General features: G+C 34.2%; 19 protein-coding genes, 2 long non-coding RNA genes and 2 other non-coding genes across 23 annotated transcripts; 12 read left to right on the forward strand and 11 right to left on the reverse strand.

Moving 5' to 3' along the window:
- Positions 1-1,619: 1,619 nt before the first annotated feature.
- Positions 1,620-5,354, reverse strand: LOC108840075 (subtilisin-like protease SBT4.13). The gene is made up of 10 exons (XM_018612897.2): positions 5,157-5,354; positions 4,929-5,023; positions 4,740-4,831; positions 4,352-4,604; positions 3,671-4,157; positions 3,487-3,587; positions 3,072-3,284; positions 2,866-2,977; positions 2,569-2,782; positions 1,620-2,460 (listed from the first exon to the last, which is right to left on the reverse strand). Exons 1-10 carry the CDS (start codon positions 5,253-5,255, stop codon positions 1,922-1,924), a joined length of 2,205 nt encoding a protein of 734 aa, XP_018468399.2. The 5' UTR covers positions 5,256-5,354; the 3' UTR covers positions 1,620-1,921.
- Positions 5,355-13,906: 8,552 nt separating this feature from the next.
- LOC130508795 (small nucleolar RNA R71) lies at positions 13,907-14,013 on the forward strand. The gene has a single exon (XR_008942973.1). It is a non-coding gene; the product is annotated as a small nucleolar RNA R71 (small nucleolar RNA).
- Positions 14,014-20,473: 6,460 nt separating this feature from the next.
- Positions 20,474-22,602, forward strand: LOC108841858 (ras-related protein RABA2d). The gene is made up of 3 exons (XM_018614637.2): positions 20,474-20,673; positions 20,792-20,987; positions 21,873-22,602. The coding sequence occupies exons 1-3, from the start codon at positions 20,495-20,497 to the stop codon at positions 22,359-22,361; spliced, it is 864 nt and encodes a 287-aa protein (XP_018470139.2). The 5' UTR covers positions 20,474-20,494; the 3' UTR covers positions 22,362-22,602.
- A 1,825-nt stretch (positions 22,603-24,427) lies between these two features.
- Positions 24,428-26,261, forward strand: LOC108843586 (serine/threonine-protein phosphatase PP1 isozyme 2). The gene is made up of 4 exons (XM_018616812.2): positions 24,428-24,846; positions 25,021-25,580; positions 25,678-25,852; positions 26,046-26,261. Exons 1-3 carry the CDS (start codon positions 24,642-24,644, stop codon positions 25,849-25,851), a joined length of 939 nt encoding a protein of 312 aa, XP_018472314.1. The 5' UTR covers positions 24,428-24,641; the 3' UTR covers position 25,852; positions 26,046-26,261.
- Positions 26,262-31,653: 5,392 nt separating this feature from the next.
- LOC108837334 (putative F-box protein At3g19560) lies at positions 31,654-32,965 on the forward strand. The gene has a single exon (XM_056994032.1). It carries the CDS (start codon positions 31,732-31,734, stop codon positions 32,824-32,826), a length of 1,095 nt encoding a protein of 364 aa, XP_056850012.1. The 5' UTR covers positions 31,654-31,731; the 3' UTR covers positions 32,827-32,965.
- A 1,606-nt stretch (positions 32,966-34,571) lies between these two features.
- Positions 34,572-34,642, forward strand: TRNAG-GCC (transfer RNA glycine (anticodon GCC)). Its single transcript has one exon. It is a non-coding gene; the product is annotated as a tRNA-Gly (tRNA).
- A 1,930-nt stretch (positions 34,643-36,572) lies between these two features.
- LOC108837973 (DNA-directed RNA polymerase II subunit 7) lies at positions 36,573-38,270 on the forward strand. Its single transcript, XM_057002582.1, has 6 exons — positions 36,573-36,790; positions 37,241-37,406; positions 37,489-37,539; positions 37,634-37,699; positions 37,777-37,845; positions 37,942-38,270. The coding sequence occupies exons 1-6, from the start codon at positions 36,675-36,677 to the stop codon at positions 38,005-38,007; spliced, it is 534 nt and encodes a 177-aa protein (XP_056858562.1). The 5' UTR covers positions 36,573-36,674; the 3' UTR covers positions 38,008-38,270.
- Positions 38,271-44,201: 5,931 nt separating this feature from the next.
- On the reverse strand, positions 44,202-45,656 carry LOC108837972 (putative L-type lectin-domain containing receptor kinase II.2). The gene has a single exon (XM_018610960.2). The coding sequence runs from the start codon at positions 45,510-45,512 to the stop codon at positions 44,421-44,423; it is 1,092 nt and encodes a 363-aa protein (XP_018466462.2). The 5' UTR covers positions 45,513-45,656; the 3' UTR covers positions 44,202-44,420.
- Positions 45,657-48,519: 2,863 nt separating this feature from the next.
- Positions 48,520-49,257, forward strand: LOC130507880 (uncharacterized). Its single transcript, XR_008942501.1, has 2 exons — positions 48,520-48,863; positions 48,951-49,257. It is a non-coding gene; the product is annotated as an uncharacterized LOC130507880 (long non-coding RNA).
- Positions 49,258-49,604: 347 nt separating this feature from the next.
- Positions 49,605-50,516, reverse strand: LOC108837343 (putative L-type lectin-domain containing receptor kinase II.2). Its single transcript, XM_018610403.1, has one exon. It carries the CDS (start codon positions 50,514-50,516, stop codon positions 49,605-49,607), a length of 912 nt encoding a protein of 303 aa, XP_018465905.1.
- A 3,240-nt stretch (positions 50,517-53,756) lies between these two features.
- Positions 53,757-54,602, reverse strand: LOC130508621 (protein SOMBRERO-like). Its single transcript, XM_057004213.1, has one exon. It carries the CDS (start codon positions 54,600-54,602, stop codon positions 53,757-53,759), a length of 846 nt encoding a protein of 281 aa, XP_056860193.1.
- A 2,929-nt stretch (positions 54,603-57,531) lies between these two features.
- Positions 57,532-58,143, reverse strand: LOC130508622 (uncharacterized). The gene is made up of 2 exons (XM_057004214.1): positions 58,124-58,143; positions 57,532-57,949 (listed from the first exon to the last, which is right to left on the reverse strand). The coding sequence occupies exons 1-2, from the start codon at positions 58,141-58,143 to the stop codon at positions 57,532-57,534; spliced, it is 438 nt and encodes a 145-aa protein (XP_056860194.1).
- Positions 58,144-58,720: 577 nt separating this feature from the next.
- Positions 58,721-59,749, reverse strand: LOC108837352 (NAC domain-containing protein 1). The gene has a single exon (XM_018610411.1). The coding sequence runs from the start codon at positions 59,747-59,749 to the stop codon at positions 58,721-58,723; it is 1,029 nt and encodes a 342-aa protein (XP_018465913.1).
- A 3,026-nt stretch (positions 59,750-62,775) lies between these two features.
- On the reverse strand, positions 62,776-63,804 carry LOC108837363 (NAC domain-containing protein 35-like). Its single transcript, XM_018610421.2, has one exon. It carries the CDS (start codon positions 63,802-63,804, stop codon positions 62,776-62,778), a length of 1,029 nt encoding a protein of 342 aa, XP_018465923.2.
- An 8,854-nt stretch (positions 63,805-72,658) lies between these two features.
- LOC108841123 (uncharacterized) lies at positions 72,659-75,990 on the forward strand. The gene is given in 4 exon segments (XM_018613906.2): positions 72,659-72,809; positions 73,347-75,398; positions 75,503-75,712; positions 75,714-75,990. Coding segments are annotated over 3 exon segments (2,259 nt in total). The 5' UTR covers positions 72,659-72,809; positions 73,347-73,436; the 3' UTR covers positions 75,801-75,990.
- A 1,620-nt stretch (positions 75,991-77,610) lies between these two features.
- Positions 77,611-80,377, forward strand: LOC108841125 (serine/threonine-protein kinase BSK5). Its single transcript, XM_018613908.2, has 10 exons — positions 77,611-77,989; positions 78,071-78,279; positions 78,381-78,516; positions 78,643-78,776; positions 78,867-78,972; positions 79,041-79,126; positions 79,211-79,399; positions 79,478-79,642; positions 79,714-79,827; positions 79,916-80,377. The coding sequence occupies exons 1-10, from the start codon at positions 77,905-77,907 to the stop codon at positions 80,162-80,164; spliced, it is 1,473 nt and encodes a 490-aa protein (XP_018469410.1). The 5' UTR covers positions 77,611-77,904; the 3' UTR covers positions 80,165-80,377.
- A 222-nt stretch (positions 80,378-80,599) lies between these two features.
- LOC108841127 (uncharacterized) lies at positions 80,600-81,921 on the reverse strand. The gene is made up of 3 exons (XM_018613913.2): positions 81,571-81,921; positions 81,388-81,430; positions 80,600-81,001 (listed from the first exon to the last, which is right to left on the reverse strand). The coding sequence occupies exons 1-3, from the start codon at positions 81,847-81,849 to the stop codon at positions 80,868-80,870; spliced, it is 456 nt and encodes a 151-aa protein (XP_018469415.2). The 5' UTR covers positions 81,850-81,921; the 3' UTR covers positions 80,600-80,867.
- An 843-nt stretch (positions 81,922-82,764) lies between these two features.
- On the forward strand, positions 82,765-85,312 carry LOC108841126 (mitochondrial uncoupling protein 2). The gene is made up of 8 exons (XM_018613910.2): positions 82,765-83,210; positions 83,393-83,611; positions 83,705-83,917; positions 84,028-84,126; positions 84,252-84,356; positions 84,654-84,728; positions 84,820-84,906; positions 85,029-85,312. The coding sequence occupies exons 1-8, from the start codon at positions 83,139-83,141 to the stop codon at positions 85,065-85,067; spliced, it is 909 nt and encodes a 302-aa protein (XP_018469412.2). The 5' UTR covers positions 82,765-83,138; the 3' UTR covers positions 85,068-85,312.
- A 782-nt stretch (positions 85,313-86,094) lies between these two features.
- Positions 86,095-88,497, forward strand: LOC108841130 (serine/threonine/tyrosine-protein kinase HT1). The gene is made up of 4 exons (XM_018613915.2): positions 86,095-86,253; positions 86,336-87,268; positions 87,351-87,806; positions 87,996-88,497. Exons 2-4 carry the CDS (start codon positions 86,492-86,494, stop codon positions 88,305-88,307), a joined length of 1,545 nt encoding a protein of 514 aa, XP_018469417.1. The 5' UTR covers positions 86,095-86,253; positions 86,336-86,491; the 3' UTR covers positions 88,308-88,497.
- Positions 88,498-88,591: 94 nt separating this feature from the next.
- LOC108841131 (uncharacterized) lies at positions 88,592-89,855 on the reverse strand. Its single transcript, XM_018613916.2, has 2 exons — positions 89,607-89,855; positions 88,592-89,318 (listed from the first exon to the last, which is right to left on the reverse strand). The coding sequence occupies exons 1-2, from the start codon at positions 89,638-89,640 to the stop codon at positions 88,864-88,866; spliced, it is 489 nt and encodes a 162-aa protein (XP_018469418.1). The 5' UTR covers positions 89,641-89,855; the 3' UTR covers positions 88,592-88,863.
- Positions 89,856-96,525: 6,670 nt separating this feature from the next.
- LOC108828017 (uncharacterized) lies at positions 96,526-98,029 on the forward strand. The gene is made up of 4 exons (XR_001945757.2): positions 96,526-96,966; positions 97,065-97,327; positions 97,419-97,491; positions 97,602-98,029. It is a non-coding gene; the product is annotated as an uncharacterized LOC108828017 (long non-coding RNA).
- Positions 98,030-100,534: 2,505 nt separating this feature from the next.
- On the reverse strand, positions 100,535-102,088 carry LOC108841556 (transcription factor MYB119). The gene is made up of 3 exons (XM_018614306.2): positions 101,748-102,088; positions 101,484-101,610; positions 100,535-101,332 (listed from the first exon to the last, which is right to left on the reverse strand). Exons 1-3 carry the CDS (start codon positions 102,086-102,088, stop codon positions 100,535-100,537), a joined length of 1,266 nt encoding a protein of 421 aa, XP_018469808.2.
- Positions 102,089-104,814: 2,726 nt separating this feature from the next.
- On the reverse strand, positions 104,815-107,695 carry LOC108837373 (subtilisin-like protease SBT4.8). Its single transcript, XM_056993192.1, has 9 exons — positions 107,579-107,695; positions 107,385-107,479; positions 107,196-107,287; positions 106,849-107,101; positions 106,278-106,767; positions 105,955-106,184; positions 105,764-105,875; positions 105,474-105,684; positions 104,815-105,368 (listed from the first exon to the last, which is right to left on the reverse strand). Exons 1-9 carry the CDS (start codon positions 107,678-107,680, stop codon positions 104,815-104,817), a joined length of 2,139 nt encoding a protein of 712 aa, XP_056849172.1. The 5' UTR covers positions 107,681-107,695.
- Positions 107,696-110,131: the final 2,436 nt, after the last annotated feature.

The following is a 110,131-nucleotide window of genomic DNA, read 5'->3' on the forward strand; positions in this document are numbered from 1 at the left end:
TCAAAATTTGTATTAATAAGATTTCAAAAGAGATTTCTACATAGTCTTATATTCCCTACATTCTATATTAAATATCATTTTAATAATTTTTATTGTTACGAAATAGTGTCATTTTAAATTTTAATTTCAGCTTAGAGTTAATTATAAGTACATTAATTTTATAAATATTTTATTATCTCAAATACTATTTATTGAATATGTATAATTAATAAAAAATTAAATACATTTTAATAATTTTAATCTGTATAAAAATGTCAAAGTAACATTCTTTATGAAATGAAAGAAATATCAAATAATTTATGTTAATGGTACTCTTACATCGGATTCCAAAACATTAAAGAAACAATGAAAATATGCTTGATTGCGATTACACGTTAAACATGGGGATAATTTAATGTATACTACATTTAGAACATGTATGAAATGACACTCTATTTTGAAGTTTATAAGATTTCATATTTGAAGTTCAAACTTAATTCCAAAAGATTTGTATATTATACATTGATCCTTGTAATTAATTTTAATATATAAAATTTTTATAAATAACTAGCATAAACATAAAATATTATAAAAATACTATAAAATAAAATGAGACGATAAAATATTAAAAAGTTACATAGAAATACATAATTAAATATTAAAGCACAAGTAAAATACCACATTATTCCATAAAATTATTTTCGTAATGTTCTCATTTATAATCAACATTTTGTGGTAAAATGACTTTTCTATTTTTAATTTGTAGATTACAAATTAAAAATTATTAAAATTGTGGTAAATTGACGGATTTCGCTTTCCATTTTGCAGATATTTCAGCTGTCGTGGTGGTGAAGGCGCGTGGTGGCTGGTAACATGCTATTTCCTCTAGTTCTTTATCTGGTGTGTTTTCTGACGAAGCTTTTGTTGTGGAGTGAAGTGTGTTAGTCTTATTGGAGTCAAAGCTTGGTGTCTCACCTCGTGTCCGGGTTGTGCTTCTTCTCAGTGGATCCACAATGGTGCACCATCAGCTCGTTCACAAGGATTCTTGCTGGTCGTGTGGTCATAGTTTCTCTGTGATTTATGCGCGTGCAGTTTATGAGATTTGACCTTGTTTTGTCGTCTATGGCAGAGTCAGTTTTGCCTCCGCTGCTGTTCTCCCATTGCTTGTGCACCTCACTTCTCTTGTATGTGTTGTTGCTCGATTCATCTCGCTTCTCCAGTGAGGCGTAGCTCTGAAGCGCAAAGAAGACCGTGCTAGGTTCTCCAATCTCCGGTCGAGGACTTCTAATACTTAATTTGAGATAAGCCATCCCAGTGTTTGGATTGCCCGTTGGTTGTTTTGACAGGCTACTCTTTCCCTTTTTTATGCAGGTACTGAAGGCCTGGTGTTTGGTTTCCTTATCATCGCAGCTCGTCTTGTGGGAGGTTGTGTGTCGCTTGTTCTATTTGCGGTCTATGGCATTCATTCTTCCTCGGTTCTTCTGTTTAGTATGGTCCTAGTGGCTTCTCCCAAGATTTGCTATCTCACATCTTCTAATTGTTCGAGTCTAGAGCTCCATGGTTAGTTAAGTTACAAGTTTGAGGATATTATCAAAAACTAGCTACTCATGTGATGTCATGTCCGGCATTTGAGGTAATAAGGTAAACTCCACCTTTTTATAATTACCATCAACGGCTGCGAACGGGATTTTGATTTTATAAGGATTTCGAAGTAGTTTAGTGAAATGCATCAATTAAGTAGGCGAGCGAAACTAGTTTAATAATGTTTAATTTGGAAAAAAATTGGTTGCATCAGACTTGTATTGAACACTGAAATTCTAGTTTGACCGGCTGATTAATAATAGTAGTTTTTTTTAATGTTAAAGAAATTACATAACATACTAGATAAACTAAATTTGTTTTGAAACTAAACTATGTTGATGTTTATACATAAATAATATTCTCACTCATTTTTATAAACAACAATAGGGCTTCTCACATTACGTGCGCCATCAGACCATATTAGGTTTGCAGATAAAAGCAGTTTTGAGTCGAGAGCGCTGCCTGTAACAATTACCGTGAAAGACTGCTTCTCGTTTACCTTCTTAAAAACCAAGGCGCTAGGCAAGACCTTGACGTTGAGCTTAGATCCTAGATTTGGGACAACTTTTGATTTGTATATTGAATTTGGGGTACCCACGTTGGTGACGGTTCTTTTGAAACTCACGATGAATGAACTTTTAGATGCCGACAATTTTGCCGACATTGAAGGATAGTTAAGGTTTCTAGTTAAGGTTTCTCCAGTGCAAGTGACGGTTTCACCGGATATGAGTTTCACGGTAGTTGCATTGTACTTCATGCCGCAGAGGAAGGCAGTGTAGTCTGCTTTACTTAAATCATATACGAGTCCAGGATTATTTGCAGATATCGGGTCGACATGGCCAGCTCCATAAGCAAACTCGGTTGATACAAAGCCAGTTTCAGAAGCATTCATCGGCCAAGCTATTAGGAGACCAAAGTAAGAACAGAGTGCCAAAACAAAAATTTCGGGTTTCTTGGAACACAAGAAAAAATATGCATTGCTAGATCCATGTTATAATTTTTGCTTACCGGTTGTCATAATGGCAGATTTGATCATGGAAGGAGACCATTGAGGATGAAACGTCCTGATGTACGCGGCCACGCCTGTAACATGTGGACAAGACATTGAAGTTCCGGAGAGAACAGAGTACTTCACACGTCTTGTGTCATACACACTTGAGGATGGTGAAATCTCAGGTGAAAATGCAGCGAGAATCTCAACTCCTGGCGCTGATATATCCGGCTGCAAGTCATCCACCTTTGTCTCTCAGATCAGAAAAAATAAAAGAGAGTAAACAGCAGAGCCAAGATTTTGTATATACGGACCTTGAGAATATCAGTTGCTATGGTGTTTGGACCACGAGAAGAGAAGGCAGCAACGACTGGAGCTTGCTGACTATAACTTTCCTCGGTTCTTAGAATGGTAGCTACCGGAGAACTAAGGAAACAGAGAGAAGAGTTATTAGTGTAACACTTAAATTGTTATAAACATAAACGCAGAAACTGTATATGCAACAGATCAAGAATGCTACCTTTCGGACTTAATGTAAGAAACAAGAGAGTCTAAGTCTTCTTGTGATAAAGCAGAGAGGGGAAAAGAAGTGACGAAGGCAACATTTGGTGTACGGTTGAGAGATATGCCTGCAACAGCTCCATTTGCAAGAGCATCGTATGAATCCGTGGAATTGCAAACCACAACTTTTCCTTTCACTAGGGATTCTTGAAGACACCCTTCTTCGCATTTCCTGGAAAACATAAAGTCAAAATCTTAATCACCTGAAATTTATGAAGTCATATAAACATTTTAAGTTAATAATATTTTTTAAAAATTGGATAAATTGGGAACTATACGATCTATGTACTTTTTAAATTTAGGGCCAAAATGTTGTTTCAAGTTAGACATATGAAACTATGTCTAGGTCTTATGCATGAACATGAGAAAATTACTCTGCCGATTCCACGCTGCATGCAGACGAATTAACAGCAGATTTTCCGTACACAAGAGGATACATCGTTCCGTTCAAACCAAACGTGTTCACTGATTTTCCCTGTTTCATATAAGGAAAAGGATTAAGGACACAAAGATAAGATGATAGAGATTAAAAAAAGAAACAGGTTTCTTGACACGTACGACAAGTGTTTTACCGTTACCGAGAACAACTTTCGTAGAAAACGCACGGTTGGTGTTACTGGCAGCAACCGTGAGGATCCACGGAGCTACACTCTCTAGCGTTTGCTGTTCCGGACCGCTGTTACCAGCTGAATTCACAGTGAGAATCCCTTTAGCTATAGCGTGAAAAGCCCCTATAGCGACCGGGTCCTCTTCAAAAGCAGAGGCGTATCCCATATTAACGGAGATGCTAATGATGTCTACACCATCTGCAATCGCATCATCAAAGGCAGCCAATATACTATCGGAGCTACACCCTAACCAGGTGCAAACTTTGTAAGTGACAATTCTTGAGGCCGGAACGCCTCCCCTCATGGTTCCATTGCCAAGTCCATAAAAGCTTGTGTCTGCCACAGCGTTTCCAGCTATCGTGGACGCTGTATGTGTACCATGTCCAACAGTGTCCCTAGATCCTTCACTTGTATAGTCTCTTGCACCAATCAGTTTGCTGCAATATAATAAAACAGATCATTTTGTACAGGTTATGTATATTACAGTCAGCAATCAATCATTTAGTTCATATAATATACCAATCAGCTTGCTGCAATATAAAAATATATATATATCATTTTCTACAATTTATGTGAATTACAGTCAGCAATCAATCATTTAGTTCATATAATATAATATGTACGAGCTTACTTGTTGCACGTGAAGTTTTTGCCGCCGGAGCAAACACCTTTCCATTTTTGAGGAGGAAGACCAAAGCCTTTGTCAGAAAAGCTTTCTGATTCCGGCGTGATCCCACCGTCAATGACTCCGATAATGGTGTTACTCTCCACGGCCAGGTTCCGATTCGCCGCCCTTCCTTCCTTTAACCCCATAAAGTCCCACGAGGTGGTCGTTTGGAGCTGTAGATTCTTATTAGGGAATACAGACACAACTCCTTCCATATCTAAGAAAAACATAAGAGGGCTTTAATTAGCCTTAGAAGATAAATCACTATATATTTTAGGTTTACTATAAGGATCAATGGATTTTAGTTATATACTTGAGTTTTAGAGTTTAGTGTATTTCGAAGAACACTTACTGGCTATTCTTTCTCGTTCTGACTGAGTGAGTCGAGCGGCGAACCCGTTGAAACTCCTCTTGTAACTTCTCACCAAACGACCTTCGTTAGAACTAGAGATTAATATATCATTTGTTAGAGTATTCCTGCCATAACTTTATTTATATAATATACCTATAATCTCTAGAGAACACTGTAACTAATTCACACCTCTCTCCGGTGATTCCTTGAAGAATAATCATGTGATCGGACATTGGTGTGTAGACCTCGCTAGACGGAAGTGCACCCATGTAGACGACATACACCTTCATGGATTACGACAATTTTCATCATCATCATCATCATCATCATCATCATCATCATCATCATCGTTGTAATCTTGTATCATAGTTGATATATGGCAAGAACAAGACATGATGATGAGAAATATAATAGTACCTGTTGGTCTTGGTTATCATCTATGGCTGCTGAGACTGAACACAAGAATAGGACAATGATGTAGGAGAAGAAGCAAAAGAAAGCTAGTAGTTTCGCCATTCTTTAGAAAAACAATTAAACGTCAATTTGAAACTTGATGTTTCTGTGTAGTTTCTAAAGGAAAATGTATATGTTTATAGTAAAGTTATTTCAAACAAAATCTTTGGTCAGCAATCAAAACTGGGAACAAACTTAACGATTTGACCATTTAACAAATGTTCTCTTTCTGGCAAAGATAAATAAAAAAAATCACTGATATCACGTTACATCACTTCAAAAACAAATTTGCCACACTACCCCACACGATGAGGCAAGAATTGAAATAAAACTATTCTGCTATGGTTTGTGTAATTCCACTAGTTAATATGGAACAGAATTATGATTTCTATTGAAAATATAACTAATAGTACCACTACATAATATATATATGAATTAGAATGCTAATTGGGATTATATATAACAAAAACATATTAACTAACGTGCTAACATAAATCCCACCAACAATTCTCATGAGTGTGAACCAAACGGCTCAGTTAAACAGACCCAAAAGGTTCAAGAAATAAAGTGAACACAGTTAAAAAGATAGGAACCTATCTCGAAAGACTTGGCAACCGCATTTTTAAAAACGCAACTTTGAAAACTTTATTTGCTTCGTTTTCATCTCTAGCTAGCTTAATGTCATATTATGAGTATCTTAATGCTGCTGTAAGGTTTTGTAATCATATATGGTCTTCCATCAAACTTCTAAAACTCTATATGGCTTTAATATATATTTATTTATAAATGCATCAAACTAGTTTAAAAACATTCTAACATAAATATGCTAAAAGAGATTTTAACAACATAAGAAAAATAATTTCTGCTGAATTACGTCTGTAGCGGTAGACCAATTTTCTATGTCCAAACATTTGAAAATATAAACCTTAACAATATATGGAAAACAATATTTTGATTTAAAAAAAATAGATATTTTTCGAAGGATGCAAAAATTTGGTATCTTTGACCCTTAATTTTTTAGGATCCAGAACTAACTTTTCAAAATTGAAATTTAAGGAATATATGTACCAAAGGAAGCTTGAATCCTACATACAAAAACCATATAATACGATTGTTCAAGCATGTATATTTTAACAAGAACCTATAAGTGAGAAAAGAAACAAGTTAATAAAGACCTATCTCTTGTACACTACAAAAACGAGGTTTTAACGTCATTTTTATGGGTTAACGTCATTAACAAACATACCCTAGCAATATGGCGTCAGTTTGCTAACTGACTTATTATTGGGAGACGTAAACTATCAGATCCCAAGCCACTTCTTACTTTATTTCCAAATCGATTTATGCAACGACCTTAAAAAATACGCCTTCTGACGGATCTCTTGTAGCGTGCAGCCTATTGATAATCATGTGCTTGACAGATAGGTAAGCTGAAGGAGTATCGTGAGAGATCAGCCAATGCCTTGATTTAAGGGATCTTGAATGCATAAACAAAATTTTGGTAGAAAACCAAGAAAAAGGTTTAGAGTCGCGTGCATCCAGTTATGCAGATTTATTTGTAAATCTAGTAATTGACTTGTTTATTTATAGTGAGTTCAGTTTGGTCGTGGTGCTAAAGAATAGGTTTTCAAAGTCAAATCTTACCTGTGACCTGTTGTTCCAATGCACACTCGTTACGGTTCTATATATATCTCCCTATTTTAGGATCCAGTCATACAGATTATCTTATATCTGACATCCTAATCTTTAGGATACAGTCATACAGACACTCGTTGATAGAATTAGACTTCCTAATCTTTATATTTGCAACTATAGATTCTCTTCTTCTTCCTCCTTTTTTTATTGAAACAATATAGATATATTTTCAACTAATGGAATGATAACTTTAACAACTTCCAGTTTAGAACGAGTAAGAGTTCTAAGGCCTTCGTAAACTAGCCTCAAATTACACTTTTTAATCTAATTGTGAGTAAAAGGTGAAGAATCATTATTAGGAGGCACATTTCAGGTCACATCATCAGCCTAATTAAATGGCTGAATTTGAATACTCGAACCTCAGTATTGTAATCGCTTTCGTAGTAATTTGCAAGCATAGAGAAGATGATTGTTTCACTAGAGTCCCTAGAGTCTCCGGGTGACGGGTGAGAAGTGTCGTGCTCCACTATTTACAATTCATAAAAGAAAGCCAGACTTTTGATTCAACCGCTGAAGTCAAAACCTCTGATTCAACAGCTGAAGACTAAACTTAATTATGGCACCTCCAAAACAAAATTTTCATTGAATATATTAACCACAAAACTATATTTGTAGCTGATATTGGAGTACGTAAACCGTTATTTTATTATTTTAACTGTTGTGACAAACCATATGTTAAACCATTTGTGACAAACCATATGTCTTCTTTGACCAGACGCTCTACGAGAGTTAAACCAAATGCCCATGCTGAAGGCAAACGTTTTACTTGATTCAAATGTCTGTCACCACCAGATGTCTAACTCTTTGCTTACTATGATATTTGATCAAATTTGGGTTTAAATTCTCACGAAATTGTTTTTTGGGTCGGTTGCTCCCTAAAGTACCTCATACCGAAACCCCTTCAAAATACCTCACACTTCAGACTTATTTTGGTCTAATATCCTATTGTGGAACTTAAATTGTTTATTTACTCTAACATTAACGTAAGTGTCAATTAAGATGGCGATCAGTCTCACAAATGACTAAAAAGGCATTTTGTGCTTAAGAGTTAAGTTTAGTCCTTGTTTTGTGAAAATGGCTAATCAGTCTCACTAGCTAGTACTTCTTTGATTAGCTTGTACCCTGTTAATAATGGCTGTCTAATTAATGTTGAAATAATAATATATGTAGTCTCTAAGACATTATCCGGTATCATTAGATTCTAATTAGGGGTCCGACTGAATTTTCCGTATCATTCGCAAACGCAATTTTGGTGGTTGGTACCGGTTATTGGCATTTTGCAACAATCACAGAAGAATTTCATAAATTACTTCAAACTGATCCAAGCTGTTTAAAATCAAAAGTTGACTCCCACTAGTGTTGGCGGTTGTAAACGGTGGCGGTTGGATAAATAAATAAAAAATAATTAAAAAAATATTTTCAAAAATTAATTAAAATTTTAAAATAAAAATATTATAAATAAAAATATATATACATTTTATATCTTAATTCAAATTGACAAACGATATCATAATGTATTTCATAGAAACGTTAAACTAAGAATATTCATTACAATTTTTAAACATTAATATATATACAACATATAAAGATATATACATATATAAACGAAACATGATATTTTTTTTCAAAAGTTAATATATATCTTCAAAAACAAATTTTATTAAAATTATAACTTTCATCTAATTAAAAAATTAAATAAATAAGCATATTATTATGTATTATATTTTATTACAATAGTATGTTTTTATATTTTGGTAATTTTTATTAAACTGCTACAGTACCTCATATAATCAACAAGTTAAATACCCGTAAACGCACAAATTTCTAGCCATTTTAACAGTTGTACAAATCGTTTAATAATACTAAAAACCACAACCACCTACATCCGCAAACTACTACAACCGCATCTGCAACCGCTGTGTTTCAACCAAACCCTAATAACCACATACTAAATCATAGAAACATGATGTTAGGAGTTTTGAGGCTCCTAAGTCAAATGATAGTAAAGTGGAAGTAAGTTGTCGAACCAGTTCTGAGGGATTCAAATGCAGAGAGAATGCAAGTATTTGCCTAATCTAAGTGCAATCAGTGAATTGGATGGTTTTTAAACTAAAACTAGAATGCAAGTAACAGAAATGATACTTTTAAGCTATTGGAAAGGAGAACTCATGGGTATAGGGATTTCAGACCTTGGGTGATCAAGTTTCGAACTAAAGATGACAAATGAATCAATCAAACTATTAACCTTAAGCCTAGACACAATTCTAAGCAAGCTCTATGTCTAGATGAATGCTCATTTGCTAACATGTCTCAAACATCAAATGTCTTTGGTTGAATAACATGCAAGCAATCATTACTAACAAGTCTATTAGCTATCTTAGCATCTTTAACAACAAATATCTTTGGCAAAGTACACTAAGAGCCTAGGAGAGTTAACTCAGGCATTTCATCAAACACCTTTTGGGTGGGAAATGCCTAGAGATCACCCTTTGAGTGGCCTACTCAAATGATGCATTAAGATCACTCTACTATGCAAGGAACAAGTATGATCTACACCTAAAACATCCTAGAACTAGCCTAATCACCCTTAATCACCCTAACCCATGAATCCAAAAGGTGATTACTCACTAATCTCCATGATTCCTCTTAAACCCATGGTCGATTTCAGATGAATCATATAGAGAACTAGAAAAGAAAATCACAAGAACACAAGAACAATCAAATCAAAAGAGAGCTTTTCTTGAGAGAGTTTTGTGTATTCAATAGATAAAAGATTTTTTGCCAATGGTGGCTACAAAGAATACTTAAACATTAGGTTTTCAGTGCAAAAACGTGCACAATAAATTGCAAAAAGATCCTTGAAAATAATAAAAATCATGCACTGATAACGCGGAGCGACCTCGACCAGTCGCTCCGAGAGGTCGCTCTGGGCTTCGGGAGCGACCTCGGGTGGTCGCTGCGAGGGGTCGCTCCGGAGGCATTTTCTTCGTCTTCGAGCCGTGTAAAGCCGAGCGACTTGGAGTGGTCGCTCCAGCTTTGGTCGTCAAGGTCGCTCCGGCTGGAGCGAGGTCTCACAGCGACCTCTGCAGGTCGCTCCAGGCTCCTCTCGTCCAATCATTCTCCTTTTCACATCTTTTGAGCTCCAAGTGCATCCAAATGTCTCCAATAACCTCACTTGGCACTCCAGTACCTAATAGAGACTTATGCATGCAAAATGCAACCTAAACATGTCTAAATCCTATTCTTTATGATGAAAATGCATATGAATGAACAGCTAAAACAATGCAAATATGCAAGATATCAACTCCCCCACACTAGTCCTTTACTTGTCCACAAGTAAACTTTCAAGAACCAAGGAGAAGAGGTTTGAAGATGGGGACTCACAATCAAAAGAAACTCTTCTTAGTTCTCAACCTAACAACCTTGCATAATCATACCAAATAGCAAGAGCAAAGATTTTATCCATCTCTAACTTCTCTAAGCCTATCCCAGCTCCTTTGATCTCTACACTCATTAATCATGCATCCACAAACCACAAATCCACCATCTCTCTAACATTTAGAAAGCAACTCAATAGACATCTCACAAATGGTCAACTGGTCCAAGTCATTTGGTTTGGTAAGACAAAGGCTTTAATGCAAGTGAAATCAGAGGTTCAAAATAATCTTTTAAGGTGGTTTTCTCTCAAAACACAGTAGCCTTGACATTACACATAATATATCTAAGAAAGAGATCAACTCATGCATACAATGCTCAATCTCCATTGTTCTACCCTTTCCCAAACACACAAGATATTCAATTATTCCTCAATGTCAAACCCAACTCACATCTCTCACCAAAAGATCCCAAGAACATTCTTCACATCAGACTCTTTCTTTTTGAAATCAATAAGGGATTTTCACAATTTTAAAACAAATCTGAGCTCCTAACAACTTTGCTAGCCCCCTTTTTATTCTCCTTTTTTTTTTCTTTTCTCTTTTTTTTTCTTTTTTTTTTTCTTTTTTTTTTTTATATTTGGGGGCCAAGACTTTTCACAATAAGAGTTAGATATTTCTCCACTTATCCCATAAAGACTAATCATTTAAGCACAAAGAGTCAAACCTTTCATATTCCCAAATCACAATCACAACACTCACCCCCTTTCCTATAGCTAGACAATAGAGTGACTAATCTAGCAAGAATGGAGACTAAGCATTGTCGTTCCCAATACTCTCAACATTATGCACATGTAAAGCTTTCCAAAGAGGCCTCACTCAACAAATAATGATGGTTTAAAAAGGAGGTATGGGTTTTGGGAGTGGAGTACCACTTGAGTTTGTCAAAAAGATTGGTAAAACAGATGGGACAACTCAAGTGTGTATATCCATGACTTAGTACACAAGAGACCATATGCAAGAGACATTAAAACAGGAGCTTGCTTCAAACAGAGAGTATCAACAGTCAAATGAGTTTCAAGAGGAGCATTCAAGGCGCGAAGTTTACAAGCTTTCCAAAATGTGCTCAAGCTACTTGTCATGATTACAAAGGTCAACGAATTCAGTACTTAGCATGAGCTCTTTACAAGGTTGAAATCCCCCTAATGCATGAATGCAACCTATATGCTTCTAGACTCAATCCTAAAAATGCAAATGATGCAACTAAATGATTCTTTTTGTGTTTTTCAAATTTTTTTATTTTTTTGGATTTTTCTATGCAAATAAGAATGTAATATGCAATGCATGAGACTCAAAATCATGAAAACAAACATGATCAAATACTTGGTACCTCCCCCACACTTAAATCACACAGTCTCTGTGTGAGTGAGGTACCCAATGGAAATGTGAAATACAAAGAAAAGTGGGATTGTGTGTTACCTTCCGTGGAGCGAGGTGTGAACGTCGCTGCGACAGGTCGCTCCCAGCTGGAGCGACTTCGGTATGTCGCTGTGAGAAGATCGCTCTGAGGTCGGTTTCTGTGTTTTCACTCGCGTGTGACGCGAGCGACCTCGGCATCTCGCTCTGGACATGTCGCTCACAGGTGGAGCGACCTAGAGGTGTCGCTGCGATGAGATCGCTCTGGTGTCCGACTTTCTGCTCAATACCTGCACACAACTTCACTCTCCCATTGTTTCATGCAATAAAATGATAATGCAAATATAATGCAATATATACAAGGATACTCCTGGGACTTCATCCCAAGTGAGCTTGTTTTAAGTCTATAACTTGACTTTGCCTCCTTTGGATCAGGCTGGAATAGGTGCAGAAAGTGGAGTTGACATCCCATCTTCCTCAGGTGGTAGCTCATCAAAGTGACCATCAGCAGGAGGAGAATTCATCTCTTCAATGGTGAAGGCTTGTCCAAATACAGTGGGGTTCCTCATCTTCTCCTTGATGTCAAAGTGGAGGATGTTCTCCTTATCCAAATGGAGGTCAATCTTCCCTTCCTTCACATTCACAATAGCTCCTGCTGTAGCTAAGAATGCCCTTCCAAGAATCAATGGGTCTTGAGCCTCCTCACTCATTTCAAGCACCATAAAATCTGTAGGTATCTCATACCTTCCAATCTTCACAGGGAGGTTCTCTAGGATGCCCACAGGGTACTTCACTGAACGATCAGCCAACACCAGAGAGAGTCTACACTTCTTGTATTGACTGAAGCCAAGCTTCTTTGCCACAGACAAAGGCATCAAGCTGACACTAGCTCCCAAATCGCATAGACATTTCTCAAATACCATAGGTCCAAGAGCACAAGGGAGTGTGAAGCATCCTGGATCCTCTAGCTTCTCTGGAGCATCTAGCCTCTGAATGATGGCATTGCACTCATGGCTCAGAACCATCATGCCCTCCATCTCCTTCTTCTTAGCAGCTACAACATCTTTCAGGAGTTTGCTGTATTGAGGAATCAGCATGAAAGCATCAATGATGGGCATTGTAACCTGAGCTTCACTCATCTGCTTCTCAAACAAAGCCTTGTACTTCTGTAGCAGCTGCTTCTTGAATCTACCAGGGAATGAAAGCTTTGGTTCATAGGGAGGGGGGACAGGGGAGCTCTCACTTGCTGGAGCAGCAGATTCACCATATTTTGTTGTTTTCTTCTCTTCTCCAACCTTTCCTTTACCCTTGGCTTTCACAATCTTCTCCAAGATCTCAGCACCTGTCTTCTCATCAACAATGACCACTTCATCATCTAGGTTGATGGCCACCTCCTCACCTTGTTTTTCAGCATCCTTGGTGAGGGTTACATGAGTCAACTGCTTACCACTCCTAAGTGTGACAGCTTTTGCTTCCTTGGGGTTTTGATCTGACTTTCCAGGTAGAGATCCTTGCTGGCGGTTCTGGTGGGAGCTCATGGAAGCAAACTGATTCTCCAAATTCTTGACAGAAGAAGCGTGGTGGGTGAATTTGTTGTTGAGCTCATTGTAGCTCCCATCAATCTTGGAGTGAAGGTTCTTCAGCTCATAGCCCACATGCTTCTCACTTCTAGTCTGAGACTCCAAGATCTGTTTCAGTAAGGCATCAGTGCTGTTCTCTTGAGGGGCAGAGGAGCTAGGAGAGGAGGTTTGCTGAGACTGCTGGTTGTTTCTAGGCTGATAACCACTTTGCTGGTTGTTTGAATAGGGCTTCTGTTGGTAGTTGTTGTACTGAAAGTTGAGTTCCTTCTTGTACCAGCTACCATTATTGTTGATGAAACACAATTCTTCTTGCCCTTCCAAACCATCAACCTCATTGACAGTAGGAGGTATCTCCTGTTATGGGTTACCAACAAAGTTCACCTGCGCTTGTGTGGCCTTATCAGCAATGAGTTTGTCAATCTTCTCCTGAAGAGCCTTTATCTCATTCCTTGTTTGATTGTCATCACCTCTGCTGCTTCTGTCATGGTCTCCAGTGTAGACTGCATCACTCTTAACCATGTTGTCAACCAGAGCCTCTGCCTCTTCCTCAGTTCTCCCCAAAAAGAACCCATTGCTAGCTGTATCCAGTCTGGCTCTGTACTTAGGAAGAGCACCTCTGTAGAATGTGCTCAGCAAGCTCTCCTTAGAGAATCCATGGTGTGGGCACTGAGCTTGGTAACCATTGAATCTCTCCCAAGCTTCACTGAATCCTTCCAAGTTCTTCTGTTGGAAGCTGGAGATCTCATTCCTCAACTTAGCAGTTCTTGAGGTAGAGAAGAACTTCTCCAAGAATGCCCTTTTGCAGTCTTCCCAAGTGGTGATGGAGTCACTTGGTAGAGACTTCTCTTGACGTGCCTTATCCCCCAAAGAGAAAGAGAATAGCTTGAGCTTTAAGACATCCTCTGACACACCATTAGTATTTGACATACCACAGTAGCTGTCAAACTTATCCAAGTGATCAAATGGGTCCTCCACAGCCAGACCATGATACTTGTTGTTCTCTATGCAGTTTAGCAGTCCTGACTTGATCTCAAAATTGTTAGCAGCCACAGCTGGTGCTCGGATTCCAAGTCTAGGACCATGGATGTTGGGGCAGTCATAAGTGCCAATGGGCCGAGCTGGTCGATGTTGGGGCCCTTGTGGAGCATTGTTTACTCCATTGGGGTTCAGAGGATTTTGTGGATCAGCCATCTCAGCTTCCTGTGTCTGCAGTAAAGCTTGTTGCTCTTCTTCTCTTCTTTTTCTAGCACATTCTCTCTCTAAAGCTCTGATGTCTGCTGCTCTTGGAACAAGGTTTGATGTACCCTTGCTCCTCAAGTTCATACACCTGAAAAATCACAAAGAGTGAAGAAGAGAATCAGTAACTTACAAAAATAAAAATGACTTAGTCTCAAGCAAATGACTAAATCTCAATGTTCAAATCAAACTCAGAATTTGGCAACGGCGCCAATTTGATGTTAGGAGTTTTGAGGCTCCTAAGTCAAATGATAGTAAAGTGGAAGTAAGTTGTCGAACCAGTTCTGAGGGATTCAAATGCAGAGAGAATGCAAGTTTGCCTAATCTAAGTGCAATCAGTGAATTGGATGGTTTTTAAACTAAAACTAGAATGCAAGTAACAGAAATGATACTTTTAAGCTATTGGAAAGGAGAACTCATAGCTATAGGGATTTCAGACCTTGGGTGATCAAGTTTCGAACTAAAGATGACAAATGAATCAATCAAGCTATTAACCTTAAGCCTAGACACAATTCTAAGCAAGCTCTATGTCTAGATGAATGCTCATTTGCTAACATGTCTCAAACATCAAATGTCTTTGGTTGAATAACATGCAAGCAATCATTACTAACAAGTCTATTAGCTATCTTAGCATCTTTAACAACAAATATCTTTGGCAAAGTACACTAAGAGCCTAGGAGAGTTGACTCAGACATTTCATCAAACACCTTTTGGGTGGGAAATGCCTAGAGATCACCCTTTGAGTGGCCTACTCAAATAATGCATTAAGATCACTCTACTATGCAAGGAACAAGTATGATCTACACCTAAAACATCCTAGAACTAGCCTAATCACCCTTAATCACCCTAATCCATGAATCCAAAAGGTGATTACTCACTAATCTCCATGATTCCTCTTAAACCCATGGTGGATTTCAGATGAATCATATAGAGAACTAGAAAAAAAAATCACAAGAACACAAGAACAATCAAATCAAAAGAGAGTTTTTCTTGAGAGAGTTTTGTGTATTTAATAGATAAAAGATTTTTTGCCAGTGGTGGCTACAAAGAATACTTAAACATTAGGTTTTTCAGTGCAAAAACGTGCACAATAAATTGCAAAAAGGTCCTTGAAAATAATAAAAATCGTGCACTGATAACGCGGAGCGACCTCGGCCAGTCGCTCCGAGAGGTCGCTCTGGGCTTCGGGAGCGACCTCGGGTGGTCGCTGCGAAGGGTTGCTCCGGAGGCATTTTCTTCGTCTTCGAGCCGTTTAAAGCCGAGCGACTTGGAGTGGTCGCTCCAGCTTTGGTCGTCAAGGTCGCTCCGGCTGGAGCGAGGTCTCACAGCGACCTCTGCAGGTCGCTCCAGGCTCCTCTCGTCCAATCATCCTCCTTTTCACATCTTTTGAGCTCCCAGTGCATCCAAATGTCTCCAATAACCTCACTTGGCACTCCAGTACCTAATAGAGACTTATGCATGCAAAATGCAACCTAAACATGTCTAAATCCTATTCTATATGATGAAAATACATATGAATGAACAGCTAAAACAATGCAAATATGCAAGATATCAAAACACAATGTTCTTTGTTCCTATTTCCAGCAACAACAATCAAATCTACCTTATTCATTATATGAATGTTTTGATCAGTCCAATATAACACAATAAATTGTAAGAGCTAGGCATTTTATTTTTTAATTTTGATTTGATTCGTTATTTGTTTCGATTTGATCCAAAAAATCCGGATATCCAGTAAGTCTACGAAGCAAAGTAAATATTAAAAATCAATATCAGTCATAAACGAAGAAAATCACATAAATTAAAAATTCATAGTCGGATATCTGATCCGATCCGAATTTTATACAAATATATATATATGTACAATTAAATATAGAAATTTAAATGTTTAATTTTATATAACTTTTATTTTAACATATAACTTTATTAATTTTACTTATAAATTTATTTATAGAAGTGTTAAATTAAAAAGGAATATAAATTCTTTATAAAAATATTGTAATTTTCTAAAATTTATGTTTTATAAGAACATTTAATTAATTTTTTAAAAATTATGAAGCATATAGTTTCACTAATCTTTATTTTAAAATTTTTATTATGTTAAAGATATTTTTGAAGACAAAATTGTATGGCTTTTTCTAGATGGTTAATGTGCTAACTAACCAATTTTGAAAGTAATATTAAGAATATAGCTATGATTTTGACATTATTAGGTGAGAAAAATTTGTTCTATTTTGCCGATTTTAGCCTTATAAGTAAAATGTATTCGGTAAAAGAAGAAAGTTGATTACGTTGACAAATGTAATGGGAAAACTGCCATTTAAATCCTGAACTTATCAAAATAAGCCAAAAAAAAGTCTCGACTCTTATGTAAACCAAGAAAATCTCCAACTTTCAAACATTGTCCAAAATAATCTCAAACTTATGTTGACTTGGCTCTTTTAAACATCAAAAAGTCAACCGTTAATTTCTCTTAAACGTCTGTTAGTTAGTAAAATTATGCGTTTTGCTCTGTCACTAAAAACATAAATTCGTGGTCTTCTCTTCTTCTCCATCGACTGCAAATCCTTAATTTACAAAAAAAAAATTGTCCTCTTCACCATGGAATCAACTTCAGAGGCTCGTCGAGTGTGTATGTGGTGAGCTTGTGATTGTGAAGATGTACACGTCTAGGATGCAAGAGCATCTGGGTTGACCATTTTTTAGATGCGTGAGCAATAGATTTGTTCTTTGAGGATGGAGGTTAACACATTCTATTGTTCTTTTCTTTTATTCACTTTTAAACTGAAAAGTTTGAACACACAGCAAGGAATATTTTCATTGGGTTGTTTATGCCCATCTCTCATCCTTCTTTTTGCTGAGTGGGAATGTACAGATGTCAAATTCGAAGCCTGCTTTGGCTCTATATCGAAATTAATACAGTTAGTAATTAAAATGCGTGATTGCTTATTGACAACTATACAATGACGTCTTTCAATTTTTTGTTTCAAGGTTCACTCTTAATTTAGTTATAAAGAAAATGAGAACTGAACAAGAACACAAAACACATCGAAGAGAGTAGAAATCCAGGGCGAAAAGAAGAGGATAAAGTCATTCAAAAACATATAATGAAGATGTCAAAGTCTAGACTGAGGATATTAAATAACAAAAGTATGATCATCTATTCCTAGAAGAGAGATGAGATATAGGTTCTAATTTAATATCGTTCGAAAGAAACATGTAAATGGACTAATCACTAATCTATAAACTTAGATGTACACAGAGCTTGGAACATAATTGGTCACAAGATTGTAAAGCTGTGAGTGTGGAGATTCAAGGAGATCCACTTTTCTGCAATCAGTCTCCCATCAATAATATATGAATTTGTATTGTAACATCTGTCTTAATCATCAAAAGCCATCAATGATATGTGCATTTGTATTGATCAACCTTATAATCTTCACCTGCTTCGTGTCCCTCTTCAATTCTTTCACTTGATGCATCCTCCTTCTTGCGTCAATGAGCAAATTTATTCGGCCTCTCCATATAAATTCTTCAAATCATCAAGAGTTTCACTTCTTCTTTTGTGCAATCAATGGAGAAATTTAGGGATTTAGATAAATGATTTTGGGAATTAAGGTTCACGATCACGACTCAACCAATTTTATGTTTTTAATGACAAAGCAAAACACGTTCACTAGTTAACAGACGTTTAAGAGAAATTAACAGTTGACTTCGTGATGCTTAAAAAAGCCGAGTCAACATAAGTTTGGAATATTTTTGGAGTTTTTTTGAAAGTTTGAGCTTATTTTGGCTTACTCAGAAGTTGAGGAGTTTTTTGGCTTATTTTGATAAGTTCAGGATTTAAATGGTGTTTTTCCCCAAATGTAATACATGGCCAGGAAAAAACATGATTATATACTATACAGAAAAAAAATTCTAACTGAATATAGTATAGTAAGCGAATCATGATTTTTGTTGACATGATAGCAAATCAAATTATGCATATAACATGATAACACTCAATTAATTACCACATCCAAAAACAACAACGATAAACAGTGAAACAAATATGAAATATAAGTAAAATTTCGTCTATATATGATACATAGTATAGACCATCCACAAATAAAATATAATAGATGATCCATTCCATTTACATACATAAATTAATAAAGTTGATCATTATATAAAATAGTATAGAACTGATAGTGAATTGATAGATAAATAGTATAAAAACTCTCTATATAGTATAATTATAAACCTTATCTCTAACTCCATCTCACCCTCTAAATATTAAGCCATACATCCTAAATACTAAACCTTAAATCCTAATAACTGAAGATGAGAATAAATGAAGAATCATTATTCTTAAGCTACAAAAGGTCACCTTTTCAACCTCTCGACTGATCGATCTTTTCTTCTTTTTCTTCTTGTTGGATAGAAAGTGATGTCTCTGACTGAGTTTTAATCGAACAGACAGTGGTGAGATGGGTTAAGTAATATATACTTATAATATTTTTTAAACAGAAAATGAAGGAACAACAATGTAGATGGCAGAATAAAATGGAGGATAAGTGAAGATTTTATTTTTCTTGTAAAATACATAGTATAGACTCTCTACAAATAGTACATCATATATGTTCTATTCTATTTACATACGTAAAGTAATAAAAATAACTATTATATAAAAATAGTGTGGAACTTATAGTGAATTAAAATAAATAGTATAGAAATCCTATAAATAATATAATAATAAACCTTACCTCAAACCCTCATCCCAACCCCTAAATACTAAATCCTAAACTCAAATTACTAAATACTAAACCCAAACATAAAATATAATATACTTATAAATCAAATTAAAATCTAAAAACAATATATAATATTTTAATACTAAACTATACTATATTAAAAGGTCTATGAATACTATGCTATATATGTTTATCATATAGTATAAGACTAAAATTTACAGTGGTTATACAACTTTTCTTTCTGTCTTTGATATCAATAACAAATAAAAAGATCAGTAGCAAAGAAAAGGAATATCTCGAGATCGACAATATCAAAATAGATTCAGATCGGTAACTGATGAGAACCATATTGACACCATTGGAGGATGAAAGGAGCAACGATAAAGAAGATCAAAATTAAAGTCATGATATTGAAATTCGATGATAGACAGTAAAGAAAAACACAAAATATTGGTTAAGGTGGATTGATCAGAAATAAAGTGATTTGTTTTCAATAAAAAGATAAAAGAACAGAGAAGAAAGAAGAAACGTAACCGGTAAAAAGAAAAAAGAGAAATGATATAATTATCGTTATTATAGAATATACATATATAGAATATCAATTTGATTTTTTTTTGTTAGTTTGTGAATTATAAAATTATTTGAACGTCATAGGATGCAACTTTTCTTTTCTAAATTTATTTATATTGAACAAAGTAGATGAGTATGTAAATATCCATAAATAGATGTAAATATATGTAAATTTTCAAATATCCGAAAAACTGGATATCCGTATTTTTTGAAACAAAGTAAATTGGAAAATTGGATATCCGTGCAAATTTCTAATACTGAAAATTACTGCAGTATTCGAACCGTTCCACCCCTAAATTTTGTTTTTAAATTCTTAATCTTTGTTGCACGGTTTGGTCATTATAACTTCTTTTAGATTATATTTAGTTATGAGATGATAAAATTGATGTAATCATGTCTACTACGAATGATCAATCAACAGCACATCTTCAACACAAAAGAGAACGCAAAATTATAGAAAAATCATTAGAATATTAATTACTTCTTTTGAAAAAATTGCATATGTGTCTCTTATTAATTGGCCGTAAACTGTCTAACATGACAGTCATAATTCTTATAATGCCCCTGAAACATCCTCTTACTTTTGTCAGCCCGACGGCTCTGACCTGGTAAGCTGCCGCCTGGCCCACCTCAGCCCTCTTGGCATTTGCTTTAATACATCGTCGCTTGTTTTATCGTATCAACAGACTTTATAATATATGAAACATCATACTGTAATAAAGGAAAACATTTATAATACGAAACCACAAAGACGATTTAAAAACAGCAATAGGAGAGTGTTTCCTTCCAGAGAAGTTTCATCCTTAAGCAGATCTGAAGAGGGTGAAACTCGCTTTTCATTATTAATCCGCAATCTTCTCCCAGAATATAAAAAAGCGTATGTTTGTTTCCTTTCATATTTTCTCAGGTTTAGGTTAATTTCGATGGATCCGTCGTTTTTCTCTATGATGGTATCGATCGTTTGCTGATGTTGAGGGATGTTTGTTTATGTATAGGTTTGTTTCTTTGGTGGATAGAAGAAGAATAATGGCGCATAGAGTAGAACAGGATTACGACTACTTGTTCAAGATCGTGTTGATAGGTGATTCTGGTGTCGGGAAATCAAACATATTGTCTAGATTCACCAGGAATGAGTTTTGCTTGGAATCCAAGTCCACTATTGGTGTTGAATTCGCCACAAGAACTCTTCAGGTGATTCAGTTTCCTCTTTCTTGCCACCATTCAACCTTTCCTTTCATTTTTTTTTCACGTGATCTCTATGCGGTTTCTACGTTAGGAGCTGCGATGTCTGGTGGATTTTAGTTTCATCTATCTCTGTTTTGAACTAAGTTTAGCCCTAAACCGTTAAGTCTTTGCTTTTGCCTTATTGGTTTGGTGTATTAACTTCATGATCTCATCATAGGTTGTAGAAATTCAGGTCAAAATCTTAGTTCATCTGATGCGGTTGTGTTCTAGTTTTACTCTGTTTGCGTTTTCTTATTCTGAAGTTACATCCTTTTTTTGGAGCCAAAGTCTTCAAAAAGATGCTTGGGTTACATATAATATAACTAGTGAAAGGTCCTTCGACCAAAAAAAAAAAAACTAGTGAAAGGTCCTGTACGTTTCTTAAGATTTATATAGTATAATTCTTGAGACTATTCGGTGCATTGTTCCTCTCAGATGTTTTATATCAAGAGATAATATTAGATGTGAAGGCTATGAGTCATGACCAATGCTTCTTTTTAATTTATATGTCTATGAATGAATGGTAAAGAGTGGAGAGAGAGAGAGACAATGGGAATAAAGCTTCCCCCACAACTTGTCCCCAACAATGTTTTTTAAATAATCATCAAAGTCAGCCTTTCACCCTCAAAAAGTCAACTCATCAAATATAAATTTCAAGAAAGAGTTATGTGATACATAGGGACATACATACATACACATTTAGGTGGCTAACGTCTTACAGATATTGATGCTGTTTTTTTTAATCAAGATGATTTTGTCATATGCCTACATACATGTGTGCTTCGGCATGTGACAGTGTTCTATAATCTGCAAATCATGTTAACTATCTGTGATTGTCTTACGGTTATGCAGGTTGAAGGAAAGACAGTAAAGGCCCAAATATGGGACACTGCAGGTCAAGAGCGGTACAGAGCCATCACAAGCGCTTATTACAGAGGCGCAGTAGGTGCATTTCTTGTCTATGACATCACCAAACGCCAGACCTTTGACAATGCCCTAAGGTGGCTACGCGAGCTAAGAGACCATGCAGATTCCAACATTGTGATCATGATGGCTGGGAACAAATCCGATCTAAACCACTTGAGGTCGGTTGCTGAGGAAGATGGTAGGAGTCTAGCTGAGACAGAAGGACTTTCTTTCTTGGAGACGTCTGCTCTTGAATCAACAAATGTCGAGAAATCATTTCAAACCGTGTTGACAGAGATTTACAAGATCATCAGCAAAAAAGCTTTGGCTGCTCAAGAAGCAGCGGGTGCTAATTCTGCGATTCCTGGTCAAGGAACAACGATTAACGTTGATGACACATCTGGAGCTGCCAATAGAGGTTGCTGCTCTACTTAATTACCTCTCGAAAGCTTCTCCTCTTCTCTCTCTCTTTTCTTTGCTGATGAGTGTAACAATGCAAGAGCATGTAGAATACTTCTCTTCAGTTACTCTTGTCTTGCAATCTCTGATGGGTTTGTGTTCAGAAAAAAAAAATAAAAAGGAAGAAAAAGCTTGTTAGTACACTATTATATTCTATGTGTTCCGGATAGTTCTGGTTTACAATTGGACATACTTTTATCCATCTCTGGTTTAAGTTGATTGATGTGCACATCTTCATGAATAATAACATTTTTGTGAAAATAGAATACAAAAGACAATGTTTCAGGAGTAACCAAAGACATGTCTTATGAAAGCTTAATTTGATCTTAGGTTGGATATTATATTCGAACTTGGAAAGATATAATCCTCTTTTATTTTTTCTCTGGTGCTGTTTCAACTTATTCTAGATTTGAAGACAATGATATCCTATATAATACTTTTAATACGATTTATTGACCGATCACGTTTATAGGTGTTTCTGTTGCAGTCTTGTTGAAGGATCAGCAAGATGACTTCCAAATAGTTTTGAAAGAAGTAGTGGAGTTTGGACCAAAATAGATGATTTTGGCTGGTTTAAAGTGAAGGAGTATGAAGATTTAAGTTTCTCCATTCCCCTTCTATTTATTTCTTTACTAGGAATAATAATTTGAAATATAGTTTATTTAATTTTTTAAAATATTTAGTTACATTTAGCAATATTATTTTGTATTTAAATTTTATTGGTTTTGAACTTATGAAATCAAAAGTGTAATTATATGTATCTTGTTTCTTTTGATTTGATTTAATTATTTTATTTAAACTTTGCTATAATTTAAGTTATGTTTGCTTAGAAAAATATTATTTATATGATAATGACTATTTATTTAAATATGTGTATTATCCCCTTTTTAAAATTAAATATTTAAATCTATAGAATTTTTTTAAGTTAAAATATGTTAAAACTCGTAAGAATCTATTTTATATATACTTAATGGACCGGTAAGTTTAAACTAAACTTCAATCAATTAACTATAAACAAAAAATATATATGATTAGTATTGATTTAGTTTTATATTTGTAACACACTTACAAATAATTTTGATAACATATAATATATATACAAAATTTCAGAAACCTAAGAAAAGTTAGTCATTACTATATTTCAAAAATATTGATAAAAATTAGTTTTGTAAAAAAAATATTTTAATGGTTGATGTAAGAATTATTAGTAATTACCATATTTTATAGTTTTGCCAAAATATAAATAATTATAAAAAGTTATACATGTCATAATTAAGTGTTGCTATTTCACAATTTCCCAAAGCTATATCACCTTTTTTTAGTGAAAAATGAAAATAGCGATGACAAATTCGCAAATCAATTTTCAAATAATATATAGAGATCTTAATCGTTTTACGGATTACACTTCTGCATGATATTTTTGGAGTATAATATTAGCTTTGTAGAATAAAGGAAAACAAAAGAAAAAAAATTGAATAAAAAAGCACACAGAATCTAAACTTATGTGTAACGTAAGATTCTTTAAGTATTTATTAGCTTATAATTTAATTAAAAGTCAATATAATTAAATTTAATTTTCAAATCTATAGCAAAATTGTTTCTTCTAAAACAACTATTTTAAAATTTAACTAATAACATTGATGGTGATGATTAAACGTAAATATAGATCCAAAATCCAATGCAAAAACTCCTGAATTATCTTTGTCCAATATATCATAAGAAATGCCATTTTTCAAAAAAAAAAAAAAAACTCTATATATATATATATCATAAGAAAATGAGAATGAATTGACAAGTACAATTTGATCATATTTCATCAAAAAGGAACAGTAATATTCATGAAAAAATAATTATATTACAAAGGAAAATAAATCAGAAGTGATGTGCATAGTGGGGACCAGCAAATCCCATCCACGGAGAGATGATTATAACATTATTATTATGCAGAGCTGAGAGCTGCATTAAGCTATTATTATTGGCCAATTATTTTAATTACGAAAAATAAAATAAAAAATAAATAAATAACCACTAACCTTCGATAAACTCACCCATCACAGAAACTCGTTGGAAGAAAAAAAAAAGATATTTGGGGAAACAAAACAAAAGGCGAAACCTTTTTTTTCTGGTCTGAAGATCGAGAAAAGATTTTTGAAAATCAAATTTGGTTTCTTGGGAGATCGATTTTATGTCCGAAACTTTCGTAAGATAAATAAGATCGATTGTTTAGCGATCGGCGTGGGTGTCTCTTTTGTAATAATGACGCAACAAGGGCAGGGAAGCATGGACCCTGCCGTTCTCGACGACATCATTCGTCGTCTGTTGGATTACAGAAACCCTAAGCCTGGAACCAAACAGGTCATGCTCAACGAGTCTGAGATCCGACAGCTTTGCATCGTCTCCAGAGAGATTTTCCTCCAACAGCCTAACCTCCTTGAGCTCGAAGCTCCCATCAAGATCTGCGGTATATCTATCATTCAATCTCTCTTTTCATCTTCGTTTTAGGGATCTGATGTCTGCATGATTGTCTTTATAGCTCCTGTTCTTAGATCAGCTCCCAAAGTAAATGTTTTTTTTTTAATTTAATTTGGTTTTAGACAGAGATGTGTGTTGATGTGGTTTGGTTCGGTTTATTCAGGTGATATTCATGGACAGTACTCAGATCTGTTGAGGCTATTTGAGTATGGAGGTTTACCTCCTGCAGCTAACTATCTATTCCTAGGAGATTACGTGGACCGTGGGAAGCAGAGTCTTGAAACCATATGTCTTCTCCTTGCCTACAAGATCAAATACCCTGAGAACTTCTTCCTCCTGAGAGGCAACCACGAGTGTGCTTCCATCAACAGAATCTACGGATTCTACGACGAATGCAAACGTAGGTTCAGCGTGAGGCTCTGGAAAGTGTTTACGGATTCTTTCAACTGTCTCCCCGTGGCTGCTGTGATAGACGATAAGATACTGTGTATGCACGGTGGCCTTTCTCCCGATTTGACCAACGTGGAGCAGATCAAGAACATTAAGCGGCCTACCGATGTTCCCGACTCTGGTTTGCTGTGCGATCTGCTTTGGTCTGATCCGAGCAAAGATGTGAAAGGGTGGGGGATGAATGACCGTGGGGTTTCTTACACTTTTGGGCCTGATAAAGTCGCTGAGTTTTTGATAAAGAACGATATGGATCTCATCTGTCGTGCCCACCAGGTTGGTCTACTATGTTTTATGTTTTTTTTTTATTGGCTAATAAAAAAAGAGTTGCGGAGTTTGTGATGATGAGAAAGGTGTTTTTTCTCCTCCGCAGGTTGTAGAGGATGGTTATGAGTTCTTTGCCGATAGACAGCTTGTTACTATATTTTCAGCTCCTAATTACTGTGGTGAATTCGATAATGCTGGTGCTATGATGAGTGTTGATGAGAGTTTAATGTGCTCTTTCCAAATTCTTAAGCCTGCGGATCGGAGGCCTCGGTTCTTGTGAGGTAGGTAGTGTTGAAGTACCTTTTATAACTAACTGTTTCCCTTTTTTTGTTTCTGTCCTTTTAGATTGCAAAATTGTTTCATCTCATATACTAGCTGATTGTGCATCTATTTTCAAATTACTTTAGATTATGACACTAGCTCAGCAAAATTTCATTCACTTACAGAAGGATTCTTTCATGTTGCATTTTGCAGTTAGTAACGGGAGAGAGAGAGACATTTGACGCTCCCTGAGACTTTATCCTGAGGCCTTTGCAAGAAGGCAGGGAAAAAAAACACATTGTTTACATGTTATATCATAATCTTATTTCAACTCTTGTAATTTCTTTTTCTCAAAACTTATCATCTTCTTATTCTCTGACTCATATTAGACAGTAAACAAAAGTCTGCAAAGTTTTATTCTTTCATCCACCTAAGTCCTTAGTCCTCACTCAGTGATGTACACTGAACCCATACACAAGGAACTATTATTTTTATCATTAATATGTTTTGGACCATGTAAATTAACTTTCTTTTAGAGAGTAAATCCTTATTTCCAAACATTATGAGAAAATTACATTCAAAAGACACAATTTGAGTTTTCAATATCTTAAAAGGACACATTGTTACTTGACACAATTTTCATCTGCATGTTTTACCTATATAACCCTGAACTAACTAGAAGAACTATTAACGTTATCTCTAACTATTAACTTTATCTCTAAAATAAACTTTTTTTTCTAAAACAAATAACCCTCTCTCTTCAAAATATCTAAATCCAGAAAAGTCTCACAAATCAGATCTTAATTCATTTGTCTCTTTCGACATCTTTTTCCACATGAGAGGTAAGAGAAATTGAACCTTAATCCATAATCTATTTTTCCCTTTCGGCATCTTCTCGATCTGAAATTGAATCCTAATCTCCTTTCTCCCTTTTGACATATTTTCGATCTCTATTTCTCAATCAGACAACTTTTTGTGTTCTCTACAGTCGCATGTTCTTTTCCGCTTGTTTGTTTCGCGCCGCGGCAGTTTCAGTGGCGAACTCCGGTGAGTAAAGGACGATGCGACAACGAGCTCTCGTGAAGTGGAAGAGGAAGACGGCGCCATCATCTTTCAAACATTCCGGCAACTTCTGAGCTTAAGATTTTATGGATAACTGCATCTAACATATCTGTGTGAGGTGTACACGCTGTTCGTGTGTATTTTGTGGACTGAAAATCTGTAGATGTCGATGTCGGAGATATGTGAGGTGCGGATGACTGCTATGGACAGAGGATAGGTGGATGTGATCGGTGTGGCCGACAGTTGTGTGGATGTGATGGCTGCGGACATGAAAGTTGGGCAAGCCAAGTGTGCAGTGGTCAGATAAGAGATGGTCAGATGATATATGGATAACAATGAAGATCCTGAAACACTACCTCCACCCAGATCAATGGTGAGCTCCATTAAGGAAGACAGCACCATCATCTTTCAAACATTCCGGCAACTTCTGAGCTTAAGATTTTATGGATAACCGCATCTAACATATCTGTGTGAGGTGTACACTCTGTTCGTGTGGATTTTGTGGACTGAGAATCTGTAGATATCGATGCCGAAGATATGTGAGGTGCGGATATGACTGCTGTGGACAGAAGAAGGTGGATGTGATCGGTGTGGCCGACAGTTGTGTGGATGTGATGGTTGTGGACATGAAAGTTGGGCGAGTCAAGTGTGCAGTGGTCAAATAAAAGGTGGTCAGATGATATATGGATAACAATGAAGATCTTGCACACGTCTTCCATGTTCTGGGTATTTACGAGATTCATATAAGATGATAGTTTTTACATTTTTGTACATATTTGTATTTTTTTTCGTATGATACAATTAGATTTTGTTTAGATATTTTTTTTAGAAACTATTAGAAAGATCTATTAGTGAAAGGGTTAAAGCCATTAAACTAAATTAACAAAACTTTAAACATGTAACTCCATATTATACAAAAATCACTTGGAAGCCACTCCCCCATCATTAGCCAATATGCCACACAACACTACCTCCACCCAGACCAAAGCCTTCAAGATCACATTGGCACTGCTGCCAACATCGGCATCCGACCACCCACTGACCACAACACTCCCGACCACAACAACACTCCCCTAACCACGAGAGTCCCATCCACAACACATCCGACCACCTGAACACCATCCTAAAAGGCTTGCATATCCCCAACCATTAGATCTTATGTCTATAAACAGATCTAACGTCCCAAAACAACTCTCGTTCTCTCATATACCTACTTTTTAGTTAACACCTTTATCATTTAATGCAACTGGAAACAAATTTAGTTACGACTCTCTAACCTCACGTTGTTTCCCCAAAAGAAATCCCCTTTTCATTACACAAAAATCAAGGTTAATTTTGTCTCAAAAAGAACGGCTGTCAAAATAATGTGTGCTATTTCACAATGTGTCTTTCAACGAAAACAAAACTCATAAAGTGTTCTTTTATGTAACTCTCTCAAACATTATTTTCAAAGTTATCAATTACACACTAGGACACTTTGGTCTTAATGCACACTTTTTCTTATTGAAATGTCCAGTATAACCTTCTGTTTAAGCAAAAGTGGGTTTGATGAATCTTCTAACCAATTCTTCTAATTAGTTTCTTCTAACTAGACCAGACCGAATAAAACAAACTGATTTTCGTTAAAATAAGAGAGATCTTTTAAAACAATTAATATTTTTGGTTCTTATTTTGAAAGACAATTGATTTTCTCTTATTTCAGATTTCAAGAGATAAACTCTAATTTTTCTTTTTCCCCCGACGATTTACAGATAGAGAACTTAGAAACCTTCTACAAACCTTATTCCACTTTATAATCTTTGCCATTCTCATCGGCATCTGTTTCCTTCTTCTCCAGTTATCAATTTTGGCCTCTAATCCATTATGCCGCTGTTGATTCGTTGAATTTCATTACTTCCGTTTATAGATGTAAAAGTGGTGGATATAAAGATGGTGGATACAAAAGTTATGGATAAAGAAATGAATACAATGGAAGTGGAAAACTTCAGGGTGGAGAATACGATGGTAGAGGCTGTGGTGGCAATGGAAAGCAGAGTAGATATTGCATTGGTTATGAATACGAAGGTGGTGGTGGACAGTATGGTGGAAGTGACGGAAGTTGTAGTGGTTATAAATACAGAAGTTTTGGATACAAGATGGTGGATACAAAAGTTGTGGATACAGACATGAAATGGATACAGGTGGAAGATTTCAAAATGGGGAATACAGTGGTGAAGGCCGTGGTGACAGTGGATAGCAGAGTGGAGATTGTGATGGTTATGGATACGAAGATGTTGGTGAATGACATGGTGAAGGTGGTGGTAGATACTAGAATAGAAATTGTATTGGTTATTAATACAGAAGTGGTGAATATAAATATAGTGGATGCAGAAGTTGTGGATGCGAAAATGAATATTGTGAAGGTGGAAGATTTCAAGGTGAAGAATATGGTGGAGGCTGTAGTGGCGGTGGATAACAGAGCAGAAATTGTGATAGTTATGGATACTGAGGTGGATACAGAGATGGTGATCATGTTATCGATGCTTCTCTTGCCACTAATTTCTTTGTACACATATATGTTGTCCACAAATTGGCTATCCACGAAGCTGTTGCTCATGGTTTTTATGTCCACCATTCTCCTATCCATCGATATCTTGTCCACCGATCTGATGTCCATCCATCTTTACATAGAGAACACCAAAACTATCTCTTCTGCAATTCTCGAGACAAACTCAATTGCATCGATTATCCAGAATTAATTACTTCAACGAAGTTTTACTCTCAGCCGTTAGATTTTTTTTTAAAAAAAAAAATCTAAAAACCTAAATTATTTTACTCATTTTAACATTAATTGCAATTGAGCCTTCCACTAGTTACAAACCGAAAATCAATGTAACCATTATTTACAAGAGTAATGAAAGAGAAACAATATACTTAAGCAGTTCAGGGGTAGTTATGGTCAAGAAAAAGACAGCTGTTGCCAAAAAGTGTGTCAAACTCATTATGTGTCTGTCAATGAGAAAAAAAAACACAATGTATCTATTTCCGTAAATCTCTTTTTTGGTAATCTAGAAGTAAACTCATTGTTGGCCAATAAAAAGAATCTTTGGTCATGACTTAAATTATGATAATACATACAAGTTAATTGCTTGACTTGAAACATTTTTTTTTGTCAACATTGACTTAAAACCCTACTCTGTATGCAATTAAAAATAATAATAATAAGGCTTTTGGTTACATTTAAAACTGTCGAATTCCAAAATCGAATGGATATTCACCACCTCCTCATCCACCGCCGCCAACCGAAACGTATCCTCCACCGCTGATCAAAACGTATCCGCCGTCGCCAACCGAAATGTACCCTCCACCGGTAAAGTACCCACCTCCGCCGGTGGTATATCCACCTCCGCCGCACAAAAGGTACACACCGCCGGTAGAGTACCCATCACCTCCGACCAAGAAATATCCTCCTCCGCCATCATAATACTTAACACCTACACCTTACGGTTGATCCATTATCCATAGTTAACTACTTATTAAGAAGCAAACAAACTGCTCATCTCTATTAAGTGTCTCTCTGACTTAATCATGTTCTTCTGACGATCAAATAAATGTCCTCTTTACGAATAAACCAGTTTCATTTTTCATAAATATTTCTTTTGCTAGCCACATAGACTATCTGAATCTACAACAGATGATTCTATAAATTTGATGAGGATATATATGTAGATTCGGGTTAGAACCTGTGTGCAGTGTGATTTTGCACGAGGTCTTTTCTTTGTTCTTTCTTTTTTTTCTCTAAGAATTAGGGTCCTAACTTTCCAAATATTCATTCGTAATTATTGTGGTTTGATACTATGTATGATGTTTTGATATTTACTGATGATAATGATTATTCTATTTTTTCTTTCATAAAAATAAAATCTATAGATATTAAGATAACTATGTATATATACTTATCGAGAAAGGCAAAGAAAGATTATCTCTATCTCAATTATATTTTATTTTTTTCTCTAAGTTATCACAAATTTTATAATTTACTTTTCTGTTTTTTTTTTTAACTTTTATTTTAATTTTGTGTTTAAAAATTTTGTTGATAATTTATGTTACGCGTTTAATGAAGTAGTCTAGATAGGTAATGAGGGTCAAAACAGAAAGTCTATTTTCCTACTTTATTTTGCATAATTGATATGTGATTTGGTTATTATCATTTAAAAAAAGACGAAATTCAACGAAAAAAAAGGAGACAAATGATAAAAAAAAATATTCCAAAGTTTTTTCTCATAATGGTCTTCAAATTTATAACCCACATACTATTATGTATTCGATTTAACATTTGATGTGATTTGATTTTAAATGGAGTTTTAGATGATTTTAATAAGTTGCAGAGATTTAAGTGATTTTTGTTAAAGTACCTAGAATATCACTTAAAACCATGGGATTTGAGTTTTATTTTTTTTTAACTAAGAAACTCCACCCAAACATCCTAAAATCACCTCAAAACTTTAAAACTCCACAACTTAAAATATTTTCAATAACAGTGGATTTCAGAGTACTTTACGAAATGTCAAGTTCAATAACAGTAGATTTTAAATGAGTTTTTAAAATTTATGTTTGAATAACAATAGATTTGTCATTTTAATACAAATCACCTAAAACTCTTGGTTGAATACACCCTAAGTATTTATAATCGAAAATATACGAATGTAAAAATCTCTATAAATTAATAAAATAAAACAATCTCAACATTGTTAACTAATATAATTTTTTTCTGTATATTTTGACGTGAAGAGAGAGGGCAAACGTGAAGGTTAGAAAAACCCTAATTTCTATTACAGACTTGGGACGTTAAAACTTAATGACGATCATGTCCGATCTTCCGCAGGATTTGGAAGAGGAGATACTTTCCAGAGTTCCGATAACATCTCTGAGAACAGTGAGATACACTTGCAAACGATGGAACCGTTTATTGAAAGATGGGAGCTTTATAAAGAATCAATGTGACAAGGAGTTCCTAGCGATCAAGGGCAACGGTTCTAAGGTTTGTTTAGTGAGTATCAATCTCCATAGAAACCAACCTATAAAGCAAATAGGTAAAATTAAACTACGATATACATCTAGATTCATTCAGTGCAACGGCTTAGTGTTATGCTTCCCCGAGGAAGGCAACATTAAAAGGTTGGTGGTTTGGAACCCATATTTGGGTCAAACCAGGCGTGTGGAACCAAGGTCTTACGGCAAAAGAGATCATGAGTACGGTTTCGGATACGACAAGAACAACAACCACAAAATCTTGAGGCTTATCTATGATTTTAAGTACAATTTAACGCAAGAAATCTACGATTTAAAGTCTAACTCATGGAAAGTTCTCCCTGCCCCTTCAGCTATAGTGCCTACGCCCATTATATGCGATACAGGTGTTTCAGTAAAAGGAAGTTCTTACTTTCTGGCTAAGGAAAGAGGAGACAAAGCTGTAGAAGTAGTAGGTAAGGCATTTTTCTTACTCGGTTTCGACTTTACAAGAGAGGCATTTGGACCGCGTCTGGAACTGCCGTATCTCTCTGATGTTGAAGACTATAAGGTTCTATCAGCTCTCAGAGAAGAGAAGCTTGTGGTATTGCTCGAGGGGCGCTCCTATACACATGAGATGGAGATATGGATTACAGATAATGTTGAGCCCAACGCCGTGTCGTGGAACAAGTTTTTAGCCTTTAATTTTGCAACAGTCACTGGTTTTAAGTATTCGGTTTATGCTCAGAGGGGTTTCTTCGTGGACGAGGAGAAGAAAGTGGTAGTGTTTTCTGAAATGACCACGTATGGACCGCACAACCAGACCAGGGGCTGCATCATTCGGGAGGGTGGATACTTGAAAAAAGTGGATCTTGGAGAAGAATCTAGCAGTGATGGCCCATATGTCTGCTCTTATTATGCTCCAAGCGTGGTGCAAATTTAACCAATCTATCAAGGAAAAAAAATAAACTAGGCTTATAGATTAGCCTAAATGTTTTATCTTTTTTTTTATCAATAGCCTAAATGTATTATCATAATATATTTTTCTTTTCTTTTATTTTTTTTATCTTTCTTGAACAAGAAGACCGACATTGAAATTAGGTGATGAACTTATGATTTTCTCATGAGAACCTATTTTGAATATAGTATTCAAGTGACATATTGTTAACAGATTGAATGACAACCCAATACAAGCAAAGATCAATGTCTATGAAAGCTTAGGCTTTACAGTGGAAGATATATGTGACATGTTCACGAAGTGTCCGGTATTTCTTTCATTCTCGGGGAAAAGATATTAAACTCCATTGAAACATTTATCCTTCATTTATGCATTAATTGGATTATCTGAAGAGGAGACTGATGAGTAGGATGAATTAGCCATTAAGGTGTAATTGAGATGGTTCATTAACAGCTACTTGCTGCATACATATTGTTCAGATGACCGTGACAGCTGATCATCAAACCTCCTTTACGAAGAATGTTTTTGTCATTGCCTTCACCTCTGAATAAGTGACTATTCTCTTCGCTTTTAAAATTGATGGGTGTAGAGATGCAAGCAAAGACTTCAAACATATTCTATGAGGACTCTAGTCTATAATATTACTTGCGAAATGATTTTTCACTACGGAGCTCTCATGTTTAAAGTTAAAATGTTTATTATTGTTTGTACCCTTAATAAATAGTATATATATATATACACTATTATTTGCATAGTGATTTTTCGCAACATAACTCTCAGGTTTAAAGTTAAAACGGTTAATATTGTTTATAATTTTAATGAATAAAATATATAAATTAGGTATAAAATAAAAATGAATTTTAATTTTCTACTCCCTCCGTTTTTATTTACATGACGTTTTAGAACAATTTGTTTGTTTCCATATAATTGACGCTTTGCAGAAATCAATGCAAATTATAGTAACAAAAAACTCTATTTACCCTGCACTTAATGTGATTTGCGACACAAGATAGTTAGTTAATGAAGGATAAAAAAGATAATTTACCAAATGTCTTAATTTGTGTGAAATGTCTACAACGTCATATAAAAGAAAACATAGGGAGTATTAGATAAGCGATTAAAATTAATAATAACAAGAACCATCCAAAATAAAAAAAAAACTATTTTAAAATAAAACGATAATTACTATATATATTGAAAAATTCTTTAAATAAAAAGTTAAAAATTAAAAATTAGAAAACACATAATTAAAGTGACTTTTGCGTTCGAGCTCTCACGTTAAAATTCGCTAAAATTAAAATGGTTAATATCATTTATACTCTTAATGAATAAAATACATAAATTAGCTACAAAATAAAAAAATGATTTTTTTATTTTTAATAGATAAGTGATTAAAAATATTAATAATAAGAATTATCCAAAATATCAAATACATTTTAAAATAAAACAATAATTGGTGTATATATTGGTTGTTCTGTGAACTTTTTTTTTAAGTGTAACTAAACATTAATCAAGGTAAAGTTCTTAAATTTATATGAATAAAAAAAAGAATAACGAGGTGGGATAGTCCGGATATCCAGGAAGGGTCAAACGTATGCAGATCCGGATTCGTCGGATCCGTAGTTATAGGAATATGAGCGTCAAACTTGTGTGTTGAATTAGCTAGTGGTTCAGATAAATATTAGTCCTTGCTCAATCTGTTATTATTTAAGCTTTGATAGTTCATCAAAGCACCAGTGGTCTAGTGGTAGAATAGTACCCTGCCACGGTACAGACCCGGGTTCGATTCCCGGCTGGTGCAGCTAAGAGCTGTGATGATGTTGGCATTAGCAAAGGTTGGGTCCTTTGATTCTTCTGATCATCTCAGATGTGATTGCTGTGTGACTGAGCTTTTAACCTTTTTTTTATATTTGTTTGTGTGTTCTAATATAACTTCCTTATGAATTGGACTACGACAGAGGCCTTCGGGACTAAGGGGGTGTTATTGGTTTATGTATTTTAGTGGATTTTAAAATTTAATCCAAATTCAGTGTTATTGGTTATATGATTTTAAAATCCATATTTGAATCCATTGTTTTTGGTTTTATGATTTATAAATAAATTTTAAAATCAAATGTTATTCAATAGCAATGATATATGTATGGATTTAATTTGAAATTGTATTTGATTGGATTTTAAGGATAAAAATACAAAGGAACAAATATTGAACATAACCTTGATATTTTGATTGGATTTGTATTTTTGGTTTTTTCCATTATTTTACGTGTGACATGACAAGATGAACATCAAAGCTGCTTTGATGGTTTCTTGCTGGGTTTTATGGTTCTTTTGGTGATGATGTTGCTGTATCCTGTAGGAGCTCTTATCTGTGTATCTTTGTTGCAACGGTTCGGTTACTGTAGTCACCGTCTCTAATCTATATGTCTCGGCAGTGATTCTCGGCTCCATTCAAAGGATTTAGAAGCTTTGGCTCTTCTTCTGCATCACGTCGTTGGAAGTCGCAGGGTAATATCAGTGTCTATCCTCGTTTTCCTGGTTTTTCTCTCCACCGGTTCAACCCTTGGCCTTGGCTCTTCCACGCATAATGAATTCTGGTTTGTGCTGCAAGCGTGCAACCTCAATAAAGTCCAGCTTATGATGTGTCTCTGTTATTCTCCTTTGGTTCACAGTGACTTTCATCTCCTCAAGTGTTTGGTCTTATGATCTGTGTTCTGTTTTTATTGTACTTAAGCTATTTGTGTATCAGTTAGTTTCCAGAGGTCACTTTTGTCTTCCGGGTTCTGGTTCCAGAGACTATCTCTTTGTTTGCTGGGTTTGACTCTATAAATTATGTGTATAACTCAGCTAGCTGTGGTTTCAAATCATGTGTACTCATGTGTACTCATTGTCATAAACACGTGCATGACAACTTCTCTATCTGTCAATATCTCATGTAGATATCTATTTGATCAACATCTCGAACAGATGTTAAATTACATTTGGCCAATATCTCATTTCTATGATAGCCTTAGGAGGATAATTGAGAAAATTTAGTCAATTCATAATGCTAACTCAATGCCTAACTTGCAGCTTGCTTACGGTTTGGGACATTATAACAAATTTTCCAGACGCAAGCATCTTCTCTCCTAAACTCGTAGGTCTATTTATAAATCCATTTGATTATTCATCTATAACAATTCAGTTATTTTGATTTTGCAATTCATATCAGTAAATTCTCAAATCCACTTGTTTGATTTGAAAATCATTAGATTTATGGAAGATTTCTAAATCTAATGAGGATTTATAAATCCATTAAACTACCAGAACCAATAACCCCCACTAAGTACATATCCATGTGCATTCCGACTGTCTCCAAATATCTATGGAAATATGGAACCAGAATATTTTTGAGTTACGGTTCAATATGGTTCGACCGAATCAAAGGTATAATATATTTTTAGTATATACATTTAAAAGTAATGTTAGCAATAATGATTCATAATTAAAATATAAATAAAATTTTAATATAAAACATTATAAATGTAAACTAGTTTTATGTTTATATGAATTGTTTATAGATTTTTGATAGTTTTTGTGGTTTTATCATGGTCGAACCAATTATGAGATCCAGCCAGTTTATATATAACCGATTCATGGTTGAACCGAAAAAAGAAGAAAATAAAGGAAATAGTGTTATTTTACAATATCCACCCTGTTCATTCTTTATAGACGCTCGGTTAAAAGAGATGTCTGCTAGCATTTGTGGGAACTTATTACTACCCGACATTTAACTAGCGCCGCGCGGAGTCAGAGCGAGAGCGAAAAAGGCAGAGAGAGAGAGAGAGACAAGAAGGATGTTCTTCCACATAGTGTTGGAGCGAAACATGCAATTACATCCTCGATTCTTTGGTCGCAACCTTCGTGAAAATCTCGTCTCTAAGCTCATGAAAGATGTCGAGGGCACTTGCAGGTAGGTTTCTCCACTCCGAAATCCGAAACCCTACTTTTCATCTTCAACCCTCCCTCCTCTTGTTTCTTGGGCTGGGCTTCGTTGAATTCAGTTGCTCCGAAACCCTAACTCCTTCCGTCTCGTTCAATTGAGTTTTGTTTTGTGATTACTGATTGAATGCTCTGAATCGGTTCAATTGGGGCATAACCGGGGTGTCTTGGGCATTGTGGTTATAGTAGTCAGGATTGAGAACCCATGCTGCTTGTTTGTTTTAAAGTAGCTATCTTTCTTTGATCTTAGGATAGAAATCCATATATAGCAGTCCAGTCTCTTCTTGTGTCTCGATTAGTATTTGTTGATTGATTCTGGAAATGACTTGAATCGGTTTACACCAGTAAAACGTTGCTAAGATTTGTTTTTCGAATTAGATTTAAGATGCATTTTTTTTTTGTGTTTGGGTTTGGGTGACAGTGGGCGACATGGGTTTGTAGTGGCGATAACAGGAATAGAAAGCGTAGGGAAAGGATTGATCCGAGATGGGACTGCCTTCGTCACCTTCCCCGTTAAGTACCAGTGCGTTGTTTTCAGACCTTTCAAAGGCGAGATTTTGGAAGCTGTTGTCACTTTGGTCAATAAGGTAATCTATTATAGTTACTTCCATTTTGTCTTTATTGGTGACTGTAAAAGTAAATGTAAGATAATTTTCTAATGAATCTCAGATGGGTTTCTTCGCTGAAGCTGGCCCTGTTCAGATTTTTGTGTCCAAGCATGTAAGTTTGTCATCATGGTTTTGACCCCTACTAGGTCTTTCTTTTTTTTTTGGTTGTATGTGTTTGATGTTTACTCTTTTTTTTTTCATTACAGTTGATTCCAGATGATATGGAGTTTCAGGCTGGAGACATGCCTAACTACACGACATCTGATGGATCAGTGTGTTCCTTTTCCCTGTTTCTTGTTTTCGCCTCTGTGTTTCACCTATCTTTAATCTTACCAATGTCTTCCTGCAGGTTAAGATCCAGAAAGAATGTGAAGTAAGGCTAAAGATTATTGGAACAAGAGTCGATGCCACTGAAATCGTATGTACACTCTCCACCATGCAACTAACAGTTGGATATTTTTTTCGGCTTGAATCTTTTTTAAGTGTTTGCACATTTGTCTTCTGATTTTGGCAGTTTTGTGTGGGTACCATCAAAGACGATTTTTTGGGAGTCATCAACGACCCTGCAGCCGCTGCATAAGCAACGGTTCCAGGCCGACTTCGCTTTTGGTCCAGAAGATGCCATGTGATAAAAAGATGTAACATAGACCATCTACAAGTTGAAGTTTATGGATATGTTTAATGTTTAATTTTGATTCGAGTGTAGTAGACGACTCTGTTCCTCTATAGTTTTCAAGAATGTATCCTCTTTAGCAAAAAGCTAAGACATGTACCTCCATGAGAAGCTTTTGCCTACTACTCTCCAGTCATTCAAGTACAACGGCCATATTTTTGCAACTGCTTCTCGAATACTTCTTTATCTTCTTACTGGATTCCATAAAACGTTGAAGAAGGTTATATATGACGGCAAGGGGCAGTAATGGGTTAAAAACATTTTCTTACTTGATTCTGATATCTCTGCATAACAAACAGCACGGAGAGAGAACAGAGTTATTGATACGTATCCAACCATTGCACATTCAGTAAAACAATTTCTGAATGACTTAGAAAGCATTTACACATAAACACGAGATGATTGTAACAGCTGAACAAGGACTTGTTTTGAAACAAAGAGACTAGCATAAAGTCACATATTACCTGCAGCACCACTGTTAAAAAAACTGAAATCTTCTGTACTAGTTCCTGATTTTTGAGACATTGAAGAAGTAACTCGGGTTTGTTCTTCTGCTAAACGCTGTTGTTCTTGCTGCCTCAACATTGATTCTTTCTGTGTATATTAAGAACATTGCTATTCGTAGAAACTACGAAGACTATGACCATAAACTATGTGACTCAAACACACTTCAACCTGTAGTTCTTATTTTACTTTGGCCATCTCTCTCTCTAATACTTTGTCCGGGAAACTGCAACAAATGAAGATGCTGCATCTTCCTCAGCCTATCAACAATGTGTAAGTTGAGAAAACAAGGAAAACGAACCTTCATACTCAGATATCGTTCCTCCTCTGCCTCTTTAACACGTTTCTTCAGAGTCCTAACTTGTGCTGAGAGATCCTCTTGTAAGCAACAAGCTATAGCAATCAAGGGGAGGTTATTTTTTTTAACAAAAAAAGAAAGAAGTAAAAACAGGAGTAACCCCCTACTCGTAAAACAACAGCAGCATCTTTAGACCCTGAAGTATGTACTTTTACAGTTCTATATAATGTTATGGCATGATGTTCTGTTACTTTGAGTTCTCGTGGTTTAAGTTTCTCCATTACTCTACACTTGTAGCTTCAGAAGATTAAATGTAGATTAGATGTTGACGGAGACCTTTCTTGAGAGCCCATGGAAAAAGATTTGGTCCCTGTGCGTCACACTAATGAGGAAATCTCTATTTTTATAAGAGACTTGATGAGTCCTTCCTTTAGTTTGGCTGTGGCAAAAGCACTGCATGCATACTTGTCAATTGGGGACAAAGACTCACAACAATTGAAGGAAAAAATAAAGTTGCTTTGAGACACTAATCCGAAGGCCTTATTTTCATGTAAATCTGTTGGACACTAATCAGAAAACATATGGGGACTTAGATTGAGTACGGGAATGTCTTGATTTTTTATTCTGCTTAGTTTGGTTCCTTTCTTGTTTATATTTTATCCTTTTAATGTTTTGACTTGCAGGCTATTAAGCTTTATGAGAGATGCTTAATACCATGCACTAATTAGACTGAGTTCTTTCTGGTTCCGTTTGTTGAAAGCAATGGTGGAAGGGAGCTATTCTTGCTGGTTCCGTTTGTTGAAAGCAATGGTGGAAGGGAGCTAGCAAACTTTGCATTGGCTTGAGCACCACAAACTTTTTTCAAGGTAAATGGGATTACGATTCATAAAATGGGAAACAAGGAAGATGAACAACTAGCTAGGACCTTACATTCACTTGCTGCCCTTGTATGTTCACTATAGGATGCATCTGTTATCCATGTAGGGTAATTTTGAAGCGCTGCTTATACTACGTATAGAGAGGCTCTAAAGAAATACTCATTGGAAAAGAATACTTAGAAAACATCGCACTGTTGTATGTTCAATTTTATCGTCTCAATTACATGGCAAGTAATTTTTTGACCCAATATGCTTTTATAAAGTTCAAGGGACTGTTTGGATCACTACCTTCCCTTCAATGTGTTGCATGTTTTACAAGTTTTCTTAATCTGACGGCTTAATTTATTCTTAGATAAGAAACAATGCTGATGAGGTAGATCAGATTCTGATAGAGGGTAATGAGCAAGTTCCTCACCGAAAACCAAGGTCTTCCTCTGATGAATCATCCAAATATTTACCATGTTTGATGCAGCAGAGAGCTTACAGGTTTGTCAAAACAATCCTCCAGTCTGTCTTCTTGACTGAAAATTACGATTGTTGAAGAATGAGCTTGCACGGGGTGGAGTTACCGGACAATCATTAGATGGCGGATCCAAGCAGTCAACTGCACTCACACTCCTTCAACCCTCAGGATCTGCTCATTCAAAGAAACTTCCTTGCCATTCCAAAAACCGGAACATCAGCAGCAGTGCAAGGGAAGCTGAAGCAGACGATGCTGTCACCATGTCAACAGCAAGAACCAGACATGAAAACATGGATGTGGTTGACCCATGAACGCTTCAACCATCAGCTGTGTGGGCAATCTTCGAGCCACATGTTGGCTAAAAGGTGCAGTGAGGGTCAGAGGGACTCATATGACTTGCATTAGTACAGCTGAATTGTCCCTAGTTGGCTTTCATGATCATCAGAGAGCTCCAGAAAGTGAGAAGCAAAGGAGCAAACGGGCTTGGATCTTTGGTGCATCATTTACTGGATCTTACTCAGAGATTTCGTGTGTGGTTTCTTTTTCAGATCATTTATATATTATATAAGAATTTGAATATTATACTGAATATTGCATACATCTATAGTTGGCATGAAATCTTTAACCATGTTCCATGAGTTCCTTTTTTCATTATCAATATGCTTGCTGTCCTATTCTTTATCAAAACTTGAGATTAAAAAAACCGCTCATGTTATATCATCGAATCATAAATAACACCATCTTTTTCCCACATTTACTTTCTGAAGCAATTAAACCAGAAAAGATGAATATTAGAACATGAATTAAACTTTTACATAAATTTATTACCTTTTACAAATCCATTAGTTATTACACAAACAAACAAACTCCTTAGTTTTTCACACATAATCAATTAGCAAAGTCCACAAGAACACCTTGTTCTCTTCCCAATCACTACTCTTGAGGCATAGGTCCACCTCCCTCAACCAAATCTGACAGAAACCATGCAAATCATCTCCCAACTCGAAGCGGATGGAAAGCTGATCCTCTTAGCATATGTTCCCAAATCCAATAGGCATTGGGTAAATTGGCCACTAATGGAATCTTCTCAAAATGACCTTTAATCGCTGATAGCATGATATAGCAATCATAACATAAATCTTGCACTGCATTCTTAAAATCTTTATCGCTTGTTACTAGCAAGATGGAGTTGACGTGGGGAAATCATGACATAGCTTATCATTTACTCCACAATCTTCCTGTCAGCATACTTCTCTACTCCACATTATTTTTTCGGAATGGCCTAATGCACTCATTTCAAACCAAAGTTCTCATTGGAGATCTCTTGAACGTGACACTACATGTGAGTGTTTCACTATTTGCCCAAACTTAGACCGAATTCTAGAAAATGTCAAGAATGATCTTCCACTTCATTACAATAAAAATATAGATATTTTCATAGAGAAAAACTAAATAATTAGGATTAATTTATCTAGATATTTAAGTAGAATTATCTAGATTTAGGATTGAAATTTATAAGATATTTTGTACTTTGGAGACTATAAATATCTCCACTCTCCACTCTCCTCTTATTTTGCATCATCCAAATTTGTAAGAATCATCCAAATAATAGGTAATCATCTTGTAAGTAATAAAAAACTTTTGTCTTTATAAAATTTCATTCTCTTCAAACACTTAAAACACTCTTTCCATCTCAACATAGTTTTTCATTATAACAAAGTGGTATCGGAACTACAAGTTCCTATTGAAGATCGGGAATAGCGTGTTCATTTCCAAGTTTCATTGCTCATTAGGAGAAACTATGATAATTGGAGTATGATTAATTTAGGAGTACATGATGTGTGAGAGATAATTGAGAAAAGCTTCATTGAACCAGAGAATGATGGTGGTTTATCTCAAAATTAGAAATATATGATATTGACATTATTAGATTTCCTAACATTTTTTTTCTTTTTCTTCTGATTTTATCTTTTTTTCTAGGCCAGATGACAGTAAAAACATATGTCACTTAGATGAAAAACAAAATAAAAATTGTTTTTAAAGTGGTGGTGTTCATTGCATGGTGTTTATTGGACATGATTAACTGGACGCAAGACTGTGAGGCACCCTTTAATTTTTTGGTGATCTTGAAACCCTTTAGAGATGCCATGTGCGACAGTGTCTTTGAAGATGTTAAAAGCAGAGGATTCAATGTTCTCTTTGAAATGGTTGATTACATGGTCACATTTGGAAGCTCCCTATGGTCTGCTAAAAGCATATTAGATACAACCACTCGTTCTTCTTGAACAAAGGATGATTGGTATGGTCCAGCAACCATGGCTCCTTATCATAAACGTTCTTCATCACGATGAAAGTCTTCATAATCTTCATCTTTTGACTCGGGTTGTAGATACGTTTCTAACTTGGGTAGTAGATGCTCTTTGATGAGTTCTTGGTCTTCAGGATTAAAGTAAACTCCTCCATCTTCATCGTTATTGAACATGATTTCGTCAGGATCAAAGTAAAATCCTCCATCTTCATAGTTATTTGACATCATCATCAGGGTTTAGTTCTTAAGTTTGATTATAAGTTATAACCTACCAACTTGTATATTTTGTAGTACTAAGTTTAAGGCTATTTTAATTTTTACAAAATCAAAATGTATGATAAATCATATTGATGTATTTGTTTTTATGGAGATAATGTATGATAAATCATATTGATAGATTTGTTTTCATGAAGATAATTAAGAGACGAAGATAATGCTTATGATAAATCATATTGAAAGATTTGTTTTCATGAAGATAATGTATGATAAATCATATTCCTTCATTCAGAAATCAGAATCTATTTAGCCAAGCTCCATAAGATCGTGCAAAACAATCTGTTTTTTGCGGCAATAATGTTTGAGAGCCAGCCAGCTAACCAAAGAGCACAACAAGCTCATGATATTGATACGTTGAGCTGGAAAAATACAAATTTAAAACAAGAAAACTGAAACAGGGGAAGAAGATAAGAGCTTACTTCTCTCTGCTTACCACCATTGTCTCGTCTCTGCAAACCTAGAATAAAAAATTCGTCACTTCACCTCCACTGTAATTTTTCTGACATTTTCTGCCAAAAAATTATCACATTGGACAGAAACCGAACGAGATAACTATTAAATAAACTACCATTGGGGACAACGGGCTCATTCGTGATCTGTTCCACGAACTTGCAGAGGTTTAAGAATGGCTGAGAAGATGAAAAGATTTATATACTATTAAAGAAAACCCTAATCTACAAAATTATAGTTTTGTTCGTACTTTTGTAGCAGGAAAAAGATAACAAACCATATAGTATTTTTCTTTCTGAAATATCAGAGATAAACAAACAAAATTAGCGGGATAATCCTCACTTGTCTCCCTCCGATCATGTCTTCCGCTGTCTCAAGGACACCTGTTGGAAGGCTTCTCTATGGCTTTGGTATTCGTTAATTTGGTGAGCTTTGAATCTTGTCTTGTTCCTTTGTCAGTTTATATGTTCTTGATTGTTGTTAAGTGTTAATTACTGTAAATATTTGATAGGCAATGCATGCATGGGGCTCCCCTCTATATTGCCGAGACATGCCTGTGGAACTCTTATAACTCTCGAAGGAGCTCTTCATCGTATTAGGAATCCTGGTTAGTTTCTCTCTCTCTCTTCCATGATTTATATGTATTCATCCAAGGGGCTAATCTGAATTGAAAGCTTTGACAATTGGTGGAGGTTTAGTCTTTTTTCCAGCAGGTGATTGATTCTTCTTCGTTGTTGGCCTAATTCGGTTGAATGTGAGAGAGTCACCGGCTTTTGTTTAATCTGCATCATCGTGAAAATTTATTGGTTACTTCTGGTTCTGCCTGTAGATGCAACCATCACAAGGCAACACTGAGGACATGTTGTGCTCAAACCTGACATGCATGTCAGTGTACTTACTACTTCCACAGTTTGAGAAACAATAACACATCACAATGCAATCCATCTATATCAAGATTACGTACACAACATTGTAGCAAGAAGAAAGAAAAACTTCAAATACAATCATTTCGCTGAGCAGCATCGTGGCAAAAGGAAGAAAAAAAAACGTTCAAATACATTCCATTCACTTAAAAGACAACATTGTATATATAGCAAAGGTAAGAAGCTTACATGTAAGCTTTAGCAGCATGTGATGCAGACTTCAACGACCACCAAACAGGATTGTAACATCTTCGAAACAGAAATTAGCTGATGTAGAAGAGGTGGTTGTCATTTGCGTTACAGTTTCATTGCTTATAGTGGGAATACCAAAACCAGCTGTATCAAATGATATGCTCGGAACAGGGACATTCCCTTCCAGATATTGTACTATATGTCTCATGCTAGGTCTATGCTCTGGGTTGCTCTGAGAACATAGCATGCCTAGCTTCAAAAGCATCTTCACCTCTTCAGCTTTAAAGTTTCCTTCGAGTTTACTGTCAACAGTAATCATTAAGTTATCTCTGCTTCCGCAACTAGCAACCCATTTAAGTAAAATCATTTGCTCAAGTGGTCTCTCAGTGTCTACTGGCCTCCTCCCACAAACCACCTCAAGGATAAAAGATCCAAAAGCATAGACATCTGTGCAAGTAGTGGTCACTCCCATTGCAGTTAGCTCTGGTGCCATGTAGCCAATGGTTCCTACCACACGTGTGGCTTCAAGATTCTGGCCATGATCATGGAATCTTGCAAAGCCAAAATCTCCTAACCTTCCATTTAGACCGGCATCTAAAAGAATGTTACTAGCTTTGATATCTCTGTGTAGCACAACTTGTTCCCACTCTTCATGAAGATACTGAAGGGCAGATGCTACTCCCTTGATTATATTCACTCTCTGAGACCAAGTGACATCTTTCACCTTGTCTTTATTAAACAAGTAGTTATCAAGGCTTCCATTTGGCATGTAGTCATAAACCAAAAGCAATTCACCTTTGCGTCTGCAGTAGCCAAGGAGCTGAACCAAGTTCTTGTGCCTTAGCCTTCCCATACTAGCGATCTCCGCGACGTATTGTTGCATTCCTTGTTCTGCATCATGGGAGACTCTCTTAACTGCGATTTGAGTACCGGAGAGAAGTTCTCCTTTGTATACTTTTCCAAAACCTCCAGCTCCAAGTAGATGACTCTCCTTGAAACCTTTGGTTGCTTTGTAGAGGTTCTTAAATGAATACCTTTGGGGGATATATTCTTGTTCCCACTGTTCAAGCAACTCTGCATACTTCCTTCTCTGGTACAGATACACCGCTCCTCCAAGCATCAGCAGAATAGCAATTGACAGTATAGTAGCAACTAGAATTAGTGTCTTTGAGCCTTTAGACTCTGACTCTGATGGAGAGGGTGGTGGTGGTGGTGCTGAGGGTGGTGGCACTACAAGAAATATGAGTATTGGTAGCAGTTCATGGTAGCACGAATTCACGAATTGCTACCAAAAATGCCAAAATCTTATCACCACTCTATTGTAACACTAAGTTTGTGCTAGGATAAAATTTCATTAAGCGGGAAAGCAAAAATCACTACTAGAGCTGAAAAAATATTTTGGAGCCAATACTTAGCCAATTTTTGGGGTTTCTCTTCACTTTTTACCAAGAAAAAAAATAACAATTCTATTTTCATTAGAGTTTTTATCTCTTCCTTAAAAAAAGTTCTTATTTTCTCGTCATCTATGCCCTTCTCGAGTCTCATCTCTCCGTTTCCCCTCTGCTCGATCTCGAGCTCCGACCACCGCTATGTGGTCTCCACTCACCCCCAATCGAACACGGTGGCGCCTCTTGTCCACTCTCGAGCCTCACTGTCGTGTCTATGCTCATCAAACCGCCGTGTTCTGCTTCACACCGCAACAGTCTCACCGTCGTTTGTGACGTCAGAAATCGCAATCCATCACTGAGTCCGTGACCAAACTACAGCACTATAGCACCTGCTCCAAATCATGCTTCTCTGGCGCGTTCTTGCTTCAAACCGGCATCTCCGTCTTGTTCCGTTTCGTCATCGCCGGAATCAAAGTGGAGAAGAGCAACAATGGCGTTTCGACAAAAGGTTTGGCTTCTTAAAACTTTTAGTTGTAGGGAAGTTCAGAGCTTCAGATGTCTTGTTTTCGAAAATCAATTTGTGGTTCTTGTTGTCTCTGTGCGTTTTCAATCATTATAAGACTTACACTTTGAAATCGATTCTGGGTTAAGTCTCTGCCTTTTTGTTTCTTCTTTTACTTTGTCCCTTTGGGTGAATCTATGAATGAAATCTTAGAGCAGCACTGCCTCTGTTTCATTTCAACTCTTTGCGTGAATCTATGAATGATATTGTCAATTTCTGTTCAAGAACTGGATTAAGTAACCCACTTGCTTACAGGTGGTGCTACCAAGTAGTGGGCACTGGAAGATGGTACTAACTCTGTCGCTATGGCTAAGAGAAGAAGTAAGTACAGATATATGTGTTATCCTTCTCGTTTCTCTTTATTGAATGAGTTCCTGATTTTTTACAGAGGTGCTGTTGGAGCTCTTCTTGTTTACGACATCAGCAGACAGCAGCCTGTTCAGAGCATTGGTAGATGGCTTAGGGAGCTGCAAAGTAAGTAGCATCACACACAAGTACTCATCTCGCTTTCTTTTCTTATACTAAACAGTCTTATCTCTTAAAGCAAATGTTGCAACACACTCGGACATGAATGTTGTGATGATGTTCTTCTGCTTGGTGGTAATTGGTTACTTTATTCTGTAGTTTGGTGAGTTACTTGCATTGCATCGGAGGAGCTTTGTTTCTATTACAAATAGCACTGAAACTCCTTGTCTGATATTTATGACTTTGTTGTGTTTAACTTGTTTCTTGACAGGTGATGTTGTGGAAATGCCTTCGTTTTGTTCCTGTCATTGCAGAGGTAACAACTTCTTTTGAAACACTGAATTGATGGGGGATATATTCATCTCACATATAAATTGTCTTGCAGGCTTTGAAGGAAAATGTATTGCGTCAGATAACAAATGGAATGGTTCAACTAAAAGCTACTGGTTGTGCCTCGGTATTTTTTGTCGTTCATCGCCAAAACAGAAAGCACTAGTCAGGAATGAAGGTTCCTTAGAGAATCTCAGACCAAACCATTTGTAATTTTGATTCGATAAAGCGGTTGTAATTTTGTAAACAAATTTCGATTTATAAAAAATATTTTAGTTTATTTGTATTTTTTATAATTTAAAAAAAACAATACCCTAAATCCCAAACGTGTTTTAGAACTCTAAACATAAATTTAAAAATTTCAATCATTTTAAAAATCTAATCTCAAATTTACAATCTAACTTCAAACACTAAATTCTAAATCTACACCCTAGATCTAATACCCTAAACTTCAAATTCAAACTCTACATACAAAGTCATATATATAATCTTTTCAAACATATAACATATAATGTAAAAATAACCCTATGTATTTTGTATTTTTTTCTAATTAGATTTATAAAAATATTGAATTTGAAAGTTTATGTTTAAGGTATAAAACATGTTTAGGGTTTAGGGTGTATTTTTTTAGAAAAAAAACAAAACCCTAAACCCTAAATATGTAATTTAAAAAATATAATCTCAAATTTAAATTCTAAACCTCAAACACTAAATCGTAAATCTACACCCTAAATCTAATACACTAACCCCCAAACTTAAACCTAGCATACAAACTCATAGATCTAATCATTTCAAAACCATATACTTAATTATAAATCTTACCCTAAACCCTAAACCACATGCCTCTTATTAATCTATAACATAAAACATTAACTCTTAGTTTTTAATATTTTAGTCAATCACACAAATTCAAAATTTAAATAATAAAAAGCAAATTTAAACTATAAACATCAAATACTATATCTCAGTTAACATGTACCCTAAATCTGTTAAATTAAACTCAATTTTTTTAATCTTAATTTATAACTTACACAAACATAAAATTTTAAATCTTCAATCAAACTCTATACCCTAAACCCTAAACCCTAATTCAAAACATAAACCATATCTCCACTTAATAAAAACCTAAAATCTAAATTTTAATTAAAAAAATTATACAAGTGTGTTAGAGTAAAGAAAAGAAATGCTATAAAATTAAAAAGTTAAGTAAATAAATAACAAAACACAGTTGACAAAAAATAACAAAAACACAGACAAAAGATTTTTTTTATTGGTTAATAAACAAATAAATGGACTGAAAATATGACCCACTAATACACAAGTGCGCGGATCGCCATCTTAACCGTTGATATTCTTTAATCCAAGGGTCAGATTTAACCCTTTTGTGTTTCTTCTTTTGTCTCTCTCTCCCCTCGTAACCCTTTCTCCTCTTATCTCCAGATTCTTTTTTTTATTTTTCATCTGTCAACCTCTTATCATTGATTTCCTCTTCTTCATCCTCTGCTTTCTTCCTTTTCGTCCTCTATCTCACCGATTTCTCTTGTCTCTACTTTCCTCAGTCGAACTCATGAAGTTTGTGGTTTTTGTTTAGGGGTTTCACTAAGCTTAACAGAGCAGAGGCAAGAGAAGCGTGCTGTTCATTCGTCCATCTTGTCCGTCTCTCTCTCTCTCTCTCTCTCTCTCTACGGCTCCATGTCTCTCCATCTCCATACTGGCTATGTCAATGGTAACGAATCTCCTCCTTTTCTAGATCTGCAAATAACTACTTTCTCATCATCTCTCTTATGTGTGGTTTTAATTTTGGTGAAAGTAGAAGAATTGAACTAGTGAAGAAGAACCAGAGGAGGTGTCCAACAGGAGTAAGCGAATAGAGGTTATGGAGGCTGGACTAAGAGAACCGAAGCTTGAGGTGGAAAATCTGGAGGCTGGAGGCGGAGGCGGAGGCGGAGGCTTGGTAGCGGCGGATTAGGTTTAGGTTAAGGTTAATTATGTTTTGGTTAGTTAGATTTTGGTTTAATGTTATTTTTGGTTTGATGTTATCGATTTGTATTTGGTTTATTGTGTTTTTTAATTCTTTGTATACCGATATGAATTGATAAATAAAATTTCAATTTTAATTATGAATTAATTTCGATCTAATTATTATTTTATTTAATTAATCGAGTTAATTAATTAATTTAATTTATTTTAATTAGTTTAATTATTATTTATTTTTAATCATAGCATTATATTTTAGTCATTATAAAATATTTTACAGCACAGAAAATTAGTTATGAAAAAATATACTATAGCACGAATCAAATGCCGTAAAAAACTATCATATAGCAAATGATTAACGCTATAATATATCTGCTTATTGTAGCATACGAAAAACGCTATGATAGAAGGAGGGTCTACCATAGCTGCGGCTGTCATAGCGTAAGTGTTTTCGCTACTAAAACGATACAATAGCGTTTCTACGGCGCTATCAATGTTGATATTTCTTGTAGTGTGGAGGTCGAGTAGGGGGATCCAAAACCTTTGAGAGGTCAATGCTTTCTGCTTTTCCGCCTTTCTTGAAACTCCATGCAAGAATGTATTGGTCACTTTTGACTGTGCCTGTAGATCCAGAGAAACCTACAAACATTGTTTCATTGAAAACTTCTGAAAGATCGATGGATCTTGACAAGAGAGGAACACTTGGTTTGATGGAACTTGACATGAGAGGTGAAACAGGCTTTGGAGTTGGTACTGGAGCTAACGTTACATGAAGTACCTTCTCTGTTCCATCATAATCTATCCATATCAGAATAGGTTTTTCACTTGCAAGCAGCAGAGTTTCATTCTTTCCCTCTGTACCATTAAAGTAAGTAGCATTGGCAGATTCGACCGAGACTATACTATTAATATCAATCCCTACATGGTTATCGCTTTCGTCAAATGATTCAGAGCTTTCATTAGTGTCAAGCTCTATGGCCAGGATCTGGTTTTCAGTTATATTTTTGTTTTCTGGATTAAAAAGCCCTAAACCTGAAGTTGCAGTGCCCTTAGCCATGAGGTCTATCTTAGAAGCTACCACAAAAGCCATACCTTGACCGTATGCAGGAGGTTTAGCCAGTGGAAAGATTACAAAGACAAACTCTGTTGAAAAGGAAAATGAGCTGGGAGATGAGGCTGTGAAATTCAAGGGAGTTTTGAGCATAGCATGACCAGTGCTGGTCTTGGTATCATTTGTAAGATGCAATCGACCATCGTTGATATTTGCCATTCCATCAAGATAAAGGTTGGCTCCCCTGAAGTCATACAGCACAAATGGATCCTTGTCTTGAGCTAACACCAAGAGCATCACATGGACACCAATTATCATCCAGATACCATGTGATCCCACAACTCCAGCCATCTGGAACGAAGATGATCTTCACCTTAGTTTGTGAATGTCAGATTCTTCGAAACTTTCTTTTCCATGAGAATTTTGTGTGTTTAAAATTTGAGAAAACTCTGAGTTGACCTTTTTATTGAAGACACTATCAAAGAAAAGCTAATTAAGAAATGTTTTTTTTTTTCCTTTTTGAATTAGTATTACACCGCACGGCCCATGTCATCATTTAGACGGTTTCTTACAGTTGTGTGGGTTAACTACTTCGGTAGTAGTATTATCATCATGACAAGTTATAGGAATAATGCTATGTACTTTTATTATTCGGCATCTTTGCTTGTTGACTTCTAGCTGATGTATTAGACACAAGACAGAAGGTTTCAGCTGTGATCTGATTCTTAGTTTACCTGAATGAGTACCTACCATGTATTGCAAGATGAAGTGAATAAATCTGCACAGTTGTGTTTCATATATATGAGCAGCGTGGTTACATTAGGTTTCAACTAGTCAGGGTCATATGTAGGGTGTTCAGTTTGGATAGTCTATGTGAAACATGGTTATCCTACATATGTGCACATATCAATTATCCTCAGCATTAGGTTAATGTGTTGAATAAGTTCATACAAAACATATTCTAAAGCAATAAAAGCTAGTTGTATGTAGTTTAAGTTCTTTGACTTGCTCAAGGTCATTATGCTGACACTGTTTTAAAATAAGTTTATGTATGAGTAATTTAGAATCAGCTTGCTTCTCTTAATTATTTGTTTGAGTTGAAGAAGTCTCCATAGATGACAATAGAGCTCTTCTGACCTACTTTTGCTTGGAAATAACCTCTCTCTGACACATCGGATAAGATTTTGACCTACCACAAGAAAAGCGTATACTTGCAACGGAAGCAAGCAGAGAAACGTCTTGACGTTCTCTCCAGTGGTAAAAATTTGACAAGAAGATTACAAGACCGTATAGGCCCGTAGTGTCGCACTCTTCATATTCGTCAGAGTAGAGTGGTCATCCAATTCTTCTGGTGAAAATTTGAGTCCAGGACGAGCAGGAGCAACAACATTCATGTGAGCAGGAGTGGTAGTTGACACTGGTGGCTGCTCTTGATCCTCGGTGCTGGTCATGATCATAAGGGCTTCTAATCCATTGCTTGTGTATCTATCCATGCGACTTCCACTTCTTGGGCTTTTGTAATGATTATCCTCAGACTAACCAGCCTGTTAGCTTTTCTGAATATACTGCACCGTTAACTTCTGTTCCAAGAAACTCAAAGTTTATGAACCATTTGGTAGAGCCTGGTCAAGATTTTCTGCTTTGTTTGCGTGACCGATGTTGTAGTGACTACTTATATCTCTGCTTATTGATTTTTGTTTGTGGGCAGCTGAGGTTTTGACCCACTCGGCGGTCCAGACTACCAAATTTTTATTTATTAAAACGATAAAGATTTACATAATTTTCTAAATTTAACAATACTATAAACAATTTATTACACCGGAATTTACAAATTACAACAACCCAACACAAGCAAATACAAGAACAACCCAAACTCTAGCGAACATATGCTATCAAGGCAGCCTAATACAAGGAAAATATATAACTCAAACTACAGCGGAGACCAATCTATCTTATTAAAACAGAAACATTACAACTTCCTCTAGGTGGATTTTTAAGTTGGACATCACATTATTATTTATACCTTAACCTTTCATTTAAATCTTTCCTCAAATAACTAAATATCAACCAACTATATGGCATCTTACACTCAATGTATAATAATTTAACTCTATTGATACTATACATTATATTATACATCTATTCGTAAACAAAAAAAAACCCATTTTCTCTAAATTATACATCGAGTGGGAATACAACTTTAAAATCTATTCGTAAACAACTATTATTTTTATACATTATATTATATTTCTAGACATTATGTTATACATCTATTCGTAAACAACTATAATTTTTTTGCATACATTATACATTATATTATACATTTGTTCGTAAACAACTATGATTTTTTTCTATATTATATTATACTTCTGTACATTATATTATACATCTATTCATAAACAACTATAATTTTTTTGCATTATATTATACATCTTCTTTAGTCGACTGCAAGTCATTAACAAGTCTTTAACCAATTATTGATTAACTTTAAATTTTAAATTGCTGGATACAGATATCAGAATATATATTTCTTGATACTCAAATAATATAAGTATAACATAGAACATTCTATAATTTAAAGGGACGGATTTACCTTAGATATGCAATAACTAGAATATATTTCCTTATATATATAGCAAAGAAAAGGAAAATAAAATATAACATCTTTAATTTTTCTTAGACAATTGCTGTTACGGCTTATTAATTACATATCAAAACATAGATATTTACAATAAAATTTTACTTTATGGGCCATAATATTTATATTGTGAATAAGTATAAAACAGAAACATTGTAAGCATTTAACTTTATAAAAAACACATTAATCATTTTCGTAATGAACTTTTTGCATATACATTCAAAATACTATTTTATTAATAAAAATTTTGAAACTATTTCATTTAAATTATTTAACCAAATATAAAACATTTATATATCAGCACGGTTAATCTTTGTTAGTTTTTTCTCATAAATATTTTTTTATCTATTGTATAAATTATAACTATTTTATTAATATTATAATGAAGACTTCAGTTATGTTAGTTTAAATTGTATTGGTTAATATTAGATTATTATTTTCACTCTATATCTATACTACGAAACTGAGAAACTCACAATTATATTAAACTACACAATATAGAATTGGACAAACTCAAAATTATTTAAAACTACAATATAGAATTAGACAAACTCCAAATTATATTAACTACTATAGAATATATGTTATATGTTAAGACAAAAATGGAATCCGCGCGGTCGCGCGGGTCATGATCTAGTTGTTTCTTATTTTAAGGGCAAAGTACTCTCTTACACCACTGTATTATGAATTCAATTTTAAACATGCAGAATAATAAAAGTACGTAGCATTGTAAAGATCATATCACTAACCTATTAGTAATCATGCAGTTGTATTGTATCTAACTTTATTAATTACCCAAATATTCACAAGACGTATGAAAAGAAAAAGTTAAATCACATAACTGAAGCTATTTTAAAAACAGTAAAGAATAATTTTGAGCAACATGAAGAAGATTTTCAATAAGTGTTCGCACTTCTTGTGTTTGTACATGAAAACTAAAAGCTTTTGGTGGACTAGAAAAGATGTGTATCAAGCTCTTGGTTCATCAATTCATCATCATCATCATCAGATTTATCCACATCTATTGGTAGAGATCTATCGCCAGGCCTAGCTGGAGGAGGAGCAGCGTAGATTGGCGTTTGTTGTTGATCATCTAATCCAGTGCTTGCCAATTTGTCAGAGAGATCTCCAATCCCACCGTCTTCTTCTACGTTATGTGCCACCTCCATGGCCTCAACATGTTCATCCCGATGTGACGATCTTCTTGGAACCATCTGGATCACTGCGGTCGTATCTTCTTTTTGATGAACCATGTTTGCTTCTCCACGATGGCATAATAACGGCTGTTGATGCTCCAAGGACGAAGGAGCTGGAGCAATCTCGTGATCGGTATTGGTCCGCTGCGGCTCCGAGGAAGAAGCTGGAATAGACTCATGATGATCATCTTCATCCTTAGAATTGCTTATCTTGCGAATCTTGCACAGGACCAGTTCTTGAAACGTATTTTCGTCAGGTAGCGAATACTCGTGCATAATCCAGCTACTATTGCTCCCGGGAACAACAACAGAAGTGCCGTCTCCTCTCTTCTGCTTCTTCTTGTCGCTTTTCGTGAACTTTAGGGTTTGCTTTTTCCCTATGGTCTCCCCTGTTTCTTCGTCCTCAATATATTTTTTAGCGTTAGGCTTCCAACTCCCACCATCGTTGTCTTCATTGACCCTCCTCTTCGAGTTCCTACCACGACCAATGTTCTTCACTGACACTTGACTCCTTGTCACGAAATAAAACCACTCGTTCTTCCTGAACAAAGGGTGATTGGTATGGTCCAGCAACCATGGCTCCTTATCGTAAACGTTCTTCATCTCGATGAAGTCTTCCCACTCTTTATCTTTTGACTTGGGGTTTTCGGTACGTTTCTAACTTGGGTAGTAGATGCAGTTTGATGAGTTCTTGGTCTTCAGGATTAAAGTAAATTCCTCCATCTTCATCGTTATTGAACATGTTTTCGTCAGGATCATAGTAAACTCCTCCATCTTCATAGTTATTTGACATCGTTTTAAGGGATTAGTTCTCAAGTTTGATTCTACAGAAGTGAGGTTATACCCTAGTGACTTGTATATTTATACTGCCAAGGCTATTTTCATTTATTTTTTTTTAAAACAAAATTAGGTGATTATCCTATCTATAATCGTTGCAGTTTCCTATTTCAAAAACGGTTTGTTAAGATAAGAAAATAATGTTATGATAATTCATATTGATAGATTTGTATTTATGAAGATAATGTTATAAGAAATCATATCGATAGATTTGCTTTTATGAAGATAACGTTATGATAAATCATATTTTGTTAATGTATTCATATACAAATTTTCGTTTTATGAAGATAATGTTATAAATTCAGTTAAAAAAAGATAATGTTATAATTCATATTTTGTTAATATATCATATAATAATTTTCTTTTGATAAAGTAATGTTATGATAAATTATATTAATTTCTTAATTGTATATATAGATTCCATTAAAGTTTTAAAGTTGGAGTAGACAAAATTAGAGTAGACGTTTGGTATTCATTCAAGTTCGGTTTAGACATTCATTCGAATTCGATTCAGATTTCTCAAAATTTTAATTATTCGGATTCAACCTCAAAGGCTGCGTGTGAGTTTTTTTATATAAAAGAAAATAGATGAATTCCTACGGATGATTTTTTCGGCATTTTATCAGAATAAACTATTTATAATCAATTTCTCACAAAAAAATCATCGGTTCATTTAGTAAGAATTTTTTTTATCTGAATTTTATCGGACAGTCTCAAGAATTTCTGACCAAATTCTTACAGATATATTTTTGAAGATATTCCAACGAATAATATCCGTCAGAGATTTTTCACGAAAATATTTTGTCAGAAATTTTCGATTCTGAGGAATACTGTGAGTCTAAAATTTCTAACTCCTCGGAAATTTATAACATACACTACTCGTCCAAAATTTAATAAATTATTTTTAAAACAAAATATTTATTTTAATTTATTATTTAAATCTATTACTAAAATTTAAAAGATAAATTTTAATAATTTATTTAAATTGATTACTTTAAGGGAACATAATATACAATTTTTTATCATAAATAGTTTATATAAAAACTTTTTACATAAAGTCCTATTAACTAATAAAATATTTCATATTTAAAAATATTATAAAAACATTTAAAAAAATTTACAATATTTTTATTTTTCAAATTTTTTAAATTTATAGAAATTGCATAAACGTTTTTAAATATTTTTTATTTTTAGATACTTTACCTTTTTGTTTATTTTTTTAGATACTTTAAAGAAACATAATATACAATTGTTTATAATAAATACTTTTGAAATATTTATATATAAATAAAATGAAACTTAAAATATGAAAAAAAAATTATAAAACCTTTTTACATAAATTACTATCAACAAATAAAATCTTTTATATATATGATATTATAAAAAAATTAAAACATTTTAAATATATTTATTTGTCACATGTTTTAAATTTAAAGAAATTACATAAATGTTTATAAATAATTTTAATTTTTTCTAAATTTCATAAATAGTTTCTTTCATAAATAAATTTATATACTTTTTCAATATTTATATATAAATGAAACTTAAAATATGAAAACAAATTTTATAAAAACTTTTACATAAATTCCTATTAACAAATAAAATCTTTTATATATAAAATATTATAAAAACATTTAAAAAATCTTAAATATTTTTATTTGACACATGTTTTTAATTTATAGAAATTACATAAATGTTTATAAATAATTTTAAAAATTTCTAAATTTCATAAATAGTTTAAAACATATAGAATAAAATAAACTTAGTATAAATTAAATTTAAAAATGCTTATATATATAATTTTATTAAATAGTATTTAATTAAATTAGTTTCTATACATATAAAAAACTTTTTAATTAAAATAATTTATAAATAGTTTTCCTATATATTTATATATTTATAAGCGTTTTAATTATTTTAAAAACTCTAATAATTTTATTAATACTTATTTTTAATAAATAGTTTTAATAAATATTTTTAATTATTTATTATTAAAAATTAGATATATTCCGTTAATATATAAACATGAAAACGTTTTACATATAAAACAGTTTATAAATCTTTTGTTACACTATATGTATGTATGTATATATATCTTTAAATGGTTTCTGTGACAAAAAAATATATGTAAAACGACAAAATTAAGAAATCACCACATGAAATTTGCATGTGGTTTAGCTTCACTCGTACGGTATAGTAAATCATTTTTATATATCACTCATTTTCACTATTTTATACCAAATATTCTTAACTTTAGAGTTATAAATGGATGTTTGACCGAAAAATTAAGCATTTTGATGACAAATATAGTTTAATTAATATTCCCTAGAGCTTTCTAACATATAACACAAATCGGGATGTTATCCCAAGCAATTCAAAGGTTATAAAACCTTTTGTTTTTTTTGCCAAAATGTGAATATCATATAAATATGAGAAGGGTTTGTTAACTTTGGCAAAAATAAACAAGGCCAAACTAACAACAAAATTTTGGTTTAAAGAATAAAAACTACTCAAATCTGAGCTATTCCTGCATCAGGTGCTGGAACAGAGCAGTCTTCTTCCTTCTTCCTAGAATAACGTCTCTGGTGATACGGTCAATCTTCTTGAAGATAGAGAGCGGTGTTTGGGAGATGTTGTCATGGAGGCGCCTATTTCTCTCGGTCCAAAGGCAGGAGATCGTGACTTGGGCAGTAATTCACTTGAGCGGTAAGCTCACCACCGAGTCTCGAAGCCTCATCCACTCCGAGAGAGCATTCCAAGAGTGGAACCCTCTATGAGAGTATCCTAACCTGCACATCACATAACTCCAAACAGTTCCACTGATCTCGCAACGAAGGAACAAATGGTCTATGTTCTCATCCACTAAACTGCAGAGGCAACAAGCGGAGGAGATGTTCATGCCCCAACTGACTAGTTTAGCTCTTGTAGGTAGGCGATCTTGGTAAGCAACCCAGGTAGTGAAGGCATGGCGAGGAATGTGACCTCTGAACCAAATATTTTGAGTCCAGTGCTGTTCAGAGGCCCTGTTCCTTAACTGGTTCCAGGTTTTGCTAACGGAGAACTCCTGCAACTCATTTCCACCCGTTTCCCACACGTAAGAATCATCCGTAGCACTTAGTGAGGGTAGAGGGATAGTAGTGAGTTGCAGTTGAATATAAACCCTTTTGTATATAGCTTGGTCAAAATTTTATTTGTTTCCCTGACCAATAATGTTTATGACTAATAACGTATTATATCTTGTTTAGTGATTTGTCTATGGACATCGGACTGTTGAGTTTTAGACTGACACGACGGTCCAGACCACCATATTTTCATTTCTTAAATGTTAAGATTTATGTATATATATTTTCCAGAATTTTACAATGCTATAAACAATTTATTTTTATTTTTTTGCTAAAAACTATAAACAATTTATTACACCGGAATTTACAAATTACAACAACCCAACACAAGCAAAAACAAGAACCCAAACTCTAGCGAATATATGCTATCAAGGCAACCTAAATGCAGACTGAGCCTAATACAAGGAAAAATAAAACTCAAACAACAACTGAGACGAAGTCGACCAATTGTTTCTTACTTAAAGGGCAAAGTATTCTCTTTTACACCACTGTATTATGAATTCAATTTTAAACATGCAGAATAATAAAAGTACGTATCATTGTAAAGGTCATATCACTAACCTATTATTAATTCATGCGGTTGTATTGTATCTAGCTTTATTACCCAAATATTCACAAAACGTATGAAAAGAAAAAGTTGAATCACATAATTGAAACTATTTTAAAAACAGTAAAGAATAATTTTGAGCAACATGAAGAAGATTTTCAATAAGTGTTCGCACTTCTTGTGTTTGTACATGAAAACTAAAAGCTTTTGGTGGACTAGAAAAGATGTGTATCAAGCTCTTGGTTCATCACTTCATCATCATCATCAGATTTATCCACATCTATTGGTAGAGATCTATCGCCAGGCCTAGCTGGAGGAGCAGCGTAGATTGGTGTTTGTTGTTGATCATCTAATCCAGTGCTTGCCAATTTGTCAGAGAGATCTCCAATCGAACCGTCTTCTTCTACGTTATGTGCCACCTCCATGGCCTCAACATGTTCATCCCGATGTGACGATCTTCTTGGAACCATCTGGATCACTGCGGTCGTATCTTCTTTTTGATGAACCATGTTTGCTTCTCCACGATGGCATAATAACGGCTTTTGATGCTCCAAGGACGAAGGAGCTGGAGCAATCTCGTGATCGGTATTGGTCCGCTGCGGCTCCGAGGAAGAAGCTGGAATAGACTCATGATGATCATCTTCATCCTTAGAATTGCTTATCTTGCGAATCTTGCACAGGACCAGTTCTTGAAACGTATTTTCGTCAGGTAGCGAATACTCGTGCATAATCCAGCTACTATTGCTCCCGGGAACAACAACAGAAGTGCCGTCTCCTCTCTTCTGCTTCTTCTTGTCGCTTTTCGTGAACTTTAGGGTTTGCTTTTTCCCTATGGTCTCCCCTGTTTCTTCGTCCTCAATATATTTTTTAGCGTTAGGCTTCCAACTCCCACCATCGTTGTCTCCATTGACCCTCCTCTTCGAGTTCCTACCACGACCAATGTTCTTCACTGACACTTGACTCCTTGTCACGAAATAAAACCACTCGTTCTTCCTGAACAAAGGGTGATTGGTATGGTCCAGCAACCATGGCTCCTTATCGTAAACGTTCTTCATCTCGATGAAGTCTTCACACTCTTCATCTTTTGACTTGGGTTTTCGGTACGTTTCTAACTTGGGTAGTAGATGCAGTTTGATGAGTTCTTGGTCTTCAGGATTAAAGTAAATTCCTCCATCTTCATCGTTATTGAACATGTTTTCGTCAGGATCATAGTAAACTCCTCCATCTTCATAGTTATTTGACATCGTTTTAAGGGATTAGTTCTCAAGTTTGATTCTACAGAAGTGAGGTTATAGCCTAGTGACTTGTATATTTATACTGCCAAGGCTATTTTCATTTATTTTTTTTTAAAACAAAATTAGGTGATTATCCTATCTATAATCGTTGCAGTTTCCTATTTCAAAAACGGTTTGTTAAGATAAGAAAATAATGTTATGATAATTCATATTGATAGATTTGTATTTATGAAGATAATGTTATAAGAAATCATATCGATAGATTTGCTTTTATGAAGATAACGTTATGATAAATCATATTTTGTTAATATATCGTATATAGTTTTCGTTTTATGAAGATAATGCTATGATAAATCACATTTTGTTAATATATCTTTTATAATGTTTATTTTTTGAAGATAATGTTATGATAAATCATACTTTACTTTTTTGTTTAAATTGTTTAAATACTTTAAAGAAACAAAATATACAATTGTTTATAATAAATACTTTTTCAATATTTATATATAAATAAAATGAAACTTAAAATATGAAAACAAATTTTATAAAAACTTTTTACATAAAATCCTATTAAAAAAGTAAATATTTTATATATACAAAATTATACAAACATTTAAAACTTTTTAAAATATTTTTATTTGTAAAATGTTTTAAATTTATAGAAATTACATAAACGTTTATAATAATTTTAAAAATTTCTAAATTTCATAAATAGTTTAAAATATATAGAATAAAAACAATTTAGTATCTATAAATATATATATATAATTTTAATTATATAAAATTTTATAAAATTTGTTTATATACATATAAAAACTTTTAAAAATTGAAATCATTTACAGAATTTATCCTAAATGGCGTCATTTTGATAAATTATCAGATGACTAATATATTTGACGGTCAATATATATAAACACGATTTTGAAAGTTTATGTAGTATTTTTAAATTCTACTGAATTTATCAAACAAAGGCGCTTGCCTATGATCTAAAGGAAAAACAACACAAATCTTTACAGTATATTTCACTTTTTAGTAATACAATAAAGTAAACATTTAAATTAATAATAATTTGTTTAAATTTATAAAATAATGATTTTAAAGTTAAATTAAAAAAAAACAAATAAATATATATTTATTTATTTGATAAAACTGAAACAATAAAAAATTGATAACATTTATTTGATTAAACCTAAAACTTAAATATCAGTTAATGTTTACAAATTTATACAAAAAATATATCCTTAATTTGGTCTACCAGTTAATATATTCTTGCTATTACACACAGAGTGTCTCACATCGGTAGTTGAAAAAGATCATAAACAATATATAAGATTGATGGACTAATCCACTTATTACCAAATGATTTTAGGTTAGAAACTCATCTAGCTTAACACTTATTTGTCCACCATTATTAGAGTTCAAGCTTTCCAAAAAATTAACTTTTAATTTTACAGAATTAATCTAAAATTACGTAATTTTGATAAATTAACGGATGATTAATATTTTTGACGGTCAATATATATACATACAATTTTAAAATTTTGTGTAGTATTTTTTAAATTTTAAATTACATAATATATCAAAACAGCGTCTTTTGATAAATTAATGGTTCAATAACACATTTAACGATAAATATATATAAGCACAATTGATAAATAAATATATATAAGCATAATTTTGAGAGTTGTTGTAGTATTTTGATATTTTTGTTTAGTTCAGCATAAAATATGCACTACTATAAAGTTCGGAAAGAAAAAGACACAATATTTAAAATTCATATAGTATTTTTGAATTTATATTCAGTTTGGTATAGAATACGCAATAATACAAAGCTCAGGAAGGAAAGGTAAATTTGAGGTTTGAAATAGGCACTTTTTCCGTGAAACATGGTTATACTACATATGTGCACATATCTCTTATCCTCATCATTAGGTTAATGGGTTGAATAAGTTTATACAAAACATATTCTAAAACAATAAAAGCTAGTTTTATGTAGTTAAGTTCTTTGTCTTGCTCTCGGTCAATGATGCTGACACTGTTAAAATAGGTTTATGTATTAGTAATTTAGAATCAGCTTGCTTCTCTTTATTCTTTGTTTGAGTTGAAGAAGTCTCCACAGATGACAATAGAGCTCTTCTGACTACTTTTGCTTGGAAATAACCTCTCTCTGACACATCGGATAAGATTTTGACCTGCCACAAGAAAAGCGTATACTTGCAACGGAAGCAAGCAGAAGAAACGTCTTGACGTTCTCTCCAGTGGTAAAAATTTGACAAGAAGATTACAAGACCGTATAGGCCCGTAGCGTCGCACTCTTCATATTTGTCAGAGTAGAGTGGTCATCCAATTCTTCTGGTGAAAATTTGAGTCCAGGACGAGCAGGAGCAACAACATTCATGTGAGCAGGAGTGGTAGTGGACACTGGTGGCTGCTCTTGATCCTCGGTGTTGGTCATGATCATAAGTGCTTCTAATCCATTGCTTGTGTATTTATCCATGCGACTTCCACTTCTTGGGCTTTTTGTGATGATTATTCTTAGACTAACCAGCTTGTTAGCTTTTCTGAATACACCGTTCCAAGAAACTCAAATTTATGAACCATTTTGTAGAGCATGGTCAAGATTTTATGCTTTGTTTCCGTGACCAATGTTGTAATGACTATTTATATATCTGACAACGTCGACCAATTGTTTCTTATTTTAAGGGCAAAGTACTCTCTCCGTGACAAAAAAAAAAAAAGGGCAAAGTACTCTCTTACACCTCTGTATTATGAATTCAATTTTAAACATGCAGAATAATAAAAGTACGTAGCACTGTAAAGGTCATATCACTAACCTATTAGTAATTCATACAGTTGTATTGTATTTAACTTTATTACCCAAATATTCACAAAACGTATGAAAATAAAAGGTTAAATCACATAATTGAAACTATTTTAAAAACAGTAAAGAATAATTTTGAGCAACATGAAGAAGATTTTCAATAAGTGTTCGCACTTCTTGTGTTTGTACATGAAAACTAAAAGCTTTTGGTGGACTAGAAAAGATGTGTATCAAGCTCTTGGTTCATCACTTCATCATCATCATCAGATTTATCCACATCTATTGGTAGAGATCTATCGCCAGGCCTAGCTGGAGGAGCAGCGTAGATTGGTGTTTGTTGTTGATCATCTAATCCAGTGCTTGCCAATTTGTCAGAGAGATCTCCAATCGAACCGTCTTCTTCTACGTTATGTGCCACCTCCATGGCCTCAACATGTTCATCCCGATGCGACGATCTTCTTGGAATCATCTGGATCACTGCGGTCGTATCTTCTTTTTGATGAACCATGTTTGCTTCTCCACGATGGCATAATAACGGCTGTTGATGCTCCAAGGACGAAGGAGCTGGAGCAATCTCGTGATCGGTATTGGTCCGCTGCGGCTCCGAGGAAGAAGCTGGAATAGACTCATGATGATCATCTTCATCCTTAGAATTGCTTATCTTGCGAATCTTGCACAGGACCAGTTCTTGAAACGTATTTTCGTCAGGTAGCGAATACTCGTGCATAATCCAGCTACTATTGCTCCCGGGAACAACAACAGAAGTGCCGTCTCCTCTCTTCTGCTTCTTCTTGTCGCTTTTCGTGAACTTTAGGGTTTGCTTTTTCCCTATGGTCTCCCCTGTTTCTTCGTCCTCAATATATTTTTTAGCGTTAGGCTTCCAACTCCCACCATCGTTGTCTCCATTGACCCTCCTCTTCGAGTTCCTACCACGACCAATGTTCTTCACTGACACTTGACTCCTTGTCACGAAATAAAACCACTCGTTCTTCCTGAACAAAGGGTGATTGGTATGGTCCAGCAACCATGGCTCCTTATCGTAAACGTTCTTCATCTCGATGAAGTCTTCACGCTCTTCATCTTTTGACTTGGGTTTTCGGTACGTTTCTAACTTGGGTAGTAGATGCAGTTTGATGAGTTCTTGGTCTTCAGGATTAAAGTAAATTCCTCCATCTTCATCGTTATTGAACATGTTTTCGTCAGGATCAAAGTAAACTCCTCCATCTTCATAGTTATTTGACATCGTTTTAAGGGATTAGTACTCAAGTTTGATTCTAGAGAAGTGAGGTTATAGCCTACTGACTTGTATATTTATACCGCTAAGGCTATTTTATTTTATTTTTAAAACAAAATTAGGTGATTATCCTATCTACAATCGTTGCAGTTTCCTATTTCAAAGACGGTTTGTTAAGATAAGAAAATAATGTTATGATAAATAATATTGATAGATTTGTATTTATGAAGATAATGTTATAACAAATCATACTGATAGGTTTGTTTTTATTAAGATAATGTTATGATAAATCATATTTTGTTAATATATCGTATATAGTTTTCGTTTTATGAAGATAATGTTATGATAAATCATATTTTGTTAATATATCTTTTATAATGTTTCTTTTTGAAGATAATTTTATGATAAATCATACTTTGTTAATTGTATCTAGATTCTGTTAGAATCATTCGGTGCGGACGTTGTTGGAAACTTAGACCATCTCCATCCCTGAACCCCAATTTTGGGGTTCATAACTTTTTTTTTTTAATTTTAATCGATTTAAAAAAAAAAAAAAACTGACCAATCGCGGGTCATCACGTGTGCATGAGACCCGCGAAACAGTGTAAGAGTTACCTCTTAAACAAGAGGTTTAAGAGGTGAGAGAGTGGAAGTTTTAAAGAAAAAGGGAGATTGGTGGGACCCCATTGCTAACAAACTCTATTAAGAGTTGTGCAATGGAGGTGCCCTTAGCATGGACTCGCACCACAAGTCCGTAGAAACGCCACTTTAACGTGATCGTCTCATCTTTGTATAGCGGTATCTTACATCTGTGTTTCTTTTCTTAGCGGTTTTGGTAGCTGGACTGTTGGAGGATAATAGTAAAGAGAGCACAGCTCAAAGACTTAGAAAAGCTGAAAGACTTTGTGGTTTTGGTAGTTGGAGCCTTGGAGGACATATCTTGGTGAAATTTCATCTCTTGATTCATTGTTCGGAGTTTTGGTGGGTGCCTACTTGATTGTTTCAGTTTTAATCCATCACTTGCGCGATGCTATTGGATAGATATAGTTTACTATGGAAGTCACAACATATCCCAACCACCTTCGTTTGTATCAAATTTATACGCACAAACCCTTTAGCCAAACAACTTCCCTTATAGCGCCATTTAGCTGCCATATATATTGTGGTTTGTTAGGGGTGAGCGTTCGGGTATCCGTTCGGATTTGGATTGGGTATTTTGGATTTTCTATATAGGGATATAGAACTCGTTCGGATATTTCTGTATTTTGGATCGGATTTAGGTATTTTTAGTTCGAGTTCGGTTATTTCGGATCGGTTCGGATATTTAGATTTTAAAAGAAAACATAAATAAATTTTTCATTTTTTAAATTTCTTGTATTTAAAAATATAGATTTCACTTAACTAATTCTTTTATTTTTTATAGATTAATTGATTAATTGATTTGGAGATAACATTTTTAAAAATATATATATACAATTTGGTTATTGTTTTTAAACTCTGAATATAACTTTTGTTAATACATGAAATAAAAAATTTGACATACATTTTAAATGAATATCAAATTATTTTCTTCGTAATTATATATATATATATATATATATATATATACATACTGTATGATCTTAAAGTATGTGTTACATCAGTATAAATATTTTAAATAAAAAGAGAAAATATAAACTAAAAATATAAAGATAAGTATATATATGTTTGGTTATCTTTGGATATACATTCGGTTCGGGTTAGATATCTAATCTCTCGTAACTTAATATCCGTTTGGGTATTTTGCCATTTCGATTCGGATTTTGATTCTGGTTTTTCAGATCGGGTTCGGGTGCGGTTTCGGGTATCGGGTAAAGTACCCACCCCTATATATGGTTTGTCATACAACAACGTGTTGGATAACATATCTCCAACGATTTTTCGTTGTTGTTAGCCTTTTTGTTTTGCAGCACCAGAATGTTTTTGTCTTATAGTCTTGTAGATTCGAAAAAGAACAAGTCCATATATGATATATGTATATTTCTTTTATAGAAGTTTCATAATTGAATAGTTTATACATTGTATTAATATTTTATACATTGTATTAAAATTGCTCTGAGATACAAGCATTCAATTTTTTTTTGATAATCTGGAATCTTCAGCTAGCTGAGATCTAACTGGGAATTTTGACTAATTCTCTGAAGATCTGTTCATCGATTTCAGACAGATCCGATTACTTGCATTGGAAATTAGATATTCATATCGTCTGGCCACACAAACGGGTAAATCTGAATTTGATAAGTTTCGAATCCGAAATGCTTTTAGCACCTTTCCAAACTCGCCGTACCACTGGTGGCGACCAAGCTTGTGTGGTTTACCATTCAAATTTAAGGTTGTAAAATTTACATATGTGAGTCGTAGACAAATATATATTTTCTAAGAAAACTACTGTTATCTTTTTTTTTTTTTTTGAACAAAGAAAACTACTGTTATCTTAAGTAGAAATCGTTGTGACTCGGAGTGGGCAAGACAGTTCTACTTCCTACAATAAATGCTCTTCTTTTTTTGTTGCAAGAAGATTGTATTCTGATATTTATTATACTTGTCGAATGGACTTTCTGCGACAAGCTTAAGTGACCCTTTGAACATTTAAGATATAGGCATCTTCTCCTTTTTAATGCACTTTCTTACTCATTGATCTCACTTTAAATGTTGAGTGGGATAAAAAGTTGAAATTTCTTTTTCTTTTTTTTCTTCTTTTGCTTAAAAGTTGTAATTTCTTGCTATGTGCTAGTGAACACATGATCAAGATATTTGATTATATCTCAGTTTTTATGTGAAGTTCTTTAAGATGAAACAAATTTATCACCTTTTTCTTTGGTTGGTGAGTTGGAGTCTTGGACTTAGTTGTGATCTTTATTTTTTTCGTTCATTAGTTTTTTTCCAGATATGTTTTGGAACTTCTACTTCACAGTGGGTTGGGTTGAGTTGCTTGTAAACATTTTACTTATATTTTTTTTTGTAATTTCTGTAGTAGAAAACTTTTTTTGACAAGAGAGATGATGATTCTTCTTTGAATTTTTGTTGTTGTTCTCTCTTTAGATTTAGTTGTGGATTCTGCTACCTTTTTAATTATTATGAATAGTTTGTTACCTTTAAAACATATGCAATAACTAATGTTAGCTCATTATTTTATTATACTTGTTGAGGATAATATTCAGTCATATATTATGGTTTATTGGTTTGTGAATGTTGTAGTAACTGGAACAGACGTGAAAAACGAATTTGTAAAATAATGGATCTCTTGCATCAACAATAAAAGAAGATTATTGCATTCAAAAACGAACTCTCCAGAATCTCACAACGCCGATCGAACTACTCCCATGTATACGTTGATAACGTGTTATAGAAACTTAGCAAACAAAACTTGCTCAACAAGTGACTTGTACGTGGGGAAGTCGACAAATGTACAGTTTCAAACCCATACAATTAGATCATCGATGTTCAAATGTTGTAATAACTCATAAATATGATAGCCCCATCGATCAATTCATCAGTTAACCAAAATATTAACTTCGCTCTCCTTGCTCGATTATCAAACACACAACCTAAAAGAAAAAGTGGTTTCTCTTTTGTCCTTTTATTTTCTTTCTATATTTTACTTCCATTCATCTTGTGTAAGTTGCTTTGGCATTTGGTTTGCTTATGATGAATATCCACTAATAATATATGACTTTCTCTTTTCTTTATGGTGTCCACGAGAATGGTGATTTCAAGTTATCAACTTGCTTATATAAGGAATTGAATTATTCTTGTTCCAGAATGTAAAACAATTCTAAGGAAAAAGGGGTAAAATTTAACGGGAATAAATGGTTTGACTGTTAATATATAACGGACAAAATTGAATATATATTTTATTATAAATAGTCAACTAAAATTTAGAGTTGACTATTTTAGGAACTTAGCAATAAGGTTTTCATATTGTAACATGTAAAGTACCAGCTTTGTAAGAAATTTGCAAAACAAGAGACATGAAAGTCACACTTGTGTATGTGGCAGTCTTTCGGATTATGTGGCGACGGTAAAGAAACTCATGTATAGGCATCTGGACATTCATAGAAGCTATTTACATATAATAACTTAATAGAGTTGATTAACTATTTTATTTTTTAATACCCGAATCTTATAAGTTCATGTTTTATTGACTATCCGTTTTTCGGGTAATTTACCGAATACATTTATATATCAAAACATAATTTTCTGTTTTACAAAAAAAAGTAGCTCTCCACTGAAACTATAATTTGACGCTTTCCCAAGAATTTGTTGGTTCGTCTGAATGCAAAAATGACACTCTTTAATTGGAAAAGTCATCTACCCATTTGACACTCTCCAACTTGTTTTCCTTGAGGTAGAATGCTGGGAAAAAGCTAATCAAAAGGAGGAAATGGACGGTTCATGATGACTCTTCCTACTATAGTTGTTGAGATAGTTGTTAAGACATTATTTCTTTGGATACCTGAATCCTAACTTGCTAAGTTGATGCTTTATAGATCTATGGTAATGTCAGTGTTCTAGAGTGAAGTCTTAAAGATCAAATGGATACTAAATCACTCGGATTCCGTGCGTGCAACTTTTACCTTATACATAGAAATGTACGATTATTTTGGATTGCATGAGAGATCTGAAGATCTTCTTGATCCGTATTGAGACAGATTACTTAGATCTAATGGACATAGCTATGAATCCAATGGACTGAATAGTCTTTGCGCCAGAGATCGATGAAAACATGAAAACATTGAGTATGTAAACATGTTTCATATCCCCCATCCCATACTAGGACGAGAGGAGTTATGTTCACCTAAATTAATCAGACATAATTAATGGAGGTATTGCCTTGAAAAATGTCTCATATGACCAAAACTTAAATTTGGTTAAGTGAAAACTAATAAAAAAAGAAGTATATACACGGTATTATATTACTCATGAGTAATCAATGCAAGAAACTGGGAAATAATTACACACTTTTTTTTTTTTTTTTTTTTTTTTGTAACTGGCTTTGATATAATTACACACTTCATAGAGGATTAATGATTAAACGGAATATTCAGAGTCTAAACATTGAATTATTGATTTATTTTATATATGTTACATTTATATGAGATATTTATTTTGATTTTAATTATAAAAGTATTGTGATTACTTATCAAAACTAGATATACAAAACCAAAAAAGCTAATATTTTATAGTTTTTATTACTATAATTGTTATTTAACATATTTTGATTGCAAGGAGTGTAACGATGGAAATGAGGTTACAATCTTATGTGGCGCGAGGTGAACCGGATTGGTTAAAGGGGATTGTGATTGAAGAGAAAAGAAGGCGGTGATGCTCTGTTTTCAAGTATTTCTGGTGCTGAAGTTTGAATAGTGATGATCTTTTGGTTTTGATGGTTTTTTCAGTTTTAGACTCTTTGTTTTGGTATTTGATTCTGCTTTTTTTTTATTTGGTGTTCGATACATGTTTCGATTCTAATAGTGAAGTTTTTGAGTTAAAGAAAAACAATAGATATTTGAAAATCAAATGTGTTAAAAAAGATATTTGAAAATCAAGAGGCATATGGAAGGAATAACGAATATAAAATGAGCAACGACTATTTATGCCGAGCTCTGTATAAAAACATTTTATGTCGTACGTGAAATGATAAAATAACTTAAAACATTTTATGTACAGTATAGTATAAATATACGTACATAATTAGAATATACATTACAAAAACGATCATTACAAGGCTTTCTTGGAAACTACAGTCTTTAATCTTAAGCTGCGTCAGTGGACCCATTTAAAATCCCACGATCGTTCCACCAACAGTCAACAGAGGACTTTATATTAATCTATACACGTAAATATTAGTACTATATAGTTTTCTTACAAAACAACATCAAGGTAAAAGAAATTGACCACACGATTGCATTTATTTTGGTGCAGCTCGTGTATAAAGATATTATAAATAACTTTTTTACACGTAACCAATTAACCATATGATACTGTAAATATCTTATGATAGCTTTAAAAAATCCATCATAAAAATAATATATAAAGAAAGATAACTAGAATATTTTTATTAAAAAGGTTTAAATATACATATATTCATATGGTTAATTGGTTAACAACTATAGTTTAAGCTTTTAGAGGATAGGAATTAGAACTAGAAGATTAGAGTTTAGAATCTAAAATTTAAGATTTATTATAAAATGGTAAAGTAATAATTGTTTAAAAATAAATATTTAATATTAAATGTATTATTTAGGGATAATTTGAAAAATATCTTATTTTTGATTTGAAATTTGAATTATACATTTTGATTTATATTTTTTGAAAATTACACTTTCTTATATGTAAAAAGACACTTTACCCTCATTTTGATTAAATTAAAAAAAAATTATATCAAGATTATTTATGTGTGTTTTCGGATTCATGTATATTTTTGTTTCTTGTGTATTAAAAGTTTAATAAAATCTGAATACACCTTAGTGAATCACAAAGACCTGAATCATATAAGTTATAAATCGGAACATGCATGTTGCATCCTCATCAAGTGAATTATGTAGATCAGGTGCGTCATATACATTTTTTCAGTAATGTTTCCTTGACTAAAACTACTATACTTTATACATATGGTACATAGAAGAAGAATTTCATGTTGCGTTCTTCACTGGATCTCATAATTTTGGAATTACACAGTACTTGTATGTTCGATGAGTTCAGGGACCAATATTCCTACGAAAAGCTGATTTGATAAATTTTGTATTCTTGATTTTTGCAGCTTAATATTTGGATCTTATGTTGCAAGGAGAAGGTAATAATATCTTTTTTTTGTTCAAAGAGAAGGTAATAATATCTAAATAATGGAGTATTGTAGAATCGTTTCTTGCTTTCGTTCCTGAATCATTTATTACCTCTAGTTTTTTCTTCATCTTCTTAATTTTGTCTTTTCTAAATTATAAAAACGAGATGGAATTTAGCTTGATATGTTCTTTATTAGTCCATCATTACATCATGGACGTTTTGTTACAAGTTTCTACCTGAAACTTTTCTAGTCTTTTTGTTTACCCCTAGGCATCATTACATCAATAGTCAGGGCTCCTCTGTTTTTCGTGAATTAAACAGAGCTCATTCTTGTTCCATAGGCTGAACAGTTTAGGCGACATTCTTTTTCCATTCTAGCTAAAAGGTAAACATCATAGATATGTAAAAAGATTTACAAGTAGAGTAGATCTAGAGTTTTGTTACTCCCTTGGCAAAAAAAGAGAAAAAACAAGTAAGTAACTAACATAAGAGTAGATAAGCTAAAACTGGTTTCATCTCATCCACTTAGATATAAGATTGAGGAATTGCTTCCTCTTTCTTTTTGCGTTGATAGTGTGTTTTTGAAAGTGGGTTTAACGGCAATGTGATATAATGGCAGCCAATGTGAAAGTGGATTTCAATGAAAGTTAGCTCATGTGACACAAAGTTCGGAGATTCTACATTACCACGCTGGTTTACAAACCAAAACCTGATGGATGGTATGTCGTTGCTAGTTTCATTGTCTTGTACATTACACGATTACAAAAGTATACTACAATAGTTTTTTTAATTGATTGGATAATTTAGTCATTTTATATATACAAAAGGGTAGTTTTCAAAAAAAAAAATAGTAGTGTAGTTTTCAAATTTGAATCTCATATAAATGTATTTTCCCAAATTTTCCCTATTATTTATTAACGGTAATTTAGATTTTTTTTTGTTTTAGTAAAATTTACTTGGATCATTTTGTGGACTATTTTGTGATAAAAGTTTTTGAAAACTCATTAAATAAATGTCCCTAAAATATACCTAGAATGAATACCTTTCAACTATCTTGTAATATTCTTGATTATTTATAGACTGGAACTATTTTTTTAATAGCTAGTAGTGAAGTTTAAGCACACAATCCGATTAGTAAACACTCGTAAGAACCACTCTCGACAGCCATACTTTAGTTTTGATGTTTTGAGGTACAACTTGTGAAAAATAAAATTATGTTTTAGACTTTAGTTGTCCTAAAATATAGTGTAAACCTAATAGTCTCGACACTAGTTTGTGAAATCTGAAAAGAATTAGTGATACCATATTTTAACTCAATCTCTGGAAGCACATGCTATCACCCTAACTAGTAAAAATGAAGAGAATTTTAACTCAAACACAACTGCAAGAAGAAAAACCGATGTGGAACATGATCTCCACATTGACACCGAGGACCATTGCCAAACACCAAAAAGACCAATAAGGCAACAACCAAGTGGAACTACATCAAAGGGAAGAAAGACTTTACGCTATTCCACGAAAGAGAACACAATGGAAAAATTCACAGGAAAACATAACTGCCGGAAAAACTCTAAAGAGTAACTAACCGCCGTGTCCTAGTAAATTCATTATCCAAAGACGACATCCGACGAACCATTATAAACTAATCTGTGATTTCATCTGATCTCTTTCGATACAATGCAATCATCATGTCTTACAATTATAATTTTCATTATTTTATATAAAAAGGAAAGATTACAAAAGAGACAATTATTAGTTTTAACTTATGTTCTAACTAACGTTATATTATACGTTCTTAAAAATAAGTCATTAAATATAAAAAGTCATTATATTATTTAATACGATGTATCAAATAATTGATAATCTATTATGGAAAAGTCAGTAAATATTAGTATAAAAGTTTTTGTCAGTATATGGTAATATATTGGTAAGAAGCACACGTAAACGTGCAAATACATGTGTGGGGGACCACAAGGCATTTCGCGCACCATCCTAGATCACGATCGCAATCTCATATCCACCGTTGGATCATCTTTCATTCCCTTTAGTCACTCTCCTTTTCTCTCTCTCTCTCTACCTTTTATAATTTTGGATCTCTCTTCACTTTGCTGATTCACTCTCAAGTGAGATTTCTTCTGTGTATCTTCTCCTCCTCCTTTACCGATTCTCACTACCTTTCCCTGTTTCAGGTAATTTGTTTTGTTTGTTCTCGGGAAAGATTCTTCGCTTTGATTCGGTGGAAGTGTTTTTGTTTTTTAGGCTGAGCTAAGAAACAACTCTCCATAGATTGATTGATTGATTGATCTATAAGCAGAGCTTTCTTCTGCTTTCGTTTCTGATTATTATAACTAAGCGAATTGTTAAAAACCGTAGAAATTTTCTGTTACGGTTAAAAAGTACTCAGTGACCGTTTGATTCACTTTTGCGTGTAGGTTGGTTATTATTCTATGGATTCGAATTTTGAAAAATCGTCCCACACTCTGTAGATCCGCCAAAACTTTTGAATCGAATCTGATTCTTTTTTTTTTTGTTTTTTGGTGGTATCTAAATGTTTGTGATATAAATGCTGTTTGCTTCGGGGATAAATCCAATTACCATATTTTTTCTGAGTCTGTGAGGACCACTTCCTCCCTCAATTTTTGGACCCCTGGGCTCATGTCATTTTCTGCTACGGTGTCTGGATTTTTAATGAGTTGACGTGATGTGGTTTTGTTCATGATCTCTAGGTAATCATCGATCGATCGAATCAAGCTCCTATGTGGGTTCTTAAGCGGGGTTGAGGTCCAAAAAGACTATGTGAATCATCCAAGTTAACAATGGAGTGCCGTTTGGACAAGAGTTTTACTGTTTCAGGTGGTAATGATGATAATAATAATAAGGTTGAGCTTGTCAAGTATATGTCCAAGCTACCTGTTTTCTTGGAGAGAACTGAAACCACCCCTACTCAGGAGAACCATCTCTTGAGCGTTGGTGTTCTCCACTGGAGCCGCCTGGAGAAGTGGCACCATACTCATCATAATAACCGCATCGTCATGCCTTCCGTTACAGATGAGTCTTCTTCTGCTGGTCCCAGCAATGTGCATCACACTACTTCGTCTTTTCCAAGGAAACATCGTAGCTCAAGGCAGTCTACTCTGCTGTCAAACCCTCGTGAAGAAATCAAACGTACACGGAAAAAGAAACCTAAAGATCATAGAGGTTTCAGCGTACCAAGTGAAAAGCTTGGTCTGAACACTGATGAAGCACAAGCTGAATGTGAGAAGAAGGGTCTGAAAGCTGGAGCTCTGTCAAATGGATTGAATCCAGAGGTTAGCGTGAACATGGAGGTAACCTCTAGAGCTGATACTAGTAGACGCAAAAGGAGTGAGAAGAAGAAGTTACGGGAAAGAGTCCGTGATGGTCCTGATGGAGAAGTTGGTCAAAAGCAGCGAGGGGAAACTAAGCTCTATCACTCAACTAACAAGCTATCACAAGAAGAGACTAATAACAGCTGCGGCAGAAGTTCAACTAAAAAGGTCCAGGTTGTTCACAGTGTTGTTGAAGGTCAACATTCTTGCTCCTTGCCATGTAAAGCTGATGGCTGTTCGCCAAAGAGTAAACTATCTCAGTGTGTGCCACTCTCAACAAAAGAAACTAATACATCTTCCGGAGGTAATAAACTCTCAGAAGACAGAGCGTCATCTTTGTTATCTGTGAAAAAACATTGTACGGATGAGCCTCCCCAGAGACAAGATTCAAAGTCCCATATAGCGGTATCTGAAAAGGGGAGAAGTACGTCACCTTTTCAGTGGCGTAGCTTCAGTATGGGTAAGGCCAGCAAAACTAACGGTGCAGGTTCCACGACGACCAAGCTAGACTCAGTGGAAAACTCCTCTAAGACCGTTTCATCAGTCAGTGAAAAAGATACAACCACGACAAGCCATTTGAGAAGGTTTCTAGAACCTCTATTGAAGCAAAGAGCAACTCACTCTGGCGATTCTGTGGATGGGCCTAGAGGTGAAGGCGTTCCAAGAATAAAACTGGGTATCACCGGTTGCAGATCAGTAAATGTCAATGACTCAGCTCATGAGAAGAAGGTAGGATCATCCATGGTTCGAGCTGTTCTGCAGGTAACAGTTAAGAACAATCAGCCGCTCTTTAGATTCGCAGTGAACAAAGAAACCGACATTATTGCGGCCACACAAAAGAAAATGGGAAGCTCAGAAGAGGGTGAATGCATTAGTGTTTATACTTTCTTCTCTATTAAAGACCATAAGAGAAACAGCTCATGGTTAAACCAAAGAGGCAGAGGCCAAACACATGGTCTTATCTCGAACGTTGTTGCTCAGATGCGGGTCTCGAGCTCTTTGCTATCTGGTTCCATCAGAGAGTTTGTTCTCTTCTCCGTCGAACTTGATCAAGAGAGCGCGGAAAAGTCTGATCTGCAGCTGAAAAACGAGCTCGCCGCCATCATTGTGAAGATGCCAAGATGGTTTAGTACGGTTCAGGATCACAATGCAATTGATAAAGAGGTTAAAGATCACATCAAAGACAGGGTTTTTGAGCAGGACATTAGTGCTACGGTCATACTTCAAAGCGGTGTTCATAGTATGCCTCATAAAGGAGGTCCTTCGTCTTTGATACAGAGATGGAGAACAGGTGGGTCTTGCGATTGTGGAGGTTGGGATATGGGATGCAATCTCAGGATTCTTACAAATCAGCACAACTTCTCCTGCAAGAATTCAACAGCATCATCAAACTCACCATCCTCTTCAAACCCATTCGAGCTTTTCTTTCTGGTACAGATTCTCTACTTAGTCCCAATTCAATCTGATTTTTAATCGTTCTCTCTTCCATATCAAAATTGTTTCATCATCACTTAGTTTCTTTTTTTTTTATTCAGGGAGAAGAGGCAGAAGAACATCCATTCTTGAGCTATAAACCAATAAAGGAAGGGATATATTCAGTTGTGTATGATTCATCCCTTTCACAGCTACAAGCTTTCTCTATATGTATGGCACTTGCAGAGAGTAGGAAAATGTCAGAGCTCACCCTTGAGCACAAAAGCTCTCGTGATCAACATAAGGCTAGAGCGGAAACCCTGTTAGTCCCAGGACCAAGGTTCAAAGCCTAATGGCAATATTAGAATCCCACGTCGCCTGTTGAACCGGTCTGGAGTTTTATTATTACTTCAAACCTAAATTTTTACTTACAGGTAAGTGAAATGGTTAGTGTTAAGCCTAGGGTAAGTCAGTTGCAAGAAATAAGTAAGCAGCAAGATCTCTTTAAAGTAGCTAGTTTAATGGTGTAACCAAAAGAGAAATGATCTTCCCAACTCTTAAGTGTGAATATTTTATATCTTGTTCTCTATATATGTATAATTTTGGTCTACTTTTAAGCTGTGAAAATCTTTGGCCTCTGGAAGTTTAAAGGTGCTTTTTTTTGGTGTTGCCATGTGATTCATTGTGATATGAATCTCTCTTTTGAGGCAGCAAAATCGGATTTGGATTCACAAGAACCATGCATGTTTTTGAGCCTGCCTCAGCTAATCAGACAAGTTCGATGATCTTAAAAAAAACACTACACGTAAAAGTTATAGACAAATAGATAAGTCCCAATTTTGCATAAATTTGAATTTTTTCTATTAGTTCATATTTTTAACTTTAAGTCTTTTAATGTCAAAAAGAAGAATCTTGTTTATAAGAAAACAATAAAAATGTTCCCATCGTTCACGTGGAGTTGTTTATGTTGTCACAAAGTCAGTGAGAAACAGAGTGGATTTTATAGCTTTATGGACTTTGAACACACAACAAGCAACATGGTAGACCCATCAATATCCAATTTGCCATATGCCCAGAAAGAGACTATAATTCTTCACATCATTTGGAAGATTATCCGAGATTTCACAAAAAGACATTTTCTTTGTCTAAATGATTATCTGGATGTTCTGTTCTTTGTCTAACTTATAAAAAAAAATATTAATCAAAATTAGACATCTCCATGAATTTACCATTGCAGATTGCGCTAAGCATTTTAAAAATGAGTCTAGTCTATCCTTAAAAGAATATATACAAGTTAGACCAGGAATAATTCACTATACAAAATATAACATTTGGCTAAAAGGCCTTTTCTCAAATTTACGTTTTGTTACGCGTATAAAAATATATTAGGTGCTAAAATATGATTTTGTTACTGGTTTCTATATTTCTTGAGCCAAGAGTCGAAGCAAGTCTCTTTGACACATGCAATTCAAGTCTCCGAAATAAATAACATCTTCAGTTCACTTATTTTGCTTATAGTGGTCCTAACTTGTGGTCACTTAAGAGCATCTTAATTTAGGCTAAAATGTGTTCCCCAAAGGACAACAAACATCTCCTTGGCACAGGCGTGAAGTCATCTTCTATTACTACTTTCCATTACCAAATTTATCATCAAGATCTTCTTTGTCTCCACCAACCAACATTAGTTATTCTTATGAAAATAATACATATGGGATAGTATATGTCACTACAGAAGCTTTTGACTTGCATATAAAATGCTTCATGCACCTCTTTCGTTTTGTTGAGTCACCGCTCTGCGTCATTTTAGCTGGAAAGTTCTTAGCTTATGGGTTCGAATGCACTTATAGTATAAGTTTAATTAAAAGGTGGAAACTAGATTAAAAATATCGTTTCCTGATCAAACCCGCATTTTAAAAAGTTTACAAGAGGGGCCAACGCATTATTAGTTAAACACAAATAATTTTTTCCTGAGTGAATAGATTAACACACTGTATAAGTGTTGTATAGTACAAAATAGTTAATTTTTTCAAAAAAAAAATCTACAGTAATATATAGTTCTGAAAAGTGAGATAATGTATTTAAATATTAGTTTTTTTTTTGGAACAACATGTATTTAAATATTAGTAAGATACTGTTTTATCAGTTTCTTTATGTATTATTCAGCTCCAATCTAGCTTGAAATAAACATTCCACTTCCACACTAAGAAAATGAGAAGAAGAAAAGAAAATGTTAGATATTTTTCTGAAAAACCAAAGTAAATAGAGGAGAAGAGAGAGAGAGAGAGAGAGAGAGAGAGAGAGAGAAACATTGGATCCACAAAGTAAAGAACACTGTTTTCTTTCACCAGTGTCTTTCTTCACTACGTGCGCTATATAAATTTTCTCACAGATTCCTTTCTCCTCGAGAAAAAAGAAAAAAAAAACAGAAAAAGAAACCTTTTTTCTCTTTCTCTTCACATCTCAGGAAGTGACTGGAGAGACTCAGAAAAAAAAAAGAAAAGGAAGGAATCTCTAAAACCTTTCAATGGGACTTCGCTGCTCAAAGCTATCTCTCTGTTGGTGGCCAACACATCAGAAATCAACTCTCAACGACGCTTCTGAACTAGGAGGTATAAGTAAATATCAAGAAGAGATATAAAGTCTCTAGCTTTACCTCATTTATTACATTCTTTAATTATTTTTTCCGACAGAAAACGGAACAGAGGAGTTGCCGTCGTTTACGGAGTTCAGCTTCGACCAACTACGAGCTGCAACTTCAGGTTTCTCCACGGACAGCATCGTCTCGGAACACGGAGTTAAAGCTCCTAACGTCGTTTACAAAGGCAGACTCGAAGACGGCCGATGGATCGCTGTTAAGCGCTTCAACAGATCCGCTTGGCCCGACACTCGTCAGTTTCTGGTAGTAACTCTCCTAAAGTTTGTTCCTTTTGCTCATTTCCGTCGATGGATAGGGTCTGTCTTGTTTATACTGTTCCATTTTGATTTGGGGTCTTTTTTTAGGAGGAAGCAAAAGCTGTGGGGCAGTTGAGGAGTGAGAGGTTGGCGAACTTGATTGGTTTCTCTTGTCAAGGAGATGAGAGACTCCTCGTTGCTGAGTTTATGCCTTTTGAAACTCTCTCCAAGCATCTCTTCCACTGTAAGCCTACTCTACTTGTTTGCTCTTGTCTCAATGCTTCTGTGTTAGGAGATTTAATTGGAAACTTCTGTTTTTGGTTTCATCTTTATTAGTAGAATGCTCTAGTGTTTGGTTGATAATGTGCAGGGGATAGCGAGCCAATGAAGTGGGCGATGAGGGTGAGAGTGGCTTTGTATCTTGCACAAGCACTCGAGTATTGCAGCAGCAAAGGTCGCGCCTTGTACCATGATCTCAACGCTTACAGGATCTTGTTTGACCAGGTTCCACTCTTCCATCTTTGATATCTCTTTCTTATTGTGGTTTAGATTATTCATCTTTTAATCATGAACTATATAATCTGAATTATACAGGATGGTGACCCTAGACTATCTTGCTTCGGTCTTATGAAGAATAGTAGGGATGGGAAGAGTTACAGTACTAATCTGGCTTTCACACCTCCTGAGTACCTTAAAACAGGTCAGTTACTGATCTTAGATGCAATGGCGTCAAGCGTTTATGTATCTGACGAATCTGATATGATAAAGGGAGAGTGATTCCTGAGAGCGTGGTGTACAGCTTCGGAACGCTGTTGCTAGATCTTCTCAGTGGCAAACACATACCACCAAGCCATGTAAGCGCACACACATTTATAAGCACCACACCTTAACACCCTCTCAGCTTTTTCTTGACTCTACGCTACCATTGTTTGTGTTAGGCGCTTGATCTGATTCGTGGGAAGAACTTCATGATGCTAATGGACTCGGCTCTCGAAGGTCATTTCTCAAATGATGATGGAGCCGATTTGGTTCGCTTAGCTTCCCGTTGTTTGCAGTATGAAGCTCGTGAAAGGCCTAATGTGAAATCTCTTGTCACCTCACTCGCTCCTCTTCAGAAGGAAACTGATGTATGCGCATACACTAAATCAACTTCCTCTTTGTGACTATCATCTTCTTTATTATGCATCTTTAATTGTTTTCTTCAGGTTCCTTCCTATGTCTTACTGGGGATTCCACATGGAGCTGCTTCTCCAGAGGAAGCAACCTCGCTGACCCCTCTTGGAGATGCTTGTTCAAGACTTGACCTCACTGCGATTCATGAGATTCTTGAGAAAGTGGGTTACAAAGACGATGAGGGCATAGCAAATGAGGTATGGAGCTTCTTCTCAGAATCTTGTGTAGTCTTCCAAAAATTATGATCATTTTCATTTGCAATACACAGCTCTCGTTCCAAGTGTGGACCGACCAGCTTCAGGAGAGTTTAAACTCAAAGAAACAAGGAGATGCTGCGTTCAAAGGAAAAGACTTTGTCACTACCATTGAATGTTACACGCAGGTAAAGGAACAAAAAGCTGTGGCATATTTGCCTGAAAAAAAACTTAACTCAAAATCTGTGTATCTGCGCTCTCTTATTGTATCTGCAGTTCATAGAAGATGGCACAATGGTATCGCCAACTGTTTTTGCAAGGAGGTGTTTGTGTTATCTGATGAGCAACATGCCTCAGGAAGCTCTTGGTGATGCAATGCAGGCGCAAGTGGTGTCTCCTGAGTGGCCAACGGCTTTCTATCTCCAGGCTGCTGCTCTCTTCAGCCTTGGAATGGATAAAGACGCCTGTGAAACCCTGAAAGATGGAACTTCCTTGGAAGCCAAGAAACAGAGTAAAAGAAACTGAAAACTTTTCAAGTGTATAGGTTTCTTCTCTCTTTCGTCTTCTGAAGAAAAGCCTCATTTTCTTTTGTTTTTTTTTTTATCAAGCATTTGAGCTAACTCGTGCTTAAAATTGTGAGTTCCAAGTTGAAGAGATGATTCAAAACTCAAATGTGAGTTGAAATTGAATCAAGAAAAGAGGATCTTTCTCATTGATTTCCAAGATCCTTATCTGCTAGTGACTTCTTCTTTGAACATAATTTAACTGCGAGGGGGGAAAAGATGAAAAGATTCTAACACAGCTAGCTATTCCATTACCAGTTTTTGAAAGACAAAGATGTTTGTGGCTCGAGCCAAGACCTTCATCTGGTTGGTTCTCAATTAAAACAAAAAAAAAGTTTTGTCTATACAAACCAAAACCTGCAACTGGTAAATGATTATACAAACCAAAACCTGCAACTGGTAAATGATGTATTTTATTAGATGTTTTAACACCAGAAGATCACCTACAACACAAGTTGCACAAAAAGCCAATCACAATCCATGTCAAGAAGCGTACAAGTCTTTAAAAGATGGACCGAAAAGCCAATATTTTCCTACAAAGCTACCACCAAATTCAAAAGTGACTCATCAAGTAACAAAAGAGTTGTATCTTCCAAAAGGTAAACAAACTGCAAACAGATATATCCTGAGAAGTACCCCCACAAACAATGGAAGCAAACAGATCATCAGGCAGCTTGAACTTCGGCGGCGGGTGCAGAGTTTGTTGTTGTAGGTGTGGTCTTGGACAGGTTAGGGATATACTTCCAGCAGCGTTTGTGAACTCCGCTTATCTTCTTAGGAGCTTCCGCAGCTCGCAGCCCTGCATTTGCCAATATGTTAAGTCTCACTGAAGCTGCATAGACTTGTAGCATAAAAAAACAACAACAAAAAGAAAACCCTTCTCATAACCGAGATTCTTAACACCAACGCAATTAAGAAACCCATCGATCGAGCTTACTTCATATAACTGACAAAAAGGTTTAAACTTTCTGACCACCAGCAGCGAGTAGGAACTTAGCATTACTTCATTGATGAAACAAAAAGGTTTAGACTTTATGATCAAAGGCGAGTAGGAACTTAGCATTACTTCATTGATGAAACGAAAAGGTTTAGACTTTATGATCAAAGGCGAGTAGGAACTTCATATAAATGACGAAAATGTTTAGACTTTGAGCAAACGAAAACAGAGGATAGAACGAAACTCACCATCTTTGTGAACAATACCCCACGCTTTGCCATGCCTACCATCCTGCATTTGAATCCAAATGATCAATCAAACGAAACCCACAAACAGAAACATTTTGTATTATGAAATCGCCCAAGCGATGACCACAAGAATAAACCATTTAATGGCAGAAACAGGGGAAAATGAAGAAAAAGGAGGGGAACCTTGTAGAGATTGATCTTAGTGATCTCATAAGAGACTCCGTTCCAGTGAGCTTTAGCCATATGGTACCCGATTCCCCAGTTAGGTAAGAACTGAGCGACTTCGATTAGGTTCTTCTTCTTCCTTCGTTTCGGTTTAATCGGATCGGAGCTAGGGTTTTCAGATGACGGAGATGCCGCCGCCGGAGCTGCCGAGAAGTTTCTCAGGAGGTTGAGCGAGAGTCTGAAAGCACCGGTTGTTTCGGTTCTGGAGATTGCTCTGTTCATAAGCGACGCCGCCATTGTCTCTATCTCTCTCTCTCGTTCTGCGACACACTGTAGAGTTCTGATAGATCGGCGAGTGAGGTTTTAGGAGAAAGAAAGGATTAGAACCAGAAGTTTTGGTTTATTCACGAACCGAACCAATAATATTCGATAAATTACAATATGACCCCGTTATTTCCGCATTTCGACTATCTTTGCCTATACTTTCAGTCGCTAATTTTAATCATTTGCCACTTTCTTTTAATTACTGTTTGTATCGGAATTGACATTTGTGAGCTCCTTCAACATGTCTTTTTAATCTTTCTCCATGTTTTCTTCCAACAACCCTCATTCGAACGAACGGGAGATAATTATGGAAACATCATACTACTAGTATTCTAAAACTCCCACTAATGATCTAAAACTGATATGCATTTGTCATCTTATTACAGGAAATTTTCTCTATGTTTTTATATGTATTGAATTGAATTTAATTGTTTTCATATTTCAAAGGTTGATATTATCTATTTTTCCTAAAGTAATAAAAAGTCAAGTGTACACTTTTAAATTCCTAAAACCTCTAAATTCCTAACCTTAAACCGAACTGTAATATGTATGTGTCTATTATTAGTACACTAACCTTGAAGCGATTTAAAAAAAAAAAAAAAAAACTTAAAGCGATTAGTGTGTTCATCAGCTTTAAAGAATGTTACATTTTTTCTTTTGTAAAACTACGAATTGGTTGCTCTTCAAATCTTCCTATGATATTAGCGATTGACTGATCGAACATATCTGTTGCAGTGGTTAAAAAAAAAAACATGAAAGCAGCGAGCATTCTTGAGTTATATATACCTGAATCAAATGAGCAGCTTTAGTGTATGACTGAAATATGTAGTGATGAGTAGGTCTCTCTCTCGCTCGCTGTATAGTTGACTATTGAGTAGCAGTCGCTGATGCGAAGGGTTGTCGGCCTCTAGTCTAGTGACGTGTTGAGCGTTGGTTAGAAGACAGATTAAAAAACATTTAATCATAGAAAAAAAAAGAGAAACCTTTGGTCGTACTTCGTGGGTGGGGGGGAGGAAATAGTAATCAAATCACACACGATAGATTGAGACTCTAAATCCGTTTTACGCCATTGAAGAAAGATCTCACTTTCCTTCACTACTACTCTAAACCCCTTGATCGATTGATTGAACCCATTTTAACAATCATCGTCGTCAGAGTAGAAAGTTTAGATCTTTTTTTTTTAATATTCTCATTTTCCCCCAGTCGGTGCGGTGCTTCTGAGATCTCTCGCTTATCTTTTATAGAGCAAAACAAAGACAAGAATGGCGGATCGGATCGAGATCTCGTTCCTTGAAACTTTCATTTGCAGCGCTTTCGCTGCTTGTTTCGCTGAGGTATATACTGATTTCTCATTTTACCACACTGGATTGATTAAGGTTTACTTGTACGATAGTAACAATGGGTTTAGTGTTTTTGTTTCAAAGATATTGACTTTTCTTAAAAGTCTCTTGTTGTAGTCTGTTGTTGAGTCAATCAAAAAACCTCATCCTGATGAGAGAGTTTGATGTTGTTGCAGTTATTTACTGTACCTTTGGACACAGCCAAAGTAAGGCTTCAGCTCCAAAAAAAGATCCCCACCGGGGACGGCGACAGTTTGCCCAAGTACAGAGGCTCTTTTGCTACTCTTTCCACCATTGCTAGAGAAGAAGGTGTCTCCGGGCTTTGGAAAGGTGTTATCGCTGGTCTTCACCGTCAGTGTATCTACGGTGGTTTAAGGATTGGTTTATATGACCCTGTAAGTGACTGACTCTCTCTCTCTCTCTCACATCTACTTGTATCTTTCTTTTGTATATACTCACTCACTTATGTTGCGGTTATCTCTGGCCAGGTCAAGACGTTTTTGGTCGGAAGTGACTTTATTGGTGATATTCCACTTTATCAAAAGATTCTTGCAGCTTTGTTAACAGGAGCAATAGCTATTATAGTAGCTAATCCAACTGATCTTGTGAAAGTTCGGCTTCAGTCAGAAGGAAAGTTACCGGCTGGGGTTCCTAGGCGTTATGCTGGAGCTGTTGATGCTTATTACACCATTGTCAAGCTTGTTAGTAAGCTAATCTTCTAATTATTAAAAAAAAATGTCATTATATCACGTGGTTAATCAGAGAGTTTTATATATATAGCCTTTTTTGATTTATTAAAAAAAAAAAACAGGAAGGAGTTGGTGCGCTGTGGACAGGGCTTGGTCCTAATATAGCAAGGAACGCTATTGTGAACGCTGCAGAGCTAGCTAGTTATGATCAAATCAAGGAGGTGGGTTGTATTTTTTTTTCTTTTTTAACTCATTAAGTTGTTTCTGAGAAATGTTTGTTGTGCTTCTCTACTTTGTGTTTTGTTAGTACTGCTAGTTTGTTTTTAATAGTTCCATACACATGCAGATAATTATGAAAATTCCAGGCTTCGGAGACAGTTTTCTAACTCATATGTTAGCTGGTTTAGCTGCAGGATTCTTTGCTGTCTGTATCGGTTCCCCAATTGATGTGGTATGAATTCATTTTTTTCTTCCTTTACATAAAACAACGACAAGGTTACAATATCATTTTGAGTTATTTTTCTTTGAAAAAGACAAACACAATAGACCAAGTTATGATTTGAATTAGATCTATAGAACCTTATCCTTCATAGAGCTCCTATAGCTCTTTTTTGCAGCATTTTTCAACCTGACAATAAGGTGTCCCTTGCATTATAATGGACATAGCACCACTACCTTGAAGGAGAGGTTAGATTGTAGAGGAAAAAGAAAAAGAAAAATGATGTCTTTGGTATGTTGTTGTTCACAGGTGAAATCTAGAATGATGGGAGACTCTACTTACCGAAACACAATCGATTGCTTCATCAAAACCATGAAGACCGAGGTTCATTGATACCTTTTCCCCCATCATATATTTTTTTCTTGAGTTCAACGTTTATGACACTTTACTGCTCTGTTTTGGTGCATCTTTGCAGGGAATCATGGCCTTTTACAAAGGGTTCCTCCCGAATTTTACACGACTTGGAACTTGGAATGTTGTTATGTTCCTCACACTAGAACAAGTAATTAACAATTCTTCTCCTAGTTCTCTTGTTAATTTTTTATGGTGATGATTGATCAAATTCTCAAGGCTCATTTTTTTTCTAATCGTGACCTCTGTCTCTGCTTCTTTACTATGTGACAGGTGAAGAAAGTGTTTCTAAGAGAAGCGTTGTACGATTGATTCCGTAATTCCTCGTTTTTTAAAAAATATACATTTGTTGTTACATATAAATTGATTCTAAAAAACCTCGAATTGTTAGAGCATATATTATACATACTGAATGAGACAGCGGGCGGGTTACATGTTCCACTACGCCGAGATGTAAGGTGCGTGCATGATGTGAAATATAGAATCATTCTTATCCAACTTTGATCTCTTTTTTTTTTATCCAGAACTCTTTAATTTGAACAGAGACTTTATTTTAATAGTTTTCCAAATCTAGATTTGTCTTAACAACACACGACATGTCACTACTGCTACAAAGAGTCAAAACTCAATGAAACCGTTATAAGACCAAGTAAACCCTTTTCACAAGTACACATATATTAGAATAGTTTGAAACATGCCACCATCGTTGAGAATATCAATGAATTTAATCTAGCATTTCTTTACTTATATGGTTTATATCAGAGATTTTGAGGAAAAATAAATGTGTGCACGTTTGTAGAATAACTTAGTCTTCAAGATGAGCATGTATCTACAACTCGTCTTCAGATTGAATCTAATAAAGTAATTAACCCACTAAACTGTAAGAACACTAAATAAAACACAGGCAGTAATTTACATTTCAAAAAGAAAAGAACTTTTCTTAGCCTTTTCTTGATAGTGTTCTCCATGAAAAAGGTCAACTACGAGTTTTCTGCAGTAAGAAAAAAATATTTTTGTAAAAAAAAGACAGACTTTTACAAACAAGTCTTGTTATGTGGGGGTTAACCAGAAAGAGAAGCAGGATTGGTTGGTTTACTCATTTTCAGTTTTGTTATGGACTCCAAGTAGGCTGACCATATTCGTAGTACTGGGCCGAAACTAAACCTTTAAATTTAGATATATTTTAATATTTGAAAGAAGAAACAAAAACTTCATAATTTAAGCTTCTCAATCAGATAGAATATTATGAGCATATCATAGACAGTGACAGACACACTAATACGCTGTCGTTTTAACGTAATTTTCCTCAAAAAAAAAATTCCAAAATAAATAAAATCCATCAAAAGAGGTCAGGATTCGTCAAAGAAAAGTCTTCCCCAGAATCCCCCACACGATTCCTTCTTCCTCAGTCTTCCAAGTCGCCTCGCCGGATCTTCCTCACTCCGATCCACTTCCTTCCCTCCTCATGTCTCCCTGTCCCTGATTCCGTGTTTCAAAGGTAAACATTTTACCTTCTGGAAGTTTCAGATCCCATCATCTATTCTCCCACAACAGCTAATTGGCTGCTTCTGCTGATTTAGGGTTTCCAGCGATTTGGGGGGAAAACAAACGTGTGGGGTTAATGTTTGAAGAGGAAAGATGGAGACTTTGTTGTTTTTCAGGAGATGAGATTGCAAGTTGTCTCATTTGTCGTATTCACTCACTGGTTAGCTTCAATCTGAGAGTAGTTTAGAAAGATGGATGAAGAGGCTTCTTCTTGGATTAGGAGGACTAAGTTCTCTCAAACAGTCTCTTATCGTCTCAACTCCTCAAAGCTAGCATCTTTCCCTGTCAAAGTCAACCAAGACAAGACTCCTGGACTCAAAACAAGACCTCACACCACGTCGTCATCATCAACGTCTTCTTCAAGTAGTACGCAGGCTGATGTGTATGTTGTTGTTGATTCCGAAGTGCAGAGAAACCCTGTGACTAACAAGCAGAGGTCTGTCTCCCCTTCCCCTCACACGCCTCTTCCTGATGTCTTCAAGGAAGCTCAGTCCGAGCGGAAACGGTTTTCCACTCCGCATCCGAGGAGGATGGACTCTGAGAAGGGAATGAAGCCGAAGCTGCTGACCCATAAGAACTCCTTTGAGAAGAGGAGGTCGTTCAACTTGCGGTCTCCTTCGGTTCCCATCAGAGATCTGAGCACGCTGAGGATTCAGGAGAGGGTGAAGAGCATGAAGGACACCACGGGGTGGTCTAAGATTTTCGATAACGCTGGTCGGAAAGTGAGTGCTGACGATGCTGCTGAAGAGTACAGGATCGATATGTCGAAGCTTTTGTTGGGGCAGAGGTTTGCTCATGGGTTGTATAGCAAACTGTACCATGGGAAGTACGAAGATAAAGCTGTTGCCGTGAAGCTTATCTCTGTACCTGAGGATGACGATAACGGATGCTTGGGAGCCCGTTTAGAGAAACAGTTTACCAAGGAAGTCACCCTTTTGTCACGATTGTCTCATCCAAATGTTATTAAGGTGAGATTTGAGTCTCTTTTGTTAGTATAAGTAGGAATGATATGTGCTAAAGTTTGTTCTCTTATTTGTGTGCTGAAAACAGTTTGTGGGAGCTTATAAAGATCCGCCTTCATATTGTGTCCTCACGGAGTATTTACCTGAAGGGTCTCTAAGATCTTTTCTGAACAAGCCTGAGAATAGGTCTCTTCCTTTGAAAAAGCTGATAGAGTTTGCTTTGGATACTGCAAAAGGAATGGAGTATATTCACTCACGACGCATTATCCATCGTGATCTTAAGCCGGAAAATGTATTGATAGATGCAGACTTTCAATTGAAGATTGCTGACTTTGGCATAGCGTGTGAGGAGGAGTACTGTGATATGTTGGCTGATGATCCAGGGACTTATAGGTGGATGGCACCTGAAATGATTAAAAGGAAACCACATGGGCGAAAGGCTGATGTTTACAGCTTTGGACTCGTTCTATGGGAGATGGTAGCTGGAGCTATACCTTATGAGGATATGAATCCTATTCAAGCTGCTTTTGCAGTCGTACACAAGGTAAAGTATTATACTGTCTACTGACTATTTCATGATTGTAAGTTACAACGCATGATGAAGATCTGTCTAATGGTTATCCTGTCAAAGCCTTTAGAATCTAATAATGAAAAATCTTACAGTACAAGAATGTTTTCAGGCTCTCTATTGTTCAACCATTTGAGACCTGAACAATGTTGATCTTTGGTGCAGAACATTAGGCCAGCTATACCTGAAGATTGTCCAGGAGCCATGAAAGCTCTGATTGAGCAGTGTTGGTCGGTTGCACCGGACAAGAGACCGGAGTTCTGGCAGATAGTGAAAGTACTTGAACAGTTTAGGGTTTCACTGGAACGTGAAGGGAGCTTGAATCTGACATCAAGCAAGATCTGCAAGGATCCAAGAAAGAGTCTGAAACATTGGATTAAGAAACTTGGACCGCAAGGAGGAGCAGCAGGAGGCGGCAGCAGTAGCGGCAGCAGCGGCCTTGGTCGCTCTGCCATGCCTAACCCTAAGTTCGCTTGAGAGATGTGAATGAGTGTCTTCTGTATATTTATATATAAAAAAACAAAAAGGGTTGTGTGTTGTGTCCTGTCCTGTTTTGTGGGTTGTGATGTAATCTTTCATCTGCTTCTCTAGATTTGTTGTGTAATGACAATCAAACTGGGGAATGGTTTGTGATTTGATGTTTATGGGATTCATTATCGTTTCTCTACTAGTCGCACAATATCTTATGCTCATCTTGTTCTCTCCTTTCTTTCTACTTTGTAAGTGTTATCAAAGCTCTCAAGAGTTCAATACAATGGTGATTTTGTTGAAACATGGAACTTATTTAGATATTGGTATCAAGTAATATTCCAAAGGGTTTAAGGCAGCCAACAATAAAGGAAAAGAGCCACTTCCCAAGAGCAATAACATCAATGGCACCGCAGAACAGAAACCAGTCATATAAAGTTGTGTACCTTCCTCCACAATCAAAAAGGATATGTCAGCAGAGACACTTGTTCCAATGGTTGAACCCTCAATCTAACCGAGACAGCCCAAACTACACAAGCTTACTGTCTCACAACTCTTTTGTACTTCACTCAAGATCATACCCTTTCTCATGAAGCTCAGTCATGACCTCGTTCCTCATCCTCAACCACAGTTTCTGAGCCTCTTTGTCAAACTTCTTCTTCTCCATTTCTTTCTGGTAATTATCAGCTTCACCTTCGGATTCAACAACCCCTTTAGGCCCAATCGCCGTGCCGATCATCCCTCCCTTTGCAACAAAATCCTCCATGGCCTCTGTATCACCAGGATAAGGAAACTCACGCCGCTCATACAAATGAGCCAGCTCTCTCTCCTCCTTTGGTCTCGGCTTCAACGTCCACCACCCTAGAGGAGAAGTTTCGTTGTATAACCACGCCATGCCGAAGATTGTGTAGGTGCATAGCAATGCTTTACCCACTTGTTTCCAAAAGAACATATCGTCACGCCCTAATCCTACCTTCTTCAGGTACTTGTTTGCATCCACTGACTTCAAAGCCTCTATTCCTGTCACACACACACACACACACAAACAAATAAGTTAAATAACCATCTAAATAAAATAAAATGAGCTTACATGATTTCGTAGATACATTTCATCGAACACCTTGTGTGACACTACTAACTTAGAACACACCAACATGTAAAAAGCCGAAACCTTTGACAAAAACAAACACGACCCACTACACTATATCCCCCATTAATGTCATTAACGTATATAATACTAGATAAAGACAGAAGACAGAGGCAGATTAGATCGGATGACAAGTCAAAGTATGGTAGGAAAATTCTCACCCGTTTTAGCCTGTTGAAACTGTTTTCGCACCATGCTTCTTCTCCGTAGAGGCAAGAGCTACGACAAAGCTTATGACATTGGCACTTGCAGAAATTAAAGCCGAAACGAAGTGAAAGTCGACATTGGCAATTAAAACGCTGCCGCTTTTGGATATTGAACGAAAAACGTTTACTGATGGTTTGAATATTGTTGTGGGCTTGTTTAGTCGTAAACTACAAAACTTCTTCCAAATCCAGCTTTCCGTATTCGGTGACTCCAAAATCCAAAATATTATTAACTTGAAGCAATCCTCAAAAGAAAAATTCCAAAGGGCACAACTATTTATTCATAATGGTTCTTTATTTTTATTTATTTATTGAAAAATTGGGAAAACAACTATTTAGAAACAAAAACCAATTTGTCTCAAGAATTTTTGTGTAATACTATTATATGGAATGTGTACAGTATAATCTCTTTAAATTAATATATATTTAAACCTCTATAAAATAATATAATTTTATAGTTCCAAATTAAGATTTTGGTTTAGTTACTATATCGATAAATTAATAATTTCTATAAATTAATAAAAAATTCTAGTTTTGGTGTAGTCCCGACATTATTATTTTATAAAAGCTTCACTCTACTTTTTTTTAAGGAGTAAATAAATAAAGTATATTTTCAGTCAAAAAATTGATAATATATTCTCAGAGACTAAGCTCATTCTAAGAAAATTATTTCAAACCTGGTCTCAAATTAGGCTGGTTCAAAATATGACACAAATCGATAAAATAATAAGATAATAATTTATTAGAAAATTATATGTAAATATATGGTCCTATTAAAATCATAAATTAATAATATATTTTTTATATATAACATTTATGATAAATACAAATTAAAAATTATCATGTCAGTTTTATATTCAGTTTGGAAATACTTCTATTTTTTCTTAACATTTCAATATATTTTGATAATATTTAGTAAAATTATATCAAAAACCATATATAAGTCATATGAAATATAAAAATATAAACCAAGTAATATAAGAAAACAATATGAAATTCAAATTTCTAAATTTTTATAAATGTACATACGGTAAAATAAAATATATTTTTGTTTTATAAATAAAAATATTCAAAATAGAAAAAATCTTAAAAAATGAAATATTTTGTAAATTAATATTTTTATAAATTAATAAAATTTCAAAGTCCTAATATTATTAATTTATAGAGATTCTTCTGTATATTAATTTTAGAGCATTAATAAATGACAACCTTGAGAAACATATTTACGTGTCAAGTTTAGAACGGTGGACCACTTAATACTTTATTAATATATCATAAAATTCGAATGTAGAAAAAATAACCATTAAAAAAAAATTCTTCGATGTTTGGTCCTTCAATGTATTAAAGAAAGAAAAACATGATTATTTTTATGGACAGAAAAAGTGGGAAAGTAAGATGAAGCCGGAGGAATTCTATCAATTTGTATATATATTTCTACATATGCTGTTATATAATAGTTTGAGCAAAATTTGGTTGCATAACCCTATTTCCCCTTTTTTCTTCGCGTTGCCGATAGAGAATGATTTCTCTCCATTGAAAATCTGAAAGAGAAGATTATGTTTTTAGTTCAAGTAATTTGAATTTGTTTTGGGCTTAGCATAGTTTTAACAATCTATAAAATGGTCTGAATAAAATTGACTGTAAAATTATATTACATTTTCTTATAATTTTTTTAGAAAAGGTTATGTTTTGTCGATAGAAAATGTTATAATTTTTTTCTCCAAAACTTAAGTTTCCTACTTTTTCATGAAATATAATATTTGATACTAAACTAAACTTCTATTTTCAAATAATAATCATTTTAACATTTTGTCTTGTCTTGTTTGATTTTTGTTTAAGGTTTCTATGATATTTTTATATTCTTATTTAATATAAAACTATGAATATTCTCATATGTTGTCTTTAATAATTTTTTTCATAATTTTAATTTAATTATCATTTACTTAGCAATAAAGAAAATTAAAGAAAATTTATGTCCCAAGAACAGAAGATTTTAATAGAATTACAAAATTAATAAAGGCTAAACTTTTTTGAATAACAAGAGATTTTACATAGAGTTTAAAAGTCCAAAAACCAATAGTAAAAAATTATAATAGGATTATTGAAATTCATAAACTAATAACATTGAAATCTCTAAATTTTCTAAATCAATTAAAATTCAGTCACCAGTAATCCTCTGCAAACGTGTGTAAAGTGTTTAACCTTAAGCATTTCCTGTTTCTTAGAATGGGCTAAAAAATGAAACTTGCTAACGGCCATTGACCAAATATTTATTCTCCAAGATTAGATCTTTTAACTCGGCTTATTTCAGTTGAATAAAGTATTTTATCTATAAGTTATAGCTAAATTCATGCAAACACTAGAGCTAGTCTTTCGTCTCTGCATACGGAGATAAAAACTTTTATTTGGACAATGTAATATATAAAAAAATCTACGTTAATTATATATTACATTTACGTTGTTTTCCGATGGTAAAAATTGTTTTGGAATCGGAAAAACCGACCAGTATACATAACTTATCTGAAATAAATCAAAATTTCAAAGAATAGCTTTAACAATACAGAGCTCATTCGTATTAATACGAACGATGAATTCAAAGACATATAGCCTCACGCACAATGATAGAAAATAATTGTTATTATCGTCTATATGAATGCAGAGTAATATGTTTGATTTGCATAGTTTTATTAGTCTATTTTTACGTTGATGACAAAAATAGCTAAAGTTATGCTACTAATTTAAGAATATAGAGATTGAAATGCTTATTTCATTTTGATTACACATTGCATAAGTTATGGAAGTTCTGACCTCGGTCGTTGAGCTATTTAGTAATGTCTAAGTAATTAGTTTTATTTAACACTAGATATGAGCCTGTTGCGTTGCAACGGTTTTGTTTGATGTTTTAATCAAAAAGAAAATATAAAATAATATCATTTTGTTATAGTTTTATGATTGATTTGCATATGTTGTGAGATTTATTTTATAACTAAAAATAATTTTCATAAATAAGTTCAAGTTAAAATTTGTATTTTATAATAATGGTACATAGATGAATTGTTATCAACTTTCAACTTGGATTAGAAAAAATATTATACCTAAATTTTTGAATTGAACCAAACCTAAAATAAGAAATTGAATGAAAAATAAGAAAAATTGAAAGTCAAATAACGCCAATCAAATAAATGATGACATTATACATTTTCTTATATACTAATCTAATGTTTTATTAAATAAGTTTTTAAATTTTTATTTTGCTAGAATTTTTTTCAAAAAGGGAAATGTTCTATTTTATAAATAAAATTATTTACAATAAAAAAAATAAAAATAATATTAAATACTCTTTTACATTTTTATTAGGATTTTAGAAATAAAAAATTACTGTTATATAACCTTATAAAATTATCTTCTCTTTTGAATTTTAGAAATAAATAAATTGCTATAAAATAATTATTTCTAGTTACTAATAAATGATTCTAAAATTACTCTTTTTACAATTTCTATCAATACTATTTTACACTTCTTTTTGAAAATTAATAATTTTTAGTATCATGTTCATCATCAAATTCTCTATTAAAATGTTTATCAAATAAGTTTTTTACAGTTCTCTTTTGGTTATGACTTAAAAATATGATACAAATCTCTTTTGTTTAGGATTTTGTTTTAAGAAAAAAGGAAAACAACTATAAAATATTATTTTACAGTGTTTTAGGGTTTTATAAAAATAAATTAATATTACATAATAATTTACAGTTATATTTTGTCTAGGATCTAGAAAAATAAAATTACTATGAAATAATTATTTCAAGTTAATATTAACTATATTGCCATTTTTAAAAGTTGCCATTTTCAAAATTTGTTTTTAAGTATCACTAATATTTTTACATTTTTAAAGTAATGACAGATTTTTATTGATACATTCACAATCTTTTTTTTAATCGACACATGTTACAGTGATATCGAGTGAAATATTTGAAGTAATTTTTGGTTTATAATTTTTTAACACAAAATTATTAAAATTTAAAGTTAGTTAGTTAAAAGAAATTAAAATCAATTTAAATTTTTTATTTTTTTAGAATTTCAGAAAGGGAAAATTAATTATTCTATAATTAATTTTTCTTTAATATTTTTATACGCATAAATTGGTTTTTATAAAAATAATTATGTTTAGTTAATTATATATTTGTCTTATATGTACAAACACATATTCATCATGTACACACATACTCATGTACAACAACAACCTAACAATTAAAAAAAATTATGTTAGTATCATAAGATGTAGCAAAGATGATAAAACAAATTGAGTTTTATAAAGAAATTTAAAGAAAATACTCATGTAATATATTTCACATAAATACTATTGTGTTTTGTAAAAATAATATGTGGAAGTTGAACCTAAATATAGATGTGAAATATTTGTAGCTTTTTTGTCATAATTGTTTAACATACAATTTTATATTAAAAAGGAAAGTTAGTTAATTATAAGAAATTAATAAGAGTACTTTTACAATTTTCTTTAGTTTAGACTTTAAAAAAGTAATATTATTTATTTAATAGTTAGTTTTTATTAAATCACTTATTGTACTTGTTGGATTTTATAATTCGGTTTTGTTTAATATTTGTTTCTTGAAAGTTAACATTTATATTTTATAATTCTCTTTCTTTAATATCTTTAAAAACAAAATCATAAAAAACTTTTTAAAATAATTATTTTCAAATAGCTTTTTACAATTATTTTGATCAATTTTGAAGACATTATGATCAATTTTTTAACAATATGTAATTGTAAAAAACAATATAACAGTAATTTTTATAAAATTTTAAAAGAACCATAAAATACTATTTTTAATGAATTGTTTTGCTACCTCTTTTAAATCATAAAGAAAAGAGAATTGTATCACTTTTAACACATGTCACAATTTTATGATGAAAACTACTTTCAAATATATTAATGTAAAATACTAAAATGGTAATTTTGTAACTTTCCTTTTTTAAATATGAAATCCTAAAATCTAACTTTAAAACACTATTTTGTAATGAGAATTTTTCTTTTTCTTAATCTCTTTTAAATCTTTAAAAAAAGAATTGTATCATATTTTGACACATGTCACAATCTTAAAAATTTATTGACACATGTCGGAATCAGAAAATTAAAATTACTATCAAATATTTTTAACAATATGTAATATAAAAATGGTAATTTTTTAAATTTTCCTTTTCTAAAAATACTAATTCATAAATTGAAATTTAAAAGACTATTTTTGTAATGAGAATTTTCTTTTTTCTTAATCTCTTTTAAATCATTTTAAAAAAATTGTATCATATTTTTGACACATGTAACCATCTTAACAAAAAGTTTGACACATGTCACAATTATGTTAATTAGTAATTTTGAAGAACTAAACTTTATGTAATAAAATTTTAAAAATGTAAAATTACTATTAATAATATTTATAATAAGGTTTTTAATTATGAGATATATTAACACATGTCAAAATCTTAAAGTTTTAATTGCCATGTGTCGCGATCATGTTAATTAGTAACTTTGAAGAACCAAGCTTTATATAATAAGATAGCCACTTATGTTCACGAAATATTTTCGTTTAGTCTCAAGTTTTTGTATATTGAATTTATTGATTAATAGAGAAGCATAAAAATAAATGGACAATTCTCTTAAGTAGATATTTTCAAATTTTTATCATAAAAAGAGGTTTTAAAGAGGAAAATAACTAAATTTTTTTATTTAATAGCTAAAAGACCTTTATACTATAGATATATAATGCAAAAAAAGAGATATACCCTAGAATAACATTTAAAATTTTCTTTTTCACAAATATAGTCTTTAAGAATCAAAAAGACCAAAAATTTCATTAAAGAGGTAATTATATACTTATAATCCTATGATTAATCAAGCTAGATTTTAAGGTTTAGAGTTAAAGAGTGGAATTTTGGGATTGGGGTTTAAATTTTTATTTTTATAAAATTTTGAAAATGGTTTCAAAAATAATTTCGAATTTCAAAAATAAAATTTGGAAAAATTGAAATAAAGAAATTTCAATAAAAAACTTTAGAAAAAATTTAGAATTTGAAAACGTATAATTTGAAGCTATAAAATATGTATTATGATTTTTTAATTTTTCTTTAAATAGATTTTTTCAAATTTTTGTCACAAAAATAGACTCTAGAGAAAAAATGACCAAAATGTTTTATTGAATAGGTAAAAAGACGTTTTTACTCAAGATATATAAATACAAACAAAAAAAAATTTTAGTTTCAAATTATATGTTTTCAAATTCTAAATTTTCTTTTTTTTTAATTTTTTTTTTCAAATTCTCTCTTTGAAATTCGAAAATACTTTTTGGAACTATTTTTTAAAAAAATCATTTTCAAATTTTTAATATTTACTTTTTGTATTATAAAATTTTAAACCTCAATCCCAAATCCACCCATTAACTCTAAACCTTAAGGTCTAAATTAGTTAACTTAAGTGGTATAAATGTATATTTACCTTTTTAATAAAATATTGTGGTCATTTTAATTCTTAAAATCTATATTTGTGGAAAAACAATTTTAGTGCTGTTCGAGGCTATTTCTTTTTAGTTATTTCGTTCACGAATCTATAATATAATAGTAGAGTTGAAGCTCTCCCTTGCTGCCACATCAGCGTTTCTGTGGGTCCCACCTCCGTTTTTTTCCAACTCGCCTGCCGTTTTTTGTTGTCTTGCGCGTCGTTTCTCTTCCTTCCTTCGTTTTACGTTTTGTGTTCAAGTCTTTGGATATGGGCCTATAGATAACTTTATGTAAGTTTAAACATGATCTTAATTGTAGTCCTAGCCCAATAAAAATAAGAACGAAAGCCCTTATTCTCCATTGTCGTCATCTTCAGTCTCAAATCAGTTCTTTTTGTCGTCTTTATCTTCAATGTAGATAAGGTTGCAATCGGTTCAGTTTCCTCTGGCAAAACAGAAAATTACCCTTTCGGTTTCCATGGAGCATTGAATCTACAAACTCTACATCTCCCCCCATCTTAACCGAGTCAACCATTGATGCATCTTCCTTCTTATATATATATCATGGTAAAAACGGAATCCCTTCATCTCAAATACAGTCTTCGCCGTTATAGATTATACCAACTTTTCCAAAGTATCTGTCTGTGGTGCTCGAGTTCCGCCGTCGTCCTCTACTCAACGTTGGATTCACTCTGTCTTGGTCGCACTTCTCAGTCTGTTTTCGGTTGGCTTTTCCGCTTTTGGGATTCCCGTAACACCAAAACTGTGAATTTAGGGGAATCACTCATCTCTTTCTAGATGAAAAGGTAACTAGATCTTTCTTCTATCACACCACTGATTTGTTGCTTCTCTATTTTTTTATTTTTTAAATCCTTACAAGAGGAAGACGTGTGTTGTATCTCAGTTTCATCCGAGGAAGATATTCTTTTTAAGAAGGAAATATCAGTGTTCTCTGTAGAGATTGGACATAGGAGTTTTCTAATGAAGAATCCACATTCGTTTGCTCAGAAAGAGGTGACTAAAACCAACTAACTCTCTTCTGAGAACAAATCATTCATCAGTGAATCAGTGATACATACTCACACTCCTTGAAGCGTGTTGATATTGGCGAAATAAGAGAAATTCAGTGTATGTTTGAAAAGAAATAAAGCAAGAGCAGCTCAAGAGGTAAAATACCTTTAATATATATATATATATATCTTCAAGGCGTTCTGTACTTAAGCTCACAACTCAAATATTTTTTTTCTATTGTTGACAGGAACAAGACTAAAACTGGAAGCGTGCTTGTCCTTCGGAGCCATAATTCACCACTTTGTAGTATAGATTTCAAGGTGAGTTTCAAGCGACTGTGCTAATGTGTTGAATATCTGCATTTGCAAGTCTCATATTTAAGAATTTGTGACAATGACCGTGAAAAATGATACTTCGTTGTTGTTATCAGCTTTAACGAGTTCATAGATCAATTCACCAAGGAAGAAACTGATAAAACCACTTCCTCATATTGACTATGTTACCCTCCCTGATAGCTGGTACACCGATCATTGAGCCTCTCAAGGATATTAGAATCCAATTACAATTCCAGAAACAAAAACTCTCCCTTTGAAGTCAAAGCATCCAATCAAGTATCCCACAACAGTATGTAGCAACCTGCCGGTTCCAATGAAGTTAGAGAAAAGTTATTAAGAGCAACGTGCTCATCTGGATTGTTAAGAGCAATGAAATCACTAATTGTTCTCTCTATTTTTTTTTTAAATTCCATTTGTTTAGATGGAATTATTCTTTATTATGTTTGACATACAAATTTCCTTTTCTAATAATCCAGAAAAACTTTTGATATATATAATTAAAGAAAAAGTTAAATCCATATTTTTTTCAATAAGGAGGGATTAGTTAGGAGGTTTAACAAATGCTAAATCCAATAATCTTAAATTTGTAAGAATTTTTATAAACACCACATCCAATAAGAGAGGATTTAAATAAAACTTGAAATTTTGTGAAACCCCTAATACAAAAAGCCTCCTAGATCTTTCGGGGTTTATATTGTGTTGATGAGAATTGAAGCCTTGTAACTCTTACGCCTGTTAGGATTTTCAAACAAACCATTAGCCTTAGTTTATGAGAAAAAGTTGATAAAATTGAAAAAACTCTATGTTCTTTTTTAATATAAACATATACCGAATACATTTCCGAGCTCAAGAAACTGTTCGTTGAGCTTATCTCTACGTATCTTCTCACGACCTTTTGAATATTCCGACAAGAGACTGCCTCTTTCTTCACTTCTACCATTTTCTCAGGCCTGAAGAAAAAAAATAGCAACTGAAAACAAAGAAAAAGCTTGAAACTAATACATTTTCAAAGTCAAAAGCTAATATAAGAAGAATAATGAGGATTCATCAGATAAGGAGAACTCAGAAGAAGCTTTGAGCTTCTTGGTTTGCTCCATTGCAAATTAATAAACTCTCTTCCTGAATAAAAAGGATACTTTAAGAGATCAAAGATAAGTTGGTTTCTTCTTCTTCTTGGTGACTATAAAAACCGAGGTGATAATGGTTGTGGATGCCGCCGAGGAAAATCAATAATTTGCTTAATAATAATAATACATAACCTAATGCAAAATAGCTTACTTCTCTGCCAACGACTTAAAATATTAAAAACCTATTATGATTTCAAACATGTTGATGATGATTCATGCGTATATGGTTAAGTTAAACTCATTTAGTATGATGAGGGATTTTAAAATACTGAGCTCAGGTACACTCTAGAACTTCAACAATGTCCGCATAGAGTTAATCAAACCAAACACCACAACACAACACATCATCACCTTCAGATGCTTATATATAACAAAGATAATTTCAATGTCCCCGCGCTTGCGCGGGGCTATGCCTCTAGTATAATAAAAAAACATACTTCATACATAACGCATATGAGTGATATGCATAAAACATGTTAAATTAGTATACACATACTTAATTGCTTCATAAATATTGATTTATGTCTAAATATATTCATTAGCTTTCGTAAAAGTTCCTGAAACAAATCTCTACAACTAGCTAGTTGACTAATTAATTGCATAATGTTTTCTTTTAAGCTGACTATCACAGATTTTGTTTTGCCAAATCACTATGTTGCTAGCTAGCAAGTATCAAATGCTGTTACAAACTTACAATAACATTTAACTTTTACTTAATTTGAGATATCGTTTACCAAAAAGAACATGGCAAAACTAACGCAAGACAGCAACAACAATCATTCTATTTTATATTAATCATTCACTCCTCATGATCCACAAACAGATAATGGATCTATGTAACTGTGACGTATGATAACTTTCCATATGACCAGGATTTCAAGTACGTCATAGACGACGCGTTTTGCCTGACGGGACTTTCTTGCCAAGAGGCTCGACGGTGACATACTCAATTTACTCGATCGGACGAATGAAAACCATTTGGTGCCAAGATTGTCTCGAGTTCCGTCCAGAGAGGTGGCTCACAGGCAGCTGAAGGTGACCGGTTCGAGACTCCTAAGGATGGTTTTAAGTTCGTAGCGTTTAACGCCGGACCACTGACTTGCTTGGGAAAAAAACTTGGCTTATCTCCAAATGAAGTCGGTGGCCGCAGCCGTTCTCCTCCGTTACCGGCAGTTTCCAGTTCGGTCACCGCGTCGAGCAGAAGATGTCATTGACGCTCTTCATGAAGACCGGGCTACATGTCTACTTGCAACCTCGTGGTGAGATGGTTGCGTGATTGATAAGTAAGAGAGTTATGGTAAATAATGTTTGAGATTTGGAGGATGTGTTTATTATTTGACATTTCCTTTTATAAGCTATCAACAATATTTTACTTTCGTATGATTTCTCCACCTACAAAATAGGTATTATATTTTATAAGCTATCTATTTTGGAATAAAAGTCTAGTGGTTATACTAAGTATAAATTTAACTGAATTAATGGACTTATCTTTAGATTAACTAATTTTATAACGTAAGAATGGGAATCAATTTCGCACTAACCTCTAGCTGAAACAACCACATTTAAGGACGACTTATATTTAGATTAACCAAATTTCATAACGTAAGTGGGAAGTAATCTCGCACTGACCACTATAATTACTTGAACAAAATGTTGGCAAAAAATTACTTGACAAAAATACCTGAAGAGAATAAATAATAATAATAATAATAATAATAATAATAATAATAATAATAATAAACCCGAATTATTTTGATAAGAGAAGACCCTTGAATCTTATGTTCTATAGAAAGTTTTAAGAACATAAATTATTAAAGTAACCGAAAAGAAATATAGAGAATGACCATAATCATGGTAGCAATGATCGCATAGTATCACCATGATCATGTTGGTAGCTAGAACTATGGGAAACACTTGTTGCTACCTTGAATAGAACCAGAGAGCATCTCCATCAAATCCATCTCTCTTCTTTCACCTGTAGAGTTATCCTGAGGCACAAGCAACTCGCTATGGCCTCCCTGCTCTACGGTGGAGGAGGACGTGGAAGATGAGGAAGACGGAAAATGCGGGTAGGAGTAGGACGACGCCGTACCATTCAGCAAATAAGACAAGTAGACATCAGACGCAAGGTGCGGTTTATTCTCAGGAACGGCAGCCATTGCTTGATCCTGATGATGAGTCCACACACTTTTGTGCGAGTTAGGGTTCTTGATCATGGTTACCTCGTCAGAAGTTTGGTTTAAACCAATGTTGTCAAGAGAAACCGGGTGGTTTGCAAAGATGTTTTGTAGGTAAACTAACTCTTCGTCATATGGATCACCAAGGACCGATGATGTAGAATCTCCATCCGAATAGATCTGATCAAGATTTGGAGTAGTAAGTACACTGATGGAGTTCTCATTCTTATTATCGTCATTGGCCTTGTTTTTGACATTACTGTCGATGCTTTTGATGTAGTCTTGGAGAATGCATGGCCTTTTAGCAGCTGGAGAGAGATCGCTATCGTCGTTACCCCCGTTTGCTTCACGACGCTTTTGTTTGCGTTTTGAGTTTTGGCGTCGTTTAGTCGCATTCCAGTGATTCTTGATAGAGTTCTCGGTGCGTCCTGGTATGAGTTTAGCGATCTCTGCCCACTTGTTCCCAATTCTTTTGTGTGTTTCTACAAGAACCTTTTCTTCTTCTTCACTCCATCCATCTTTCTGATAACACATGAGAAAAACGTAGATAGAGACTTATGTTTAAAGTTATAACCCTAGCTAGAGACTTATTTTAGAACCCTAGATCTACACAAACATATGATATAAAGTATAAACAAAATCACCAAAGAAGTATTATTAGGAATAAAAAAACCTTGATATCAGGACGGAGATGATTATGCCATCTCTCACGACATTGTTTGCCTGCTCTTCCCTCAAGTTTTTCCGAGATCATTGCCCATTTCTTCTCCCCAAGTTGCCTCACTAACCTTATCAACTTCCTATATATATATTCAATCGTATTTGCAAATGCATAACTATAAATTTAGATTTTTATATAGATGCATGAACTTATCGACGTCAATATATATATATATACACAAATATCTACATAAAAATAATTCTATAACATATATACCTGTCTTCTTCAGCCGTCCATTGCCCTTTGATAAGATTCTTGAATGGTCGCTTCTTCGTAGGGTTATGATAACCTCTGGTTGCATCTTTAGCGACCATGTCCCCAATAGAGATTCCGCCATTAGCGACCAAATGTTTATCCTTCCTCGGACCAAACGTGAGGTTCTCTTTGTTGTCGTTTTTGGTCTCAATCGCCTTTGTCTTCTTCATGATCGCTGGGTGTCGGTCTCTAGAACAATCTTGTTTCTTGGGATACAAGGTATCATTCTTTTGGCCGTACAAGAATCTCTCCACGGAGGTCAAGGGAGGCGCAGCTCCGTGGACAAGGCGGCGGTGCTCCATAGAGGAAAAATAAAAGATTAATAGAATGGAGAGGAGAGCACAAAGGAGAGAGTTTAGCTAGTAACAAGGAATATGAGAGAGCTTAATCAGTTGCTATATAGACTAATGAATTAATTACCCATTAAATTATACTAAATTTTATATTTTCTTTTAAAATATTAAACGAAATAAATAATTATATGCATTTAAAGTTAAAAGAAAATAATAAAAAGAAGCTGATTAAGAAGACTACAAAATCTGATAACTAAAACGTATTGATATTTTAATTGATTACTATATGTTTATAGACCCATTAGTCAGTAAATTTCAAATCGATATTTCTTCAAATCCTCTCATTTCATTTCCTATTATATATGCGTTATACGACGCCATTGTTGCTTATTAAACAGTATTTGCCAGCGAACATAAGTTGATTGTAGAACAATATCCAATAATTTTTCTAATGAGTACTCGTTTGTTTGGCAGCAAAACTCATGAACTTTAGTCGTCTTTAACTATTTGCATTTTGATATAAGTAAAATATTTACTAAAATATATACTTAAATAGGAAAGGCAATCAAGACCGTGCAATATGCCAAAGGGCGACTGGACTAGTTGGTTTGTCTTAGCTAATGGTAATTGTGAATAAATTAATCATATTTCGTAAAGACGATCACATCCTCGTGACAGAAACTAGACCTATAATGTGAATGAAGGGCAGTGTAGTAATAGCCAAGTTCATTTTGTTTGTAAATTTGTAACTGACCAAGTGGTAAACGGAGAACCATCAATGGTAATTTATTTGGCGCCAAATGAAAAATATGGAAAAATAGTTATGCTACGAATAAATGATTAGTTGACTACTACTAATTATTTTCGAAGGAGAAGACTAAGCCATCCAGCCACATTTAATTGTTTCGAGTCTTGAGTAACGTATTCTGAATAAAAATTTCAATAATCTTTTTGACAGTGATTTCTATAATTTCTTGTCCCTTTTTTATTCGGAAAGAAATATACCTTATAGTTAATATTCTCAGTTTGTTGGGTCCATAAATCATATTAAAATGGGCTCATGTACGTGTAATATACATTCGAGATTGCATTATTCCTGGGCAAATAAACCGAACCCGAAAACCCAAACTAAATCCGATCCGATAAAAATGAATCCGAACCGATCCGAACCCGTTTTAAATATCGAATGGATCTTGTTTTATGGTATTTTGGGTTATGAGTATTATCCGAACTGAACCCGAATCTAAATGGATATCCGATAGAACCCGAAACATTCAAAACCCAGAAAGATCTTGATCTCAATTCTTAATATATATCCAAAATACACTAAAATATATTAAACATCTAAAATAATTATCTATTACAAGAACGATGGTGGTTCTATTACATTAAGATTGATTAAGATTGATGGTTCAAGGTGGTGGTTGAAGCGTAAAGTTTATAGAATTTGGTTTTGTTTTGATTGAGCAATGTTTTTCATTTCATGAGAATTTGATTTTCATTTTATGCTTTAGTTCATATGGTTTTCTTTTTATCGATAAATTTTTTTTTTTTGATTTTAAATGATCACGGTTAGGGCTGGACATAAAACCCGTAACCCGAAATCCGAACCAAATCCGAACCGAAAAATCCGAACCAAACCGAATCTGAAATGTTAAAAAATATCCGAATGGATCTTGTAGGATGTTACAAAACATATCCGAACCCGAAGTGTTATTAACCGAACCCGAACGGATAACCCAAAAACCCAAAAATATCCAAAAAGCCGATCCCAATGTCCAAATTAGTATACATTATAAATATTTAAAACATAAATATGTACTTAAAATATTCAATTTCATATTTATTTTAACATAATATCTAACAATAAGTATCTATCATTTAAATTAATGTCTTAAATACTCTATTATATATAAATAAGTATATATACTTTTTATGTTTTGCTATTAAATTTTAGATTTTATTTAGAATATATTCGAACCGATTTGATATAACCCGAATCTGAATGGTATATGGTTACTTACCGAACCGAAACCAATGTGTTATATCCGAACCCGAACCGTACTTGTAGATTTACTAGAATGGGACCTCGAAGGTGTTACAAAACAGAACCGAAATCCGAAAAACCCGAACCGAACCCGAATGGGTACCCGAACGCCCACCCCTAATTACGGTTGATGGTCCTTTCTTATTTTTTATTCGATTTTACTTATGTGTTGGTTACCAAATAGGTACAAATCAGGTATTTTAAAACAAAAGAACCGATTTTATTTATGTTTTGGTTACAAATTAGGTAAAATTTAGGTACTTTGAACCGAAGAACCGATTGGAACCCGAACCCGAAAGTACATTGGATTATACCGGTTCTTTGAAGATTTACTAACCCCGACCCGAATCCGATAGAACCCGAACCGGTCCCGAACCGAACTTTCATATAACCCAAATGAGACTGATTTTGATAAACCCAAAAAACTAAAACCCGATTGGATTAAACCGAAACCCGATTGGATTAAACCGAAACCCGATTGGATTAAACCGAAACCTGATTGGGACTCCGAATGTCCAGGCGTACATTATCTTATTGATTTTAGACTGTGAGCTTCAGCTGTATAACTGTGCTTAAGAGTTAAGACATTAGCATATATCGGAAGCCTAGAGATCATTACATTAATGAATGAAATTAATAAAACATAAGGATTATATTGGTTTATTTTAAATATTAAATATGGTGATTATTAGATTGAATCATTAGGAACATTGGTATAAACAACAATGGGGCTTCTAACTTTATGGGTGCCATCAGACCATATTAAACTTGCAGAGGAAGGCAGATTTGGGTCGATATTGCTGCCTGAAACAGTCACGGTGAAAGACTGCTTCTCCTTCACCGACTTCATAAACAGGACATCAGGTGTAACCTTGACACTGAGCTCAGTCCCGTGATTTAAGACAATCTGCGATTTGTATGTCGAATTGGGGATACCGACGTTGGTGACGGTTCTGTTGAAAGTGACGGTGAAGGAGCTATTAGCTTCCGAAAGTTTAGCCGACATTGAAGGATAGTTGAGGTTTCTTGGTAAGGTCTTTCCACTGCAAGTGACGACTTCACCGGTAATGGTTCTAAGGGTTTTGGAAGTGTAGTTCAAGCCGCAGAGAAAGGTGATGTAGTCTGCTTTGTCCAGTTCATAGACAAGTCCAGGATTTAGAGCAGCTATTGGGTCCACATGTCCAGCTCCATAAGCGAACTCGGTTGATGTAACCCCAGTGTCAGAAGCATTCATCGACCAAGCTGCAATTGTTTATTAAGAGACACCATATAAGAACAGAGTTATCAGCCAGAACTAGGTTACTTGTGTCACAAGAAACTAAAAGCTGGATATGTGTTTTGCGTTACCGGTTGTCATGATGGCAGATTGGATCATGGCTGGAGACCAGTCAGGATGAAAAGTTTTGATGTATGCAGCCACGCCTGTGACGTGTGGACAAGACATTGAAGTTCCAGATAGAACAGAGTAGTTCACATGTCTCGGGTCGATATCTTCTGTAGGTGAACCCAAAGGTGAATACGCAGCGAGAATCTCCACTCCTGGTGCTGTTACATCCGGCTGCATTTCAATCAACCTTTGTCTCTTAAAATCATACTTGTAAACAAAATCGAACAAAGATAAGACAAGTATATGTCACCTTAAGAAGGTCTACAGCGACTGTGTTTGGTCCACGAGAAGAGAAGGAAGCAACTTTAGGCGCTTTTTGATTAAAGACTGACTCAGTTTTTAGAACAGTGCCTTGCCTCGACCTGAGAATAACAAACATAGATATATCAAGTCAAAGGAAAAATCTGGAGCATAGTTAAGTGCTTGAACAGAGAGAGTTACTCTGTGGAGTTAACGTAAGAGACAAGAAAGTCAAAGTCATCTGGTGATAGAGCAGAGAGGGGACGGGAGCTAACGATGGCATAGTTTTTGAAGTCTTGATTTATGGTTGCAACAGCTACATCTGAACTAAACGAATATACGCTCACCAATATTTTCCCCTTGGCGTCAGATCCTTGATTGACAAGAGGATAGTTCTTTCCTTGCAGATCAAAAGCACTCACTGATCTCCCCTGTTAAGACAAAAACAGATGTCTGAAAGGGACAAAGAAAGAAGATACTATATATTATCATAGGAATGAGAATGTTACTAATTTGATACTTACCACAAGTGTCTTGCCGTTTTGGATAACAACTTTGGTCAAAAAGTCACGGTTTGTTGTGCTGGCTCCAACGGTTAATATCCAGGGCGCAACGCTGCCGACTGAGTTTGGCTTCGGACCTGTGTTACCGGCTGAGTTCACAGTGAGGATCCCTTTGGCCATAGCGTGGAAAGCCCCGATGGCGGTTGTGTCCACGTCGTACCTACGGGCCCCTCCCCCTCCCCCGATGGAAACGCTAATGACATCGACACCATCTGCTATTGCGTCATCGAACGCAGACAGTATATCTTCTGACGTACACCCTGTCGAGGTGCAGACTTTGTAAGCAGCGATTCTAGCAGCTGGAACGCCGCCTCTAGCGGTTCCATTGCCGATTCCATAGAAGCTTGCCCCCGCAACTGCGTTTCCAGCCGCAATGGATGATGTGTGTGAACCGTGGCCGTCAAGGTCCCTGGTGCCTTCGCCTGTGTAGTCTCTCGCTCCGATCAACTTGCTGAAAAAAACATTACAAACAACGTCAGCCTCTTCTTTAAAACAATAGTAATCTTATAAGAGAGATATTTTGGAGAATTACTTGTTGCAAGTGAAGTTTTTGCCGCCTGAACAAACACCTTTCCATTTTTTTGGAGGAGGTCCAAAGTCTTTGTCCGAGAAGCTCTCTGATTCTGGCCAAATCCCAGTGTCAATGAGACCGATGATAGTGTCACTTTCCACGGTTAGGTTTCGCTTTGTATTATTTCCTTCCTTTAACCCCATGAAATCCCAAGACGCGGTCGTTTGGAGTTGTAACTTCTTGCTCCGGAAGACAGACACAACTCCTTCCATTTCTAAGACAAAAATGAGACATTGGTAATTTATCTAACAACATAAGTAAGTGTGTACTTTAAAAAGATAAGTGTGTCTTTGTGAGAGATTACTCACCGGCTATTCTTTGTCGTTCTGGCTCAGAGAGCCGAGCAGCGAACCCATTGAAACTCCTCTTGTAACTTCTCACCAAGCGACCTTCGATCGAACTGTATATATGATATGTGTAGTATAATGCATGTATCACTTATTAGAATCCTCGTCATAAGTTATTAATGATTAGAAACTGAATCTTTTAATTAGCACCTTTCTCCAGTGATCTCTTGAAGGATGCTCATGTGATGAGACATTGGTGAGTATTCTAGCCCAGAAGGAAGTGATCCCATGTAGACAATATACACCTTCATGGATTATATTATACCATCATGTATGATGTATTGGATTCAAATAATACTAGAGATAAACAAAATACTTGATAATCGTTAATTATGAGACAATACCTGTTTATCTTGAGGATCATCTGTAACTGCTAAGACTGAACTTAAGAACAAGACGAGGACACATGAGAGGAGACAAAACGAGTTCGCTGGTAATGTTTGCATTTTCTTAAGAAATGAACGAAAGGTTTCAGTAATCTGTAAATTTCTATGGGATGGACATGATAAGATGCATAAATATATAGTAGAAAACTAATCTTGATATGTTTCTCTTAATGCAATTATATTAACATAATTTGAATGATATATACATCAATTATCTCCTTGAACATTGACTTGTTTTAGTCAACATTCTATTTAAATAATTAGGTGACAATCCACGCCCTGTGCAGAATGAGTAACTAAAAAAAATATTACGTTTAACCAATAGATATTAGAAAATTTAAAAAGTTATAATCACAAATATTAAATATATAGAAATTTGGAAAGAAGTTGTGCATATATATATAATGTAAGTTTTTTTTTGGAAAAAGTGTGTGTAATTAATTAGGTGTAATTGGAATATATTTATAGAAAAAAATCTATAAGATTAAGCAAAAATTGTTATACAATAAATTCAAAATAAAACAAAACATTGACAATAGAATTATCGCCAGCCATTTTTTTTAGTATACGAAAAAGGTTTTTGTAATGATGATTTGGGAAGAAGATTGTGATGAAAAGATGTGTCCAAGATTTCGTATTTATTTTTTTTGGTCTAAAAATTTCGTATTTATATATGTATGATACTCATTAACGTTAATCTTTAGAGTTAATCTAATAAAATCAAATCGCCCTAATTATAGGAATTATTCACTAACTACAAATTTACAATCATGTAACATGCACTCCAATTTACATTTAAAACTTGCCTAAACACAAAATATATTAAATCAAACCAGCTCAAATTAGGAACCTAAAGATTAACATAATTGCTTTCACATACTTGATTATCAAACTTTCTTTTTTATACAACCGTAGTTGCTGTTGCATACTTGATTATTTTAAAAATTCAATCAAGGTAAGCATTCGATTTTGCCTTATCACGAAATATATTAAATCAAACCAGTTCAAATTAGGTAAAGAAAATCATATACAAATTATATATATAATTCACTTTCTTTTTTAAAGATTGTAACAATATCGCTATTCATTAACCGTGTGCTGTAAATTTAAAAATTTAGAACATAATCAAACTTTATTTTTATGTACAACCTATTATATAAGCTACATAACCAGTTTAGTTAGATCCAAATTATTATTTTGATATTAATTAATCGGTTTAAGTTGACGGAGACAAATGAAGAGAATTTGAAAATATACACAGACGATATTGTTGTTGACTGAATTATAAGTAGAGCAATAAAGTTAATATAATCAACATTAATTTATGTTCAGACACATTACTTTGAGATGTCAATAGTGTATATAGTGTATTCCAAATACAGTAGAACCTCTATAAATTAATAATTTTAAAATTTTAAAATTTTATTAATTTATAGAGATATTAAGCTACAAAAGTTTTCTTTTTTATATTTTCTCTATTTTCTATAAAATAAGAAAATATTTTATTTTACCAAAACAAAACAAAACCACGAACAAAATGAATATCCAAAATTTTAAATAAAATTAAGTTACCACAAATAGGAATTATATATATTTTCTAAATAATCTATTATATTAAAACAGAAGTCATAACTTCATTTCATGTGTGATTTTTAAGTTGGACCATCCTTAAATTTTTTTATTAAATGTATTTTAATATGACTAAAGATATATAGAATTTTGAACTACTTTAATCATAATATCTTTTGATATCTTTTAATTTAAAATTAAATATATATATATATATATATATATATATATATTTATATATATATATATTTAAAATTCTGAAATATCAGTTTAAAAAATCTTAACAAGATATTAATTTTCAAAAATTATATTTAAATATTTTTACTAATTTCTTAATTAGCTTTGAAATATTATTATACATTAATATATTCAGTTATTATTTATAAAATTAAAAATAAGAATAATATCCTTTTTATCTATTATATAATTATAATCAATCATATTAAAATAAAATTAGAGCTTGACCCGCTCGTCCGAGCAGTTATTTATTTTTAATTTGTAAGTTAATTTTTGTCTTATATAAATGATATTCATATATTTATAAGTTAAATAACTTATATATATTGTCGTTGATCCGTGAGACCTCACGGATATTTGCTTTCACGTTTTTATAAGTATTTTTGTATAAATATTATAAAATATGTAATTAATCAGTCGAAATAGTTAAGGTCTATGTTTCCTATATTTAGTCGTCTGCATAAATTAATAGTATTGGTGATACTACTGTGCATATAATATTCTTTTGTTTAGCTAGATTATAGAAAGTATTATCTAAATGCTAAATCTATCATATATGGTTTCATTTAGAATATTGATAGCATAGAATTGTCAAAAAAAAAGATAGCATAGATTATTGAAAATAGTTTAGTCCAAATATATAGAAATATTATGATTTAACTAACAAATGATTGAGTTTTTAATAAATATAGAATATTCTTAAAT

The sequence above is a fragment of the Raphanus sativus genome, chromosome 2 (genome assembly GCF_000801105.2).
Source record: "Raphanus sativus cultivar WK10039 chromosome 2, ASM80110v3, whole genome shotgun sequence".
NCBI classification, from domain to species: Eukaryota; Viridiplantae; Streptophyta; class Magnoliopsida; order Brassicales; family Brassicaceae; genus Raphanus; species Raphanus sativus.

What these genes read in the sequence shown, in the direction of transcription:
- LOC108841131 (XM_018613916.2), bottom strand. Translation starts at nt 89,640, where the DNA reads ATGGTGCGAAAACAGTTTCAACAGGCTAAAACGG. An exon ending in GTTTCAACAGGCTAAAACGG is followed by an intron (nt 89,319 to 89,606) that starts GTGAGAATTTTC and finishes TGTGTGTGACAG; the next exon opens with GAATAGAGGCTTTGAAGTCA.
- LOC108837373 (XM_056993192.1), bottom strand. Translation starts at nt 107,680, where the DNA reads ATGCAAACATTACCAGCGAACTCGTTTTGTCTCCTCTCATGTGTCCTC. An exon ending in TCTTACGTTAACTCCACAGA is followed by an intron (nt 105,876 to 105,954) that starts GTAACTCTCTCT and finishes TGTTATTCTCAG; the next exon opens with GTCGAGGCAAGGCACTGTTC. An exon ending in TCGCTGTAGACCTTCTTAAG is followed by an intron (nt 105,685 to 105,763) that starts GTGACATATACT and finishes ATTGAAATGCAG; the next exon opens with CCGGATGTAACAGCACCAGG.
- LOC108837973 (XM_057002582.1), top strand. Translation starts at nt 36,675, where the DNA reads ATGTTCTTCCACATAGTGTTGGAGCGAAACATGCAATTACATCCTCGA. An exon ending in TTGTCACTTTGGTCAATAAG is followed by an intron (nt 37,407 to 37,488) that starts GTAATCTATTAT and finishes AATGAATCTCAG; the next exon opens with ATGGGTTTCTTCGCTGAAGC. An exon ending in GAGTCGATGCCACTGAAATC is followed by an intron (nt 37,846 to 37,941) that starts GTATGTACACTC and finishes TGATTTTGGCAG; the next exon opens with TTTTGTGTGGGTACCATCAA.
- LOC108841125 (XM_018613908.2), top strand. Translation starts at nt 77,905, where the DNA reads ATGGGACTTCGCTGCTCAAAGCTATCTCTCTGTTGGTGGCCAACACAT. An exon ending in ACAGGATCTTGTTTGACCAG is followed by an intron (nt 78,777 to 78,866) that starts GTTCCACTCTTC and finishes TGAATTATACAG; the next exon opens with GATGGTGACCCTAGACTATC. An exon ending in CTCTTCAGAAGGAAACTGAT is followed by an intron (nt 79,400 to 79,477) that starts GTATGCGCATAC and finishes TGTTTTCTTCAG; the next exon opens with GTTCCTTCCTATGTCTTACT.
- LOC108841127 (XM_018613913.2), bottom strand. Translation starts at nt 81,849, where the DNA reads ATGGCGGCGTCGCTTATGAACAGAGCAATCTCCAGAACCGAAACAACC. An exon ending in CTAAGATCAATCTCTACAAG is followed by an intron (nt 81,431 to 81,570) that starts GTTCCCCTCCTT and finishes ATTCAAATGCAG; the next exon opens with GATGGTAGGCATGGCAAAGC. An exon ending in GGGTATTGTTCACAAAGATG is followed by an intron (nt 81,002 to 81,387) that starts GTGAGTTTCGTT and finishes TGGCAAATGCAG; the next exon opens with GGCTGCGAGCTGCGGAAGCT.
- LOC108843586 (XM_018616812.2), top strand. Translation starts at nt 24,642, where the DNA reads ATGACGCAACAAGGGCAGGGAAGCATGGACCCTGCCGTTCTCGACGAC. An exon ending in AGCTCCCATCAAGATCTGCG is followed by an intron (nt 24,847 to 25,020) that starts GTATATCTATCA and finishes CGGTTTATTCAG; the next exon opens with GTGATATTCATGGACAGTAC. An exon ending in TCATCTGTCGTGCCCACCAG is followed by an intron (nt 25,581 to 25,677) that starts GTTGGTCTACTA and finishes TCTCCTCCGCAG; the next exon opens with GTTGTAGAGGATGGTTATGA.
- LOC108841126 (XM_018613910.2), top strand. Translation starts at nt 83,139, where the DNA reads ATGGCGGATCGGATCGAGATCTCGTTCCTTGAAACTTTCATTTGCAGC. An exon ending in GGATTGGTTTATATGACCCT is followed by an intron (nt 83,612 to 83,704) that starts GTAAGTGACTGA and finishes ATCTCTGGCCAG; the next exon opens with GTCAAGACGTTTTTGGTCGG. An exon ending in TCGGTTCCCCAATTGATGTG is followed by an intron (nt 84,357 to 84,653) that starts GTATGAATTCAT and finishes TGTTGTTCACAG; the next exon opens with GTGAAATCTAGAATGATGGG.
- LOC108841858 (XM_018614637.2), top strand. Translation starts at nt 20,495, where the DNA reads ATGAAACATCATACTGTAATAAAGGAAAACATTTATAATACGAAACCA. An exon ending in CTCCCAGAATATAAAAAAGC is followed by an intron (nt 20,674 to 20,791) that starts GTATGTTTGTTT and finishes GTTTATGTATAG; the next exon opens with GTTTGTTTCTTTGGTGGATA. An exon ending in TCGCCACAAGAACTCTTCAG is followed by an intron (nt 20,988 to 21,872) that starts GTGATTCAGTTT and finishes ACGGTTATGCAG; the next exon opens with GTTGAAGGAAAGACAGTAAA.
- LOC108837334 (XM_056994032.1), top strand. Translation starts at nt 31,732, where the DNA reads ATGACGATCATGTCCGATCTTCCGCAGGATTTGGAAGAGGAGATACTT.
- LOC108841130 (XM_018613915.2), top strand. Translation starts at nt 86,492, where the DNA reads ATGGATGAAGAGGCTTCTTCTTGGATTAGGAGGACTAAGTTCTCTCAA. An exon ending in CTCATCCAAATGTTATTAAG is followed by an intron (nt 87,269 to 87,350) that starts GTGAGATTTGAG and finishes TGCTGAAAACAG; the next exon opens with TTTGTGGGAGCTTATAAAGA. An exon ending in CTTTTGCAGTCGTACACAAG is followed by an intron (nt 87,807 to 87,995) that starts GTAAAGTATTAT and finishes TCTTTGGTGCAG; the next exon opens with AACATTAGGCCAGCTATACC.
- LOC108841556 (XM_018614306.2), bottom strand. Translation starts at nt 102,088, where the DNA reads ATGGAGCACCGCCGCCTTGTCCACGGAGCTGCGCCTCCCTTGACCTCC. An exon ending in TGGACGGCTGAAGAAGACAG is followed by an intron (nt 101,611 to 101,747) that starts GTATATATGTTA and finishes ATATATATATAG; the next exon opens with GAAGTTGATAAGGTTAGTGA. An exon ending in ATCTCCGTCCTGATATCAAG is followed by an intron (nt 101,333 to 101,483) that starts GTTTTTTTATTC and finishes ATGTGTTATCAG; the next exon opens with AAAGATGGATGGAGTGAAGA.
- LOC108840075 (XM_018612897.2), bottom strand. Translation starts at nt 5,255, where the DNA reads ATGGCGAAACTACTAGCTTTCTTTTGCTTCTTCTCCTACATCATTGTC. An exon ending in AGAACGAGAAAGAATAGCCA is followed by an intron (nt 4,605 to 4,739) that starts GTAAGTGTTCTT and finishes TGTTTTTCTTAG; the next exon opens with ATATGGAAGGAGTTGTGTCT. An exon ending in TGCAGCGTGGAATCGGCAGA is followed by an intron (nt 3,285 to 3,486) that starts GTAATTTTCTCA and finishes TATGTTTTCCAG; the next exon opens with GAAATGCGAAGAAGGGTGTC.
- LOC108837972 (XM_018610960.2), bottom strand. Translation starts at nt 45,512, where the DNA reads ATGCTTGGAGGAGCGGTGTATCTGTACCAGAGAAGGAAGTATGCAGAG.
- LOC130508621 (XM_057004213.1), bottom strand. Translation starts at nt 54,602, where the DNA reads ATGAAGAACGTTTACGATAAGGAGCCATGGTTGCTGGACCATACCAAT.
- LOC108837343 (XM_018610403.1), bottom strand. Translation starts at nt 50,516, where the DNA reads ATGGCTGGAGTTGTGGGATCACATGGTATCTGGATGATAATTGGTGTC.
- LOC108837352 (XM_018610411.1), bottom strand. Translation starts at nt 59,749, where the DNA reads ATGTCAAATAACTATGAAGATGGAGGAGTTTACTATGATCCTGACGAA.
- LOC130508622 (XM_057004214.1), bottom strand. Translation starts at nt 58,143, where the DNA reads ATGGTGGTCTGGACCGTCGT. An exon ending in ATGGTGGTCTGGACCGTCGT is followed by an intron (nt 57,950 to 58,123) that starts GTCAGTCTAAAA and finishes ACCCTCACTAAG; the next exon opens with TGCTACGGATGATTCTTACG.
- LOC108837363 (XM_018610421.2), bottom strand. Translation starts at nt 63,804, where the DNA reads ATGTCAAATAACTATGAAGATGGAGGAGTTTACTTTGATCCTGACGAA.